We start from the raw sequence: 144,179 nt of genomic DNA, 5'->3' as shown, positions 1-144,179 counted from the left end.
ATTTAACTACACTGAGATAAAATAGTAACATATCTTCAATAAAAAGGTCTATAACCAAGAAGAATATATTTGCAGTCATTTTATGAATTTATTATCCAGAGAAGTTAGATTCTATGAATCTACTAAAAAGAAAAGACAAGCACTTACATAGTAAAATTGACACATGGACAGAACAGACATTTTCTAGAAGGAAAAAGCTAATGAGAATTTCAAAATTCAATAGCTATGAAATGCCATTTTACTAACAGTTTACAAAAAGTATAAAATTCCTACAAGAGTAAATATTGTGAAGGTGTGAAACAGGAAGTCTCATTCCCTCATTGTAAGAGAATACACTAAGCTAACCGTTCTGGCCACCACTTCAGCATTGCCTAGAGGAACATAATGGCCCAACAATCCCAATGCTTTGTGTGAGCAGACCCACCCAACAGAAGTAGAACACAAACCACAGACATAATTTCAAATTTTCCAGTAATAGTCGTATGCAAGTAAAAAGATGAAGATAACTTGACAAATATTTTGACTCAGTATTTACAAAAGGTTATCTTTTCATGATGCAATCAATATAAAATTGTTAACAAGATAGTTCACATTTTTGTCCTGCATTTGAAATCCACATCTCAACACTGACTAGCCACATTTCAAGTGCTCAAAAGCCACACATGGTTAGTGCCTACCACATCATAGAGCACTGCTCTAGATAAGCTTGCCTCAGATTTTAAGGTGCTTACAAATGCCATGGAAATCTTGATAAACGGAAGATTCTGATTTGGGGGTCTGGACCAAGTGTTCTGAATTTCTGATAAACTTTAAGTAATGCTAATGCTTCTCAGTACACTAGTTACAGTTGACTAGCAAGTTTGTAGAAGACATACCAGGAAAGGTGTACAAGAATGTTCACATTAGGATGCTTGTTTTAGCAAGGGAAAAAAAAAAAAAAATTGGAAACAAGTCAAATGTCCATCACAGAAGAAATGGTACTTTTACAAGTAGAATTCAATTTAACAGGGAAAATGAACCTTAGTTGCAAGCATGCCTGTAACAACATTCAAGTAAATAACATATCATTTAAAGATATCTTCATTCACAAGAAAATTGAAACTAAAATCAAGGAAATTATTATCTGCATGCCCACATTCATAGCAGCATTATTTATAGTAGCCAAAAAGTAGAAACTGTCAAAATATCCACTGGATGAATGGATAAACAAAATGTAGTCTGAATACACAATGGAGTATCATTTCAGGCTTGTAAAGGTAGGACATTCTGACACACGCTACAATGTGGTGAAACTTGAAGACATTATGCTAAAGGAAATAAATGACAAATAGTATATGGTCCTACTTACATGAGGTTCATACAGTAGTCAGTCTCCCAAAGATGGAAAGTAGAATCCTGGTTACCGGGGCTGGGAGAAGAGGTGGGGAGTTGTGCAATGCTGTGCTGTTTCAGTCTTACAAGATAAAAACAGTTCTGGATTGACTATACAGCACGAGTGAACTTAATACTGCTGCTGCTGCTAAGTCGCTTCAGTCGTGTCCGACTCTGTGCGACCCCAGAGACGGCAGCCCACCAGGCTCCCCCGTCCCTGGGATTCTCCAGGCAAAATACTACTGAACCATATATTTAAGTTGGTTAAGTTGGTAAATGCTACAATATATGTAGCTTATCATAATTGAACACAAAAAACAATAAAATTATTAATGTTAAATTCAGAATAGTAGTTTCCTTTGGGAGGATGGTGTTCCAGAAGCAAAGATAATTTTCTATTCTCTAAACAACCATGACTACTTTTATTAACTTAGCTATACAAATACATCATGTGAAATATTACACAATACATTTTTAAGAATGGTGGGAGTTAAAGTTGCTAATCAGAAACTATGCTTGCTTCCCTTTAATTTGATTGATGTTATTTTTGACTACTTTTTTAAAGATTTTTTTTTCTTTTTCTTTTTTATGTTGGAGTACATTTGATTTACAATGTTATGTTAGTTTCAGGCATACAACAAAGTGATTTAGTTCTATATAAACATATATCTTTTTTCAGATACTTTTCCTATATAAGTTATTACAGAGTATTGAGCAGAGTTCCCTGAGCTAAAGAGTAGGTAGATCCTTGTTGATTATCCATTTTGTATATATTAGTGAGTGTCTGGGCTTCCCTGATAGCTCAGTTGGTAAAGAATCTGCCTGCAATGCAGGAAACCCTGGTTCGAGAAGATCCCCTGGAGAAAGGAAAGGCTACCCACTCCAGTATTCTGGCCTAGAGAATTCCACGGACTGTATAGTCCATGGGGTCGCAAAGAGTTCAGGCTTATAAAGGACATGACTGAGCAACATTTACTTTCACAGTGTGTATCTATTCTATATAATCTTGTTATATATTCATTATATATGAATGTTAATCGTCACCTCCTAGTTTCTCTCTCCCCCTACCTTTCCCTTTTGGTAACCACAAGGTTTTTTGTGGTTTTTTTTGTTTGTTTGGTTTTTGATGTCTGTTTCTGTTTTGTAAATATGTTCATTTTAGGTTCCACATACAAGTGATATCACGTGATATTTGTCTTTGGCTGACTGGCTTCACCTAGCATGGTAATTTCTAGGTCCATCCATATTGCTGAAAATGGCATTATCTCATCCTTTTTATGGCTGAATAGCGTTCCACTGTGTATATGTGTCAATCTTCTTTATCCATTCCTCTTGTGATGGACATTTAGGTTGCTTCCATGTCTTGGTTACTGTAAACAGCACTGCAGTAAACATTGGGGTGCATGTACCTTTCAAACCATATTTTTCTCCAGATATATGCCCTGGAGTGGGGTTGCTGGATCATATGGTAACTCTATTTTCAGTTTTTTAAGGAACCTCAATCCTATTCTCTGTAGTGGTTATACCAGTTTACATTTTCACCAACAATATAGAAAGATTCCCTTTTCTCCACACCTACTTCAGTATTTATTGTTTGTAGGCTGTTTTTTGGGGGGCTTTTTTAATTAATTAATTTTTATTGAAGGATAATTGCTTTACAGAATTTTGGTGATGGCCATTTGATGTGAGGAGATACCTCACTGTAGTTTTGACTTGCGTTTCGATAATAATTAGGGATGTCAGGCATCTTTTCATGTGCCTCTTTGCCATCTGTATGTCTTCTTTGGAGAAATATCTATACAGATCTTTTGGTTGAGGGTTGTTTTTTCCACACAGAGCTGCATGAGCTCTCTGTATACTGTGGAGATTAGCCCCTTGTAGTTTGCTTTGTTTGCAAAAGTTTTCTCCCATTCTTTGGGCTGTCTTGTCATTTTGTTTATGGTTTCCTTTGCTGTGTGAAAGCTTCTGTGACAGGGCTGTACCGTGCTGAAGGAGCTCTGATGTTGAATGTACCCGCATCAGTTTACCTCGTTTGCTAGCCGTGCTGAATGGTCAAATGATACAACTTCTCCAAACCTCAGTTTTGTCAAATGTGAAATGTGCAAAGTAATGCCCACCTTTAGCCCCATCAGAGAACTGATAAGGTTTATACTACTGTAAGGAAGTGCAGTGACTAGCTCAAATATCTGTGTTGCTTGCATTTCCTTCCCTATGTTCCCTTGGAATATTATGTTTACTAATATTTTATATTCTTGTAACATCCAACATCCTCTTTTCCTAAACATGTTTTTGTGTTTTCCTGTACTAAAAAGGACATGCTCCATCTTCTTTTAAGCAGTAGTTGAGTGGTCTTAGTGCCGGTGCCTGGTGATGGCTCTTAATCATGCTGAGCTCAAGGCTACTGGTTACCTTGATCCAGATTGAAGTGTTTAAGGGTTTATTGGAAGGAGATACTACTGCTAGTACTACAAACAGTGTGAAAGCACGAATGCTTTTAATAAATGCAATGGGGAGAGGCGGGCCCAAGTGAGAGAGAGGCTGGGGAATTGTGGGAATTGTTGAAAGGCGAGGCAATATGGAGAGAGATTTACCTCCATAAATGTTTGTGGAAGTTTATTTCCTATGGGAAGTGTTTGAGATTTTACATTTTCTACTAGGTCAATAAAGTAACCTAAGTATCCTTAAGACAAGCCATTACAGTTCCCTCATAACTCCACAGGGCTCATGAGTACTAAAGAAACCTTGAGGATAACAAGAACAACCACTTGGTATTGTTTTGATAATAGATAGCACATAGGAAGAGAGCTAACAGAGCCATCTTGCAGCAGGTACTCACTTCACATTAAATTACGAATAAAACCCTGGGATTTCTTTGGAAGGAATGATGCTAAAGCTGAAGCTCCAGTACTTTGGCCACCTGATGCGAAGAGTTGACTCATTGGAAAAGACTCTGATGCTGGGAGGGATTGGGGGCAGGAGGAAAAGGGGACGACAGAAGATGAGATGGTTGGATGGCATCACTGACTCGATGGACGTGAGTCTGAGTGAACTCCGGGAGTTGGTGATGGACAGGGAGGCCTGGCGTGCTGCAATTCATGGGGTCGCAAAGAGTCGGACACGACTGAGTGACTGATCTGATCTGATCTGATATATGATGTATGAGAAATAGAATATTGAGCTATTGATATAAAATCTTTCTTTTCCCTTTTTAATCCTCACAAAAGCCTATGACATGGCCAGACACCTCTGTGTCTGCAGAAGGGAAGAAGCTGCAGGTAGTGGATAAATAGCTCAGGAAAGTTATTATAAAAATAAGAAAAACCAAAACAATCTAATTATGCGAACATTAGTCATCATGGAGTTCTAAAAGTGAAGAAGACTACACAGGGGCCATGCACATCCTGATAAGCTGAAATAATGCACTGGAGCAGGGAAAATTAAAGAAATCTTTTCATCATTAAAGGAGATAAATCCAACATACCTTAGATTTCTTGGAACTTTTATATTCTCTAGCCCCATAGAGATCATTTTCAACTCAAGACAATTTGGCTGTGAAATCCCACCCATCAGTTATCCTTTACTTAGAATGGTATGGGAACCAGTATCATAGAACTGTTAACAGTCTAAAGAAAGATTCTTTGAAAGTTTAAGTCCTGCTTTACATTTTAATAGCATGTGACATGGGACAAGCCACTTCACCTCTCTGCTTTTCATTCCTTCATCTATGAAGCATTAAGAATGATGAGTACTTTCTGCATAGGGAAGGCATGAGAACAAAAAGACAGTCTAAGAAAAGCCCATGGCCTGCATTCTCTAAATTTCCTATTCCTATTACCCAGTGAGCAGAAGGATTCTGCCAACACTGAGAAGGGCTCTTCAAATTAGAGCTGAAATCTTATAGTTCCCATAACTTCTACCGTTCATCAAGTCACTTCAGTTGAGGTTATTAATCTATTTCAGTTGATTGGCACTTGCACAGTAGTCAGATATTTGATTTATAATTTGGACTGAGTTATTGAATTTATAATTTGGACAGAGCTCTAAATGCATTTTTGATTTATGTGTATCCCCCATGCAGTTACAACAAATCATTGGTGGTTGAGCAACATTTACTGTAAGACATGCACATTTAGCAGTGGATTTTAAAGGGCAAAGAAATTTATATTTCTTCATGTAAATGTAGGGAATCAATGCTGCAGATAACTGCAAAGGAAGCAATGTGATCAAGAGAGAAAAGTCATACCACTTCATAAGCCCAAATTCTGTTTATAATTTTGTCCCTGTCTAGGCTGCATTATAGACTTTCAGAGTTATGCCAAAATATGGTGAACATCCAGGTCAGAATTTCTGCTTTACACACAAGAGGGCTAATGTGCTCAAGGGCATCAAGTACTTAGTGGTTCAGTTAGAAATTTAACCAACTTTCCAGATTCTTGCTTAGAAATCTTTGCACTATTACAGTTTTTTCTGTATTTCAGCTTCTTTCTCAGAAAAATATAAGGAAGCCATGGTGTTCAATGCAGTATTTTTAAAATACATTAGACTATGCACTTCAAAGAGCTTTACAATATAAAAGTACTGTACACATTTCTACCTAGACCCAAACCTTGATTCCACTGGCATGAAAAGATGGATTATAAGAGGTAGAGTCAAGTGTTCCTATTTATCAAGAGGCTACTATTAGCACAGGGCTTCCATCTCCCACCTATTTTCAGCTTTAATTCTCACAAGACACCATGACATTTTCTTATTTTCAGATGATGAAACTGAGGCTCAGAGAAGTTAAGGGGATTGTCAAGCTAGGATTTCAGACACTCATGGCCTGTCCTTATGTCATGGCTGCAGTGCCATTGGATACACCGAAATAGGATCTATCAGGCTCCTTAAAGGGAGGCTGAATTTAATGTTTTCCTGCAGAGCAAGCACACCTGCCTCTTTAAGGTCTGACCCTAATTGTAAAACAGTTTTCTTCTTGCTGCAGTATTAGGTGTCATATTAATCTTTCTTTCTGACCTCATTCTGGCAAATAGTCTTGGAGAGAGGAATAAATAATGTTCCTGTAAATTGATTTATATGAACTCTAGAGATATGATACTAGCAAAAAATACCAGGCCATGTCTGGGCCTCAGTCGGTAGATCAGAGATGCCTCCGCCTTATTTGTCCCCATATCAAGTTCAGAATGATTCTGAAATGCCTACTTTCCTAACACCATGTCTTCAGTCAAGCACCCTGCACTTGGACTTCCACTGATCTGGCCTCAAATATGAAGCAATAACATCTTGCAATAGTCAGGAACAACCAGCTGTAGGAATCTGAACTTGAAGTGATATGTCGGATTGGAGCTCCCAAGATGAGCAATCAGAACAAGGAGGATCAACCTTTAAATTTCTCAAGTCCCAAAATGAACTCTGGAAAAATATCCTGTTTTAGAGCATCTTTGATTCTGAGATGCATGACTAAAGCCTGATGGTTTGGTTTCACTTTTCATATCCCCTTTGTTAGTAACGGCAGCTTTCATCCAGCTCAGCAGATACCCAAAGCAGAAGAGATCAGTTCAGTTCAGTTCAGTCGCTCAGTCGTGTCTGACTCTTTGAGACCCCATGGACTGTAGCTTGCGAGGCCTCCCTGTCCGCCTCCAACTCCCGGAGTTTACTTAAACTCATGCCCATTGAGTCGGTGATGCCATCCAACCATCTCATCCCCTGTAGTCCCCTCTCCTTCTGCCTTAAATCTTTCCCAGCATCAGGGTCTTTTCCAATGTGTCAGTTCTTCTCATAAGGTGGCCAAAGTATTGGAGTTTCAGCTTCAGCATCAGTCCTTCCAATGAATATTCAGGACTGATTTCCTTTAGGATGAATTGGTTGGATCTCCTTGCAGTCCAAGGGACTCTCAAGAGTCTTCTCCAACACCACAGTTCAAAAGCATCAATTCTTCAGCAGAAGAGATGGTGATGTCCATAACCTGGCAACTGTTCTAGTTATTCTCTCCTCAGTGGTAATTGCTTCACCTTTAATTCGGCGGTCATTATCCTCTTCTACTCAATGCAGAAGGTAGTTTTTGAACTCCTGGTATTTGATTAGTAGAAAGGACATACTCATTGGCCTAAAAATTGCTAGTATTTTATTGAAGGAGAGAAAAGTAACATGGCCAAAACATGAAATGCAGTGTGGGATCGTGTGTTAAATTAATTGTTACATGTAATTTCAATAGAAAACGAATGACGGAGGAACAAAAGTTTAGGAAAGTATCCCAGAAAACATTTGTATGAGAGTTGGATAAGCTAATCAGATGAGAAGACATGCATATCTAAGAAGACAAGTCGCCTGGCTAGGTGGATGGAGGCGTACAATTAACACGTTTAATTGAAAGGCATTTGGGATGAGGCACTAGTTTGCGAAATGAGTGGGACAGGAGTTGAATAGAAAGATGCATTTAATTAAGAAGGAGCCTGAGAATTAAACTAAGAATCTGGCTGGCCTTCGTCATGAGGGTACCAGAGAGCGCTGGAAGATTTTAGAGCAGATACTAAGGACACGGCAGAAAGGTTTCAGATGGCAGGCACAAATATGTCAGATAAGAATGGCTTGTGAGAAAGCAGAAGGGAACGTATGTATTAAAAATGGTCCAGGAGTGACAGCAACAGTTGAAGGGACTAAACAAAATAAGAGAAAGAAATTGAGGGAAAGAGAAAGGAAAAAAAAAAAAGAAGCAGGTCTTTTTGGGGAAGCCTGATAGAATCTTGGTAATAATTTCCTGCTAGTGTTGCCAGAGTTAACAAATAAAAATACACTTAATTTGAATCCAAAATAAATAATTAATATCGTTTTGATACAGGTAAGACCCACATATGCATAATTACACAGGGTTATTTGTTAGTTATTTGAAATTCAAATTTAACTAGGTATCCAGTATGTTATCTGGCAAGTCTGTCTGGGGAATCTTCCTGTACTAATACTACTGCATATTACAGAATCATGCAAAGAGCAATTGTTCTGGTGCTACAGAAAAAATATGAATTTATATATTTAATGTCAGAAGTACAGACCAGACTTAAGTAAAAAAAAAATGATGTATACAAATAATAAATACTGCATATTGAGACTAAACTTGCATTAGGGAAGTTGCAACAGTCATTTAGGTAGGACTTTCTTAAAAACACACATTTGACCAGCAACTTTAAGAGGAAAAGTGGAAATTGTACAGTTTTAAGGGAGAAGATATAATTACCTAGAATTTGTAGTTTCAATATGATGCCAATAAATTGTATTTCAGTGTTTTGAAGAGATTATAAGAACTACAGTGAATTTGGATGTATTTTTACAGCATAATGATGCCAATCTGACTAAACAACAGGACTGCCCAAGAAAGGAGGTAAAAATAATTTGTTGTTCATTCTTCCATATTTTGGAAAGAAAATGATAATTAAATGTAAGTGTTAGGGAAATAAGTACTTGAAACTTCCTTAAGAACTAAGATTATACTAAAATTTCTAAGAAGCTCAAGAGTTTATGTCAAAAGTTAAAAAGTGGTCATAGGCGCAACAAAAACATTGAATAGTACTTGATCAAAGAGCAATGCAGAAAGAAAAAAAGACTTAAATATATTTAAAGAGAGATCACTTCAATTTTGTATAACTTATGTAGAACATTTAGGAACAGAGAAAACCCATACAATACAACTGGCAGGCTATAAAGAGTCGTTGGTGGTAGGATACATGCTTGATATATGAGGTTTTCTTAGAAGACTTGAAAGTGAATGACAAAAGGACTTGGTTTTAGTTGTGAAATTTTGACATCTATTTATCCCTTCCCACTTTCAGCATAACCAGGGCCTACTCCCTCATATCACACTCTTGTCATCATGCAAACTTTCTGGATTACTCTCACCACCATTAATTTTTCTCCTTTCATAAACTCTCAAAACCTATTTTACTTATTTTTAAATGATGGCCTACAGCTGTATATGCTTCATTTGCCAACTATCTTCTTTCACCTTCATAAGAACAGGGATATGGTGATTTTATCCTTTGTATGTAGTTCTAAACACATAAGAGTTGCTTCATGAACACTCAGTAAATTCAAGAAAAATATATGAAAGAAAGTATCATAAAACCTTGAGTATTTATTGAGTTTTGATTTAGGAACTAAGTAGAAAGCTCATTTGTCTGAGGGCTTGAAACATGGAGGTTTGACTTGGAGCACGTTGTTCATATAGGCTTCTTATAGTACAAGAAAACTGCTTTGAAGGAAAGGGTCCCCTCTGGTGAAGGACAATAGATAACAGACAGCTTGAAATGTTGCTCCTTCTTGTCTATACACCAGGGCAGTTTTTAAAAATCCAGCATGACTGCCATATGACTTTCTAATGAAAGACATTTTCATTTTGATTGCTGTCAATTATTGAATAGTCATTTTCATAGAAAGAAACAACAGAACAGTTGTAGCAGTCAGAACTTTACATGAAATGAAATGTGATACCTAGAAGAATCCAGTGGTTCCTTCAAATCACTAATTTTCAGAATCATTTGGGAACAGATCAAAAGGAAAGATATCCAAGATATACTGGTCATAATGTATTTTTTTTAAACTCATTATTCCTACCTAGATGAATGTTGCAATCTCCCTAATCTCATTTTAGGTTCAATGTGCAGTACTATTTATAGACATTATTTTTTTTCACTTAACTCTATTTCTGATATTAGACAAATATTATTAACTCATAGTTTTTATAGCAGCAAACCAATTGTCCCTAGACTGTCTCTATTTTTTAAGGCAATCATTGTCATAGGGAAACTCCCCAGATGTGGTCATCAGATTCTTTAGGTGTCAGATGGAACCCAGGAACCTAAAACTGAAAGAAAATAAATCTCAAGGTGATTCTGTTCATCAGCTGTATTTAGGAATCACAAATCATTCTGTTGCCATGATTTCATATTTAAAGAAATTGAGACCTTTGAAGGTTAAAGAGATTTCTGAGTGAGTATCATGAAGTTTTCATTGTGGAAACTAAGCTTAAGAGTTCAACTAGCCTTTCAGCATCCTGGAACTTTTGTGTCTACACTTCTCCTGTGGTTATTTTCTTGGATGAATAAATCCTGTCTGATTGATAACCAAGTTCCTTTTTACATAAATGTGGCTGGGAATTAAGTTGAAGAAACCATGACAATCTGTCCCCTGGAAGCAATATTTTTGAAAACAGAAAAATTCATAGGATTGCTGGAAATCACGCATTAAAGAGCTATTTAAAGGTGAGATGTATATTAACTCATTTAAGCATTTTATTAATATATGAAAGAATGGGCAAAATCTTCTTATCACAATGTGGGATCAAAATCCTATAGTCCCAGCTAGAGTTCATTTTTAAAGCTAAGTGTTGATAATAACTGGAATACACACACACACACACACACATATATCAAGATTATGTATCTGATTAATTCCAGAATATGTTATTACCCTACCATTAAAAACAAATAACCCCTCCAAAAATCAAATGTGTTCCTACAATACCATAGTGTATTATTCTCCACAGATAAGAAAATCCAAGATTAGGGATGGACGGCATTTAGTGAATAGTAGATCCAAGAGTAAAATTTATTTCTTTCGTCTTACTGTCTCTAATATCTTACTTATTGATAAACTTAAATTTTTCTTCCTTCTTCGAAAAAGTGTGTAAACTCATTGGATTGTGTTAGTCGCTCAGTTGGGTTCAATTCTTTGTGACACCATGGACTGTAGCCTGCCAGTCTCCTTTGTCCATGGAATACTCCAGGTAAGAATCCTGGAGTGGGTTGCCATTCTCTTCTCCAGGGGACCTTCCCAACCTAGGGACTGAACATGAGTCTCCTGCATTGCAGGCTGAATCTATACCATCTGAGCCACAGTGGGCTCATGGTAAACTCATTTTATAAATATATATATGTATTCTATACAGTCTAAAATTATATGCAAATATAAATCCACTTTAGATAGAAAGTATTTGACTAGCAAGTGCAGGAAGTGTTTTATCTGGGTCCGAGCTGATACTCAAAATACACCATGAAAAGAGATAGGTGACATAAGGATGAGTTCCCCTGTATATTTATTGAAAAACCAAACAAAGCAACAATGGGTAAACACACCAAAAAATAACAATAAGGAAGAAAACAAAAGAAAAAAAAGACTGCTTTATTTTCATATAGCAACAGGCAAATATCTGTTTCACCATAGTTCCTTATGTACTTAGGGCTCAGAAATCCCAAAGAAAAGAGCTTGGGAGTAAACATTGAAGAGAGCTATGCTTCTTAGTATTGTACCAATTTTCCCTCAATATCCCTTGAACATATCACAACTGTCATCCCCACACACACTCCTGCAAATCACAGAGCTGTATGGTTAAAAAAAAAAAAAAAGAAAGAAAAAAATCTCCTTTTTCTAAGTTAGACACGTTCTAAAAGAGGTAAGCAGGAGAAAGAATTTTTTCTTGAATTAGTGAGAAAGTAGGCCAGAATAACAGGAGGCAAACTGACCATGAAGAATTACTGACTACAGAAGTCTAACTGGAGTAGATCTCACTCACATGCAGCCTGAAAGCCTGGACTGTGAAGAGCGCCTCCTAGAGGCAGGGGATACCAGTGAGGAAGGGAGCGTATTGACTGCAGGACTAGAGGCAGATATAATTACATAGGATGGAAATCCCTACGTCTTCAACTTTGCAAAGAAATGAGATAAGATGGCCATCTGACAGATGGAGATTACTGATGCAGTGGGCCTAGAAATCTAGGATAGAATTGCCAGGTAGAAAGTATATTTTGTTAAATATGAATTTTAGGTAAACAACTTTTGGTGGGGGAGTGGGGATATAATGGGGCTTCCCAGGTGTGCTAGTGGTAAAGAATACACCTGCCAATGCAGGAGACATAAGAGACATGGGTTCTATCCCTGGGTCAGGAAGATCCTCTGGAGGAGGGCATGGCAACTCACTCCAGTATTCTTGCCTGGAGAATCCCTTGGACAGAGAAGCCTGGCAGGCTGCAGTCAATAGAACTGCAGAGACAGACATGACTGAAGTGACTTAGCACTCTCACATGCAATGCGGGTATAACCCCGAATATTGGGAGGACTGAAGCTGAAGTTGAAGCTCCAATACTTTGGCCATCTGATGCAAAGAGCCAAATCATTGGAAAAGACCCTGATGCTGGGAAAGGTTGAAGGCAAATGGAGAAGAGTGTGGCGGAAGATGAATTGGTGGGATGGCATCTACAACTCAGTGGACATGACTTTGAGCAAACTCATGGAGATAGTGAAAGGCAGGGAAGCGTTGCATGCTCAGAGTCCTACATGACTTAGCAACTGAACAACGGTGTCTAAATATGTCCCAGGTGACATTTTGGGCATTCTTACCTTCAAATATTATTTGTTGTTTATTTAAAGTTACATTATGGTAGTTTTTCCTGTGGTCATGTATGGATGTGAGAGTTGGACTGTGAAGAAGGCTGAGCGCCGAAGAATTGATGCTTTTGAACTGTGGTGTTGGAGAAGACTCTTGAGAGTCCCTTGGACTGCAAGGAGATCCAACCAGTCCATTCTGAAGGAGATCAGCCCTGGGATTTCTTTGGAAGGAATGATGCTAAAGCTGAAACTCCAGTACTTTGGCCACCTCATGCGAAGAGTTGACTCACTGGAAAAGACTCTGATGCTGGGAGGGATTGGGGGCAGGAGGAGAAGGGGAAGACAGAGGATGAGATGGCTGGATGGCATCACTGACTCGATGAACGTGAGTCTGAGTGAACTCCGGGAGTTGGTGATGGACAGGGAGGCCTGGCGTGCTGGGATTCATGGGGTTGCAAACAGTCGGATACGACTGAGCGACTGATCTGATCTGATCTATGGTAGTACACTATACTACATTATCAACAACTGTATTTTAGTTGATAATCTGGTAATCCTAACCTAGAGACATTCCAAGAGCCCATCTTAACAGAGAATGAGTTATCAAATTGACTTTTCTAAGACGGTGAATGCAAGCATCACTGACAAAGACAAATATATACCAGTGAATCAAGTCAGACAGTAGTGGGTACAAATGGGGCTGCATTAATAATAATCATCCTTGTGTCTATGGCTTATGTCCTTAGATGCTAATGACAAACATCCAGGTTTATGAAGAAACACTCACCTTTGTTAGCACCTTCCCGCATTCCCACACCCACCACATTCTGGTTGGCTGGGACTTTGAGTTTGCTGTTCCTGATGCTCCACCTCACCTGCTCTTCAAATCACTAGTGGTTACCACCTATGTTCAACTCCTTCAAGTTCCTCATCATTGCCATTACTTGCTGTGCTTATCTACTGGCATCTAAGACAAAACTTGGAAGACGTCAGGGTGACACCGATTCCCCCAGAGAATCCAGTGCACCAAGACACCAAAACAAGGCTGTGCCTGCAGGTATATGGAGTGATTTTCCTTTCACTTCAGATCCAGACATTTTCCTATGACCATCAGAGGAACCCTATTTTTGCCCCATGATTTGCCAAGAAACTCCTCAAGACTTTGTTCTCCTTCAGGCCCTCACCCATCTCTCCAACACTGCCAGACACAAGTTGTGATGCCAGGCCCCATGGCACTCGATTACAACTTGCCCATCCATACACACTTCTTTTGGCATTTTTTTTCATACACAGTTCTCTCTAAGCCCGTGTGAAAATCACCTCACCAAAATCGTTTCACTGATTTGGGGAGCAGCTCATTTTAAAGCTGAGAACACTTCTAAACTGAAATAAATTTCCAGCAATTTCTAACCAATTGCCATATTTTGAATATTCAACAACAAAAGATTAACATTCTTTAACGTGCTGAATTTACATAAGCTCCAGCTGAAGCAATGGTATCTCAAGGGTCACAGCTGTCTAATATTACTTTCTGAAATTGGAAGATGTCCTGGTCACCTCAGATTTTGTATACAGACATAGTTCATCCCAGGTCATTCATTCACTCACAATGTTTAATGAGGACTTTTATATGAAAGGCACTACCAGAAAAGCAAAGATTTACTTAACAGGATAATGAATTTGGATCTCTCTATTTAAGCTCCCATCCCTCTCTCCTTTGACCCACCTTAGCCTAAGTTACTCAGTCATTGCAGTTCATAGTCTCAGATGGGAGAGCTGATTGCGTGATAGCAGAGAAATAAGAATCTCTTCTTGTCTTTGAAGTTCCAAAACCTGTTGATGCTAAGGAACTGAGAGGAATATACATATTTTTTAGGAGTGATAGAAGATGGTAAAACTAGGTAGGATTAGACAGCTTTCCTTCCTACCCCAGCTTCCATCTCCTAAATATTTTCTATATTAGGGGTATAAGATAAAATAAATAATGAAATGTAGTATGGGTAATGGTGGTTCATAAAAGAAAAGATTTGGCTAAAAAAAATTAATACATTTCTGCCTAAAATATATCCTGCTGCTTAAAACTATGATCACTGTGAAAATTTTTCCTCTAACTTGTGGCAATTTTGAGTAATAGAGGACTTGAAGGATAATGTGAAGTGAGGAAAACAGGATTAAATCCTCTCCAGGGTACATGAGAACTTATAACCTTCTTTGTATTAGAATCCTTACCTCTGATATGACTGGATTCGAACATTTAAAGAGGATAAATTATTTTATAATAATTTCTTCAGTTACTGGCCTTGCCCTTTGTATCTTGGTCTCTTTTTGTAACATGGTTTTATTTCCTAGTGAAAGATTTGAAAAGGGCAAGGGATTAAAAGTAGCTTATCTAAGGAAGAATGGTAAACACTGGAAAAGAATTAGAAAAACCTTGACATTTATGAAAGAGGAGAGAATTGAGGATATTTCAATGAGGAGAATAAAGGGGGGAAATGTTGGGCTGAACAGTCTTTCAAATATAAAATTCTATTATTTTGTGGCAAAGTGTCAAGATTCCAAGTTCTCACCAAATATGTGAGCAACTAAAATTAAAACCAGGACTACGAAAAACTTAACTATAGATAGCAAGTACAGCTTGAGCATATAAAAGTTTTCCATTATTAAATTTTCTTCATTATACTTCTAAAGAAGAATGGCGCCACTGAACTTATATGTGATCCTCCAAACTCTTCTCTTTGTCTAGAATCAGTCTACATGTCAAGAGATTTTCATAGTCCCAGCGAAATTTTCCTTGTCCTTTTCATAGCATTAGATATTACCAAAAGTTCCCACTAGCAGATATTAAGGCATTTATCTAAAACGATTCAAGTAATAAATGACATGTCATTGTTAACACAGAAGAGAGTTTGAAATCCATCTTCTCAGGAGTGCTAAGTTAATCAAACTGCTTATCCTCATATGAACTTAAGATCAATCCTCTAGACACTCTCCTCCTTCAATGAGAGGAAGAGAACTCAGACTGTATGGCCCTAGGGATGAATGTGCCTGGCAATAAAGAGCAGTAGAGAGGAATATGGGGAGGAATAAAGGACACAGCCGACTATAGTTCATCTCACCTTGGGAAAGTCATTCCTAGTGTTTGGTGGTTGATATGTCTTTGGCACACAAAAGAGAAGTTTTGACCTCATCACATGCTTGCATAAAATCTTTCAAAGACTTTTGGAAAATGTCAAATGAATTACAGATAAAATTAAACTCTTTAGTGAAATTTTCCTCTCTAGGTTCATTTTATAAAAATTTCTTATTATTTCCTTTATGGTGTACCTATTTACATTTTAAACTTCATTTCACACTCACATTTCACATTTCAGTCTTACATGTATTCTTTATTTCTGACATGTCTGGGCAGTTCTCAAATTTTACTTAAGTCCTCAATTTGAAGAAAAGTCATGTTTCATATAATGAAGAATTTATAGGAAATTAGGTAGAATTAAAGGAGAAAAACAATTATTTCCTTCATACTGAGCTTCAAGAGCCAATGCGAGCAGTTTATATCTGCCCATAGAGATTCTAAACCATATGCAATGAAGTCTATTCCATTAGACGGCAATGCAGTAACTCTGGGAATATTTCTTATTAGTTGTGATCTTTAGAAGATGAAGTTAGAAGTAAAAGCAGCACCTAGATGTTTAGTTAATAATTTGATTAACACTTTAAGAATCGATATACACATCTTTGTAGGAATTTCACAAGTAAGAGAAATTTACTAATGAAAGAGACTCATAGAAGACAAAGGAGTAAAGATTGTATACTGCCAGTGGATTATAATCGCTTAAAGACACAGTATTTAAAATATCAATTTAATGATGATTATTTTTCATAGTGACCTAAAGTTGTGATTCTTAGGTTTTAAAGATCACTTGGTGGATAAGCTTAGTAGATGCAAATTCAGTGGACAGAAAAAAATATATTTAAAGATGAAGTTAACAAAGATAGCAATAGAAAGAGGTCAGTGTAATTTGGATTCTGGACCTATTCATTTTTTTTATTCTTTTTTTAAAAATATAAATTTATTTATTTTAATTGGAAGCTAATTACTTTACAATATTGTATTGGTTTTGCCATACATCAACATGAATCCTCCACAGGTGTACATGTGTTCCCCATCCTGAACCCCCCTCCCACCTCCCTCCCCATCCCATCCCTCTGGGTCATCCCAGTGCACCAGCCCCGAGCATCCTGTATCATGCATCAAACCAGGACTGGCGATTTGTTTCACATATGATATTATACATGTTTCAATGCCATTCTCCCAAATCATCCCCCCTCTCCCTCTCCACAGAGTCCAAAAGACTGTTCTATACTTCTGTGTCTCTTTTGCTGTCTCACATATAGGGTTACCATTACCATCTTTCTAAATTCCATATATATGTGTTAGTATACTGTATTGGTGTTTTTCTTTCTGGCTTACTTCACTCTGTATAATAGGCTCCAGTTTCATCCACCTCATTAGAACTGATTCAAATGTATTCTTTTTAATGGCTGAGTAATACTCCATTGTGTATATGTACCACAGCTTTCTTATCCATTCATCTGCTGATGGACATCCAGGTTGCTCCATGTCCTGGCTATTATAAACAGTGCTGCGATGAACATTGGGGTACATGTGTCTCTTTCAATTCTGGTTTCCTTGGTGTGTATACCCAACAGTGGGATTGCTGGGTCATATGGCAGTTCTATTTCCAGATTTTTAAGGAATCTCCACACTGTTCTCCATAGTGGCTGTACTAGTTTGCATTCCCACCAAGTGTAAGAGGGTTCCATTTTCTCCACACCCTCTCCAGCATTTATTGCTTGTAGACTTTTGGATAGCAGCCATTCTGACTGGCATGATTCATCTTGAAATGTTTCAGTGAAAAGTCTTTAGAAATGAGAGAAGAGTTTGGTTTCATTTGCTTGTTCCAAGTTAATTTTCCTTTAACTGATGCTTATGCTCTAATACAGAGTACATCAAGGCTGTATATTGTCACCCTGCTTATTTAACTTATATGCAGAGTACCTCATGTGAAATGCCAGGCTGGATGGAGCATAAGGTAGAATCAAGATTGGTGGGAGAAGTATCAATAACCTCATATATGCAGATGACACCATCCTTATGGCAGAAAGCAAAGAAGAACTAAAGAGACTTTTGATGAAAGTGAAGAGAGGAGAGTGAGAAAACTGGCTTAAAACTCAGCATTCAGAAAACTAAGATCATGGCATCCAGTCCCATAACTTCATGGCAAATAGATGGGGAAATGTGGAAGCATTGACAGACTTTATTTTGGGTGGCTCCAAAATCACTGCAGATGGTGATTAGCAGCCATGAAATTAAAAGACACTTACTCCTTGAAAGAAAAGCTATGACTAACCTAGACAGAATATTAAAAAGCAGAGATTTTACTTTGCCAACAAAGGTCCTTCTAGTCAAAGCTATGGTTTTTCCAGTGGTCATGTATAGATGTGAGAGTTGGACTATAAAGAAAGCTGAGCACCGAAGAATTGATGCTTTTGAACTGTGGTGTTGGAGAAGACTCTTGAGAGTCCCTTGGACTGCAAGGAGATCCAACCAGTCCATTCTAAAGGAGATCAGTCCTGGGTGTTCTTTGGAAGGACTGATACTAAAGCTGAAACTCCAATACTTTGGCCACCTGATGCAAAGAACTGACTCATTAGAAAAGACCCTGATGCTGAGGAAGATTGAAGGTGGGAGGAGAAGGGGACGACAGAGGATGAGATGGTTGGTTAGCGTTACTGACTCAAAGGACATGAGTTTCAGTAAGCTCCAGCAGTTGGTGATGGACAGGGAAGCCTGGCATGTTGTGGTCCATGGGGTCACAAAGAGCGAGCTGGACACAACTGAGTGACGGAACTGAATTATGCTTTAATAATTCTGATTGTGGTTCAGAGATGATGTTACACAGTTAAATGCAAATCCACTGGAAACAACAACTTTGTGTTACTTTTCTGAATATTTGTCTGGAATTCAAATTGCTGCTGCTGCTGCTGCTAAGTCGCTTCAGTCGTGTCTGACTCTGTGCGACCCCAGAGACGGCAGCCCACCAGACTCCTCTGTCCCTGGGATTCTGCAGGCAAGAACACTGGAGTGGGTTGCCATTTCCTTCTCCAATGCATGAAAGTGAAAAGTGAAAGTGAAGTCGCTCAGTCATGTCTGACCCTCAGCGACCCCATGGACTGCAGCCCACCAGGCTCCTCCATCCATGGGATTTGCCAGGCAACAGTATTGGAGTGGGGTGCCATTGCCTTCTCCGGGAATTCAAATTGGAAGTACTCAAAAACCTTAGGAGTCTAGAATTGGGGAAAATGCATTGATAAGTAATCCCCAGCACTTTCTAACAAAACTCTCATTTTACATGGAAGAACAATGGAAAAATAAGATTTGATTTACGAAGAAAGTTCCTAAGGGCAATAGTGAAAGTTGAAATTATTTATGAAAGCATTTGATAAATATGAAAAAAAAAATTCAACTCACTTTGTAGGGGAACATTTTCCCTCTTCCACTACCAGACTAACCTTCTCACTGTGAATGATGAGAATTAAACCAACATACATGCGTATGTCTGTGTATACTCATATATACATATATCCAATGTCTTACAGAATTAGACAACAACTAATGCAAGAACATTGTTCTTGAGAAAATGAACCTGTCCAAGGGCAGTCCCTCTTCAATGCTGTCTACTTCCTGGGGACAAATTTCTGATCACAGTGCAATGAAGTGGAGTCCAAATAAGTCATGTAGTCCTGCTGAGTGAAGAAGGCAAAAGTCAGAGTTTGGGTCAGATAAAGCAGCTGTAATGTATAAGTAAGCACAATATAGAAGAAAGGAGTCCAGAGATGTAAAGAAGACATTCCCCCAAAGTTCTCAGCTAAGACTGGCCTGTCTATACACAGAATGAGACTGTATAGTCCTACAAGAGACCAGCAGCTATGAGGCTGAGAGTGATGCATAGATACTAGAGGCTGAGGTGTGCTAGGGACATTGGTGTCCCAACCCACCCCTAGGACACTGAGCATCTAATTAGACATTCTACCGAGGCCATGCTTGAGGAGTTATAGCCTCATTTGAGAAGATTTCTATAGACCTACACTGACACAATAAGAAACTAGGTCTTCATAATATCTGCATAGGAGATTGATTTCATAGATTGTTCCTTGCTAATTTAGAGAAGTTTGGGAAATGTACGGAGCTTTCCCCAGGTATAAAAGACATAAAATCAAACCTATCCAAGTTCAAGATGATCAGTCAGTAATTGCACTGACCACTAAAATAAAAATCCATGCTTTAGAAGACAGGAACAGAACCTAGAGCCTCCACAATGTATAAGCCACAGTTTCCAGTATAAATTTTTGTAAAATTACCACTCAAAGAAAACTTAAATGTGTTCCATCCTTAAAAAGCGGTCAAAAGAAGCCAACCAATAATGGCAAAAATTTGGATTTATCAGATTGTGTCTATTTTAAATATTCAGATAATTGTAGATTATATTAAAAAGAAAATCAGTCTTAATAAGATAATAGATTTTGAAAAGATTTGAAGAGAATTTTGAAAAAAAATTGGAAAGAACTATTGCAAACCATAAAAAAGAACCAAATTAAATTCTTCATCTTAGTATTATAATTGAAATAAATTAACTATGACCAATGTACTATTGGATTATACTACAAAGTATAAAATAAAAATCCATAGACATGATATTGAAACATTTTTGATAAAATGGTGAGAAATTAAACTGTTAAATATTTAAATAGTATATAATAAGTGATGTCAGGGTTTGAGTCTTTCACTTTAAGAGAAGATTTGGGAATTCATATAGTAGAGTGAGAATTAATGACAACACTGGGCATTCTAACATTGGATTAATTATGGGGCATTGAGTGTCCTGGTATAAATAAATCTCACCATGTATTTTAATGCTGTTGGTAATTATAAATGCTAATGAGATCAAAGTAGATGAGAACCTTTTCTAAAAGTAGATGTGGGTAAAGAATATTAATTTCTTGGGCTCAAGATGAAATAATGAAAGGTAATCATGGCAGGTGAAGAACGTTTATTTCACAAATTTAAGTCAAAGCTATATAGCTGAGACCCAAGAAGTAATGGTTCTGTGCATTTTGAGATGGTCTCCAGAGAAGCGATTCAAACTTGTTTTCCTATATTATATACAAAGACACTTCATAAAAATGATTCAGTGCTTCTTTGTCATTATATCTTTTCTCTTTTACTCATCTATTTACACTTGTCAAGAAAACTTAAGAATTCAGTGGTTCCTAATAGGATGAGCTTGACGTTTTTATTTCCTGATATTCAAAGAAAGTTCATGTCTTGAAGTGTTCACTGAGGCAGCAATGCTTTATACAGGTATGAATCCCTCGTTACCTTGATGGATTTGCAGGGAAGGGCAAGTAACATTCAGAAGTCTCTGAGGCATACTTCCCCCTTCTCCCACCAACTTTGCAACTTGACGGTAGCTTTTGGTGTGTGTCTGCTTTCATGTAACCGGAAGTTGGAGCAGGCCCAATCTGCTAATCTGGACATTTTAAAAACTGTTAATTTTCCATAAGGTTTTCATTACTCATTTTTTAAAACTGAGTAGCTATATGAGTACTCTGTCATTCACTCTGAAAACTGATCTATTTTCATTGTAAAAGAAAAAAAAAAACAAAAAACAATCTCTTGTTAACCATCTTATTTAACACTGCTTCACCCAGAAAAGATTCAATCACCCTGGGAACCAGGCTGCAATCCAATCTTTTTCCCATTTACAATAAGCAAATTCAATTCCCCACATCTCTGTCTTAAAGGAAATTTAAATGTCGATGAAGCTGATGAGCTTGTAATTTGACACTTGGATGTTGTCTCCAGTGGACTAAAGATGATGAATCATTATTGATTAACATTGAATTGAATAAAATATGAGTATATCCTCAGGGATCAAACATTTCAGTTCACTCAATGACAATATATGAAGATATGGTTCCAATTTTTGACATCTCATATTTAGCAAAATGAACAAAATCAATAAAATTATACAATCTCCCTCATGAAGCTATGAATACTCCATGATACATACTTTTTGCTTAGAAAATATTATCATTATGAATTAAGCTTGTAATTGAAAAAAATATATATGTGTGTGTGTGTGTATTTTTTCCTATTTGGACTAGTAATCTAATTGAAACTGCCGATACCTTTTCTCCAAGGCAAAGGTAATGTTTAGAATTAAAATCAGTATAGTAAGATTACTTTTGATAATATCATTGATATTTTTAAGCCTAAGATTCATTAATAAAATCATGTTTACCTCAATAATTATAAAGTATATTCACTTTATATTAGCTCTGGCATTAGTATGAGGTATGGATTATGGATCAATTCTATTCCTTACCAGTTTAGCTACATAGTTGCTTTGAACCTCAGTTTTTTTTCATTTGGAAAATAAAAAGCTTGCCTCAAAGAATTTTACCAATTTTAAATGAAATTATATCTGTGGATCTTGTGTTTAATTGTATGTTTAGTTGTATTTATGTGCACAAATCATATTGTCTGCTAAATTGTGAGGACTTAAAAGTATTTCCACTTAAATACTTTTTCCATTTTTAATAATTTTTGTTTTGAATTTATTTTTTGTAATTTGACTGTAACATTTCTTTCATTTCTAGTTGTCCTAAGAGCCAATTTTGATAGCTTGTGAATGATGGTATTAAAAGAGCAATTCCTTCACAATTAATTTTTACTTTGATTTAATTTAGAACTTTGCAATTCACAGTGTGTCTTTACATATCACAGTGATTCTGGAATATTAACATCATTGGGCTAAATATCTTCATTTCACACTTCAGGAAGAACTGGATGTTTAGAGAATACACCAAATTGACTATAGTTTCAAAAGTGTAAGTGATGGATCAGAGGATAGAGACTGTACCTTTTCAACCTGACATGGAAGTTTTGGGGAAAGGTATTAGGCAAAATGTTGTTGCAGACATGTCTAACTGTGAACCTCTGTCAGTTCTCTCCTTCCATTTAGCTGTATGCATCTGAGCCCTTAGACAATCAGAGACTGTGTTTCCCAGCCTCCTTTCTAGTACCAGACACTTTAAGTCCAGGGAACAGAACCATGTGAGCAATTCTGAGTCATGGTGCTAACAGAACTGTGGGTGCCTCATCCCTTTCCTTTTCATTTTTCCCTCTTTGGGGGAGGATATTATATTTATGATTTAAAAAAGAAAATATGTGAGCATTTTTCTCAATGTCAAAAGCTTTTCCAAGGGAAAGAAGTAGTATTGGGTTGACAAGAAAATTTTTTTTCAAGTTTTTCTGTAATATAATGGAAAAACCTGAATGAACCTTTTGACCAACCCAAAACATCACGAAAATGTACAGCATTGTGGTTCTCATTTTTTATTTAATTGAAGTATGGTTGATTTACAATGTGTTAATTTCTGCTGTACAGTAAAATGATTCAGATATGTGTGCGTGCGTGTATGTATATACAGATATACACATACTTTTTTATATTATTTTCCATATGCTTTATTATAGGATATTAAATATAGCTCCCTGTGCTATACAATAGGACCTTGTTTTTTATTTGGTACTCTTATTAGCTGTAATAGGTTTGGTTTCAAATGTTAAAAGAATGCAAGTTTAGCATATCTCACTCTTCCATCAGATAACTCAGTGACCCTGGAGAGGAGTGGACTCAACAATAATGTTTAACTGGAAAGAACATGAGGCTTTTTATTAAAACATGATATAGTAGTGAAAAGTGAACTTTTAGTTGAAAAGTCTGAAGCAGAAGTTTCATATCATTGCCCAGATAGTCTTTCAACTCTGCATGAAGTGGATATAGAGAGAGGATATAGAGAGAGCTAAAACATTCTCCAGGAAGCTTTGAACTTGTTCATGTGCCAAAACTCTTATCATTTTATATTTTGATTATTTTTTATTGGACCTATGCTCCATCTAGAGATGTAAAAAGGAAAAAAACTATGTCTTTGAATCCTAAATAGGTTTGGGTTCTATATTTACCCAATGTAAGGTATTGAAAAAACTAAACCACATCCCTAGATATTCACTTAATATAATGTAAATACAAAGTATTACCTATTAGGCATTTATGAGTTTTCAATATATTGAAAGCATCAGGAATAATAAAAAAATTTTCAATATTAGAGAGCAAGTTATATGCATTTGATATCTGTTTTATGTGTCCCAGTTTGGTCTAATATTAATATAATGTAACTCAAATGTATAATTTAAAAATTTTTATCAGCGCATTGAAAAACATTTAAGAGCAAAATCAGTGTAACACTTTTTGTAATTCAATATGCCCAAAGATAATCTCAACAGGCAAATAATATGAAAATTATTAATAAAATAGTTTATACTGTTATATACACCAAATTTTTATAATCAGATATGTATATTCCACTTACAGCACCTCTCAGCCTGGATTGGCCACATCTTAAGTGTATAGTAGTTGCTGTAAGCAGTAACTACTCTATTGGACAGTGCTGGGAGGGACTGGGGGCAGGAGGAGACGGGGACAACAGAGGATGAGATGGCTGGATGGCATCACTGACTCGATGGATGTGAGTCTGAGTGAACTCTGGGAGATGGTGATGGACAGGGAGGCCTGGCGTGCTGCAATTCATGGGGTCGCAAAGAGTCGGACACGACTGAGCGACTGAACTGAACTGAACTGAATATATATGGTTTAACACAAAGTAGTTATTCAGGGTCAAGATGTGTTTTCAGTGAATAATCACCTAAATTATAGATAAAGCAGAAGAGATGAGATCAAAACTAGTTAGGGGTCAACATGTGCACACTGCTATACTTAAAATGGATAACCGAAAAGGACCTACTGTATAGCACATGGAATTCTGCTCAGTATTCTGTGGCAGCCTGGATGGGAAGGGAGTTTGGGGGAGAATGGATACACGGCTATGTATGGCTCAGTTCTATTGATATTCACCTGAAACTATCACTACATTGACAATTGGCTATATTCCAATATAAAATTAAAAGTTAAAAAATATACTTCTCTTAGGCAGTACTTTATTATACAGAAAATGATGCACAATTGAAGTATAATAAACAAACTGAAATTGTAATTACTGATAGTGTATAAATTCTTTGGGCTTCCCAGTGGTGCTAGCGGTAAAGAATCTGCCTGCCAATGCTGGAGATGTAGGAGACTCGGGTTCAATCCCTGGGTCTGCAAGATCCCCTGGAGTAGGAAATGGCAACCTGCTTTATTATTTTGAACATTATCTGAATCAAAATAGATGTTGCTATATACATTATTAACTAATCACAAATAGGCTTAAATGTCATTCTGCTGCTGCTGCTGCTGCTGCTGCTGCTGAGTTGCTTCAGTCCTGTCCGACTCTGTGCGACCCCACAGACGGCAGTCCACCAGGCTCCTCTGTCCATGGGATTCACCAGGCAAGAACACTGGAGTGCGTTGCCATTTCCTCCTCCAATGCATGAAAGTGAAAAGTCAAAGTGATAAATGGGAGGATCAGATACTGAGTTTGAACCAATCAAATGATCTTTTGAACAAATCCAATGATTTTCTTAAACCTCAGAAGGTAACTATAAAATGGAGTCTTTTCAATAAGTTGGACCATTTTAGTCTATAATTTCCATGCTTTCTTTGTCTATTTTGTTTATTTATAATATAGACATATTACTTATGGTAGGGACATATTTGCTAAGTCACTTAGTCGTGTCTGACTTTGTGCGATCCCACAGACGGCAGCCCACCGGGCTTCCCCGTCCTTGGGATTCTCCAGGCAAGAACACTGGAGTGGGTTGCCATTTCCACCTCCAAGGGACAAATTTACGAGAATACAAATTTGTAATATTATTTATACATTTTGGAATTCTCTTGGACAAATTTAGAATATCCCTGAGGATATATACCTTTAAAACATTCTTTAACTGTTAGGTAACTGTAAGATTTCTGCCTTCAGACATCTAAAAAATTGCTATTCCTGGCCCTAAACAATCCCAATCAAATACACAATGAATATTAAAACATTTTTGCCCAAATTATCTATTATCCCTGAGGGTAAACCATGGCATAAAATTTCTGCAAATTTTTGAAAAATTATTTTTTCTGATGCTATAATAAATTAATTAAAACATAAAACACAAGTATGGTATTTGTTATAATTATTTGAGGGCTATTTTATGAGATGAACAATAGTCTAAATTAATCAACTGAGAAAAGTTAGAGCCAATAAGAGTCTTCTAAGTTCAGTTCAGTTCAGTCGCTCAGTCATGTCCGACTCTTTGCGACCCCATGAATCACAGCATGCCAGGCCTCCCTGTCCATCACCAACTGCTGGAGTTCACTCAGACTCATGTCCATTGAGTCAGTGATGCCATCCAGCCATTCATCCTCTGTTGTCCCCTTCTCCTCCTGCCCCCAATCCCTCCCAGCATCAGGGTCTTTTCCAATGAGTCAACTCTTCCCATTAGGTGGCCAAAGTACTGGAGTTTCAACTTTAGCATCATTCCTTCCAAAGAAATCCCAGGGCTGATCTCCTTCAGAATGGACTGGTTGGATCTCCTTGCAGTCCAAGGGACTCTCAAAAGTCTTCTCCAACACCACAGTTCAAAAGCATCAATTCTTCGGCACTCAGCCTTCTTCACAGTCCAACTCTCACATCCATACATGACCACTGGAAAAATCATAGCCTTTACTAGACAGACCTTTGTTGGAAAAGTAATGTCTCTGCTTTTCAATATGCTATCTAGATTGGTCATAACTTTCCTTCCAAGGAGTAAGCGTCTTTTAATTTCATGGCTGCAGTCACCATCTGCAGTGATTTTGGAGCCCCAAAAAATAAAGTCTGATACTGTTTCCACTGTTTCCCCATCTATTTCCCATGAAGTGATGGGACCAGATGCCATGATCTTCATTTTCTGAATGTTGAACTTTAAGCCAACTTTTTCACTCTCCTCTTTCACTTTCATCAAGAGGCTTTTTAGTTCCTCTTCACTTTCTGCCATAAGGGTGGTGTCATCTGCATATCTGAGGTTATTGATATTTCTCCTGGCAATCTTGATTCCAGCTTGTGCTTCTTCCAGCCCAGCATTTCTCATGATGTAGTCTGCATATAAGTTAAATAAGCAGGGTGACAATATACAGCCTTGACGTACTCCTTTTCCTATTTGGAACCAGTCTGTTGTTCCATGTCCAGTTCTCATAAGTTAGCCTGTATTAATAAAAATAGAGAATAAATATACTTGCTATACACCCTCAACAGCAATTTAGAAAATATAAGAAAAATACTGTATTAACAAAAATTAGTGACAAGATATAAATATGTAGGAATAGATTTATGAAATAAAAAAATGAATATATATTTAATAAGAGATTCAACATTCTATTCTTAGATGGTACACTAAAAATTACAAAGCTTTTAATTATTCTTGAATCATTTAAAGTATTTATTAAATTTATTTCAAAATGACTTAAGAGTTTCTGAAGTTTCTTGTAAAAATTTTCAAGAATCGCCAGTCCAGGTTCAATGCAGGATACAGGAAGCTTGGGGCTGGTGCACTGGGATGACCCAGAGGGATGTTATGGGGAGGGAGGTGGAAGGGAGGTTCAGGATTGGGAACACATGTACACCCGTGGTGGATTTATGTTGATGTATGGCAAAATCAGTACAATATTGTAAAGTATTAGTCTCTAATTAAAATAAATAAATTTAAATTAAAAAAATTGTCAAGCATATATTTTAAAAGTTTAAGGCAGAAATTAATATACCACATATTGAAAGAATTATAAGGCTATAACGAATAGTGTTTATATCAGAATACTGAAACATCCCTGAAACTGCATAATGGAAAAAGTATTCTACAGATCATGCTAGAGCAGAATAACAATGTTTTCAGATTATTCTTATTTTTAAGCCTATTCTTTACTGTCAAGATTTATTATGTTAAAGGAAATAGTAGAAGGCCAGGAGACCTGCAGGTTGTTTTTTTTTGTTTGTTTATTTGTTTTTCTTCTATCCCTTTGTCCCTACCAGTTTCAAAGCTACTTTGAAGGACACTTAGCTTTTATAAAAGGACAGTAAATATTTTCTGGACAAGATACTAGAGAAAGTTTCAGTCAATAAAGTACTAACAGTCATGACATAAGTAGAGGCTTGAAATTTGCTTGCACTTCTGTGTTTATTATGTCATTGCATTTTATACAAAGAAATGTATGCTTCAAAGGACTGAAATTATACCTTTGCATTTATTTTGCTACAGTAAAAGTAATAAATGGGTCATTTTATCAGGTACAATTTTCTGCATCATTCAGGAAACATAAGATTTTTTCCATTTTTCATCAGTTAATCAGATGAAATACACTGATTCTATCTACCTTCTGTTTCTGATAAACTCCACTGGTGATTTTTTACTAGATTTTCTAATATTTATTTAATGAATGCCTTTTCTTTATCTTAATTCCATACCTGTTTTGGCTAGAACCCCCCAGTCCTAAGATGAATGAGAGTGATGAGAATATTCACCTTTCTCTTGTTCCTGATAAAAGGAGGAAAATATTTAGTCTTATACCTGGGGTTTTTCAAAGGAGACTTCACTGAGTTAAAGAAGTTCTCTTGAATTTCTAGTTTGTATTTTTCTTTTCATGAAAAGATAGTAGTCTTTTGTCAAATGCTTCAAATAGGCATCCATTGAGATTATCACACTGTTTTTGTCTTCTTTTATTAATGTGATATATTAATATAATAATGATTCTCCAGGCAAGAATACTGGAGTGATGCCATGCCCTCCTCCAGGGATCTTTTTGACCCAGGAACTGAACCAGCATCTCTTATGTCTCCTGCATTGGCAGGTGGGTTCTTTACCACTAGGACCACCTGGGAGTGTTGAGCACTTGTTCCTGATTGTTTTCATCATATACCCTGGGATACTGCTGCTTCCACTCAGTGAGCTGAGTCAGGTAAAATAAATATAAATTCTGCATGTGGGAGTTGGACTGTGAAGAAGGCTGAGCGCCGAAGAATTGATGCTTTTGAACTGTGGTGTTGGAGAAGACTCTTGAGAGTCCCTTGGACTGCAAGGAGATCCAACCAGTCCATCCTAAAGGAAATCAGTCCTGAACAGTCATTGGAAGTACTGATGTTGAGGCTGAAACTCCAGGACTTTGACTGCCTGATGCAAAAAACTGACTCATTTGAAAAAACCCTGATGCTGGGAAAGATTGAAGGCAGGAGGAGAAGGGGTGACAGAGGATGAGATGGTTGGATGGCATCACTGACTCAGTGGACATGAGTTTGGGTAAACTCCAGGAGTTGGTGATGGACAGGGAGGCCTGGTATGCGGCAGTCCATGGGGTTGCAAAGAGTCGGACACAACTGAGCAACTAAACTGAACTGAACTGATAAGAGGGTTTTTCCAGGGAGCAGCTAGGCAGGTAAAATAGTAACAATTCTCTGGGATGGGTCTTTAAGGGAGCTATAATTACCTATATATTACCATATGGACAGTGGTCTTGGTCATTTATGGTCTTTTCTAACCTGTTCTTCTTTTTGGATTCTATGCCTCAATTTGGACATCTTTTATTGATTTGTCTTCTACTCCATCAGTACCATGTCATGCTATAAACAATCTGCTATTAAAATCATCCATTGATTTGCTAATTTCAGTTATTTCATTTACTATATTAACCATTACTGGTTATAAGCACCTTATTTTTATTATCTATTTTATTCTCTAGATTATTGATCATATAATGATTACCCTTCATACATTTGTGTTTATTTAAATTTTATCAATACATAATTTACAGACCATAAAATTCACGCTTTTCTTAGTTTTTTAATATATAATTTGGTAGACACCAGGCTTCCCTGGTGGCTCAGCTGGTAAAGAATCTGCCCACAATGCAGGAGACCTGAGTTCAATCCCTGGGTTGGGACAATCCCCTGGAGAAGGAAATGGCTACCCACTTCAGTATTCTGGCCTGGAGAATTCCTTGGACTGTATAGTTCATTGGGTTGCAAACAGTCTGACATGACTGAGTGACTTTCACTTTGATAGGCACTGTATAGAAAGAGGGCTTCTAGTCGTGAAGAACCTACCTGCCAATACAGGAAACATAAGAGACGTGGGTGTGATTCCTGGGTCAGAAAGATCCGTTGCAGGAGGGCATGGCAAGATAGTCCAGTATTATTGTTGGAGAATCCCATGGAGAGAGGAGCCTGGTGGGCTATGGTCCATAAGGTCACAAAGATTCAGACACTCCTGAAGTGATTTAGCATGAATGCACGTATATAAAAGAAATACTGGTTGTTGTTCAGTAGCTAGGTCGTGTCTGACTCTGTAATCTCATGAACTGCAGCATGCCAGGCATTCCTGTCTTTCACTGTCTCCCAGACTTTGCTCAAATTCATATCCATTGAGTTGGTGATGCTCTCTTATCATCTCATTCTCTTCTGCCCTCTTCTCCTTTTGTCTTCCATCTTACCCAGCATCAGAGTCTTTTCCAATGAGTCTGCTCTCCACTTCAGGTGGCCAAAGAATTGGAGCCTCAGCTTTAGCATCAGTCCTTCCAATGAATATTCAGGATTGTTTTCCTTTAGGATTCACTGGTTTGATCTCCTTGCAGTCTAAGGGACTCTCAAGAGTCTTCTCCAGTACAATTCAAAGGCAGCAATTCTTTGGCACTCAGCCTTATTTATGACCCAACTCTCACATCCATGCATTGCTACTGGAAAAACCATAGCTTTGACTATACGGACCTTTGTCAACAAAGTGATGTCTCTTTTTTAATACACTATGTTTTTCATAGCTTTCTTTACAAGGAGCAAGTGTCTTAATTTTGTGGCTGCAGTAACTGCCTGCAATGATTGTGTAGCCGAGAAAAAAAAAAAAAAAAATCAGTCACTGCTTCCACGTTTTCCCTTCTATTTGCCATGAAGTGATGGGACCAGGTGCCATGATCTTCATTGTTTTGAATGCTGAGTTTTAAGCTAGGTTTTTAATTCTCCTTTTGCACCCTCATCTGGAGGCTCTTTAGTTACTCCTCGCTGTCTGCCATTAGAGTGGTATCATCTGCCTACCTGAGGTTGTTATTTCTCCCAGAAATTTTGATTTCAGCTTGTGATTCACCCAGCTCGGCTTTTTCACATGATGTACTCTGTATATAAGTTAAATAAATAGGGTTATAGTATACAGCCTTGTCATACTTCTTTCCCAATTTTGAATCACTCAGTTTTTCCATATAAGGTTCTAACTGTTGCTTCTTGACCGGTATACAGGTTTCTCAGGAGACACGTAAGGTGGTCTAGTATTGCCATATCTTCAAGAATTTTCCAGAGTTTGTTATGATCCACACAGTCAAAGGCTTTATCACAGTTAGTGGAGCAGAAGTAGATGTTTTCCTGGAATTCCTTTGCTTTTTCTATGATCCTGTCAATTCAACTCAGTCGCTCAGTCATGTCTGACTCTTTGTGACCCCATGAACCGCAGCATGCCAGGCCTCCCTGTCCATCACCAACTCTCAGAGTCCACCCAAACCCATGTCCATTGAGTCGGTGATGCCATCCAACCATCTCATCCTCTGTCGTCCCCTTATCCTCCTGCCCCCAATCCCTCCCAGAATCAGGGTCTTTTCCAATGAGTCAGCTCATCACATCAGGTGGCCGAAGTATTGGAGTTTCAGCTTCAACATCAGTCCTTCCAATGAACACCCAGGACTGATCTCCTTTAGGATGGACTGGTTGGATCTCCTTGCAGTCCAAGGGACTCTCAAGAGTCTTCCCCAACACTACAGTTCGAAATCATCAATTCTTCTGCACTCAGCTTTCTTTATAGTCCAACTGTCACATCCCTACATGACTACTGGAAAAACCATAGCCTTGACTAGATGGACCTTTGTTGACAAAGTAATATCTGTGCTTTTCAATATACTATCTAAGTTGGTCATAACTTTCCTTCCAAGGAGTAAGCATCTTTTAATTTCATGGCTGCAATCACCATCTGCAGTGATTTTGGAGCCCAGAAAAATAGTCAGCCACTGTTTCCACTGTTTCCCCATCTATTTGACATAAAGTAATGGGACCGGATGCCATGATCTTCATTTTCTGAATGTTGAGCTTTAAGCCAACTTTTTCACTCTCCTCTTTCACTTTCATCAAGAGGCTTTTTAGTCCCTCTTCACTTTCTGCCATAAGCGTGGTATCATCTGCTTATCTGAGGTTATTGATATCTCTCCCGGACATCTTGCTTCCAGCTTGTGCTTCTTCCAGCCCAGCGTTTCGTGTGATGTACTCTGCATGTAAGTTAAATAAGCAGGGTGACTTGTGGTCAACCACCATTATACCATAGTCCTGTAATCCGTGAAGACTTTCCTTTGAGCATTTCATGGGTTTTTTGCTATACTGAAATACTGAAAGGGGTTAGTTCTTTAGGGTTTTTGTATTTATCATTTACCCAAAAATGTTTCACAACTTAGTGAGTGTCTTGAGAGAAATTCCCTCCATCCTCTGACCTTATCATGCTAGAACACACCAAAGTCAAAATCTCTGTTGGTTTCTCTATCCTACAGGAGTGACCTTCTGACATTGGACTTGAACTTCCATCTGCACCCTGAATCAGAGCTCCTACACACTATTGGCTGTAGATTGCAGTGTGAATTTACTACTATTTCAGTATCTTACACTCCGGCCTGTTTTGCTTCTGCTTACATCCAACTTACTTTTGGCAGGGGTAGGTCTTGCTAAGCAGTGAAAATCTCAGGAAGATTTTGCTTTCCTTTTCACAGCTTTCCTTCTAACTCCTTATACTTGGCACTTAGTCTAACAGTTCAGCCAGGGCTGTGCAGAGGAAACCAGAATTATGTATCAGTCATCATAGTCCTCACATTTTGTCATTCTGAATCCTCACATAAGTGAAAAAAGTTTGCAGGTTTTTCTTTCTATAGCAACAGTCCACTGTCTGGTCCCAAGTTTATGCACAAAATTGTCAAATGCATTCTTTCTAAAAAAGCAGCTGCTTATCCATCAATCACTTCTGAATGATTATCCCCTCTGTGGAATTTTATTTCATCTAGTATTCTTAGCTCCACTGATCTCTCATGTCTTTAAAATATAACTTGTGACTTGTATGTCTTTTTTTGTTGGTGTTATCAGTATTAAAAAACAGAAAACTTCCAAAGAAATCACTGCACAACCTGGAGAATATCACACTGAATTGAGAAAATGATAAAAAAATTCAGTATAAAAAAGACTGAAAATAAACCAATAAGGTATAATCTTTCATCTATTAAACTAGCAAAATAAAAAGGAAAGAATGCTTCCTCCTGTTACATGTCAGAATCTGTAGACATTAAAAAATAATAAGGTAGTATATTTTAAAAGGTTAAGTGGGTTCACACCCTTTGAGGTTTTCTCTCTCTAAAATATGTGGGAGGTAACTTGATAAGTATAAAATTTTTTTGATAAGTATAAAAAGTTTTTATAAGAATTACATGGTTAAAATAGAGAAAAACTGACAAAAACCTCAGTGTACAAAATAGGAGAGTGTTAAATAAACTGTGCACATTTATAAAGGATTATTATACTACTAAACTGTTGTTTTCAAGGTATTTGTAATCTCATGAAAAATATTTGCTGCATGATGTTTATTTTTAAAGAGTTTCTCTGATTATCCCTATAATAATTTCAGCTATGAAATGCAATATTTTTGTAAATCTAAAATCTAGCTTGCCTACAGAAAATAATTAGCTGTAAATAAGCCAATATATTGTTTGCTTCTTTATCATGAGATTATGGATTATTCTTTATACCTCTCTAATTTTTAAGCTTTCTGCAGTAAGTATATGTTGCTCTTGAAATGTGGAAAACAGTAAGGAATTATGTTAAATGATTTGGAAGATTTTGATATAGATAATTTAAGATATGTATAAAAGGTGAAATACATATACTTTGGTTTAATACTCCCTTGTAACTCAGTCGGTAAAGAATCTGTCTGCAATGCTGAAGGTTTCTGGGTTTGATTCCTGGATTGGGAAGATACCCTGGAGAAGGAAATGGCAACCCACTCCAGTATTCTTGCCTGGAGAATGCCATGGACGGAGGAGCCTGGCAGGCTACAGTCCATGGGGTTGCAAGAGTCAGACACAACTTAGCAACTAAACCACCAAATATTCTTTTCTAATGAGATAACACTGGTTTATAACATTCTGTGCTTTGAGTGTACAGCATTATATTTTGACTTCTGTGTATGCTCCGGCTTGCTCACCACCGAAGGATTCGTTTCCATCCATCACCATCCAGTTGTTACCATTTCATCTTTTCCCCACACCCCGCTCACTCTGGTATTCACTATTCTATTCCTGTACCTATGTGTTTGATTTGGTTTGTTTGTTCATTTAGTTTGCTTTTATATTCCACATATGAGTGAAATCATAAGTACTTAACTTTTCCCATCTGATTTATTTCACTTCATGTAATATTCAAAATGTTTGTCCATATTGTAGCAAATGATAAAATTTCACCTTTTTTTATGGTTGGGTAGTATTCCATTATTCATATGATATTTTCTTCATTCATCTGTTGATGGGCCCTTCGGTTGCTTCCATATCTTGGCTATGGTAAATAATGCTTCAGTGAACATAGGGGTGCATATCTTTTTGAATTAGTGTTTTCATATTTTTCAAATAAATACTCTAAAGTAGAATATCTGAATTATAGAGTAGTTCTATTTTTTAATGTTTAAAGGAATCTCATTACTATTTTCCATACAGGCTACACCAATTTACATCCCTCCAACAGCATACGAGAATACCCTTTTTTTCCACATCCTCTCCAACAATTGTAATTTCTTGCCTTTTTAGTAATAGACATTTTAACAGGCTTGAGGAGATATCTCATTGTGGTTTTCCTTTTCATTTCACTAATAATTCACTTCAGTTCAGTTCAGTTGCTCAGTCGTGTCCAACTCTTTGCAACCCCATGAATCACAGCACGCCAGGCCTCCCTATCCATCACCATATCCCAGAGTTCACTCAAACTCACGTCCATAGAGTCAGTGATGCCATCCAGCCATCTCATCCTTTGTCATCCCCTTTTCCTCCTGCCCTCAATCCCTCTCAGCATCAGTCTTTTCCAATGAGTCAACTCTTCGCATGAGGTGGCCAAAGTACTGGAGTTTCAGCTTTAGCATCATTCCTTCCAAAGAACACCCAGGACTGATCTCCTTCAGAATGGACTGGTTGGATCTCCTTGCAGTCCAAGGGACTCTCAAGAGTCTTCTCCAACACCACAGTTCAAAAGCATCAATTCTTCGGCGCTCTTGACTAGTCTTGACTAGATGGACCTTTGTTGACAAAGTAATGTCTCTGCTTTTCAAAAGCTATCTAGGTTGGTCATAACTTTTCTCCCAAGGAGTAAGCATCTTTTAATTTCATGGCTGCAGTCACCATCTGCAGTGATATTGGAACCTCAAAAAATAAAGTCTGACACTGTTTCCACTGTTTCCCCATCTATTTCCCATGAAGTAATGGGACCAGATGCCATGATCTTCGTTTTCTGAATGTTGAGCTTTAATCCAACCTTTCACTCTCCTCTTTCAGTTTCAACAAGAGGCTTTTTAGTTCCTCTTCACTTTCTGCCATAAGGGTAGTGTCATCTGCTTATCTGAGGTTATTGGTATTTCTCCTGGCAATCTTGATTCCAGCTTGTGCTTCTTCCAGCCCAGCTTTTCTCATGATGTACTCTGCATATAAGTTAAATAAGCAGGGTGACAATATACAGCCTTGACGTTCTCCTTTTCCTATTTGGAACCGGTCTGTTGTTCCATGTCCAGTTCGAACTGTTGCTTCCTGACCTGCATATAGGTTTCTCAAGAGGCAGGTCAGGTGGTCTGGTATTCCCATCTCTTTCAGAATTTTCCACAGTTTATTGTGATCCACAGTCAAAGGCTTTGGCATAGTCAATAAAGCAGGAATAGATGTTTTTCTGGAACTCTGTTGCTTTTTCCATGATCCAGCTAATAATTAGTGATATTAAATACTTTGTCATGTGCCTGTTGGCCATCTGTATTTTTTTTGGAGGGGGGTTGGAAATGTCTATTCAGCTCCTTTGCCCATTTTTAAATCAGTTTTGTTTTCTGTTGTTACTGGCATATTACTGTGTTGTATATAGTTTTTATGTATTTCAGGTATTAATCTCTTATCAGCTATATGATATGCAATTTCTTCTCCCATTCAGTAGGTTGTCTTTTCTTTTTGTTAATGATCTCTTTTGCTGTGCAGAAGCTTTTTAGTTTGATATAGTCCCTTTTTATTTTCTTTTCTTTGGTTTCCCTTGCCTGGGGATACATATCCAGAAAGACGTTAAGACTGATATGAAAGAGCATATGACTTGTTTTCCTCTAGGAGTTTTATGGATTTAGGTGTTACATTCAAATCATTTACCCATTTTGAGGAGAAATTTTTATGTATGGTTGTAAGAGTGTTCTAGTTTCATTCCTTTGCATATGTCTGTTCAGTTTTTCCAGCAACATTTATTGACTACGTCAATGAAGACTACTTCTTTATTTTATGCTCTTCACTCCCATGTTTTAAATCTGTTCATAAATGTGTGAGTTTATTTCTGGGCCCTCAATTCTATTCTGTTAATTTTTTGTCTATTTTTTGCTCATACCATGATGTTTTGATTGCCATAGCTTTGGAGTGTATCTTGAAATCATGAAGTATGATACCTCCAGGTTTTTTTGGTTTGTTTTCTCTCAGCATTGCTTTGGCTAGTTGGAGTCTTTTGTGGCTCCATGTGAATTATAAGGCATTTAGCTGTATTTCTGTGAAAATTTTCACTGGAATTTTGGCAGGGATTGCATTGAATATGTAGATTGCTTTAGGTAACATAGACATTTTGACGATGTTAATTCTTCAAGTCCATGAGCATGGAATATCTTTGCATGTCATTGTTTCTTCTTTAATTTCCTTGAACAGTGTCTTATAGTTTTCAGTGTATAAGTTATTCATTTCCTTTTGTTGTTGTTCAGTCACTAAGTCACGTCTAACTCTTTGTGACCCCATGAACTGCAGCACACCAGGCTTCCCTGTCCTTCACTATCTCCCTGAGTTTCCTCAAACTCATGTCAATTGAGTCAGTGATGCCATCCAAACATCTCATCCTCGGTTGTTCCCTTCTCTTGCCCTCAATCTTTCCCATCATCAGAGTCTTTGCCCGTGAGTCAGCTCTTTGCATTAGGTGGTCAAAGCATTGGAGCTTCAGCTTCAGCACCAGTCATTCCAAAGAATATTCAGGGTTAATTTCCTTTAGGATTGACTGGCTTGATCCCTTTGCAATCCAAGGGACTCTCAAGAGTCTTCTGCACCACAATTTGAAAGGATCAATTCTTCAGCACTCAGCCTTCTTTATGGTCCATCTCTCACATCCATACATGGCTACTGGAAAAACCATAGCTTTGACTTTATGGATCTTTGTTATCAAAGTGATGTCTCTGGTTTTTAATACACTATCTAGGTTTGTTATTCTTCCAAGGAGCAAGCATCTTTTAATTTTGTGGCTGCACTCACCATCTGCATTGATTTTGGAGCCCAAGTAAATGAAATCTGACACTGTTTCCACTTTTTCCTCATCTACTTGCTATGAAGTGATAGGACCAGATGCCTTGATCTTCGTTTTTTGAATATTTAGCTTTAAGCCAGCTTTTTCACTCTCCTTTTTCAACTACATCAAGAGGCTCTTTAGTTCCTCTTCACTTTCTGCCATAAGAGTGGTATCATCTGCATATCTGAGGTTGTTGATATTTCTCCTGGCAATCTTGATTCCAGCTTGTGAGTCCTCCAGCCCAGCGTTTCACATGATGTACTCTGCATGTAAGTCAAGTAAACAGGGTGACAGCGCACAGCCTTGACGTACTCCTTTCCCAATTTGGACCAGTCTGTTGTTCCATGTTCAGTTCTAACTGTTGCTTCTTGACCTGCATACAGGTTTCTCAGGAGGCAGGTCATGTGAACTGGTATTCCTATCTCTTTAAGAATATTTCAGTTTTGTGATCCACACAGTCAAAGGTTTTAGCATATTCAATGAAACAGAAATAGAGTTTTTTTTTTAATTCCCTTGATTTTTCTATGATATAGTATATGTTGGCAATTTGATCTCTGGTTCCTCTACCTTTTCTAAATCCAGTACATATATCTGAAAGTTCTTTAGTTAATTTAACTTATAGATATTTCCTTGTTTTGATGCAGCTATGAATGGAACTGTTTTCTTAATATCTCTAGTAGTTCATTACTAGTGTTTAGAAACACTATATTGTAAATTGATTTTGTATTCTTCAGCTTTACTGTATTGGTTCTTCTTTTTAATAGTTATATGGTGATTTCTTTAAGTTTTTCATATATAAAATCATGTCTTCTGTGAACAATTACAATTTTACTTCTCCCTTTTCAGTTTGAATGTATTTTATTTCTTTTTCTTGGCTAATTTCTCTAGCTAGGACTTCAAATACTATGTTGAATAAGAGTGCAAAAATGGTCATCCCTCTCTTATTTCTGATCTTAGAGGAATAGCTTTCTTTTTTTTTTTCACTCTTAATTTTGATGTTAGCTTTGGGTTTATATGTGGCTTTTATTATATTGAAGTACGTTCTTTCTATATCTATTCTTGAGATAAGTGGGCTGCTGCTGCTAAGTCACTTCAGTCGTGTCCAACTCTGTGGGACCCCATAGACGACAGCCCACCAGACTCCCCCGTCCCTGGGATTCTCCAGGCAAGAGCACTGGAGTGGGTTGCCATTTCCTTCTCCAATGCATGAAAGGGAAAAGTGAAAGTGAAGTCGCTCAGTCATGTCCGACTCTTTGCGACCCCATGGACTGCAGCCCACCAGGCTCTGTCCATGGTATTTTCCAGGCAAGAGTACTGGAGTGGGGTGCCATCGCCTTCTCCAGAGATAAGTGGGAACTAAATCTTAATAAATTCTTTTTCTGCATGTATTGAGATTATCATATGGTTTTTTATCCTTCATTATGTTAAGGTAATGTATCATACTGACTGGTTTATCAATGTTGAACCATGCTTGCATCCCTGGAATAAATTCCATTTGTTCATAGTGTGTGATATTTGTTTTGGTAGCATTTTGTTGAGGATTTTTTTCATCTGCATTCATCAGAGATATTGACCTGTAATTTTCAATGTATCTCTGGTTTTGATATCAAGGTAATTTTGGTCTCATAAAACAAGTTAGGAAGCATATCCTCCTGTCCCATTTTTTAGAAAAGTTTATAAAAGATATGTATTAAATATTCTCTGAATGTTTGGTAGAATTCACTTGTGAAGTTATCAGATCCTGAACCTTTTTGCTTTTGAGTTGGTTTTAGGTTACTTTTCTTAATCTCCTTACTAGTAATGATTCTGTTCAGATTTTCCATTTCTTTATGATTCAGTCTTGGAAGGATGTGTGATTCTAAACATATGTTCATTTCTTTTGGTTGTCCAGTTTGCTGTCAATAGCTCTCCATAGTGTTCTAATTCTTTGTATTCTGTGGCATCCACTGTAACTTCTCCTCTTTTGTTTCTGTTTTCAAACAAGCAGCTCTTAGTTTTATTTAATCTCTTAAGTTGTCTTTCAGTTTCTATTTTATGTATTTTCACTCTGATCATTATCATGTCCTTCCTTCTGCTGTGGGTTTCATTTCCTCTTTTTCTAGTTCTTCTGGGTGTAAGTTTAGATTATTTTATGTTTTTCTTATCTCTTGAGATGGTCTTGTATTGCAATAAACTTTTAATACTGTTTTTGCTGCTTTCCATTGATTACGGTATGCCATACTTTCGTTTCTCTCCAGGTAGTTTTAAAATTTTCTCATTTACCTGACAGTTGTTCAGTAGTGTGTTGTTTAGTCTCCATATAGTTCTGATTTTTCCTGCTCTTATCTTATAGTTGATTTCTGGTTTCATCTTTGTACTCAGAAAATGCTTGATATGCTTTTAATGTTTTAAAATTTACCGGGACTTGTTTTGTGTCTCAGCATATGTTTTATCCTTGAGAATGTTTCATGTGCCCTTAAGAAGTATGTGTACTCTGCTGCTTTTGGAACAAAATGGTCTATAACAATCTATTAAGTTCACTTGGTCTGTTTTATTTATGGCTGTTGTTTCCTTGTTAACTTTCTGTCTAGGTGATGTATTCATTGATGTTAGTGGGTTATTAAAATCCCCTTTTACTATTTGTGTGCTGTTAATTTGTCCTTATAAATCTGTTCATATTTTATACTTTTATATTTTGGTTTTCCTATATTGGTTTTCCTATATATTAGTTAATATATAATATATATATATATTAACTGTTATGTATTCTTGATGAATTGTCCGCTTTATATAATATCCATATTTGTCTCTCTCGTTACCATTTTTTGGTTTGAAGTATAGCAATATTTTGTCTGCTATAACTATTCGCACTTTCTTTGGCTGTCATTTTCTTTGACTCTCATTTTCTATCTCTTCATTTTCAGCCCGTGTTTCTAGGGCTGAGATAAGTCTCCTGGGTGTAGCACGTAGTTGGGCCTTGTTTTCTAATCTATCCAGCCACTTAATATCTTGTGATTGGTGAACTAAATTCATTTAGTTAGGGTCATTATTGATTGACGAGGACTTAGATTACAACTTTGTGTTTTGTCTTCTGGTTTGTTCGTATACCGATGGTTTCTTATTCACATTTCTATCTGAAATTTTAGTTTGGTTGTTTTTGTTAATTTTGTTTGTTTATCTCTTTATTTATGTATTTGTGGTTACGCTGGCTCTTCGTTGCTGTGTGCAGGCTTTCTCTCATGGCAGTGAATGGGGGCTATTCTTCAGTGCAGCCACAGGTTTCTCATTGCGGTGGCTTCTCGTGCCGCATGGGCTCTAGGGTGCACATGGGCTCAGTAGTCCTGGCTCCCGAGCTCTAGACACAGGCTCAGGAATTATGGCACACGGGCTTAGTAGCTCCACAGCATGTGGAATTTTCCTGGATCACGGACCGAATCTGTGTCTCTTGCATTGACAAGCGAATTGCTTACCATTGAGCCACCAGGGAAGTCCTAGTTTGGTAGTTTTTTTATGATGTTTTTCTCAGTTTTCTCTTTTTTAATGTTTTATGGATCTGTTCTAGTGTTATGTTTTGTGGTTACTATGAGTTTTGGATAAAATGTCTCATAAATAACGTGGTCTTTTTTCTAACGCTAGCATCTTATCTTCATTTACCCATACGGATTCCATCCTTTTCTTCTTCCCCTTTTATGTTTTTGTCATCTCAAATTATCCCACTTTATGTTGTGAATTTGGCTACCAAATTCATATAAACTATAGTTATATTTCCTGTCTTTCTCCTTTATGCTATATTTATTTAACCTATTCTGATACAGAGTTGTGGTTTTCTGATTCTGTATATTTAACATCTAACTAAAAATTTGTGTATTTTTGCCTTTTTATTTCAAGTAGGAGTTCCTTTCAACATTTTTTATAAGGAAAATCTAATAGTGATGGACTCCATAAGCTTTTGTTTGTATGGCAAAGCCTTTGTTTCTTCTTCATATCTTAAACATAACTTTTCTGGATAGAATATTCTTGGAGGAAATTTTTATTTTTCAATAGTTTGAGTATGCCATTCTATTATCTCCTGAGCAGTAGGATTTCTGATGATAAATCTGGTGACAGTTTAATGAGGGTTCCTTTCTAGGTTGCCATCATATTTTCCTTTGATGCTTTAAAGTTCTTTTTTTGCCACTGATTTTGATAGTTTTAATACAACGTGGCTGGAGAAGGTGTTTTTGTGTTGAGGTAATTAACTATCCTTTTAGCTTCAGGGTCTTATATATCCAGTTACCTTCCCCAGGTTTGGGATGCTCTCAGTTACTATTTATTTAAATAAACTCTCTCTCCCTTTTTCCTCTCTTCTTCTGGGATACCAGTTATCTTTATGTTGCCCTTTCTAATGAAATCAACAGGTCTTATAGAACTCCTTCAGTTTTTAAAATTTTAGTCCTCTCTCTTCTTCTACCTCTTTCATTTCTAGATTTTTATCTTTGATCTCACTAATTCTTCCATATTACCTACTCTAATACTTTCTAATGCATTCTTCATCTCACTTATTGAGATTTTCATCTGCAGAATTTCTGCATGGTTCTTTTCCAGACTTTCAGTAAATCTTTGGTAAAGATTTCTCTCTCTTCATTAATTTTACTGCTGAGCTCATTGAACTTCCCTGTGGAGTTTTCCTATACCTGATGGTTTCTTTATAGCAGTTGTTTGAGTTATACTGAAATATTCCATGACTTTAATTTTGGTTTCTGGAGGTTTGTCATTTTCCTTCTGTGATGCCATATCACCATGGTTTTGTGATATGTGAGTTGTTCCACTGTCAGGGCATTTAAAATAGACAACACTTTCTTTATTTGGATGAGTTTTTTTTTTTTTTTTTAATTATTCAGCAGATCAGTAATTAGAGGCCTTTATTATGTTTTTCAGTTCGTGATGTGTAGCGTTAGTTTTTGGTTTTTTTTTACCTGTTCTGCCTCCAACTATATCTGAGAACTGGCAATTTCCACCCTCCATGGCCTCTGCCAAAGGCATTGCCCATTGCCTTTTTCATCACTGCTTGTGCCGTTGAGGTTGCTGGTGCCTTTCTGCTGCCAATATCACTGCTGTTGTTGGCATCTCTGCTGGGGCACCAGGATGGTGAGTGCCTCTGTCACATCTGGGGGTGGATTCATAAGCCCTGCAACCTCTGCTACTGGGTTCTCTGTGGCTGCAAGTGCTATCTCTGTGGTTTGGGGACCAGGATTGCCTCAGCTGTTCTCCAGGCTTTACCTCCCCTATGTGTTCCAGTATATCTAAATGTGCTCCAGTTTAGATATACAAATGTGTGGAACTCTCTGGCTTCCTGGTATGTTGGGTAGAGGATCCTTCATTCAGTAGTGGGTGTTTCACTGGTTGTAGATTGACGGGAAAAAACAAAGGGAGGGTTTAATGCCACTGTGAGGCTGATATTACCTAACATGTTTTATAAAGACCATAGAGCTGAAAAAATATGCAACTGAGAGATGAGCAGATATATTTTCATAATACTTACAGATTTTTATTTCTACAATAGCTATTAATTTGGTTTTGGTTAAACTTAATTATAAAATCTTCCTTTCAAAACAATTCACCTATGCTAGTACAGTATTTTTTTTAACATTTAAAAATTGATGTCTTTCTTGTTATGAACCTTGAATCTTAACCCCTGTGTTCCCTATTACCCGTTTTATGCAGTTTCTGAAGAACATCCCAGGAAAATTTACTATCCAGGAGTATACAACAAATAATGCTAGTTTAGAATAACATTTTTGTAGAGAGAAGTTTGGTAAATGTTTCATTTATTTATGATCTAGCTCTACTAGTTAGAACTATTCTGACTCTGCCTGATACCATTGTTTGAAGATAGTAGAAAGCTATAAATTATGGGTTGCATTTAGACAGTCAAAAGCCAATTATTTCTAGTACAATGACTCAAAGTACACTTTATTTTATAATAGAGCTACAATGCAAAAATATTTCAAAATATTCACACAGATTTTTCTGTTTAAATTTGTATGGCAGTAGAAAAGGAAGTAATTTAAGCCCTAAAATATTAACTTGTTTGTAATTATATTAGATACAGATAATAAAATTAGGCACTACTCCCATTGGAAGATTACCAAGTGCAAGGCTCTGTGCTAAACACTTTACATATGTTTTCATACAATCCTAGCCTCAGTAATATGAGATAAATACAAATGACCATTCACTATTAATGACCATTCCCATTTTATAAGTAACAACATTGTTTTAGGAAAATAAAGTTAAAAAAAAAAACTAATAGATGACCAAATCAGAATTTGGCTATCAATAAAAGATGGTCCTCTTAACTCTATGCTGTGTCCTCCTAAAACTTAAAAGTACAGCTTCTCTCCTTTTTCAAAGACAAATTTTTGAATATAAAAAATCAATCATTTTTCTTATTTTTGTACTGCCTGTTTTTATTAGGATTTTAGCATGAAATATATGGTACACTTAAATTAGGGTAATTCACAGAGAGCTTAAAAAGGGCACTATTTCTAAATTGTGGGCAGAATGTAAGGAAACCGAAGGAGACAGTTCAATATCACAGAGTGAACTACAGCAGCTATTGTTGCCGCTCTGACCTCCAATTGTAGCGAGAGGGAGTTGTGTATACTTAAACCCAGTAGGAGATATTGGTAGAAACAGGGTCAGCTTGAGTGGATACATGACCTGCAATCCAGAGATCCAACCATCTTGAAGCAACCTTACAAAGAAGTAGTCAGGGGTTGATTAACCATTCTGACTTCCTGTTCAAGCTTCCTATTGGCTGAACACAAACTGAAGCCAGGAGACAAAACAGTCCTCAGATGGAGTCCGGTACAGTAGAGATGGAAAGAGAGAGGTTCTGCAGAGACAGAAAAAAAGGTATTCTCTGCACATTTCTGCAACACAAGTGAAAACAGTTCTTACACTGGACCTTCTAATTTTTGCAATAGAATATTACAAATTTATACACATCAAAATCATTTTAAATTCTTTTTTTTCAGTTAACATTTTACTTAGTGTTGATATTTCTTACTTTTAATTGTTCATTTTATTCAAAAGAAAATTTTATATTAAAATATAGCTACCTTTATTTTAGATATCGTTACTGAAAAGATAACAGAGAAGATTGAATCAAGCAAAATTCATCTAACTTATTTAGTCTTGAGCAAAAATTAGAGTGAAAACTTTAGCACAAAGATTTTTGCTGTGCTAGAAATGTTTATGGTATAAGAAAAAAGATGAAAAAACATTTAAATTATTCACATTTAAATACTATAGCACAGATGGCTTATGCTAGCCAACACTTATGGCTAAAGGAGGAATATACACAATAGTAATGTTAGATCATTACATCCATAATAAAAAATATAAAAAATTTACTTAGTGGTTCCTGTATACAGGCCACTGCACAAAAGCCCTTTCCATGCATTATCTTAATGGTTTTACCTTAAGTCCTCCAACATACATTGTACTATCAGCATATTTTAAAATGAAATTGGACACTTAGATGTAGTAATTTGATCACATGTAACTTATTTTTTCATTCATTCATGTGCCTATTATTTAAAATATATTTACTGTGATACTAAACTATGAGCAACTTGAAGGGAAGGACTGTGTATTCCATCTCATTCCCTTCAATTTGCAGTGCTGTGTGCACTGGAATGAATGACGTTTCCACCAAGTTATGGCCCCTGCTTTTCAGAGGCAAAGTCGTGGATTGTATTCCAAAGTGCAGAATCTTCTCGGCATCTGGGAAAGCCCGGTGTCTTGACTTAGAGGTTTCTTGTAGTTTCTGGAGAGACTCAGCATTTGCTACCTGCCTGGCATTCACTGAAAGAACTGAGGTAGAATTTTCCCAAGATTTAATTTTTAAACTTGCTCAAAATTCTTTGACTGAAGTTCTTCTCCTGTGACCAAGCCTAAAGTCTCAGGGAGCAGTGTTTCTTTCTGGCAACAATTTATTTTTTTCACAGATCTTTAATTAACTTGCTTTAGGGGGAATGGAATGGGACATAAACTCACAGACTCTATTGTAAGGACACTTTGAAAGTCCCTGCATCTGTCTTTTGAATATGTGACCTTTTTGCTCCTGCTGTGAGAGTTGTTTCAACAAGGCATTCTTCTGTGCTAGCAATGTTTGTGTATAAGAAAAGAGATAACAAAGCATTTTAATTATTCTGTGATTCTAGAAAATAAGATGGATATCAGAGAACGTCTTCCTTTTGTCTGCTCATACTCAGCACACTAGGTAATGGTGAGTAAGAACCTCTAGGAAGGCAAGCTGACTCCAGTTCTCTTACAGACTTTCAAAAACATATGGTAAGAAGATCCCTGGCATGGACACTGTCTTTTAAGATAGAGCCTGTTCCTTATCCACAGGTTTGATACACACTGAATTCAACCTGTGTACCAGGATATAGTCAGCATGGAATTAATCTAATTTGTTGTTTCAAAGTGGCTAAACCTCCAAGTGGCCAAAAGAGAGGGAAAAAAGCTAACACTTTTACAGTATTTATGTTGGACCACACTTTTGTCTAAACACTTACAGTTTATTAATTTACTTCATCTTCAAGGCATGAAGCTGGGTATTGTCAGTTTCTCCTCATAACAAATGAGGAACCTGAACAGTGAGATTTAAAAATTTACCCAAGATCATGAAAAAAAAAAAAAAAAAAGGTAATGAAATTGGGTGGGATTCAAACTCAGGCAGTGAAACATCCTAGCTGTGCTTCACCACAATGTTATACAAATATATTTACTTCCAACTAGGACCTTCTGAGTCCCAATAAGAAACTGTGTTTTGGGTTATTCTTTCTTACATAAGACTTGAGCCTGCCATTTGGAGGAAATATTGAAGGAAATCTCTGGTATATAAATTATACAGAGGGTAATTTACCTAGACAAATCATAAAATGACAAATGGTCAAATTCCACATTTTACTAAAACACTGAATTATAATGCACTCTTTAAAATTTCAGAAATCTCACATAAATTTTCATACATTCAGTTTCAGTGGACCTCATTTGATTGACAGCTCTGAGTTAGTATTTAGTAGGCACTTGCCTGGAGAATCCCAGGGACGGGGGAGCCTGGTGGGCTGCCATCTATGGGGTCGCACAGAGTCAGACACGACTGAAGCGACTTAGCAGCAGCAGCAGCAGCAGCCCTTTTAGATTGAGTTATGCTCACCTGTTTTTTTATAGTTTTTCATAGTTCCTACCAGAACTGGCCATGTGAATTTAGGGCCTCTTATCCACTGGTTTATGCTTTCATACTTTCTAAACTGTTCATGTGTACAATTGAAAAGGACTTACACTTAGAGATGGCTTGATGTTTTCTGGAGTCTGATGCTTATGCACTATTGGGAACTCTAAGGAAAATGATACAAAGGTATAAATACAAAAAGAGCTGTGAAAGTGAATATTTATTTAAATTATGAAATAATCACAAATTATAATTTATAAATGTTAAGTTACACAAATACCCGAAATCAAGAATATATTTATATTAGAGTTTGACATGCTTTCAGAATACATTTTCCAAAATCTGGCTGCCTAGACTTTGATTGATTCTCCTTATGACAATTTTTATATTACTGTTTTCTATAGAGAGAATATGACAAAAATAAACAAACTCATAACAAACTAATACATTGCACTTATTTCACACCAAAGTAAATCCATCTCCTGCTCAATTGACCTTAAGTATCATGGTAATCCAAGTCTATACCCAGACCAGTAACGCTGAAGAAGCTGAAGTTGAACAGTTATATGAAGACCTACAAGACCTTCTAGAACTAACACCCAAAAAGATGTCCTTTTCATTATAGGGGACTGGAATGCAAAAGTAGGAAGTCAAGAAACACCTGGAGTAACAGGCAAATTTGGCCTTGTAATACAGAATAAAGCAGGGAAAAGGCTAATAGAGTTCTGCCAAGAGAACGCACTGGTCATAGCAAACACCCTCTTCCAACAACACAAGAGAAGACTCTACACATGGACATCACCAGATGGTCAACACCGAAATCAGATTGGTTATATTCTTTGCACCAAAGATGGAGAAGTTCTATACAGTCAGCAAAAACAAGACCAGGAGCTGACTGTGGCTCAGATCATGAACTCCTTATTGCCAAATTTAGACTGAAATTGAAAAAAGTGGAGAAAACCACTAGACCGTTCAGGTATGACCTAAATCAAATCCCTTATGACTGACTATACAATGGCAGTGAGAACTAGATTTAAGGGACTAGATCTGATAGAGAGTGCCTGATGAACTATGGATGGAGGTTTGTGACATTGCACAGGAGACAGGAATTAAGACCATTCCCAAGAAGAAGAAATGCAAAAAAGCAAAATGGCTGTCTGAGGAGGCCTTACAAATAGCTGTGAAAAGAAGGGAAGCAAAAAGCAAAGGAGAAAAGGAAAGACATACCCATTTGAATGCAGAGTTCCAAAGGATAGCAAGGAGAGATAAGAAAGCCTGCCTCAGTGATCAGTCCAAAGAAAGAGAGGAAAACAATAGAATGGGAATGACTAGAGATCTCTTCAAGAAAATTAGAAATACCAAGGGAACATTTCATGCAAAAATGGGCTCAATAAAGGACAGAAATTGTATGGACCTAAACAGAAGCAGAAGATATTAAGAAGAGGTGGCAAGAATACACAGAAGTACTGTACAAAAAAGATCTTCAGACACTGATGTATAGAACAGTCTTATGGACTCTGTGGGAGAGGGAGAGGGTGGGAAGATTTGGGAGAATGGCAATGAAACATGTAAAATATCATGTAGGTTGCCAGTCCAGGTTCGATGCACGATGCTGGATGCTTGGGGCTGGTGCACTGGGACGGCCCAGAGGGATGGTATGGGGAGGGAAGAGGGAGGAGGGTTCGGGATGGGGAACACATGTATACCTGTGGCGGATTCATTTTGATATTTGGCAAAACTAATACAATTATGTAAAGTTTAAAAATAAAATAAAATTAGAAAAAATAAAAATTAAAAAGAAATAGGAGAATAGAATTATGGACAGGGGGAAAGGGGAGGAGAGGGAGAGATGCATGGAAAGAGTAACATGGAAATTTACATTATCATATGTAAAATAGATAGCCAATGGGAATTTGCTGTATGGCTCAGGAAACTCAAACAGGGGCTCTGTATCAACCTAGAGGGGTGGGATGGGGAGGGAGTTACAAAAGAAAGGGGATATATGTATACCCTAGGCTGATTCATGCTGAGGTTTGACAGAAAACAGCAAAATTCTGTAAAGCAATAATCCTTCAAAAAAGATCTTCATGACTCTGATTATCACGATGGTGTGATCACTCACCTAGAGCCAGACATTCTGGAATGTGAAGTCAAGTGGGCCTTAGGAAGCATCACTACGAACAAAGCCAGTAGAGGTGATGGAATTCCAGTTGAGCTATTTCATGAAATAGCTTGAAAGATGACGCTGTGAAAGTGCTGGACTCATTATGCCAGCAAATTTGGAAAACTCACCAGTGGCCACAAGACTGTAAAAGGTCAGTTTTCATTCCAATCCTAAAGAAAGGCAATGCCAAAAAATGCTCAAACTACCTCACAATTGCACTTATCTCACAAGTGATGCTTAAAATTCTCCAAGCCAGGCTTCAGCAATACGTGAATCGCGAACTTCCAGATGTTCAAGCTCATTTTAGAAAAGGCAGAGGAACCAGAGATCAAACTGCCAACATCTGTTGGATCATTGAAAAGGCAAGAGAGTTCCAGAAAAAAACATCTATTTCTTCTTTATTGACTATGCCAAAGCCTTTGACTGTGTGGATCACAATAAACTTTGGAAAATTCTGAAAGAGATGGGAATACCAGACCACCTGATCTGCCTTTCCTGTATGCAGGTCAGGAAGCAACAGTTAGAACTGGACATGGAACAACAGACTGGTTCCAAATAGGAAAAGGAGTACGTCAAGGCTGTATATTGTCTCCCTGTTTATTTAATTTATATGCAGAGTACGTCATGAGAAACGCTGGGCTGGAGGAAGCACAAGCTGATATCAAGATTGCCGGAGAATTATCAGTAACCTCAGATATGCAGATGATACCACCCTTATGGCAGAAAGTGAAGAAGAACCATTAAGAGCCTCTTGATGGAAGTGAAAGAGGAGAGTGAAAATGTTGGCTTAAAGCTCAACATTCAGAAAACGAAGATCACGGCACCTGGTCCTATCATTTCACGGGAAATAGATGGGGAAACAGTGGAAACTGTGGCTGACTTTATTTTGGGTGGCTCCAAAATCACTGCAGATGGTGATTGCAGCCATGAAATTAAAAGACCCTTACTCCTTGGAAGGAAAGTTATGATCAACCTAGATAGCATATTCAAAAGCAGAGACATTACTTTGCCAACAAACCTCCATCTAGTCAAGGCTATGGTTTTTCCTGTGGTCATGTATGGATGTGAGGGTTGGACTATAAAGAAAGCTGAGCACTGAAGAATTGATGCTTTTGAACTGTGGTGTTGGAGAAGACTCTTGAGAGTCCCTTGGACTGTAAGGAGATCCCAACCAGTCCATTCTAAAGGAGACCAGTCCTAGGTGTTCACTGGAAGGCTGATGTTGAAGCTGAAACTCCAATACTTTGGCCACCTGATGCAATGAGCTGACTCATTGGAAAAGACCCTGATGCTGGTAGGGATTGGGGGCAGGAGGAGAAGGGGAAGGCAGAGGATGAGATGGTTGAATGGCATCGACTTGATGGATATGGCTTTGGGTGGACTCCGGGAGTTGGTGATGGACATGGAGGCCTGGCATGCTGCTGTTCATGGGGTCACAGAGAGTAGAACACAACTGAGTGACTGAACTGAACTGAATACTCCTTTGGCTATAATCACCTCAACATCCTCAGAGAACAGAAAATATGATGGAGGGGAAGATGAAGTAGAAAGAGATAGTGCTCTCAATCAGAGGTAGTTAGAATGCTTCGGTATCCAAGTCAACTTGAGTTACCAAAATACCACATACTTGTTCAGTCACTTAGACATGTCCAACTCTTTGTGACCCCATGGACTGCAGTGTGCTAGGCTTCTCTGTCCTTCACCATTTCCTTGAGTTTGCTCACAGACTGAGTTGTTTCAAAAACAGAAATTTATTTTCAAACATTTCTGGAGGCTGGAAGTCTGATCAGGCTGCCATCACAGTGAGTTTCTGATGAGGATTCTCTTTCAGAGCTGCAATGGGCCACGTTCATGTGGTGGTGAGTGGTGAAAAGGAGCTCTCAGGTGTCTCTTTTTAAGGACACTAATTCTATCTGATTAGGGCTCTACTCTTAAGAACTTAGTTAACCATAATTATCTCCTTTTAGGTCTTATACCCACACAGTCATTTTATGGATCAGAGCTTTGACATGAATTTTGGGGGATATAATTGAGTCACCATGAGATCTAAAGCCCTCCTCTAAGTCATAATAATCTGCCAAATGATGGGACTCTAGAAAGATCTTGTGTTGTCTTCTTTTAAAGGGAAAACATGTTCAAACACTCTTTATCAATAATTTTTTAGTTAAAAAGTGTAAGTTCAAATCCATGACCTCTTTCTCTAACAAGTGCTGGGAAGGATATCCAATAGTGATTGAATAGTATCAATGGGGCCACTGAGGTGAGAGAAAATTTAACATTTTAGGAGATATTGAAATTTGTCCAGTGTGGTTAAGACAGTGAAAGAAGGTGGCATAAAATGAGATTGTAGCTGGAAGAAGAACTTATGTTTTAGTATTTTATTTCAACTACCTACCTGATATTGTGAAAAGTTTAGATTGCAAATTATTTTAACATATAGTATCTAGTTTCTTCATTTTTACATCACACACACAAAGAGTAATCAGATGTGTTGATTGAGATGAGATAAACTATTACCATAGTGAATTAATATAGTTGCTGAAACAAAGCAAACTGAGCTAACAGATATTGTATATTTCATTGCATTCCAACCTCTTATCTGACCTTCAAAACTGCCCATGGGAACTCCCAATAGTTTGGCTTATGTGGGCATCTATGAGTCCACAGAGACAACAAACAGATGTGAATAGTTGTTTTTCATTAGATTATATATGTATTGTTACTTAGTCACTAAGTCGCGTATGCAGGTCAGGAAGCAACAGTTAGAACTGGACATGGAGCAACAGACTGGTTCCAAATAGGAAAAGGAGTTCATCAAGTCTGTATGTTGTCACCCTGCTTAATTAACTTATCTACAGAGTACATCATGAGAAACACTGGGCTGGAAGAAGCACAAGCTGGAATCAAGATTGCCGGGAGAAATATCAATAACCTCAGATATGCAGATGACACCACCCTTATGGCAGAAAGTGAAGAGGAACTCAAAAGCCTCTTGATGAAAGTGAAAGAGGAGAGTAAAAAGGTTGGCTTAAAGCTCAAAATTCAGAAAATGAAGATCATGGCATCTGGTCCCATCACTTCATGGGAAATAGATGGGGAAACAGTGGAGACAGTACCAGACTTTATCTTTTGGGGCTCCAAAATCACTACAGATGGTGACTGCAGCCATGAAATTAAAAGACGCTTACTCCTTGGAAGAAAAGTTATGACCAACCTAGATAGCATATTGAAAACCAGAGACATTACTTTGCCAACAAAGGTCCATTTAGTCAAGGCTATGGTTTTTCCAGTGGTCGTGTATGGATGTGAGAGTTGGACTGTGAAAAAAGCTGAGCGCTGAAGAATTGATGCTTTTGAACTGTGGTGTTGGAGAAGACTCTTGAGAGTCCCTCGGACTGCAAGGAGATCCAACCAGTCCATTCTAAAGGAGATCAACCCTGGGTGTTCTTTGGAAGGACTGATGCTAAAGCTGAAACTCCAGTACTTTGGCCACCTCATGCAAAGAGTTGACTCATTGGAAAAGACTCTGATGCTGGGAGGGACTGGGGGCAGGAGGAAAAGGGGACGACAGAGAATGAGATGGCTGGATGGCATCACCGACTCGATGGACATGAGTTTGAGTGAATTCCGGGAGATGGTGATGGATAGGGAGGCCTGGTGTGCTGCAATTCATGGGGTCACAAAGATTCAGACATAATTGAGCAACTGAACTGAACTGAAGTCGTCTCCAACTCTTTGCTACCCCATGGACTGAAGCATGTCAGGCTTCGTTGTCCTTCACTATCTCCCAGAGTTTGCTCAGATTCATGCTCATTGAATCAGTGATGCTATCTAACCATCTCATCCTCTGCCACCTTCATGGATCACAGCCTTATCATGGTGAAGTAAAGCTACGAGGCATGCTGTGTAGGGCCACCCAAGATGGATGGGTCACAATGGAGAGTTCTGAGAAAACGTGGCCCACTGGAGGAGGGAATGGCAAACCACTCAAGTATTCTTGCTGTGAGAACACCATGAACAACATGATATATATATATATAATTTAAACAATAAGATATTTATCATTATACATAATACATGTGTATATATATATATTACATGTACATAACTTATGCTAATAAGTGATATAACCACTAGTCAACACTAGTAGTAAATCATATGAACAAACTATTTCTATGAAAAAAGGCTTCAAAATGTTTTATAATTTCTGCAAATATGTCACATTATTTCTTTATTCCAACAATTGTAGCACTTTCCCCTCAAAGTGACCAAAAACTGAAAAATTATTTAAAAGTATAGTAAAAAAAATATTTAGCAACACAGAAATATATTTCTTCCCTTCCAGTGTTCCTGTTCGCCTACAGAAGTACCCTCAGTCAGTAACTTAGGTCTATTTTTCTACTCTTTTTCTATGTATTCACACACATACATGGACACAAATAGAAACATATAAGGGATAATTAAGGATAATGTGTATTTGTCCATAAATATAGAATTACTTTTAATAAAATTACATATACATCATCTAGTGAGCTGTACATTTCTGTTTGTATAGAGCTATATGAACTTTTACATACATACTTTTATGAGCTTTAATATTATTCAATACATATGTATCTATCTTATCATTTGTTAGTCATTATCTTACTGATAGATATTTAGTTTCCTTACTGATAGATATTTAGTTTCCTATTTTTTACTACTACAATGGTGTAATACCATTCTTATAAATAGGTATTTGTAATTATTTTTGTAGGTTGACATAAATACGCATATTTTCCATTTTGGCAGATCACTGTCAACTTATCAACCTTAAAAGGTACCAGAGACAAAAACTCTACCAATTTATATTTTCATCAACTGTGTATAAGGATACCATTAGCAGGCTGTTTCACCACTGTAATCTATTATATTCTCATTTTCTGTTCCATAATCTAATTAATGAAAATTAAAATCTTAAGATCATATCTATTTGCATTATTTATTCCTCACAACAATTATATTTTATAATCTTTTGGCTATTCACATCTTTTTTACTGAGGATATCTGATTTTGTTCTTTATCACTTAACTTCTCTTGTTTTATGAGTTAGAGACTATTCATACAAAAATATTAAACATTTTATTGTAATATATGTATTTCCAACCATTACTTATCTTTTAGCTATGCTTATAATGATTTCACATAGAAATTTCAAAATATATAAACTTAGGTGCTCCTATTTATCTTTTTCTTTGTACCTTTTAAATTTTTTCTCATCTAGGAAGAATATAATGTAATAAATTTCTTTTGTCCTTTGGACAATTACCCATTTTTATTCATCTGATATTGGCATCCTTATTTTCCTGAAGGAAGTCCCCCTGACACTCAGTTGATCAGGTGAGACCAACTCCACTTTGATGCCAAGGATTCTTATAAGTAGCTGACTTAGTGAGTGAATTATATTCCAAGATCAGAGCTGAGGCACCAGACCAAGGCTATGAAACAACAAGGAAAGGTAAAACCTGGGACTTATGCTATTAAATCACATAAAGAGAAGATATTATTCATTCACTGGAGCCCTTATGAATATAAGCCTAGGATTTTTCATGACTATCTTGTCAACCTTCAGTGGACTTGCCTGAAGATAAATCCAACACTGAGGAAAGCAATGCAGTAAGATGAAGAGAAACACGTTTCTTATGATACTGCTTAGATACAGGGCTAACAGTGCCCAAAACTCAGGCTACCTTTGGGACTCTTCAGTTAGTTATACAAGTGAATAAATTTTTAAGTTGTTACATTTTTTAAATGTCAGTTTAAGTACAACTTTTTAATCTGTCTCAGATTAAAAAGGAGAATTCTCTAACATATTTTCCACTATAATATAATTTCTAAAAAATATCCTATATTTTCCTCCATAGTGTCATATGTTAATAATTTTCCCCTATTTTTATAATGCAAAGTTATTATAAAAATATTAAGCAATACACAGAAACATGTGAGAAAGTAAAAATATCCTCAATTTCATGAAAGAAGCACCATTACTGTTTTTATAATGCTTGTTTTCCAGAATTTCCAAAGTATGCATTTTATTTTTTATAGTTCATTTTTAAAAATGTTTTATTGGAGTATAGTTGGTTTTTAATGTGTTATTTTCATGTGTACACAAAGTGATTCAGTTATACATATATTCATTCTTTTTCAGATTCTTTCCCCACATAGGTATGATAGAATGTTGATTAGAGTCCCCTGTGCTATACATAAGTACCTTGTTATCTATCTTATACATAGCAGTAAATGGCACCCCATGCCAGTACTCTTGCCTGGAGAATCCCATGGAGGGAGGAGCCTGGTAGGCTGCAGTCCGTGGGGTCTCAAAGAGTCGGACACGACTGAGCGACTTCACTCACTCATGTGTATGCTAATCCCAAACTACTAATTTATCTCCTCACTATATTTCCCCTTTTATAACTATAAATTTGCTTGTTTTTAAAATCTATGAGTCAGTTCTCTTTTATAAGTAAGTTCATTCATATTATTTTTAAATTAGATTCCACATATGAGTGATATCATATTATATTTGTCTTCCTGTCTGGCTTATTTTGCTTAGTTATGCTCATCTCTAGACCCATCCATGTTGCTTCAAATGGCATTATTTCATTTGTTATGGCTGAGTAGTATTCCACTGTGTATGTAGACCACTTGCTCTTTATCCATTCCTCCACTGATGGACACTGAGGTTACCACTCCATGTTGGCTGCTGTAAATAGTGCTGCAATGAACATTAGGGTGCTTATATCTTTTTGAAAATGGTTTTCTCTAGATATGTGGCCAGGAGTTGGATTGCTGGATCATATGGTGGCTGTATTTTTCATTTATTAAGGAGCCTCCATACTGTTCTCAGTAGTGGTTATACCAATTTACATTCCCACCAACAGTGTAGGAAGGTTCCCTTTTCTGGACACCCTCTCCAGCATTTATTATTTGTAGACATTTTGATGACGGCTCTTCTACTATTGTGAGGTGACACTTCATTGTACTTTTGATTTGCATTTCTCTGATGTTGAGCATCTTTTCATGTGCTTTTTATTCATCTGTGTGTTTTCTTTGGAGAAATGTCTATTTAGATCCTCTGCCCAGTTTTGATTATTTTTTTAAATAGAACTGCATGAGCTATTTGTATATATTGCAGATTAATTCCTTGTTATTTGCTTCATTTGAAAATATTCTCTACCATTCTGTGGATTGTCTTTTCATGTTGTTTATGGTTTCCTTTCCTGTGCAAAAGCTTTTAAGTTTAATAGCTTCCCTTTGTTTTTATTTTCATTACTCTAGGAACCAAAAAGATATTGCTACAGTCAATGTCAAAGAGTGTTCTGCCTGTGTTTTCCTCTAAGAGTTTTATAATGTACAGCCATACATCTAGGTCTTTGATCTGTTTTGAGTTTATTTTTGTGTATGATGTTAGAGAGTGTTCTAATTTCATTCTTTTACAGGTAGATGCCCAGTTTTCCCAGAACCACTTATTGAAGCTACTTTCTTTTCTCCAGTGTATATTCTTACCATCTTTGACATAGATTAATTGACCATAGGTGTGTGGGTTTATTTCTGTGCTTTCTCTCCTGTTCCGTTGATCTATATTTCATTTTTGTGCCAAAACCATACTGTTATGATGCTGTAGTTTTGTACTGGGTTGGCAAAAATGTTTGTTTTTCCATGTTACAGAAAAACAAACAAACAAAAAATTTTCTTGGCCAAGCCAATAGTATTGTTGGAGTCAGGGAGCTTCATTCCTCCAGCTCTGTGTTTTTTGCCCCTCAGGATTGCATTGGCTATTCAGGATCCTTTGTCTTTCTTGAAAAATTAAAAAAAAATTGTTCTAGACTGTGAAAAAAATGCATTGGTAATTTAATAGGCATAGGTAATTTGATAAGGATTGCAATGAATCTATAGATTGCCGTGGGTAGTGTAATAATTTTATATAATGTTCTTTTATATGCCCTTATAGGTACACTATACATATTTACGCATATATCTATGTATAGATACATAGAAAGTGCTGTGCTCAATATGCTAGCAAATTTGGAAAACTCAGCAGTGGCCACAGGACTGGAAAAGGTCAGTTTTCATTCCAATCCCAAAGAAAGGCAATGCCAAAGAATGCTCAAACTACCACACAGTTGCACTCATCTCACACACTAGTAAAGTAATGCTCAAAAATTCTCCAAGCCAGGCTTCAGCAATTCGGGAAATGTGAACTTCCAGATGTTCAAGCTGGTTTTAGAAAAGGCAGAGGAACCAGAGAACAAATTGCCAACATCCGCTGGATCATCAAAAAAGCAAGAGAGTTCCAGAAAAACATCTATTTCTGCTTTATTGACTGTGCCAAAGCCTTTGACTGTGTGGATCACAATCAACTGTGGAAAATTCTGAAAGAGATGGGAATACCAGACCACCTGACCTGCCTCTTGAGAAACCTATATGCAGGTCAGGAAGCAACAGTTAGAACTGGACATGGGACAACAGACTGGTTCCAAATAGGAAAAGGAGTATGTCAAGGCTGTATATTGTCACCCTATATATTTAACTTATATGCAGAGCACATCATGAGAAATGCTCGTCTGGAAGAAGCAAAGCTGGAACCAAGATTGCCGGGAGAAATAGCAATAACCTCAGATATGCAGATGACACCACCCTTATGGCAGAAAGTGAAGAGGAACTAAGGAGAGTGAAAAAGTTGGCTTAAAGCTCAACATTCAGAAAATGAAGATCATGGCATCTGGTCCCATCACGTCATGGGAAATAGATGGGGAAACAGTGGAAACAATGTCAGACTTTATTTTGGGGGGCTCCAAAATCACTGTAGATGGTGACTGCAGCCATGAAATTAAAAGACACCTACTCCTTAGAAGGAAGGTTATGACCAACCTAGATAGCATATTGAAAAGCAGAGACATTACTTTGCCAAGAAATGTCCATCTAGTCAAGGCTATGGTTTATCCAGTGGTCATGTATGGATGTGAGAGTTGGGCTGTGACACTGAGTGCCGAAGAATTGATGCTTTTGAACTGTGGTGTTGGAGAAGACGCTTGAGAGTCCCTTGGACTGTAAGGAGATCCAGCTAGTCCATCCTAAAGATCAGTCCTGGGTGTTCCTTGGAAGGACAGATGTTGAAGCTGAAACTCCGATTATTTGGCCACCTGATGGGAAGAACTGATTCATTTGAAATGACCCTGATGCTGGGAAAGATTGAAGGCAGGAGGAGAAGGGGTGACAGAGGATGAGATGGTTGGATGGCATCACTGATCAATGGACATGGGTTTGAGTAAACTCCAGGAGTCAGTGATGGAGTGGGAGGCCTGGCGTGCTTCAGTTCATGGGGTCAAAGGGTGGGACATGACTGAGTGACTGAACTGGACTGAATTGTAAATGTGTATTTAACTTTTCCAGGGAAAGCCAAGTTATTTTCCTTACTATGTTTACTGTTTTATGTACCTACCAGTAGGGATTTAAAAATGCTCCATAGTCTTGCGAATAATTCGTTTGGCTTGGCTTTTGAAGTTTAGACACTCTAAAAAATGTGGAGTATTATCACATTATGATTTGAATTTGTACATTTATATAAATAATTTTGAATAATATTTCAAATGCTTATGCAACATATATTTCTTCCTTAGTGAATAAAAATGTTTCTATTTAAGTATTTTGCACATCTTCTAATGAGTTGCTGGGTTTCCTATTATTGAATTTTTAGATATTCAGAATATGAGATTTTTTGGTCAGATATATAGTTTCTTCCACTTGTGGTCTGTCTTTGCATTCTGTTAACAGGCACTTTCAAATACCAGTTCTTATTTTTGATAAAACACAATTTATCAATTATTTTATTTATTTATTATGTTTCTAAGAAATCTTGGCCTAAGGCTAAGCCACAAATATTTTTTTGGTTTCTTGTAAAAGTCTGGTGTTTATATTTAGGTTCATGAACCATATTATGTAAATTTTATAAGTATTCAAGGCATGGACTATTATACCTCTTATGTATTTTTATATTTAATTTACTGAAGTGAGACATGTTGGTCTGTATTTTCCTTTGTGAAGAAGATATATACAAATTATTGATTGACGGATACATGAAATTTATTCTCACAACATGTTTCTTCTTGAGTAAGCATTTGTAGTTTTTGTCAATTTGTTATATTACATCTAATATTTAAAGTGAGCGTTTTGTAAGCGAAATATGGTTAGGTCTTGCTTTCAATCCCCTTTGACAATCACTACCTATTAAACAGTTTATATCATTTAACAGGATCATTACCATGATTGGATCTAAATCCATCATTTGCTATTTGTTTTCTATTTGTCCTGTTTGTTCCTACTCCACTTACGTCCACTCTAATGCATCATTCTGGATTAATTTAGTGTATTTTATTTTACTTTGTCTCCTTTGTTGAATTATTGGCTATAATTCTTTTTTATTTTGGTGTTTTTGTATATATTGTGCAAATATATACAAATATATATATATATTTGTATATATTATATATATATAATTTAATATAGATTAAACATGATAATCTACTTCGAAATTCCATCATGCCACTTCACACATAATATAAAAACCTGACAGCAGTGCTCTGTCATTTTCCCTTTATTGGCCAATGGCATTATTGTCATAAATATGTTACAAAGTCCACAACACAACAGTATTTTTTATTTCCATGACTATACCTTCAAGCCCATTGATCTTCTATTCTGAAATGCCTGATCTACCATTAATCCTTTCCAGTGCACTGTGCATCAGATATCCTAATAGGTTTCATCTCTAGAATTAAATTTGCATCTTTGATATTTCTATGTTTTATAAAATGCTCTTTTTTTCTGCAGATTCTTATACATAGTACAGTCATAGTAAGTGTTTTAGTAGTACTATTACTAATTATTGTTACAATCAATTTTGGGGGGATTAAGTTTGATTGATTTTTTTCCTCATCGTGGGTCATATTTTCCTGCTTGATTGCATACCTAGTAATTTTTAACTGAATACCTTCTTGTGTCTGCATGCATCTACAACCATGGACAGAAGAGCCTGGTGGGCTAGAGTCTATAGGGTCACAAAGAGTTGGACATGACTGAGTGACTAAGCACACACACACTCATTCCTATAAATAGTGCTGAACTTTATTTGTTAGAGTTAAGTTACCTGAAAATAGTATGATATTTTCCTATCTTGATTTTTTAGTTTTGTTAGGCAGGACCGAAACAATTTTAGTTTGGGTCTAAATTTCCCCCAATTTAGGGAAAAATTCCTTTTGAGGAGTCTACCTAATGACCTGTGAATTACGAGCTTTCCCACTCTGTGGGAATAGGAACCACACTTGGCATCTTGTGAGCACTGAGGGCTGTTTCTCTGTTTATTTCAGATGGTTATCCTCTTGGTCTTACAACCTCAGATATTGAGACTCACAGATAATCTGAAGCCAGGAAGTAGAAAAAAGGTAATAATGATAAAAAGTGAGATGGAATTGGATGGAGAAATACAAGGGCTGGCTTCAAGTTTCTTCACCATGAAAACTGATCAGTACTCAGCTCAAGGGGGACCATCTGCACATCTCTAGATTGCTTGCTCTGTGCAGCTTTCTCCTCTCAAGTCTCTGCCTTTCTTTAATCTAGCCTCTTGTCCTTCTCAGACTTTCAACATCCACTTCTCAACTTACTGAGGAATCATCCTTTGCCTGAGTTTTGCCCTACTGTGACACAGTCTGGAAATTCTCTCCAGACAGTACACTGTAGCAATTATAGAGCTCACTTGGTTTGTGAACCATCTTGCAGGAAATATTGCCTCTAGTTGCTTAATCGCCAATGCTTTGGAGTGTTATTTATATATTGCATAGATTTTTAGTTGAACTGGGAGTGCAGATTTGGGTGCTATTACTTTATCCTGGTCATAAGCAGAAGAGGAATTTAATACAGATGTTTTTCAAGATTGAAAGAAGAAAAATCCTAAGAATCACTATTGTAATAGATTGTACTCTACTGTTAAACAGACCTGTAGTGTACAATTTTTGCAGCTGCTCTTTTGCTGCTAAGTCATGTCTGACTCTTTGTGACCTGCATGGACTGTAGCCTACCTGGGTATTTTATTATAAAGAACTCTAAAAGTCGTATTCAACTTAATACAGCTCTTCTATAGTTTATGTACAGTATTCTTATATATAAAGACTAAAGGATATTTCCCCAAGTATTTTACTGAGAAGGAGACAAAGGAGACTAATTAAGGAAGATAAAAAGTCATAATTGTTTTAAAGGTAAGCCATTAAAAGAAAGAACACAATTTGGAAGCTTTCTAAAAATATGCTTATTTCCAACCTTGGAATTTTTGGTCTAATTTTAATGTGTATTCTACTTCATTTCATTAACAAATAAAAACTTCAAATTCACCTACAGGGTATGTCTTTTTATTTATTATCACTTTTATTTTTCCTTTTATATTCTGGACTTCTGTAAAGTTGCAGAAAATATGCAATTGCCATGAAACATGGAACTATATTGTTTAAGCAAGTCATATATTTATATAAAGCACAAATAATTTGAAATTCTATTTGGTATTTCAATATTTTTATCTACTTTGTAATTTTTTTTTCTAATTTTATTTTATTTTTAAACTTTACATAATTGTATTAGTTTTGCCAAATATCAAAATGAATCCGCCGCAGGTATACATGTGTTCCCCATCCCGAACCCTCCTCCCTCCTCCCTCCCCATACCATCCCTCTGGGCCGTCCCAGTGCACCAGCCCCAAGCATCCAGCATCGTGCATCGAACCTGGACTGGCAACTCGTTTCCTACCTGATATTTTACATGTTTCATTGCCATTCTCCCAAATCTTCCCACCCTCTCCCTCTCCCACAGAGTCCATAAGACTGTTCTATACATCAGTGTCTCTTTTGCTGTCTCGTACACAGGGTTATTGTTACCATCTTTCGTAATTTAATCATAGTAACTCCTTGATTAGTGCTCTGTGTTTTTCTTCAATAAACAAATCATTTATCTTTATTAACTTCTCTACACGAAATATATTTTTGTGGCAAAGACAAAGAAATAAGAGCACTCAGTTTCATATAGCTTATTTATTAAGTGTTTACATTTTATTAAATCAAAATACCTAGTGTCTTTGTTGTTGTTGTTGCTTTTATAAGTATTGGAAATATTAAATAAGGAAATTAAAACTTCAGAAAGACCTACTCCTTGGTTTGGGATAAATTTATTACCTAAACCAATTAAAAATTAGTTTTAGGCATCTGGATAGAATGTCACATTTCCAACTTCCCCTAAAGAAATATTTCTATTTTCCCATTATGATGAAATAAAGCAAGAAAAAAAGACAAAACAAAAAACCTTACAACCTCAGATATTGAGACTCACAGATAATCTGACGCCAGGAAGTAGAAAAAAGGTAATAATGATAAAAAGTGAGATGGAATTGGATGGAGAAATAAAAGGGCTGGCTTCAAGGTATGGTAAATTCTACCTTTATTTTCTGAAAATAGAGTATCTGAGAAGGCAGATATTATCTGAAATTCTATAATTGGTTCTCTGATGCTCTGATACAGATTTAAGACCTGGATCAGGAATTTCCAAAGGAGAGAAGGCCTTGGGTTTCAGCAGAATTAATTGAGAGGTTTTATTTTTTGAACTATACTTACCTGTTAGAGAAGAAGTTAAACATGAGAGAGGAGAGTTGCTTTTTGAGCCTGATTATGAAGACCTGACTCCTGCATCTTCTGCTAACTTCACAGCATGAGTCAAATTGCTTTCTGTACTCTAGAATCTTTAGCTATAAATGGGGTCCAAAGTAAACTATAGAATTGTTTTGAAGTTGCAATAATACCTCAATAAATGTTAAATATTAGCTAGTACATTAACAGCAATTATTATTACTATTATTATCAATCATAGCTATATTTACAAATGGAAATGTTTCATAATACTTAGAAGTGATGGGATAGAGAATGAGAATTTCTATCTCATTTATTTCTCATCAATGAGAAATAAATGAGAATTTCAACTATCAATAAGAAAATTTGACATCTACCCTCCACGACCCACAGAGCATGGATAAGGAGTGTGTGTGTGTGTGTGTTAGTTGCTCAGTTGTGTCTGACTCTTTGCCACCCATGAGCTGTAGCCCACCAGGCTCCTCTGTCCATGGAATTCTCCAGGCAAGAATACTGGAGTGGGTTGCTATTCCCTTCTCCAAGGCATCTTCCCCACTGAGGGATCAAACCCAAGTCTCTTGCATTACAGGCAGATTCTTTACCATCTCAGTCATCAGGAAATATGCTCACTCATATATTTACTTGCCCTATACTGCCCCGTGGAGAAGGAGATGGCAACCAACTCCAGTATTCTTGCCTGGAGACTTCCATGGACAGAGGAACCTGACTGTAGTCCATGGGGTTGCAAAGAGTCGGACAGGACTGAGCGACTAACGTACTGCCCCGCTTTTTTTATTTTTTACCTTTGTGAAGTAAGTGATAGTCTTTATAACGTTAAGAAAGGCCTCTCCTACTTCTGCCTTGTTGAGAGTTTTATAGTAAATCAGTGTTGGATTTTAAGAAATGCTTCCTGTGCATGGGTTATCTGATCATGTGCATTGCATTTCCTTCCATTTTCATGTGATAGATGACTTAATCGACTTCTGAATGTTGAAATAATCCTACATACTTGAAGTAAATCTCAACTTTGTTGTGCAAGTATTTTATTGTTGGATCCCATTGGCTGATATATTTTTGAAATCTAGCTTTAGTTTTCCTTTCGTGTAAGAGCTTCATCTGATTTTGTTATTAAGATAATGCTGGCTTCATAGATTGAATTAGAATGTGTTACCCTTGCTTCCATTTGGATAAGATTCTGGAGGTATGCTATTACTTTTTCATTAATTGTCTGATAGAATTCACAAGTGAAGTCAATTGGACCTACTACTTTCTATTTTGGAAGCTTATTAATTATTGATTCCATTGTGTCCTGAAAACATACTTTCTATGGCTTATGGTCTTTTAATTAGTGTGATCTGTCCTATTCAACAGTCCATATGAACCTTAAAATATGCATATTTTGCTATTGCAAGATATAGAATTCTTTCATTGTAAGTTACATCAATTGATTAATAATGCTTTCTAGGTCAATTTTATCTGTATTAGTTTTATGTCTATTTGGCATACCAATTACCAAAAAAAAAATAGACACAATTAAGAAAATATATATTAATAAGAGTGGATCTGTCTTCTTCCAGTTCTGTTTTTCTTATTTTGTGAAATTCTGTTGTCAGGTGCATAGTAATTTAGGATTTTTCTTGGAGAATTGCCCTTTTTACTGTTATTTTACATTCTTCCTTATCTCTAATGATTAGCTTCATCTAAATTTTTGTTGGGAAATAATTTAGCTACTGAAGATTTCTGTTTATAATTGTTATCAGGGTATATTTTTCTCCTTCCCTTTACTTTTATGTGACTCCTCACATTCAACGTGTCCTACTTATAGACTATGCTGTTTTTAAATTCTAAATGAGATGACAAAAGCTAATTGAGTCTATGTTTAGTGAAGTGAGTTGTATAGTATAGTGTGCATTCTCAGTGGTGTCCAGCTCTTTGCAACCCTCTGGACTATAGCCACCAAGGCTCCTCTGTGCATGGAATTTTCCAGGCAAGGATACTAGAGTGGGGTGCCATTTCCTACTCCAGGGGATCTTCCTGACCCAGGGATCAAACTGGGGTCTCCTGCATTGACAGGTGGGTTCTTTACCTCTGTGCCACCCTGAAAACCCAAATTCACTTTGTAGTGCATTGAGTTGTAGGAGTTGCTTATATATTTTAAATGTTAACCCCTTGTCAGATACAATTTGCAAATATTTTCACCCATTTAATAGGTTGCCTTTTCATTTTGTTGACATTTCCTTTGCTGTCCAGAAGTGTTTTTGTTTGTTTGTTTTTTCTAGTTTGATGTGGTCCGGTTGTCTATTTTTGCTTTCGTAGCCTTTGCTTTTGTTGTCATAAGTAAAAAATCACCCCATACACTGACGTCACAGAACTCTGTTTTCTTTTATAAGTTTAATGATTTCTGCTTTTACATAGTTTTAATCCATATTAGACTAATTTTTGTGTAGGCTATAAGTTATTGGTATAACGTTATTCTTTTACTTGTATGTGTCCAGTTTTCTCAGCATCATTTATTGGAGAGGCTGTCATTTTTCCATTGTATATTCTTGCCTCTTTTGTTGTAAATTAATTGGCTAGTTTATACATGGGTTTGTTCTTATTTCTCAAGATTGCTTTGGCTATTTTCAATTTTCATGTCCCATACAAATCTTAGGATTGTTCTATTTTTGTGAAAAATGCTATTGGAATTTAGATAGAGTTTCCATTGAATCGTAGATTGCTTTGCATAGTGGACATTTCAACAATATTAACTCTTCCAATTCATGAGTATGCCTTTCCATATGTCTGTGTCTTCAATTTATTTCATTAATGTCCTATAGTATTCAGTGTAAAGGACTTTCACCTCCTTGGTTAAAGTTGTTCCTAGGTATTTTATTCTTTTTTTTAATGCAATTTTAAATGGGACTGTTTTCTTAAATTCTTACTTTTCTTTCCTTAATAGTATATAGAAATACATCAGATTTTTGTCCTTGATTTTGTGTCCTTCAATGTTACTATTTTTTATTATTTATATTAGTTTCTTTGATGGAGTCTTTAGGGTTTTCTATGCATGAAATCCCATGGATGGAGGAGTCTGGTGGGCTGCAGTCCATGGGGTCGCTGAGGGTCAGACATGACTGAGTGACTTCACTTTCACTTTTCACTTTCATGCATGGGAGAAGGAAATGGCAACCCACTCCAGTGTTCTTGCCTGAAGAATCCCAGGGACGGGGGAGCCTGGTGGGCTGCCGTCTTTGGGGTAGCACAAAGTCGGACACGACTGAAGTGACTTAGCAGCAGCAGCAGCAGCATGCATGAAATCATGTCATCTGCAAATAATGGCTATTTAATTTCTTTCTTATTTGGAAGGCTTTTCATTTGTCTTTCTTGCTGAATTGCTCTGGCTAACACTTCCAATACAATGTTGAATAAGAGTGTCAAGAGTAGGCATCTTTGTTCATCATTAGAAACACACTAAGCTTTCTGAATCTGGATGTATCTCCTTCATCAAGGTGGGGAAGTTTTCAGCTTCTCTTTCTACAGATAAGTTTTCTGTCCTGCTTTCTATTTTGTTTCCTTCTGTGATGGGAACGTTAGTGCACGTAATGTTGCTCCCTTAATTTATTGCCAACATTTTTAATTCTTTGTTTTTCTTCCTTGACTGGGTGAATTCTCTGATGTGTCTTCAAGTTAACAGATCTATTCCTCTGCTGTTCTGGTCTGCCATTGTACTCCTGTACTGTATTATTCAGCTCTGTGACTCTTAGTGGCACGTTCTTATATTTTCTTTCTCTTCCTTGAAATTCTCACTTGGTTTATACATTCTTCTCCTATGTTTGGTGAATACTGTTAAACAGCCACTATTTTGACCTCTTTATCAGGTAAATTTCTTTTCTCCTCTTTATTAAGGTATTTTACTGAGGTGTTATTTTACCCTTTCATTTAGATCATCTTTTGTTTCCCCATTTCCCTTTTACTTCCTGTATTAGTTTCTGTGCATTAAACATCCACTTCCCTGAGACTTGGAGTGGTCTCATCTAGGAGACATATCTTATTCTTTCCATAACTCTTTGAGGTTGTCTCTCAGATCTTTGTAATTGTCCATGTAGCCTGGTTTATCGTGTGACTCAAAGTTGTTGGGGGTGTGCCGACAACTGTTGGTGTTCCCAAGGGGAAGATCTGAGTACCTAGATTAGGTTGATTAAAAGCCGCTGCCTGAGGTTCTGGCTTCTAAGGTTTGAACACTTCAACTCAGTTAGCTATGGTGTTGTGGGTCTCATGGATGCAAGACCTGTTGGATTTCAAAGCTTGATGCTTTAGGGGTTCATCTCTCAGGTGCAGGTCTTAGAAGTTGGACTGTCAGATGAGGAGTTCAAACTCTGCTCCTCAGTGAGAAACTTAGGGATTTGAATTCCCTCCCAGTGTGGGTTTCCAGGTGACTCAGTATTAAAGAATCTGCCTGCTAATGCAGGAGACTCAGGAGATATGGGTTGTCTCTGGGTTGGGAAGATAACCCTGGAGTAGGAAATGGTAACCCATTCCAGCATTCTTTTCTAGGAAAGAATGGACAAGAAAGTCTGGTGGGCTCTAGTCCATGAGGTCACAGAAAGAGTTGGACACAACTGAGCACGCCCCTGGAGCATGCATGCCAGATGCGGAGTGTATGGTGACATTGTGACTCAGCCTCTCCTACTTACTTCAGTGTGAGTTTTTTCTTATTCAACTAATGTGTAGGAGTTACTCGGCAGGTTTTTTCCCAGAATAAGTTGTTCCATATGTAGTTATAGATTTGGTTACATCCATGGGAAGAGGTGAGTTTTAGGATCCTCCTAAGGTGTCGTCTTGAACCTGAACTTCTCATTGAATTTTCACTGCAATTAAAGGTTCCATTCCATATTCAGATACCTGAAACATATGTTTTATGTTTATAATGTATTGGCCATTCAGCTAAATAGTAGGGTGTTAAAGAAGAAATAAGCATAGGATTTATCCTCGGGAATTTCAAAGTCTCTACTTTGGAACTACATAAAAGACAAAAAACTGGACTGAAGTAAGACCCAGGAACCTGAAAAGTAGGGTGCTGTAAAATATAAAAATGCCAGTTCCCAAAAGATAGAATGAGTCTTACCCAGCTACTGCCAGTAGGTAGTCGTAAATAGTCAATAGGAGCACAGGTTGCTGCTGCTGCTGCTAAGTCGCTTCAGTCGTGTAAGATTCTGTGCGACCTCATAGACGGCAGCCCACCAAGCTCCCCCGTCCCTGGGATTCTCCAGGCAAGAACACTGGAGTGGGTGCCATTTCCTTCTCATTGCGTGAAAGTGAAAAGTGAAAGTGAAGTCGCTCAGTCGTGTCCGACTCTTAGCGACCCCATGGACTGCAGCCCACCAGGCTCCTCCATCCATGGGATTTTCCAGGCAAGAGTACTGGAGTGGCTTGCCATTGCCTTCTCCAAGGAGCACAGGTTAGAGAGTTCAAATCCCAGTTCCCCCTGTCACTAGCTTTACTAATCTTGGTTATGTTACTTACCTTTTCTAAAGATGTAAAAGCACTTCAAGCACATTGCTTTGCTCTGCATCTATTATTTTATCTCTATCATTTCTCTTTTAATTACCTAATATGTCACTGACCTTGCTAAATGAAATTACATTTCTTTTGTATAAACAAGTTATCATGGCATAGAAGCTCACTAGCAACCTGTGAGAAATTCACTTTTGGGTCAGATGAGACTCGTGAACACAAACTCCTATCCATGTGTCCTGGACAAGTCTCCAGGTCCTTACCTTCTACCTGTCCTAGTAGCTGGCCTTGATGGTGAGTACCTTCAGCATATTGATGCTTTACTAGACATACTTATTTTCCTGTTGGTGGTGATCTCTTCTGATGCCCTCAGTCTCACTCAGGGAGGGTATATTCTTTTACATAATTATACATAGTATAGCTCAAGTTCAGGCTGTGACTTTTAGAAAGCTTTCCTTATGCTTTGAGGATGAGAAAAATTCAGATGTAGAGCAATGTAAAACTGCTGTTAGAATTACTTACTTTTAGGGTCCATAGGTCCAAACATGATGTCAGAGTTCTTAGCCTCTTACTATATGGTCCACTTTAGTCCCCACCATTAGCCTTCTCCAGGTATCTTCACAATTTCTATTTCAGATGTAATAATGACCAGACACTAAAATATGCATGCAAAATGTTACTGTCTCATTTCAAAACTCAGTTTATTCTCTGATCCTTCACAGTTAATATTGGGATTTTTTCCTTAATGAATGTACAACTTCTTTCCCAAAGAATACCCCGCCTGCAAATATGTTCCATAGAGTTAATTTCCAGTAGTATTGAAGTACATTTTTGAAAACCTGAGTTATCTAGTATTAAGTCATATAATAATACATATTAGACATAAATAATCCAGTTCAGGAAGTTTCAAACTGACACCAGATATTGTTTTACAGTCTTTCAACACTCCCATTAATAGAAGGTTAAAAAAGCACAGTATTTACCTATATATTTGCATTGGCCTAAGGGATGCAAAATGTTTGGACAAGGCACACATACACACACACTTTTATAAAAGAAACACTTTAGGAATATAACATATTTACAGGGAAATTCCTTAAATTTTCTGGAGCATTTTTATGACAAATGCATTCACATGTCAAATTATCAGAGAGAACTAGTAAAAGATTACTCTAAAGAATATGACCCTCATATAATTCCCTACCTTTGGTTCATCCTAGGAAGAATCAGTTCAGTTCAGTTCAGTCACTCAGTCATGTCTGACTCTGGGACCCAATGAATTGCAGCACGCCAAGCCTCCCTGTCCATCACCAACTCCCGGAGTTCACTCAAACTCACGTCCATCGAGTCGGTGATGCCATCCAGCCATCTCATCCTCTGTCATCCCCTTCTCCTCCTGCCCGCAATCCCTCCCAGCATCAGAGTCTTTTCCAATGAGTCAACTCTTCGCATCAGGTGGCCAAAGTACTGGAGTTTCAGCTTTAGCATCATTGCTTCCAATGAACATCCAGGACTGATCTCCTTCAGAATGGACTGGTTGGATCTCCTTGCAGTCCAAGGGACTTTCAAGAGTCTTCTCCAACACCACAGTTCAAAGCATCAATTCTTCGGTGCTCAGCTTTCTTCACAGTCCAACTCTCACATCCCTACATGACTACTGGGAAAACCATAGCCTTGACTAGACGGACCTTTGTTGGCAAAGTAATGTCTCTGCTTGAATAACAGGTACTAAACTATACAGGTAAAAGTCTAAGGTACAATAAAGAGATGTTCCCTATACAGAGGGGTTCTTCGTACAGACATTAAATTTCAGTGATTATACTAAAAGTGTGGATAATTAACAACCTGTAAGTAGAACTTCTATTCTCTATGAGTAGAATTTAAAAATCAGTTCACATCAGCACAGTACAATGTCACAGACCAATTGATTTATGTTCTCAATGTTTCCCTTTGCTCTGAATATTGCTGGGTTTCCTGAGCTCCAGTTGCTTTTCTAATCCCTTTTATATATAATTTCTTATCACCTAATATAAGACGTAATAGCCCAACTGGACTTCCATCACCTCCACTAGCTTTGTTCGTAGGCATTTTTCCTAAGGCCCATTTGACTTCACACTCTAGGATGCCTGGCTCTAGGTTTGTGACCACACTATTGTGGTTATCCCAGTCATTAAGACCTTTTTTTTAATATATAGTTTTCTGTATATTCTTGCCACCTCTTCTTAATCTCTTCTGCTTCTGTGAGGTCCTTACCATTTCTGTCCTTTATTGTCTCCATCCTTGCATGAAATGTTCCCTTGATATCCCTGATTTTCTTGAAGCGATCTCTAGTTTTTCCTATTCTGTTGTGTTTTCTCCATTTCTTTTCATCATTCATTGAAGAAGGCCTTCTTATCTCTCCTTGCTTTTTCTGAAACTCTGCATTCATTTGGATATATCTTTCCCTTTCTCCCGTTTATGTTGCTTCTCTTCTTTCCTCAGCTATCTGTAAATCTTTTCAGACAACCACGTTGCCTCCTTGCATTTTCTCCCCTTGAGGATAGTTTTGGTCACTGCCTCCTGTACAATGTCACAAACCTCTACCCACAGTTCTTCAGGCACTCTATCAGATCTAATTCCTTAAATCTATTTGTAACTTCCACCATATAATCATAAGAGATTTGATTTAGGTCATACCTGAATGGCCTAGTGGTTTTCCCTACTTTCTTCAATTTAAGCCTGAATTATGCAATAAGGAATTCATGATCTGAGCCACAGTCAGCTCCAGGTCTTGTTTTTGGTTACCATATAGACCTTCTCCATCTTTGGCTGCAAAGAACATAATCAATCTAATTTTGGTATTAACAATTTAGTAATGTCCATGTGTAAGGTCATCTCCTGTGTTGTTGGAAAAGGGTGTTTTTTATGACCAGTGTATTCTCTTGGCAAAGCTCTGTTAGGCTTTGGCCTCCTTCATTTTGTACTCCAGGACTAAATTTGCCTGTTATTCCAGGTATCTCTTGACTTCTTAATTATGCATTCCAATCCTCTTTTATAAAAAGGATTGTTTTTGTGCTAGTTCTAAAAGGTCTTGTAGGTCTTCATGGTGCCAATCAACTTCAGCTTCTTCAGCATTAGTGGTTGGGGCATAGACTTGGATTACTGTGATGTAAAAGGTTTACCTTGGAAACCAAAGAGATCATTCTGTCAGTTTTGAGATTGCATCCATTCTTGGAAGAGTACTGCATTTCAGATGGTTTTGTTGAGTATGAGGGCTACTGTTTCTTTTAAGGGATTCTTGACCTCAGTAGTATACAAAATGGTCATATAAATTAAATCCACCATCCCCTTCCATTTTAATTCACTGATTCCTAAAATGTTGATGTTCACTTTTCCCATCTCCTGCTTGATGTGCAATTTACCTTGGCTCATAGACCTAGCATTCCAGGTTCCTATTCATTACTGTTCTTTATAGCATTGAACTTTACTTCCCCCACCAGACACGTCCAAAACAGACAATCTTTACTGTTCTGGCCCAGCCACTTCATTCTTTCTAAAGCTATTAGTAATAGCCCTCCTTGTTCCCCAGTAGCATATTGGACACCTTCTAATCTGGGGGGTTCCTCTTTCAGTGTCATAAAATTTTACCTTTTCACACTGTTCATGGGGTTCTTGAAGCAAGAATATTGGAATGGTTTGCTCTTTTCTCTCTCAGTGAATCACATTTTCTCAGAACTCTTCACTGTGACATGTACATCTTGAGTGGCCCTGCAGGGCATGGCTCATACTTTATTAAGTTATGCAAGTCCCTTTGCCATGAAAAGCCTGTGATCCATGAAAGGGGTCCCATTATTAGCCTATACCAAGCCTAGTAACAATACCTAGCTGCTGTTTAATGGCTAAATCATCTGTGACTCTTTGTGACCCCATGGACTATAGCCCCCCAGGCTCCTCTGTCCATGGAATTTCCAAGATAAGAATACAGGAGTGGTTAGCCATATCCTTCTCTAGGGGATATTCCTGACCTAGGGATCGAACACATGTCTCCTGAATTGCAGGCAGATTATTTACAACTTAGCTACCAGGGAAGTCCTGTAGCAACATTTAACAACATTATAAGAAGGTCAAATTAGAAAATGATTATCTTTGTGAACATACACACAAAAATCTGATTTGTGTGTCTTTTGCTATTAATCTGAAATTAATAGCAAATCAATTTCAGTATATTCTATAAATTCTATATACAAAACTAAGTGTACATATCCCTGGAAAGAAAAGTTGGTGCAGCTGTTGAAAATTAACTGTACTATGCAAAAAAATAGAAATAGTATATGATCACTGCAATACATGAAAAATAAACATTTGAAAAGTTTAATAAAATCATAATTTTAACATCTTATTGAATTAGGAATGGAATGCTATTACCAGCGTCTGTTATATCTATGAAAAATCTATGTCTAACATCAAACTTTATAATAAATATTGAATTTTTTGTCTAAAACAGGAAGGAGACTACTATATCCCCTTTCACCACTTTTATTCCATATTGTACTGAAAACCTTGAGGGCAATAAGAAAGAGACACAAAGGCTAAATTGTAGAAGAAAATGGCAAATTCTTGTTGGAGGATGATGTGATTGTGTATGTAGCCAGCCCTATGAAATCTACATAAAAGCATTTTTATGGGTTGAATTGTGTCCCTTAAAAGGCATATGTTGAAGTCTTAACCCCAAGAACCTCAGAATGTGACTTATTTAGAAATAGGGTCAGTGCAGAAGTAACTAGTCCCGATGAGATCATAACTAGGCTGATGTCATTATAAAAAGGGCAATTTGGACATGTTCATTCATTTAGAAAGAATACTACATGAAACTGGAGTTTTCCTGCCATCAAGACAAGGATCCTCCAGAAGCTAGGAGAAAGGCCTATAATAGATCTTCCCCTAACGTCTTCAGAGGGACCGTGGCCCTGCCAACAGCTTACTCCTGGATACCTACTCGCTAGAACTGGGGAACAATACATTTTTTGCTGTCGAAGCTGTTCAGTTTATGATACTTTTTTATAGCAGTCCTAGCAACTAAGACAAACATAACTCCTATAACAAACAAACAAATTTAGTTTGTGGAAACAAAGTCAGTATAAATAATTTATATGTATTCCTATAGGCCAGCAACAAATAATTGGAAAATAAAAGTTAAAGTGGCTCACACAATAGTCTACCTTCAATGCAGGAGACCTGGGGTCAATCCCTGGGTTGGGACTATTCCATGGAGAAGAGAATGGCAACCCACTCCAGTATTCTTGCCTGGAGAATCCCACGGACAGAGGAGCCTGGCAGGCTACAGTCCATGGGGTCTCACTGGCATCAAAAATATCAATTACCTCCAAATAAATTCAATAAAAGATGTAGAAGAACTATACCTGAAACTAACAAAACGCTGTTGAGCTAGATTTAGAAAACCCATATAAGTGGAGTTATATACCATCTATAAATTTTTCAAGACTAGACACAATGTTGTCAAGATATTCATTTTCCCTAAATGGATATACGAATCCAATGCCATCCAGATCAAAATTTCCACATCCTTTTGATAAAAATTGTCAGCCTGTTTCTAAAATTTACATAAAGGTGCAAAGGATCTCAAGTAGAATAGACAGTATTTTAAAAGAGCAACAAAGATTTAAGATCAGCACTATTTTATGCTAAGATTTTCTAAAAGCTACAGTAATTGAGATAATGTACAATGAAAAGATAGAAAGATATCCAGGAAAGATATTCCAGAAATAGACCCATTACAAATCAGAGAAACCAAACAAAAACCTACTAAGTTGGTATATTCTCAGCTTCTGTCAATGGTTCTCCAAAAATATGTCCCATAGAACATTACTCTGTAGGATGCAAATATATTCTAACAAGATTTTTTTAAAACTCCATGAGCAAATAGCTTTGAGAGACTGGGATAAAACAAAAAACTAACAATATACGTGTCCTTACCACAGGGGTTCAAAAGGATTTCAATGTGTAAAAATGCAATTAAAATCTCTAAAAGTACTGCAGAGATTCCTAAATTTATTTGGCATTAGAAATAGATTGTATCAGTATATCCCATGCGAGGCTATTTCAAGGAAAATACTTAGATGGACAATAGGCTAGAGCTGTTATATTTACATTGCCTGGAAAAGGACAGACTCTTCAATAAATGGTACAGGAAAAACCGGATATCCATATACAAAAAAAAAATAAAATCGGACCCTTATTTTATACCATATACAAAAATCAATGCAAAACACATTAAATATTTAAAAGTAAGACCTAAAACTATAAAATTCCTAGAAGAGAGCATAAAGAAATACTCTTGGCACTGATTTTGGTAACACATTTTTGGATGTGACACCAAAAGCACAGGCAACAAAAGCAAAAATAAATGTTGCCATTTAGTCACTAAGTCACAGAAAATCCTATGGACAGAGGAGCCTGGAGGGCTATGGTCTACGGAGGTCACAGAGAGCTGGACACAACTGAACTGACTGAGCATGCAGTACCCCGTCTTTATCCACTCATCTGTTGATGGACACTGAGGTTGCCTCCATGCCCTGGCTTTTGTAAATAGTGCTACAATGAACAGTTATGTACATGTATCTATTCAAATTATGGTTTTCTCCACATGCATGCCCAGGAATGGGATTGCTGGATCATATATATGGTCGTTCCTTTTTTTTTTTTTTTTTTCTATTTTTAGCTTTTTGAGGCAAATTTGTGCTGTTCTCCAAGGAGAGAATGCAATATTGCCATTTGCAGTGACATGGATGGGCCTAGAAATCGTCATATTGAGTGAAGTAAGTCAGACAGACCAAGACAAATATACATTATTACTTATGAAAAGTGAAAGAGTTAGTCGCTCAGTCATGTCCGACTCATTTTGACTCCATTGACCCCAGCAGTCTCCTTTGTCCATGGGTTTTCCCAGGCAAGAATACTGGAGTGTTTTGCTGCTCCCCTGTCCAGGGGATCTTCCCAACCCAGGGGTCGAACCCAGTTCTCCCACATTGCATGCATATTCTTTACCATCTGAACCACCAGGGAAGCCTATAAACCATTATTACTTACATGTGGAATTTCAAGAAAATGGTACAAATGAGCCTATTTAAAAAACAGAAACAGTCACAGATGTTGAAAACAAACTTATGGTTGCCAAGGGTAAAGGGGTGGGCAGTAGGTACAAATTAATTGTGAGCTTGAAATTGATATATCCACACTACTACATATAAAATAGATAACTAATAAGAACTTAGTGTATAGCACAGGGAACTCTGATCAATACTTTGTAATGACCTTTATGGGAAAAAAATCTAAACAAGATTCATTACAACATTATAAGTCAATTATACATCCATGAAATGTAAATTCACAATTTAAAAGGCAACTTAAGGATTGGGAGGAAATATTTTCAAACCACATTTCTGATTATATTTCACTCAGCTATTTCTATTTGTGACACCATGGACTATAGCCTGCTTGGCTCATCTATCCATGGGATTTCCCAGGCAAGAATACTGAAGTGGGTTGCAGAGATTAAACTCCTGTCTCCTGAATTGCTGGGAGATTCTTTACTGTCTGAGCCACCAGGGAAGCCCATATGTCTGATTAGAGATTATCCAAAGTATCTAAGGTATCTATACAATTCAATACCAATAAGCAAACAACTCGATTTTTTTCAAATGAACCAAGGACACGGATATACATTTTTTTCAAAATAAAAAAGCAAAAATATATTGGTGTTTTTACTATGCTTTTGTTACCAGAGCAGTGCTAAAAAAAAAAAAAAAAAGGCAAAATGTCCTCTACGATCTTCTGGTAAATAAAACCAAACCACTGAGATGTACTAAAATGTATTGCATAGGCATCAATTAACGCAGGCACCTATTTAATAGGTGATATCGGAGATTTTTCTTATTCTTTACAATTTAATTGACTTTTCCATATTTGTTTATTTAGATAACAAATAATATGATAGCATAAAATGTTAGCCTAAAATTGTTCCTCCATCTATGAATTGCCACATTATTTTATCTTTATTGATTTATTAAAATTATGGTACTTATAACTTGTTTTATGTTTATTTATGCATATCTCTTGTTTCCTTCATGATATATGAGCTCATTGAGGGCAAACAAAGATACTCTGTTCAACTTTATAGCTTTTTAAAGAGTCTAGAAAATTTTGCAAATAGAATAGTCAATTAGTAAGCATATGTTGAATTCATATAAGCAACTTCTTATAAAGCAAACATATGGAACATTTCTGATACAATATGTCCAGACCTTTAAATGATAAAAACAATAAAAAATCCCAAATAAATTCACAATACTTTACCATTTAGATATAATAATTATTTAAATATTTATACTCATTAGATTAGCATGTTTTATGATTTGATTTTGAATGAGTATTAAATACTTACTCATGAAATTGATGAAAATCAATTTCATCATTTAATCTAATTATTTAAAAAGTTAATTTATTCTTGGAACATCTTATAGCCCTTCAGAAAGGACTTCAACTTGGAATACTAGTATAATAACACTGAAAACAGTACAAGAAATTTTAAAATAGTTTTTTCTAAGTTAACTGTTTTCTGAATTTAAATGAGGAAAATCATTTCCCTGTTCCAATTCTAGCATTGTATTATATATTGTGTGACATCCAACAGTTTATGTTAATTCAATAATGTTGATTTGCATACATCAATTTGATTTATGAAATACTTGAATGTCAGAAAATTTAAAGTCAGCAAGTAACAAATAATCTTTCTAATTTACTAGTACTATAAATTATATTTTGAGTGTAATTTGTATATATTTTAGATATCTCAAGGAGAGGATTTCATAACTAATATATCTAATTTTATAAAACATGTTATTGAAAAATTATAGATATCAAATGAAAATTATGTATATTTTTTCATCAAGACACTGCAGCTTAAATCAAACAAAGGTGATAAAATAATAAAACTGTAAAGACAAAGACAAGAACCCAGTTCTTTAGAGTTAACATTCTATCCATTTATGAAAAAGAAAACATGTAATGTCCTATTCAAAACATAATGTCCTGGTGGTATATGAAAGAAGTTTATAAAACACTTTGTGTAACAGTCTGTATCTCAATTAGATATTTTGCTATATGTTGCTTGAAAGTGAAGTGAAGTGAAAGTTGCTCAGTCCTGTCTGACTCTTTGTGATCCCATGGACTATGGAGTCCATGGAATTCTCCAGGCCATAATACTAGAGTGGGTAGCCTTTCCTTTCTCCAGGGGATCTTCCCAACCCAGGGATAGAACCCAGGTCTCCCACATTGCATGCAGATTCTTTACCAGCTGAGCCAATGTTGCATGGAGAGTTAAGTAATTTGTCTAATGACAAATAACTTATCACATACATTGTATATTTCCTAAACCTTTATTTAGTTAACAAACCAAATAGTAGTTCTAATCACTATTTTCACAACTAAACAAATTTTCAAATTCTAAATTCTAACATATTATGAATATTAATAATGCCATTAATACATTTAGACTTGATAAAGTGATATTAGGTTCATCATTTGTGCTTATGTATATTGCTAGAAGAAAAGCAGATTATACTGTGGCACTAAAAAATAAAAAGCACATCAATGGATATTTTATTTAACTGTAAAATTCATTGTAATGAAGGGAAAATCATCTTGCCATAAATTGTTACATTTTATCTAATGGAGATGCCAAGGTTTACATTGTGCTAAATATTCTATCATTTATTCTGCTTTAATACCCCATTATATCTTTATTTAATTGATGTTAAATACATATAGGTAATTGCTATTGAACAGTGTCTTATGTTTAATTTCCAAACTAAATTTTATTTTATTTATTTTTTATTTATTTTTTTGTTTTTTTTTAAATTTTATTTTATTTTTAAACTTTACATAATTGCATTAGTTTTGTCAAATATCAAAATGAATCCGCCACAGGTATATTTTAACATCTGCATTTGACAAGAAATTCAATAAGATCAAGATGGTGGAGTAGAAGGACATGCGCTCATCAACCATTCAATATCACAGTAATCCAAATCTATGCCCCAACCATTAATGCTAAAGAAGCTAAAGCTGCACCATTCTATGAAGACTTACAGGACCTTCTATAACTAATACCCCAAAAAAGATGTCCTTTTCATTATGGGGGACTGGAATAAAAAGTAGGAAGTCAAGAGATACCTGGAGGAACAAATTTGGCCTTGGAGTAAAAAATGAAGCAGGTCAAAGGCTAAGAGAGTATTAACAAGAGAATGCACTGGTCATAGCAAACACCCTCTTCCAACAACATAAGAGAAGACACTACACATGGACATCACCAGATGCTCAATACCGAAATCAGACTGATAATATTCTTTGTAGCCAAACATGGAGAAGCTCTATACAGTCAGCAAAAAAAAAAAAAAAAACAGAAGCTGACTGTGGCTCAGATCATGAGCTCCTTATTGCCAAATTCAGACTTAAATTGAAGAAAGTAGGGAAACCCGCTAGACCATTCAGGTAGGACCTAAATCAAATCCCTTACAACTATACAGAGGAAGTGACAAACAGATTCAAGGGACTAGATCTGATAGAGTGCCTGAAGAACTATGGATGGAGGTTCGTGACATTGTACAGGAAGCAGTAATCAAGTCCATCTCCAAGAAAATAAAATGCATAAAGGCAAAATGGTTATCTGAGGCAGCCTTACAAATAGCTGTGAAAAGAAGAGAAGCTAAATGCAAAGGAGAAAAGAAAAGGTATACCCATTTGAGTTAGAGTTCCAAAGAATTGCAAAGCGAGATAAGAAAGCTTTCGTAAGTGATCAATGCAAAGAAATAAAGGAAAACAAAAGAATGGAAAAGACTAGATCTCTCCTCAAGAAAATTAGAGATACCAAGGGAACATTTCATGCAAAGATGGGCACAATAAGGACAGAATTGGTATGGACCTAAAAGAGGCAGAAGAAGATATTAAGGAGAAGTGGAAAGAATATACAGAAGAACTATACAAAAAAAGATCTTCATGACCCAGATAATCACGATGGTGTGATCATTCACCTAGAGCCAGACATCCTGGAATATGAAGTCAAGTGGGCCTTAGGAAGCATCACTATGAACAAAGCTGGTGGAGGTGATAATATTCCAGGTGAGCTATTTCAAATCCTAAAAGATGATGCTGTGAAAGTGCTGCACTCAATATACCAGCAAATTTGGAAAACTTAGCAGCAGCCACAAAACGGTAAAAGGTCAGTTTTCATTCCAATCCCAAAGGAAGGCAATGCTAAAGAATGCTCAAACTACTGCACAATTGCACTCATCTCACATTCTAGCAAAGTAATGCTCAAAATTCTCCAAGGCAGGCTTCAACAATACATGAACCATGAACTTCCAGATGTTCAAGCTGGATTAAGAAAAGGCAGAGGAACCAGAGATAAAATTGCCAACATCCACTGGATCATCAAAAAAGGAGGAGTGTTCCAGAAAAACAGCTACTTCTGCTTTATTGACTATGAAGAAGCCTTTGTGTGGATCACAATAAACTGTGGAAAATTCTTCAAGAGATGGGAAGACCTGACCTGCCTCCTGAGAAATCTGTACGCAGGTCAAGAAGCAACATTTATAACATGACATGGAACAACTGACTGTTTCCAAATCGGGAAAGGAGTATGTGAAGCCTGTATATTGTCACTCTGGTTGTTTAACTTATATGCAGTGTACATAATGTGAAATGCTGGGTTGGATGAAGCACAAGCTGGAATCAAGATTGCCGGGAGAAACATCAAAACCTGAGATGCGCAGATGGTACCACACTTATGGCAGAAAGAGAAGAAGAACTAAAGAGCCTCTTGATGAAAGTCAAAGAGGAGAGTGAAAAAGTAGGCTTAAAACTCAACATTTAGAAAACTAAAATCACGGCATCCAGTCACATCACTTCATGACAATTAGATGGGAAAACAGTGTAACCAGTGAGAGACTTTAGGGACTCTGAAATCAGAGCAGATGGTGACTACAGCCATGAAATTAAAAAAAATGCTTGCTCCTTGGAAGAAAAGTTATGACCAACCTAGATAGCATATTGAAAAGCAGAGACATTATTTTGCCAACAAAAGCCCATGTATTCAAAGGTGTGGTTTTTCCAGTAGTCATGTATGGATGTGAGAGTTGGACTATAAAGGAAGCTGAACGCTGAAGAATTGATGCTTTTGAACTGTGATGCTGGAGAAGACTCTTGAGAGTAACTTTGACTGCAAGGAGATCCAAACAGTCCATTCTAAAGGAAATCAGTCCTGAATATTATTTGGAAGCACTGTTGCTGAAGCTGAAACCCCAATATTTTGGCTACCTGATGCGTAGGACAGGGAGGCCTGGCGTGCTGCGATTCATGAGGTCGCAAAGAGTCGGACACAACTGAGTGACTGATCTGATCTGATGCATAGAAATGGCTCATTGGAAAAGTCTCTGATGCTGGGATAATTGAAGGCAGGAGGAGAAGGGGTTGACAGAGGATGAGATGGTTAGATGGCATCATCACTCATTGGGCATGAGTTTGAGCAAGCTCTGGGAGTTGGTGATAGACAAGGAAGCCTGGCATGCTGTAGTCCATGGGGTTGCAAAGACTCTGACATCACTGAGTGACTGAACTTGACAAGAAATTACACTCATATACTACTAAAAAAGGTGGGATATTTTGGCTTATTTATACACTTTAAAATTAAGTGTTTAATCTAAATCGTATGTTGAACTTTAAAAAAAATAAATTTTAGCCACTTTTATGATTGAAATAATTACTAAATCACTAATCACTTTATTAAAGCTTAAATGAAAAAATGGTCAGTCTTTCTTTTCTTGACAATTCAATTTAGTTCAGTTGCTCAGTCATGTCCGACTCTTTGTGACCCCATGAATTGCAGCACACCAGGCCTTCCTGTTCATCACCAACTCCCGGAGTCCACCCAAACCCATGTCCATTGAGTCGGTGATGCCATCCAAACCACCTCATCCTCTGTCATCCCCTTCACCTCCTGCCCTCAATCTTTCCCAGCATCAAGGGATTTTCAAATAAGTCAGCTCTTCTCATTGGGTGGCCAAAGTATTGGAGTTTCAGCTTCAACATCAGTCCTTCCAAGGAACACCCAGGACTGATTTCCTTTAGGATGGACTGGTTGGATATCCTTGAAGAGATCTCCAACACCACTGTTCAAATGCATCAATTCTTCCATGCTCAGCTTTCTTTATAGTCTAACTCTCATATCCATACATTACCACTGGAAAAACCATAACCTTGACTAGACGGACCTTTGTTGGCAAAGTGATGTCTCTGCTTTTGAATATGATGTCTAGGTTGGTCATAACTTTCCTTCCAAGGAGCAAGCGTCTTTTTATTTCATGGCTTCAATCACCATCTGCAGTGATTTAGGAGCCCCCCAAAACAAAGTCAGCCACTGTTTCCACTGCTTCCCCATCTATTTGCCATAAAGTGATGGGACTGGATGCCATGATCTTAGTTTTCTGAATGTTGAGCTTTAAGCCAACTTTTTCACTCTCCTCTTTCACTTTCATCAAGAGGCTTTTAGTTCTTCACTTTCTGCCGTAAGGTTGGTGTCATCTGCATAGCTGAGGTTATTGTTATTTCTCCCGGCAATCTTGGTTCTAGCTTGTGTTTCCTCCAGCCCAGGTTTCTCATGATGTACACTGCATATAAGTAAATAAGCAGGGTGACAATATACAGCCTTGATGTACTCCTTTTCCTATTTGGAAGCAGTCTGCTGTTCCAGGTCCAGTTCTACCTGTTGCTTCCTGACCTGCATACAGGTTTCTCAAGAGGCAGGTCAGTTGGTCTGGTATTTTCATCTCTTGAACAATTTTCCACAGTTTATTGTGATCCACACAGTTAAAGGCTTTGGCATAGTCAATAAAGCAGAAATAGATGTTTTCCTGGAACTCTCTTGCTTTTTTGATGATCCAACAGATGTTGGCATTTTGAGCTCTGATTCCTCTTAACAATTAGCAATATTAAAATCTTATTATTTTGCTCCAGTATCAGGATTTTATAAAAGGAAGTGACCCTGTCATAAAAATACATGAAAATGTATAAAAATATCCCTAGAGTGGAGAACACTTTGATGTAAATGAATGGAAACTTTTCTTGTTTATCCATGGCTAAGCTGACATGCTCAGTTTTCTGCAAAAGAAAACACAAGTTACCTATTTAATCTGTACTTATTTGTTTGTTTTTTCTATATGCTTAATGCAGAATCTGAGGTGATAAAGTTAAGATTTTCACCTCTTCTAATACAACTATTTAGTGATACATTCCCCCCAAAATATTGCTTATAGGGTATCAACACACATTTTTATATATAATTTTTAATTTTCATTCAATTTAAAATATATTGTAATTTCACTTTTGATTTACATTTTGACTTATGACTTTTTTAGAAGTGCATCATTCATTTTCTAAGCATGTGGGGGTGCCCCAAAAGTTTCTGATATTGAATACTAATGTAAATCCATTCAGGGCAGAGAACATATTTCTTTGGAAATTTAGTGCTTTTAAGTTTAATGAGATTTATGTCCAGAGTTTGTTTTATCATGGTCAATGTTTTGTATGCACTTGAAAAAATGTATATTCTGTTGTTTTGTGATGGACTGTTTTATTAATGTCACTTAGGTCAGGCTGATTGATAGTGTTGCTCAAATTGTTAACATCTTTATTGTATACTTGCTCTATCAACCATTAAGAAAGTATTGAAATGTATGACGATAAATGTGAATTTGTCTATTTTTCTGTATGGTTCCATAAGTTTTCCTGTCATGTTTTCGAAGTACTATTAAGTACATACTAATAGTACGGACTTCCATGGTGGCTCCGACAATAAAGCGCCTGCCCGCAAGGCCAGAGACCCAGGTTCATCCCTGAGTCACAAAGTTCCCCTGGAGAAGGAAATGGCAACCCACTCCAGTACTCTTGCCTGGAGAATCCCATGGATGGAGGAGTCTGGTTGGCTACAGTCCAAGGGGTTGCAAAGAGTTGGACACAACTGATTGACCATTTTCACTTTCTAAGTACATAAGGTTTAGGACTGCCATGCACTCTTGATTAATTAACCTCTTTATAATTGGGGAATAACTATCCCTGGCTGTATTTTTTGCTCTGAAATCAACTTTACCTAATTTTAGGAGATATACTCCAGGTTTGTGATTACTCTCAAAATGTTCCATTTGTTTTTATTCATGAAATGAATTCTTTGTAGGCAGTTCATAGTCAGGTGTTGCTTTTTTCCCCAGCTATCTCTATTAGTTGGGCTATTTAGATCATTCTACATTTTTAAAATTTTAATATGATTTAAAGATTAAATCTAACATCTTATTATTACTTTTCTATTTATCCCACTCAGTCTTTATTATTTTTTCTGTTTTTTAAATTTACTGAATCTTTAAAAAATGAATTTATTTTATCCACTTTAATTATTTAGCATCTATAATTGTCTGATGTGCTATTTTACTGGAGAATTTTTGGTTCATATTATACAGTCATCTCTCTGTATCCTTTTGAGGAACTGTTTCCAATACTCCCAGAGACATCTAAGTCCCTTATATAAAATGGAATAGTACAATCAGTGTTCTGTTTCTGTGCCTTCCCCATCCAGATTAAACCAACTGCAGATTGAATTCTTTAATTTATTTTAGTCTACTTTCAAGTTGTCTTATAACATTTCCTATATACTATAAAACTTTTATAATCGTATCCTTTCATTCCCCCTTTGCTATGTACTATTACTTAATTTTTAAATATGTTTTTAATTTCATGTACAGTTTAAATTTTACATTGCTGCTGTGTTATACATCAGAAGTGATAAACTAAATTATGTGAATAATAGTTCAATAATAATAATCATATGTCTTTACTCACATACCATTTCTGTTGCTCTTCATTCCCTCTCAGTTCAGTTCAGTCACTCAGTCGTGTCTGACTCTGCAACCCTATGAACCACAGCATGCCAGGCCTCCCTGTCCATCACCAACCCCTGGAGTCCACCCAAACCCCTGTCCATCGAGTCGGTGATGCCATCCAACCATCTCGTCCTCTGTCGTCCCCTTCTCCTTCTGCCCTCAATCTTTCCCAGCATCAGGGTCTTTTCCAGTGAGTCAGCTCTCCGCATGAGGTAACCAACGTATTGGAGTTTCAGCTTCAACATCAGTCCTTCCAAGGAACATCCAGGACTAATCTCCTTTAGGATGGACTGGTTGGATCTCCTTGCAGTCCAAGGAACTCTCAAGAGTCTTCTCCAACACTACAGTTCAAAAGCATCAATTCTTCAGTGCTCAGCTTTCTTTATAGTCCAACTCTCATATCCAACCGTGACTACTGGAAAAACCATAGCCTTGACTAGACAAACCTTTGTTGGCAAAGTAATGTCTCTGCTTTTGAATATGCTATCTAGGTTGGTCATAACTTTCCTACCAAGGAGCAAGCGTCTTTTAATTTCATGGCTGCAGTCACCATCAGCAGTGATTTTGGAGCCCAGAAAATCATTCCCTCTAATAGAGCCTTATTTCTGTCTACTTTCATATTTCTTCTACCTCAAGTTCTTTTCAATTTTTGTAGTGTGGCTGTCTTATTGATTAATTCTTTCCAATTGTATAAAATAGTCTTTAACATTCATTTTCAAAAGATATTTTTGCTGAGTATAGTCTTCTACATGGACAGCATTTTTTTTTCTTTCAGTGGTATACAGATGTTATATTTTCGTCTCACTTACACTGTTTATTAAATATTGTTGAATAACATTGAATATTGTTATATTTTCACTTCTCACTTACATTCTTACCAGCATGAAGTCTGCTGATATCCTTATATTTATGCTTCCATACATACACTTTTCTGGTTGATTTTTAAATTATTTTCATATCTCTGATTTTGAAAAATTTGATTTTGATGCACCATAATGCAGGTTTTTCAGATTTATTTTCCTTCAGTTTCACTGAGGAGCTTGCATCTGTGAGTTATGCATTTCATCAAACTGAGCATATATCTGACCATTATTTCTGCATATTTCATTTCTGTGTTTGTTTTTCTTCTGTACAGACTCTGCTTGCACATATTAGGTGATAGGAATTTGTCCTGAAACTCACTATTTTTTTTTTAATCATCTTCATCTGTTTAGACATATTCTGTTACTATGTCTTCAGGATCACTAATGCTTTCTTCTGAACTGATCATCTGCCATTAATATACCATACAATAAAATTTTCATCTCACATATTGTAGGCCTTATTTGGATCATTGTTTGCACCTTCCATTTGTCTCTTCTTAAATTTTTTAATATATTAAATACAGTCATAATAATACTTTCAATGTTTTTATCTGTTAATACTAAAATATATTTCAGTTCTGAGTCTTTCTCTATTATTTATCTTTTTATTGTAAGTATTTTTCTTCTTGCATGCTTAGTAATTTATATTTTAGCAATCACTAATTTTCCAGTACTTTGGCCACTTCATGAGAAGAGTTGACTCATTGGAAAAGACCCTGATGCTGGGAGGGATTAGGGGCAGGAGGAAAAGGGGATGACAGAGGATGAGATGGCTGGATGGCATCACCGACCCGATGGACATGGGTTGGAGTGAACTCTAGGAGTTGGTGATGGATAGGGAGACCTGGCGTGCTGCGATTCATGAGGTCTCAAAGAGTCGGACACGACTAAGCAACTGAACTGAACTGAACTGAACAGAATTTTCTTTTCTTTGGTTCTGGTTATTTCTGGACTTCTGTAAATATACTTGAGCTTTGTCTGGGATTCCTTTAAGTTAATTAGAAATAGTACAATCCTTGGAATCTTGTTTTGGAAGTTTATTAAGTGATATCAGAGCAGTGCTCAGCTTAAATTTATATATTCTGCATTTATCAGCCAGGACCTTCTGTGTATTCTACCTAATTCTCTTTTAATCTCGAGGCTTTGTATTTTGGCTATTGAGTATTGACTATGTTTCTGGCCACCTGTGAATTTCAGGCCCTCTAAGAACGTCTAATATCTTTAATATTTTTAATCTCAAGTGGTTTCTTTATATTTATGTATTAATCTGTATTCTGCACACTTGCAAAGTACTGTCTACAATTTCCTCTCCATTCCAGCAGTGCAGCCTGTGCATTCTAGTCACTTTGGTCTCAGCTTCATTTCTTCAGCTTAACAGAACTGAGCTTGCCTGTGTTCTTTCTCTCTGTTTGTCAGAACCTGAAAATTCATTCAAGTTAGTACATTTGAGTAAGCTCAGTGCTCACTTAATTTACCTACTTAGTCTCATGTATTGCAATCCTTTTTGGCCTGCTATTTAGTATCTCTAGAACTACTGTTCTATTAATTTGGTTCATCTTTTGGTTGCTTCAGGCAGTAGAGTAAATGCAGTCCCCTTTGTCCTTCCTGGAAACATTCTTACTAGTTTTTTTTTTTTAACTATTTTTCTTTAAAATACATGTACACCCATGGCGGATTCATATTGATGTATGGCAAAACCAATACAATATTGTAAAGTAATTAACCTCCAACTAAATTAAATAAATTTATATTTAAAAAAAAATAAAATAAAATATATTGGTTCCTACAAAGAAATAGAACATAAATACAATAAATAAGAGCATGCTCTGTCTCAAAATACACTTTAACCAACAGAATATGACACTTTTCAAAGTAATGACTTTGAGAAAAGTATCTCTCATCCTTAAATTTATTTTTAATATATTTTAAATATTATAGTCTAGCCATGACAGAATATAAGATAGCTGAGTAAATTCAACTTACACCTAAAAAATATCCTAGGGTTACACATAGATTTTATTTTATTTTATTGACTAGGTAAAAAGTAGACAAGGTAATATTGTCCATTGGTGAAAGTTATTCCAAAAATGAAGTGCCATTAATAATATATGATGACATTTATATATTTTTGTTATCTTACTTTATGAACAACTTTAATATTTAACTTGTTTCTTTTAACATTGCTTCAAAGTAAATAGGTTATGTACAATGAAAAGGAAGCTAAAATATTTTAAGCCTGAAACAGTCTATTGCAGAAATTTTAAAGATAGAACATTTTTGTTGTATCTATAATTTTTAGTTTGATATTTATTGGCTTTTCAAAGTGAGAATAAAGTAATAATTGGAAAGTACTTGCCCCTGATGATATGGAGAAATTACCTCTGCTTTTAATATAGCAACAGGGAAACTAGTATCTTTTGCGTAGTGGCAGCAGTAAGGAAGCTCATAAAGCAGATAACGTTAGACTTTGACCCCGTTTCATCACTTCTTGTCACTAACAAGTCTCATCACCTACAGTTTTTGCTCTTTCCGCTTTAGGTATCATGTGCTGTAATTATAATGAGATTTTCCTTTACTTATAAGTGCAGAGCCAAAGTATGATCTCCAAAGAACAACTTAAAATTTCACTGACAACTATGCTTTTCAGAAAGGAAACTTGTAGGGCAAAATAGTAACACTGAAACATTAAAACTAGAGAAAATTGACCAAGGATAGAAGGAATTATTTTTAGTTGCATGTTTTCTTGTATACATTCAAGTGAAGTATTGTCTGGGATTCAATATTACTTTACAAACAATGAAATACAAATATGAGTCACATCATTACCTCTGTGACATCTTAAGGTTTTGTCATACAACTTACCGATATTTACAAGAGAACTGAGAGTCAGTAAGAGAATTGAATTCTCTTATTCAATGTAAATACAACCCTATAAAATACTTTTCAATGAATCATTTTACATAGGAAAAAATTCATAGGATTTTTGTGTCCTGAGACTGTAAGTCCCTGGGGATTAAATTTTATCTGGGGGATAAAATTCATTTTCCAGATATATGCTGCTGCTGCTGCTAAGTCGCTTTAGTCATGTCCGACTCTGTGCGACCCCATAGACGGCAGCCCACCAGGCTCCCCCGTCCCTGGGATTCTCCAGGCAAGAACACTGGAGTGGGTTGCCATTGCCTTCTCCAATACATAAAAGTAAAAAATGAAAGTGAAGTCGCTCAGTTGTGTCCGACTCTGAGCGACCCCATGGACTGCAGCCCACCAGGCTCCTCTGTCCATGGGATTTTCCAGGCAAGAGTACTGGAGTGGGGTGCCATTGCCTTCTCCTTTCCAGATATATATTTATATATAATTTTTTGTCTTAGAATCATTAAATTCCATATTCCTCTTGTAAAATATTCTGTTAGCAAATCAGAAGCTAATTAAGAAGCTTGAAGTGGGGACTGCCTTTGAATATTAATATATTAAATGTGTAACTCATTCAGGGTATTAATTTACTAAATGTGTAATGTGATAAATGTGTCTCACACAGAATTTTCCCTGTGGATGTTTTATTTATAAATCTATAGGTAAAATAAATGAAATACTTTCTGTATTTAGTCAAGGCTTCCCCGTCACCTCTCCTGAAAACCCAACAAAAATTTTATTAAAAAGGATAGAGAGATTATTACATACCCCTTAGGCATCAATGAACATGTGTTTTCATAGCTGAATTAACTGTCTCAGATACAGACCTCCAGCATCTATTTTCTTTTTTTCTTTTTAAATATGTAGATGAGAAATGTTGAATAGTCAATTAATTTAAAAAGTTATACAGTGGTTGTTTTAGAATTCATATTGACATGATAAATTCTTTTCTCATCATTGTTTAAAAATGACATACACCTTAGGAATCTAATCTAATCTCATTTAAGATAAATCTCAAGTTCTATTATTTCAAATATTATGTTCATCACATTTTTTAATATTTAAATGATAAAATATGCCCTGGAGGAAAACAACATTTTAAAGTTTAAGACAGAATAGGCTTCTGAAACAAAATAATGTTAATATTTTCCACATAAATTTATTATGAATAATGAATCATTTTCTTTGGAATTAAGGAGCTATAATGCAGTCCCATTTGTCTTCCTGGGTAACATTCTCTTCCTTTTTCTTTGCAGCCTCAACCCCTTGGCTGTAAAGAGTCACCACCTAATATATTTTTATTTGTTAAGTCTAAAATCTAAAATAGTGCAAACTGAATTCATGATATCAGTGAAAGTTCAGGATCCATAAATACATTTAGATCTATTTTTTTCTAAGCTATAGATAAATAACATTTGTTTACCTACTAAATCAAAAGTGGTAAACAACAGCCAGATGGCTTAATTTAAAACAACCTGGATATTTTGGAGGTGGCTAAAATAAAGGTTGGGCTTCTTGGGTGGTTCATTGGTAAAGAATCTGCCTGCCAAGCAGGAGATGTGGTTTTAATCCCTGGGTCAGAAAGATCTCTTGGGAAAGGAAATGGCAACCCACTCCAGTATTTTTGCCTGAAAAAATCCATGGACAGAGGAACTTGGTGGGCTACAGCCTATTGGGTCTCAATGAGTCAGACACAACTTAGTGACTAACTGACAACAACAACATCAAAAAAATACAGTTTTATTACATTTTAGTTACTCCTGCTAGGTTAAGACAGAAATCCATAATCAGCTCATAATACAAGGTATAGCCCTGACATAATCTTCTCATTCTGTGATACTACTTTCAGAGTTGAGAGTAGGGTGGACGCAGTGTTTATGAATAAAACTGATGACTAGATTCTTGAGTTGAGAAATAGAAACTCAGACACTAGTAGCAAGGCTCAGCAGCAGACAGTATTTTAGCTACTGCTTACAATGTAGAATGCCCCACCTTTATATTTCAATGATGTCAAGAGTGAGGACACACACACACACACACACACATACACACACACACACTTTATGATCCTCTCTAGAATCAATCCAGATTCAGAGACTTCCTTACATTGAGAGACTCAATATCCTTCACCCAAATATAATTTTCATAAATACTTATTTCTCCAGGAGCAGTTACATCTTTATGTGTTATTTCCATTCAAATTGTCATATCCATTTGAATATTGTATCCATCTAGCAAACTGCATTCACCCTAAAATTAAGTTGATTATAAATCTTCCATTCAACCCATCATCTCTTATTCCCAAACTGATTTCTGCATTTTACTTAGTATCATTCTAATGCCTAAAGCAAAAATCACAAATAAATTTTTAATTCTACCATCTCTTCCCCCCTATAATAAACTGACAAATGTATTGTAAAATTCTCTAGAAATCAATAACAAAAGGGCAATGGGAAAACTCACAAGTAAATGGAAATTAAACAACATACAACTGTATAGTCATTGGTTCAAAAAGAAAATCAAAAGAGAAATTAGAAAATATTTCAATACAAGTGAAATAATTCCACCACACACTAAAACTTACAGGATACAATAAGGGCAATATTGAGCAGAAAATATATGGTGACAAACACCTACATTAAGAAAAAGAAATAATTCAAATAACCTAACTTTATACTTCAAGTAATTGGAAAACAAAGAACAAACTAAGCCCAAAGTTAGCAGAAGAAAGTAAACAACTAAAATTATGATATAAAGAAATGAAATAGAGAATGTAAAAATAGTTTTAAAAGATCAAGAAAATTAAGAGATGGTTTTTGAGCAGATAAACAAATCTTGACGAGCCCTTAGCTAGACTAACCAAGAAAAAAAGCAAACTAGAATAGATAAAATATAAAATGAAAGAAGAGATATTACAACTGAAACCACAGAAGTTTCAAAAAGACTACAAGGCATTATTAAATTATGAACAACTATACACCAATTGGACAACCTAGAAAAATAAATTTCTAAAACATACAAGCCACAAAGACTGACTCAAGAAGCAGATAATTGAACAGATCAATAACAAATGAGAAGGCTGAATCATTAATCAAAAGTCTCCAAAAATGAAAGTTCAAGATTAAATGACTTCACAGGTGCATTCTACCAAACATTTCAATAATGAATATCAATCCTCTTAAACTATTCAAAAATAGAATAGAAAAGAATACTTCCCAACTCATTTTATGTAGCCAGCATCACTCTGACAAAGACATCACAAGGAAAGAAAACTGCAGGCCAATATCCTAATAAACATGGATGTAAAAATCCTCAACCAAATATTAGCAGACCAACTTCAACAGCACATTTAAGCACCATAAGGTGCATTATGCACCATAATGTACATATGCATGTGTGCCATTACCACAACCATACACCATAACCAAGGAGGATTGATCCCTGGGATGCAAGGGTGGTTCAACATGTGAAAATCAATAACTGTGATAAGTCACAAAACAGAATAAAAGATTACCTTACTAGATGTAGAAAAAAATTCTGGCAAAATTCAAAACCCATTCATGACAATAATTCTCAACATATTATGTACAGAAAGAACTAATCTCAAATCAATGAAAGCCATATATGAAAATCTGGCAATTAATGTCATACTCAATGGTGAAAAACTAAAATCATTTCCTCTAAGATCTGGAATATGGCAGATACTGGAGAAGGAAATGGCAACCCACTCCAGTGTTCTTGCCTGGAGAATCCCAGGGACAGGGGAGCCTGGTGGGCTGTCGTCTATGGGGTCACACAGAGTCGGACACGACTGAAGTGACTTAGCAGCAACCACTCTTGCAACATCTGTTCAACATAGTACCAGAAGGCCTATCCAGAGCTGTTGGAAAAGAAAAATAAGTTAAAAGCATTGATTTTTTTCCCTCAGAATACTGCAATGTCTTTAAACTGGTTCTCCCCCTGCCCATTCCTCAACTCTGAGTCTCTTCATTTTCCAGGATTAGACTTCTAAAAGGCTACGATATTCACCTTCTGATTAAAAGATAAAAAACCTGTCATAGTAACCATTGCTTTGCAGAATAAAGGCCATAACATTATGCATTCTATTTATGATATGGTATGCAATAATCTATACTTGACATCCATTTGTCTGCCAGTTTCTAACATGAGCTTTGCAATATGAGCAGCCAAAGTTGAACCAAAACAAATGAAATTCTCTACCATTCCTGAACACATTTTGTAAATATCTTCTGCCCAATTCCAGACAGAATGTAAATATACATCATTTATAGATATAACAGTTAGAAACAGACATAGAACAATGGACTGGTTCAATGTTGGGAAGGGACTACACTAAGGCTGTATATCGTCACCCTGATTATTTAATTTATATGCAGAGTACATCATGTGAAATGCCAGACTGGATGAATCACAAGCTGGAATCAAGATTGCCATGAGAAAGGTCAACAACCCGAGATATGCAGATGATACCACTTTAATGGCAGAAAGTGAAGAGGAACTCTAAAGTTTCTTGATGAAGGTAAAAGAGGAGAGTGAAAAAGCTGGCTTGAAAGTCAATATCAAAAAATTAAGATCATGGCATCTAGTCCCATCCCTTCGTGCCAAATAGATGGGGGAAAGTGGAAATGGTGACAGATTTTATTTTCTTGGGCTCCAAAATCACTGTAGGAGGTGACTACAGTGAACAAATTAAGACACTCACTCCTTGGAAGAAAAACTATGACAAGCCTAGACAGTGTAACTAAAAGCAGAGACAACACTTTGCCAACAAAAGTCCATATAGTCAAAGCTATGGTTTTCCCAGTAGTCATGTATGGATTTGAGAGTTGGACCATAAAGAGGACTGAGCATCAAAGAATCAATACTTTTGAACTCAGGTGCTGGAGAAGACTCTTGAGAGTCCCTTGGACAGCAAGATCAAACCAGTAAATCCTAAAGGAAATCAACAATGAATATTCGTTGGAAGGACTGATGCTGAATCCCCAATATTTTGGCCACCTGATGCAAAGAGCCAACTCATTGGAAAAGACCCTGTTGCTGGGAAAGATTGAGGCAAGAGAAGAGGGCAATAGAAGATGAGATAGTTAGATGTTATTACTGACTCAATGGACAGGAATTTAAGCAACCTCCAGGAGACAGTGAAGGACAGGGAATCCTGGCATGCTCCATTCCATGGGGTTGCAAACAGTCGGACATGATTTAAAAACAGGAGTTGATGTAACAATGTAGCATTTATATTAAAACGAAAGTTTGAAGATCAAAATTGAGTGTTTATAATCTCCTATTATTCTAACTCATTTTGTGCCATAAGTATATTTTTTGAAGACTCTGAACTTAATGTGTAGGCTGTCAGCTTCTAAAATTCTGAGAGAGAAATTGTGAAAAATATTGTGTATGTTGTATCCAGATTTTAAAACTGAATTGCAAATGGGATAATCATGTTCTTTTGAACATCTTTGAAATGCACATACACCAGGTAATTTACATTTCTTTCTAAAGTTCTGTAATTCAACTTGCTGCAATTTTTCCATGCTAAAAGATTCTTTTAAGATAAAAATAGACATTTGAAGATTGTGTTACCCAGCATGTTTTGCAATAAATTACAGAATCTCTAAATTTCTGGATATATTTTCATATTAATGCTGTTGTTGAATATAAATATTCATTTAATATTCATAAATTCAATAATAATTTTGTTAATGAAATATTTTGTTTAAATTATAAACATCTGTATCAATTAAAATATCTTTTAGAATCCATATTTTTATATTTCAAATATCAACTACATTAGTAAACATGTATTCTAATTTAAATATTTCACTCATTTGATCACAATGAAGTTTATTTCAGGAAAAGAAAAATTGTTACAAAATTTATTTTTATATTTAAAACATGGTAAAGACTCATATTAGGAAATGTATAAATTGTTCTTGTATTTCCATTTACATTTTTTATATGTATTATTTTAATAGATCAGTTATTGTGTTACTTTAAAAGGTCAGTGTTCATTCCAATGCCCGAAAGGGCAATGCCAAAAATATTCAAACTACCTCACAATTGCACACATTTCGCATGCTAGCAAGGAAGTTCTCAAGAACCTTCAAGCTAGTCTTCAACAGTATGTGAACCGAGAACTTTCAGAAATACAAGCTGGATTTAGAAAAGGCAGAGGAACCAGAGATCAAATCGCAAACATCCATCGGATCATGGAAAAAGCAAGACAATTCTAGAAGAACATCTACTTCTGCTTCATTGACTACACTAAAGCCTTGGACTGTGTGGATCACAACAAACTGGAAAATTCTGAAAGAGATAGGAATAACAGATCACTTTACCTGCCTAAGAAACCTGTATGCAGGGCAAGAAGCAACAGTTAGAGCCAGACATGGAACAATGGACTGTTCAAACTTGGAAAAGGAGTATGTCAAGGCTGTATATTGTCACCCTGACTTTAACTTGGGCTTCTCTGCTGGCTCAGATGGTAAACAATCTGCCTGCAATGCAGGAGACGTGGGTTCAAGCCCTGGGTTGGAAAGATCCCCTTATATGCATAGTACATCATGTAAAATGTTGGGCTGGATGAAGCTAAAGCTGAAATCAAGGTTACCAGGAGAAATATTAATAACCTCAGATATGCAGATGACACCACCCTAATGGCAGAAAATGAACAGTAAATTAAGAGCCACTTGATGACTATGAAAGAGAAGAGTGGATAAACTGGCTTAAAATTCAACATTCAGAAAACTAAGACTGTGGCATCTGGTTCTATCAATTCATGGCAAATAGATGGGAAAAAATGGAAACAGTGACAGACTTTATTTTCTTGAGCTCCAAAATCACTGTGGATGGTGACTGCATAAAGTTAAAAGATGCTTGCTCTTTGGAAGAAAAGCTATGGCAAACCTAGACAGCGTTCTGAAAAGCAGAGACAACACTTTGCCAACAAAGGTTCATATAGTCAAAGCTATGGTTTTTCCAGTAGTCATGTGCAGAGGTGAGAGTTGGACCATAAAAAAGGCTGAGTGCCAAGAACTTATGCTTTTGAATTGTGGTGCTAGATAAGACTCTTGGGAGTCCCTTGGACAGCATGGAGGTCAAACCAGTCAATCCTAAAAGAAATCAGCCGTGAGTATTCTTTGGAAGGACTGAAGCTAAATCTCCCAGATTTTGCCACCTGATGTGAAGTGCCAGCTCCTTTGAAGAGACCCTGATGATGGGAATGATCTAGCAAAGGAAGAGAAGCAGGTGACAGAGGATAAGATGTTTGGATGGCATCATCGCTTAATGGGCATGAGTTTGAGAAAGCTCTGGAAGATGGTGAAGGATGGAGAAGCCTGGTGTGCTGCAGTCTATGGATCACAAAGAGTTGGACACAACTGAGCAACTGAACAACAATGAATATGAAATCCTAACATGTACATACCTGGTAGCAAGTGGGTCATTCTCTTCAATTGAGGGTTTAAAACATGAAATATTTCTCTTTAAAATTTTTGTACTCCCTATCACAATTAACACATTTGTTAACTGTAATATTTGAACTCTTCGCATCAAGTGACCAAAGTATTGGAGTTTCAGCTTAGCATCAGTCCTTCCAAAGAACACCCAGGACTGATCTCCTTTAGAATGGACTGGTTTGATCTCCTTGCAGTCCAAGGAACTCACAAGAGTCTTCTCCAACACCACAGTTCAGAAGCATCGATTTTTCGGTGCTCAGCTTTCTTCACAGTCCAACTCTCACATCCATACATGACCACAGGAAAAACCATAGCCTTGACTAGATGAACCTTTGTTGGCAAAGTAATATCTCTGCTTTTGAATATGCTATCTAGGTTGATCATAACTTTCCTTCCAAGGAGTAAGCATCAGATAATAGCTAGGTATATGTTCTTACACATGTACTTTGAAGCAATGTGAAACTGGGTTTCTTAACAAAATTGACAGGGATGGTTTTTCCAGTGGTCACGTACGGATGTGAGAGTTTGACTGTGAAGAAGGCTGAGCGCCGAAGAATTGATGCTTTTGATCTGTGGTGTTGGAGAAGACTCTTGAGAGTCCCTTGGACTGCAAGGAGATCCAACCAGTCCATTCTGAAGGAGATCAGCCCTGGGATTTCTTTGGAAGGAATGATGCTAAAGCTGAAACTCCAGTACTTTGGCCACCTCATGTGAAGAGTTGACTCATTGGAAAAGACTCTGATGCTGGGAGGGATTGGGGGCAAGAGGAGAAGGGGACAAGAGAGGATGAGATGGCTGGATGGCATCACTGACTCGACGGACGTGAGTCTGAGTGAACTCTGGGAGTTGGTGATGGACAGGGAGGCCTGGCGTGCTGCGATTCATGGGGTTGCAAAGAGTTGGACACGACTGAGCGACTGATCTGATCTGATCTGATCTGAAGTCCTCTATCATATTTGGTGTGAACACTTTGACACGTGTGTGTGCCTGTGTTCAGTTTGTCTGACTTCTTGTGACTCCATGGGCTGTAGCCTGCCAGTCTCCTGTGCCCATGGGATTTCTCAGGCAAGATTATTAGAATGGATTGCACTTCCTCCTCTATGGTATCTCCCCAACCCAGGGTTCGAACCTGTGTCTCTTGTGTCTCCTGCATTGACAGGTATGTTCTTTACCACTAGCACCACTTGGAAAGTCCAAATTTTGCTAAGTTGGAGCTGCTTAGTTGGAGTTACTTTTTATGCATTTGATTTCTCTAAGTACCTTATATAAGTAAAATCATACAGTTTTTATCTTTTTGTGACTTTCACTCAGCTTGATCACCTCAAGTTTGATTTATACTGTAGCATTAGTCAGAATTTTCATTCTCTTTAAACCTGAATAATGTTCCACTGTTCCTGCATTGCAGGCAGATTCTTTACCATCTGAGCCACCAGGGAAGCCCCTGATATACATAAAAATATATATATAGTCTCTTTTTATTGGATTTTCTTCCCATTTAGGTCACCACAGAGCACTGAGTAGAGTTCCCTGTTCTATACAGTAGGTTCTCACTAGTTATCCATTTTGTACTATCTATCCTGCTGCTGCTGCTAAGTCGCTTCAGTCATGTCCGACTCTGTGCGACCCCATAGACGGCAGCCTACCAGGCTCCGCCGTCCCTGGGATTCTCCAGGCAGGAGTACTGGAGTGGGTTGCCATTTCCTTCTCCATGTACTATCTATAGTAGTGTGTATAGGTCAATTTCAATCTCCCAGGATACCCTACTTCCCCTCCCTTCGTACACATATGTCTGTTTACTGCATCTGTGTCTAATTCTGCTTTACAAATAAGTTCATCTGTAAAACACATTAATTTTTAATGTGTAAAGTTGGTTTCATTAAAAAAGCTTAATCTTGTGTTGTTTATTGTCTTAGAAATTTCCGTTAAAAATAACAATGGTGCTAATACAAAAACAAAATCTAATCTGAAATTTACTGCAGGGTATTTTCTTTTAAAGCCACATCGGTGTTTGCTACTTGTCATAAAATAAAAAAAAAATGGAAAGTTGTCTCCATGTAGTGGAATACTAAAACATGTTTATCAGGAAATGAATATATTGCAACATGTACTATTTTACTGCATTTGCAAGTGTGTACTTCAACAGAACTCCCAAGAAATTTTATGAGGATTCAACACCAAACCATATTTATTCATTATGATTATATTCTGGAAGTGTATGTAGTCTAACATATCAGTCACATATAAGACAAAAATAATGTAGGATTAGACTGCAGAACCCTAGTTATCTGCCTACCATGTATTCTCCATTTTTAAAAAACACTAAATATATGGGGAAGTCATAAGTTATAAAGTTATATTTCTAAACAGAAACTGTTGAATTTTGCTTCCCAGAAATCTACTTAAAGAGGGCTGACTCTGACCTTTTGCTTAATGCTTTCCTCTCCTTCCTTCTTGCTTTCTAGAATGTGGATTTCATGACTAAACCTACAATTACTATCTTCTGAAAATGAGTCAACCTTGAGTTTGGAAAATTGTCACAACGATCACAGAACAAATAAAAAGAGAATGGATGTGTAATAACTCTAGAGACTCCATTAAAACCATGTCAACCCTGATCTACCTACATCTGGAAGGAATCATTTTACATAAGAGAAACTTAATATTTAAAGAAAGTAGATTTTAATATTGTTACTATTTTACAGAGATAAATTTAATCAAAACCAATATAAAGTTTGGTACCTAGAAGTGTCTATTGCAATTAGCAGATCATAAACCATGGAACTGACTGAAGGGAGAAAATGTCAAGGCAAATATGAAACATTCAGATAGTGCTAACTAGAGAACTGATGATTCTTGCTATGTGACAACAAAATATAGCTTCATATTTTAGCCTGCCCTGTATTAGAAAGCAGATAACATGCCAACGAAACTTGTAATTTTATACCTCTTCTATTATACAAAAGAAATAAATAAAAACATAGCACATACTCAGTCTTCTTTGTTACTTTGAAATGATAAACTGAAATTAGAGCCGGAAGGGACATCAACAGAGAACAAAGAAGCAAGTCTTGAGGAATCTAACTGCCAATGGCTTGCAGTCTAATTTCACCTAGAGTTCATTAATTTGGAATCTAGCTGGGATAAAAAATGACAAATTCTGCTTATTCTAACCTGGTGCATTTATCAACCCTGGCTGTTAAAAGGCAACAACAGTAGGAGATAACACCATGGTTAAAATCTTTCAAACAATTTTCTTAATTGTTTCTTTGTCATACAATGGGAGTAAACACATTGATGAAGGTCAGAATAAGGCATGGCAAGCCTACATGCGCCTGTTATTTCAAGTCGATTCAAAACAGTGTTATTTTAATGAATAGAAGTTAGGAAAAACACAAAATTCACTATGCAAAAGAGAATATTCAGACTTATCAACTGTGTCTGGATGAGAAGCTTATGATCATTGATATGTAAAGTTGACTGGAAGAAATATATCAGACAGTTGCTAATATTTTTTAGTACTTTTGTGGCCAATAAAACAGTCTTAATTTTCTAAAGAGAGCCTGGTATCCCAGAACCTTCTCTAGTAGAACTTGTGCATCTCCCAGAAGGAGTATCTTTCCAAAAGTCCAGATCAGACATAGTTGTGGATGACAACAAAGGAGAACTTCTCAGAAAGCAAGCTAAGTGTGTGTGTGTGCGTGTGCATGTATTTGTATACATTTATATGATAAATATGGAGGGAAGAAGAAGGGGAGAGGTAGAGAAAGAGCCAGAGACAGAATGGAGAGTATCAGATGCACTATCTAATTCATCTCATTATCATAAAAACTATGTAATAATTATCAATATTATTATGAGTATCATGATTGTTATTGTTATCATACTTACAGATTAGGTAATGGATTTTATATAAATTAAATAATCCAAACTAAAGCTGTGTGTAAGTGGGAAAGCTAGTGTTGGCTAACTACATAGACTATGCCCCTACACATGGAAATTAAATTGAAAGAATAATAGTAGTAAATATTTCCAGGTGGTGAGATTATAGGTGGGTTTTTTTTTTTAATGTTGTAGACTTTAATTCTACGATGAGAATGCAGTTACTTTACTATTTGCAGGGAAAGCAATTTAAAAATTATCTTAGTCAAGCTTACATGTGCAGAATATTCCACTGTATGATGTACCATGATGGTTACTGATAGCACATCTAATTTCTCACTATTACAAGCTAAGGTACCACACATATCTGGGAAAATATACATGCATGAGTTTTTCCAGTATGCATGGGGATGAGACCTCTGAATAAAAATGTTTACATGCATATATTTACTAGACAGTGTCATATAGATTGGGCTTCCTAGGTGGCAATAGTTAGTGGTAAAAAACCCACCTGCCAATGCAGGAGACATAAGAGACATAGGTTCGATCCCTGGGTTGGGACATTGTCCACATCTCATATGAGACTTCTGCCAGTTTAGTCAGTACCTCTTAGTTTTTACAAATTTAAAATTTGTTTCTTAATTGAGAGTATTTCCTAACTGGTTCCTGATGAATTAATAACCCATTTTAATATTGACAGTATTTTTGTGTTTTTGAAGATCTTATATATTCTATATATCAGTCCTTTGTTGTAATATATTAGTCACATATGGATCTTTCTTCTTGATGATCATTTTTCTTTTCAATTATTCATGGTATATTTTGATTTCTATTTTAACATCATCAAATGTATCAAACATTTTATTTTGATTAACACATTTTGCATTTTGCTTAGAAAGTCCTTTCCTGGTGAACATGTACATATATTTTCAAAATATACTTAATTCCTTTAGCAACAATTGGTAGCAATTTAAATGAAGTATTATCTACCAGAAAATCTAATTAGAGGTTCACTGCCAAGATTTTTCTTGGGGGATAGTTACATAGGCACCCTCTGCGGGGCATTTATCCAAATTTCAGACTCCCAGAAGAAAAGCAGATATTTTGCAGAAACCACGTTGTTCACACGATTTAGGCACAGGAAGCCATTTTTCTTACAGAACTGTGGGATTCTCCCTAAAATTCCAGGTCCCAGACACCAGCCAGAGTCCAACCTCACAAGCTTGACAAATTAAGGATAGTAATCTCAGGCCTCCAGTGGTAGTATTTTGGGCACATTTGGTCTTCAAAAGTTTGATAAAAATTGTAATTTTTATTATTTACCTTTCTTCCTTTAGTGCTCTGTAATGAAGCTGTGGTCACATCTTGTCTTTCCTTGAAGTGTCTATCTTTCTTTGGATTTCTGGCTAAATTGATGGTCCTGCAGTATCAGCTCTGTGAAGGAGGAAATACTATAAATTAGTAGACTACCTGACTTTTTTGTAGTCACAGTGAGAGTGATGCTATTCTTAGCTTTCTACAAAATAAGGTGAAGCCAGAAGCCACAGTGGATTTTAAGTTTTCTAATACATTTAGGCTTTTTAAGTGTTATCTGTCAAATACTGATTTTTAACTTTTTTGCCCTATATTGAGAGATTAGGACTAATAGAGTACTAATTCATTGAAAATACACAATGGAGTATTACTCAGCCATTAAAAAGAATACATTTGAATCCATTCTAATGAGGTGGATGAAACTGGAGCCTATTATACAGAGTGAAGTAAGCCAGAAAGAAAAACACCATTACAGTATATTAATGCATATATATGGAATTTAGAAAGATGGTAACAATAACCCTGTATACGAGACAGCAAAAGAGACACTGATGAATAGAACAGTCTTTTGGACTCTGTGGGAGAGGGAGAGGGTGGGATGATTTGGGAGAATGGCATTGAAATACGTATAATATCATATATGAAACGAGTCGCCAGTCCAGATTTGATGCACGATACGGGTGCTTGGGGCTAGTGCACTAGGACGACCCAGAGGGATGGGATGGGGAGGGAGGAGGGAGGAGGGTTCAGGATGGGGAACACATGTATACCTGTGGCGGATTCATTTTGATATATGGCAAAACCAATACAATATTGTAAAGTTAAATAAAATAAAATTTAAAAATAAATAAATAAATTTTTATGGTTCAAAAGGTAGAGAAATTTGAAACGTATATATATTTTTTTCCTTTTTAAAATTAATTTTTATTGGAGTATAGTTGCTTTACAGTGTTGTATGTTTCTGCTTTTTAATTGCTCTGTACAGATACAAAATGTCCTATTAACAAATCCATTCGTTCCTTTGTTCACAATTTCTGTCATTTGCATTTATAGAAAGATGATGTTGACAAAATGAATGGCTTATGCAGAATTCTGCTAATGCAGAATTTATTCAGCATTCTGCTTTCTAAGTATGGATATGAATTTGAAATCAAATGTAAATATATATTTCCCACACTTTTTAATATTGGCTTGATATATAACTTTTGATTTTGTATACTAATACTCTCTCACATTTTTCTTTATTATTTATACTATATTTATGGTGGTCTTTGTAGCTGAATTTACTGAATTTTTTCAGTGGCTTCTGGTTTTAAAATTGTAGCTACAAAGATGTTTTTATATTATAATTGTAAAAAAATTTAACTCTTTTCTGCTAGTATATTTAGGTATATAATATATTTGGAAGTTATCTTGGTGTGAGATATTAATCCTATTGTATCTTTTTGCAAGTAACTATTCAGCTATCAACACTATTTATTAAAATTCCCATTTCACTCCACCTATTTAATAAGCTTCTGCCTTATTAAAGAAGTCATATAGTTGCAAGTCTCAGAAAGAGATCATATTTTCATAGGTATTCACTTAACCTATATTTCAAAAAAGAATCTTAACATTTCAAAAACTGTATCTGATGTCTACAGACTTTATAGTTTAACACAGTTCATAAAAGCTGAAGGATTCTGAGAATTACATTTCTGATCATGTGATTGTGAACTTTTATAAGAAGAAGAAACCTGCCGTATTTGTTGTGAAAGGACTGCTCTGATATGCAACTTAACTATAAAAAAGTAGAAGATAAGTAAAATGATCTTATTACAACAGCAAAAGACTTAGTAAAAAGGTAAAACAAAAATATTGTACATAGATTGCCTTCACAGCCTTGATGGACATAATATCATAAAGAGGAAATTGAAGGGCCTGATAGTTGAGTAAATATGAAAAATTCATTTAGCCATATAAAATTAGATAAAAGTCTCACAGCAAAGAATTTCCATTTCTCATACTATTAAAATAATTCATATGTATGCTATCACAGAACAATGCAGAAGAGATTTCATATACTATCATTAAGGAAGATAACATTTGAGAGTTAATTAAGCACTTAAGAAGGGCTTACTCTGTACATATCAATATATATATGCATATATAATTTAGCTATTATTTATATAAAGAGTCAAGACAGGCAAGAAATAATTCAGTTTGCTCACTTGTGGAAGCTACATAATTAAGATAGGTTTGCCATGCATGAGCAAGTCTGCATTGATTCTTTCATTTTCATAGTAACAAAATGACTTTTTTTCAGAGAATACATGTAAAAATGTGCTATCTGGGGTACCAAACCATAGATTAAAGCACATTAAGACTGAAACCACAATGAGGCTAGAAAATTGACTCATTAGAGAGCTGACAAGTTTCATCGAATTACAAAATAAGGAAAAAATTCTGTATATGGACCAGTAATTTGACAATAATCTAGTGAAGAAAGCCTACCTTACTCAATAATATTCAATATTTTATTATCTAAAATAAAACAGTATGTTCCACAACATAACTGAAGACTTGAAGAGGAAAACACATAAAAACTAGAGAGTAATCATAAGCTTACAAAACTCAGAAAAGTTAACTTCCAGATTTCATAGGAAGCAATTCCTATTTCTAATCTGAATGTGTGTTTATGAAAAGAAGACGTTTTTCTTCAGGAACATCGATCAAAGAGTCGTTTTGTTCAGACGATCAGAGTAAAAATATTACCATCAGAAGTTTAAGTTTTAAAGGAAGATTAGGAAATTTCAATTGATAAATTCACAAATTCACTTGTCTCTCCTTTGGCCCCCTCACCATCCTCCTTTTTCAGAATGTTTGGTGTGAAGACAGCCAAAATATCCCCACTTACTCCCAATAGCTTCACGGGTTTATGACTGTTCTCTTCCTTGCTTTCCATGTCCAGTGAGAGCTCAAAACTTGAATACAAGAAAACTGACATGTCAGCAGTTTCTTTTAAAAGAATTTAAAAATAAAATTTCATCTGTATCATTCTGCATTACTTGTGTTCAGATGTGAAAAGATACGAAAATATTTCTTAATCTTCAATGTGATGGAGCACTGTATACAAATAGAAGGTTTGATTCTTGGGTACAGTAGGAAGGAGCGAGAGAGAGAGAGGCAGAGATAAAGACAAAGACAAAAAAAGAGAAAATTTTCTTCCTCCATGGTTAAAATGTTCTCATAGCTATGCGATCATATAAATACCCAGTACTTTTTCTCCAGTACACTTTTATGTATAGATAACATTTTTGTTACTATAATATCTCTTATTCTATAAGGAATTACTTTTACTGATTTTTCTAATGTATTTAATTATTTCTCAGTTGGTTTAATTATACAGTAAGAACATTTAACACCATGAATACCTGTGTGTGTGTGTAGTTTTTGCCAATTACATGAAGGGCTTCCATTGTTTTTCTCTGCAGTTTGTTACTGTAGTGTGGTTTTTTTAATTTAATAATTATTAGAATGGAATCTGTTTCTAAGATGTCAGTTAACATTTCCATAATAATTAATAATTTCTAATCCCATCATATTTTGTTTCTAAGATGTCAGTTAACATTTCCATAATAATTAATAATTTCTAATCCCATCATATTTTGTTAATTTGATTTCTGCTCTTTGCATTTTAGTAAATTTTTAATCATATATTTCTAAAATGTTACAAGTGCTTGAGTGTAAGATTTCCTGCAGTGAAACATTAATAAAATTATGGCTAACAAACACATGAAAAGATGCTCAACATCACTCATTATCAGAGAAATGCAAATCAAAACCACTATGAGGTACCATTTCACGCCAGTCAGAATGGCTGCGATCCATAAGTCTACGAGCAATAAATGCTGGAGAGGGTGTGGAGAAAAGGGAACTCTCTTACACTGTTGGTGGGAATGCAAACTAGTACAGCCACTATGGAGAACAGTGTGGAGATTCCTTCAAAAACTGGAAATAGAACTGCCTTATGATCCAGCAATCCCACTGCTGGGCATACACACTGAGGAAACCAGAAGGGAAAGAGACACGTGTACCCCAATGTTCATCTCAGCACTGTTTATAATAGCCAGGACATGGAAGCAACCTAGATGCCCATCAGCAGATGAATGGATAAGAAAGCAGTGGTACATATACACAATGGAGTATTACTCAGCCATTAAAAAGAATACATTTGAATCAGTTCTAATGAGATGGATGAAACTGGAACCTATTATACAGAGTGAAGTAAGCCAGAAAGAAAAACACCAATACAGTATACTAACGCATATATATGGAATTTAGAAAGATGTTAACAATAACCCTGTGTACGAGACAGCAAAAGAGACACTGATAAATAGATCAGTCTTGTGGACTCTGTGGGAGAGGGAGAGGGTGGGGAGATTTGGGAGAATAGCAGTGAAACAGCTATAATATCATGTATGAAACGAGTCGCCAGTCCAGGTTCAATGCATGATACTGGATGCTTGGGGCTGGTGCACTGGGACGACCCAGAGGGAGGATATGGGGAGGGGGTAGGGAGGGGGGTTCAGGATGGGGAGCGTGGGTGTGCCTGTGGTGGATTCATCTCGATGTTTGGCAAAGCTAGTACATTATTACGGAGTTTAAAAATAAAATAAAATTAAAAAATAAATAAATAAATAAATAAATGTTAAAAAGTGTACTAGCATAGTATTCAAAGTTTTTATGTCTACTTCTAAATTTTGTGTATGAACATTTATAAAATTGTTCTAAAATATGGACATTTCTAAAATCTTATATAAGTTATCATTGACAATTTATGAATATAAATTGTCTATTAAATAATTTAAAAACAATTATTTGATAGTAGTATACCCTTCTGTTTATTTTTGGTTTTGTCTTCCCAATATTAAAACCTTCTGTGACATTTTAAGATGGTCTCATCAACAGCAAAATATGTTTTCTTCTATGGTATGAGTCATCTATTTTGGTCATTTGATAGAGAAGCTCAGTCTATCGACAGTGAATTACATAACAAATTTAACTATTTTAACTCAACTGTACTTTATCTCCTTTCAGATTTTGATACTTCTTAATTGCTTCCTATTTTTAGTAATATGAAAAGATTCTGTGTTTTGTTTTCTTTAGTGGTTTGGAAAAATACTGTTGTAAGTTTATTAATTTTATGCATATTTAATTATATTTAAATATATACATCTTATTGTATTAACTATTCCAACAGTTTTTTAAAAAACATATGTACTTATTAATGTATCAGTACGGTATCACTTTCTGATATTAGATGAAGACAATATTGATTAACGTTGTCTGTACTCTTATTCTACATACATTTTATGTATTTTTGTTGTTTTTGAAATATATAATGGTATTCTATTTTTTTACTATTATCTTAACTTTACTCTTAAGTGCACAATATTATTTATTCTAATCATTTAATAACTTTTAAATTTTGAATGCTTTCAATTGTTAGGCTCCGTTTTGCAGTTCTGTTACTTATTTATGCACTTTTGATGATACTAGTTTTTACTGTAATTACAAGTCTATGTCAATAGACCCATATATATATATTTTATTTAAAACTGAATTCTTGAAAACATGTCCATATTGTGTACAGTTATAATTTATACTCATTTTTTATAGCATTCCATTTTGTAATGATATTATTTTTCTATTCCTTTAAAAATTTTTTCTGTTCTTGTATTGATGAACCTTTACATTTTTTCTAGATTGTAACTATTATTTAAAATGTTGCTATGAACATTTTTGTTTGTAACTTCAATAAACAAAACACAAGTTTCTTTTGGGCTAATAACTAAAAATAAATTAGTTGAATTAAAAAGTATGTTTCTCTTAAAGAAGAAAAATTTTTCAAAATTTTCCAAAGTGATTATACCAATTCTTATTTCTACCAACAGCACATGAAAACATTACTGTTCCATATTTTCATAATAACATTGTTGAGCACTTACATATATTTTTGGTAACTTAAGTATATTTCTGAATTGCAAAACCAAGTATCTTTCAACTTTAAGGGGCAATTAATCATGTAATTGGATTGATATCTACAATATTCTTCATTTTCTATTTGTTCCATTGGGATTTATCTTAGCTTATTTTATTTGGATTAATTATTTTAATGATTTCATTTGTGAAGTTGGCTCATTATTTATACCTCTTAAAATACTACTTGCTACTCAGGTTTAAAATTTTTTTGAATTATTCACAACACTAATACACACCCATATCATAAAATAACAAGCAACTGCCTTACATACCACAGAAGGCACTGGCATCCCACTCCAGTACTCTTGCCTGGAAAATCCCATGGACGGAGGAGCCTGGTGGGCTTCAGTCCATGGGGTCGCGAAGAGTTGGACACAACTGGACGATTTCACTTTCACTTTCACGCATTGGAGAAGGAAATGGCAACCCACTCCAGTGTTCTTGCCTGGAGAATCCCAGGGACAGGGGAGCCTGGTGGGCTGCGTCTATGGGGTCGCACAGAGTCGGACACGACTGAAGCGACTTAGCAGCAGTAGCAACACCCTTACATACTGAGTATATAAGTCTTGGTTTAGCTGCTTTTTTTTTCCCCTGTCCATATTTTAATGATGTTACTGTTGTCTTTTGACATGTATAGTTCCCAAATAAAACTAATAATTTTGTTAAGCAATATCATTGGTTACAAGGTAAATATATTTTTAAAATCTTATTTTTACATATTAGCAACAGAGAGTTGGAAATTAAGATTTTTAAATGTCCCTATATAATAGCAACAAAATAAATAGAAAAAAAATTAATGCAGACGTGGTCAATTAATTTATGGCAAAGGAGCCAAGAATATACAATGGGGAAAATGTTACCTCTTCAATTAATGTTGCTGGGACAACTTAACAGCCACAAACAAAAGAATAAAACTGGACCATTATCTTAGATCAAGGACAAAAATGAACTCAAAATAAATGAGACTTAATCCTGAAACCATAGAACTCCTGGAAGAAACATGAACAGTTAGCTCCTCAACATTGGCTTTAGAGATTATTTTTTTATTTTGACACCAAAATCAAAGATAACAGAAACAAAAATAAATACAGGGAACTACACAAACTAAAAAGCTTCTACATAGCAAAGGAAACACCAAAAATTTGGAAAAGCATTCTGTGAAATTGGTTATTTAAAAATCATATATCCAATATGGGATTAATAACCAAAACAAAGAACTTATACAGCTGTACAGCAGGCAAAAAATTTACTTAAGAGAAAGTAAACAAAAGATCTAAGTAAACATTTTTGAAAGATGATGTAAACATGACCAACCAATGGAAAGGTGTTCAACATCACTAATTAAGTCCAAACCATAATAAGATGCTACCTTAAGCCTGTTAGAATGGCTATCATCAAAAAGACAGTAGGTACCAAGTGTTATCCAGGATGAGGAAAAAATGTGGTGGGGTCATGGGAACATCTGAGCACTTTTGTTAAGAATGAAGACTGGTATAGCCACTATGGAAAACAGGATGAAGATTCCTCAAAAAATTAAAAATAAATCTACCATATGATAACAGTAATTTCACTTCTCATTATTTATCCAAGGAAATGAAAATGCTAACTCAAAAATATATCTAATTGCAGCATTATGTACAATAGCCAAGACATGGAAGCAATCTAAGCGTCCATTGATGATTCACTGGGTAAGGAAAATGTAATACACACACAAACACACACACATACATAACATATGTATGTATATATTATTCAGCCACAAAAAAAGAAAAATCTTGCTACTTTCAACAATATAAATGGACCTTGAGGGCATCATGTTGAAAGAAATTAGTCAGAGAAAAAAAAATACTATATTATCTTACTTATCAGTTCAGTTCAATTCAGTTGCTCAGTCATGTCTGACTCTTTGCGACCCCATGGACCACAGCACACCAGGCCTCCCTGTCCATCAAAACTCCTAAACTCCACCTCCTGGAGTTTACCCAAACTCATGGGCATTGAGTCGATGATGCCATCCAACCATCTCATTTTCTGTTGTCCCCTTCTCCTCCCACCCTCAATCTTTCCCAGCATCAGGGTCTTTTCAAATGAGTCAGCTTTTTGCATCAGGAGGTCAAAATATTGGAGTTTCAGCTTCAAAATCAGTCCTTCCAATGAACACCCAGGACTGATTTCCTTTTAGGATGGACTGGTTGTGTCTCCGTGCAGTCCAAGGGACTCTCAAGAGTCTTCTCCAACACCACAGTTGAAAAGCATATATTCTTCAGTGCTCAGCTCTCTTTATAGTCCAACTCTCACATCCATACATGACCACTGAAAAAACCATAGCCTTGACTAGATGGACACTTCTTGGCAAAGTAATGTCTCTGCTTTTTAATATGCTGTCTAGGTTGGTCACAACTTTCTTTCCAAGGAGTAAGCGTCTTTTAATTTCATGGCTGCAATCACCATCTGCAGTGATTTTGAAGCCCAGAAAAATAAAGTCAGCTGCTGTTTCTACTCTTTCCTCATCTATTTGCCATGAGGTGATGTGATCAGATGCCATGATCTTAGTTTTCTGAATGTTGAGCTTTAAGTCAACTTTTTCACTCTCCTCTTTCACCTTCATCAAGAGGCTGTTTAGTTCTTCACTTTCTGCCATAAGGGTAGTGTCATCTGCATAGCTGAGGTTATTGATATTTCTCCCAGCAATCTTGATTCCAACTTGGGCTTCATCCAGCCCAGCATTTCTCATGATGTACTCTGCATATAAGTTAAATAAGCAGGGTGACATTATACAGCCTTGATTTACTCTTTTCCCTATTTGGAACCAGTCTGTTGTTCCACGTCCAGTTCTAACTGTTGCTTCCTGACCCTCATATGAACAGATTTCCTAAGAGGCAGATCAGGTGGTCTGGTATACCCATCTCTTTCAGAATTTCCCAGTTTATTGTGATCCACACAGTCAAAGGCTTTAGCACAGTCAATAAAATAGAAATAGATGTTTTTCTGGAACTCTTTTGCTTTTTCAGTAATCCAGCGGATGTTGGCAATTTGTTCTCTGGTTCTTCTGCCTTTCTAAAACTAGCTTGAACATCCAAAAGTTCACAGTTCACATATTGCTGAAGCCCGGCTTGGAGAATTTTGAGCATTACTTTACTAGCGTGTGAGATGAATGCAATTGTGCAGTAGTATGAGCATTTTTGGCATTGCCTTTCTTTGGGACTGGAATGAAAACTGACCTTTTCCAGTCCTGTGGCCACTGCTAAGTTTTCCAAATATGCTGGCATATTGAGCGCAGCACTTTCACAGCATCATCTTTTATGATTTGAAATCGCTCAGCTGGACTTATGTGGTATCTAAGACAATACAAAACCATGAAATTCATAGATGCAAAGAACAAATTGTTGATTGTCTGTAGGAGGTGTGCATATAAATTTAACAAAATATATTTGCAACTAATAAGATTTATTTGTTAAAAACAATAAAATATTGATGATGGAAATAAAATTTCCTTAAAAAATTGGACTATATCCTACTTTATTGAATATGAAGAACTAATGTTTGCAGGATGTCAATTTTCTTCAGACTAATCTATAGATTCAATATAATCCCAGCACTCACTTTTTTATTTGCATATTTCAGGGTTTCTTTGGGTAGAAATCAATAAATACACGCAAAATACGGTAAGCAGTGGAACTAGGAGAGCAAAAGCAATTTTGTACAAGAAACACAATATAGAGAATGATTTTGTGATTTACTATAAATTACATTAATCAGTACAATGTGGAATTTGTGAAAGTATAGATCAATGAAATACAATAGTAATTCCAGAAATAAGCCAATATATATGGTTAATTAATTTTCTCAAAATTCAAGGATAATTTAATAGAGAAAGAAGAGTTATCAGATGCTGGTGAGTCATCATTAAATATCATTATTCAAAATTCTCCATGCTAGGCTTGAACAGTACATGAACTGAGAACTCTCAGAAGTTCAAACTCGATTTAGACAAGGCAGAGGAACCAGAGATCAAATTGCTAACATCCTTTGGATCATAGAAAAAGAAAGGGGATTCCAGAAAAATATTTACTTCTGCTTCATTGACTATGTTAAAGCCTTTGACTGTGTGTATCACAACAAACTGCAGAAAATTCTGAAAGAAATGGCATTACCAGACCACCTTACCTGCCTCCTGTAAAAACTGTATGCAGGTCAAGAAGCAACAGTTAGAACTGGACATGGAACAACGGACTGATTCCAAATTGGGAAAGGAGTACATCAAGGCTGTATATTTTCACCCTGCTTATTTAACTTATATGCAGAGTACATCATGCAAAATGCTAGACTGGATGAAGCACACGCTGGAATCAAGATTGCTGGGAGAAATATCAATAACCTTATATATGCAGATGATAGCACTCTTATGAAAGAAAGCGAAGAGGAACTAAAGAGCCTCTTGATGAGGGTGAAAGAGGAGAGTGAAATACTTGGCTTAAAACTCAGCATTCAAAAAACCAGGATCGTGGCATCTGGTCCCATCACTTCATGGAAAATAAAGGAGAAGCTATGGAAACAGTGACAGACTTTATTTTCCTGGGCTACAAAATCACTGCAGATTGTGACTACAGCCATGAAATTAAATGGCACATGTTTTTAGAAGAAAAGCTATGACCAACCTAGACAGCATATTAAAAGTAGAGACATTACTTTGCTAATAAAGGTCTGTCTAGTCAAAGCTATGGCTTTGTAGTCATGTATGGATGTGAGAGTTAGACTATAAAGAAAGCTGAGTGCTGAAGAATTGATGCTTTTGAACTGTGGTGTTGGAAAAGACTCTTGAGAGTCCCTTGGAATGCAAGGTGATCAAACCAATCAATCCTAAAGGAAATCAGTCCTGAATATTCATTGGAAGGACTGATGCTGAAGCTGAAGCTCCAATACTTTGGCCACCTGATGGGAAGAACTGACTCACTGGAAAATACCCTGATACTGTGAAAGATTGAAGGCAGGAGGAGAGGGATACAGAGGATGAGATAGTTGGATGGCATGGCTGACTTGATGGACATGAGTTTGAGAAGGCTCCGGGAGTTGGTGATGGAGAATGAAACCCAGCGTACTACAGTCCATGGGATCGCAAAGAGTTGGACACGACTGAGCAATTGAGCTCAACTGAAAAATATAAATTGGCTTCCCCAGTGGCTCAGCAGTAAAGGATCCTCTTGCAATGCAGGAGACTGAGGAGACCTGGGTTCAATCCTTGAATGGGGAAGATCTCCTGGAGGAGGGCATGGCAACCCATTACAGTATTCTTGGTTGGGAAATCCTGTGAAAAGAGGACCTGTTGAGCTATGGTCCATGGTGTCACAAAAAGTTAATAGGACTGACTTGATTGAGCACAAAAATGCAAGTATACTTGGGTAAGTGAAAAACAAATTATAGACTGAAAGAAAAAAAATACATATTATTAAATCACTATTTTTGTTCCAAGTATTATCCCAACTTACATTCTTAGAAATTTTATATATATGTAGCAAGCACATGTATGTACACCCAACTCTTCTGTTGCCAAAAGCTTGTATGTCAAAGGTGCCAGCACACATTTTGCTGAATTTCATCAACAAGTCTACTTTCACCTGAATTTCTTTGGAATTGCTTCTAAACAACTGATACACATTACTGAAGAAAATATGCATAAAACAATTAAATATTTAATATATCATCTTTTAAACTTTAATTCATTTATATGTTATTATCGTGTCCTAAACATGTTCACATTTTTCATAAGAACCTATAATTTTTATATCATGTATTATATCTACTGTTGCTGTGCAAAAACATTGTGCTTTCACTCATTTCAGGGTTGTTGGCTTTCTTACGGAAAGGTTAGCTTGTTGCATGAATGAATTTTGGATAAATGAGACATTCTCTTTTTTGAATAGGGTACAGTTAGCAGTTTTTGTTGAAAACACTGCTGTCTGATTTCTTAAGGAACTAATTTCATAGAAACGATAAAGTCAAATGTGGTGATAATGAATATAATTATTTCAGAATAATTAGAGATATACCTTCTTTTGTCATTTACTTATTAATATCATCAGCCAGTCTTCTCACTGACAATATAATAATTTAGAGTTAATCTCCACAAGCTTTCATGAATCATGTAGTTAGTTATGATAAAAAGCAATTAATTAATTTCTGAGGTAAATTCCAGATCATAAAAACTTGGATGATGATCACTTTGTGTATTTAATCAATCAACTGTAATAAGAATACTATTGTTTCTATTAAAAAATGAGCTTTTTAATACTGATCATTACTTAGTGTGAGATTCCTGCCAAGTGTGATCACAGGGAAATCCTCGGGATGAAAACTGAGTGCAAGGAAATATCAGCAGTGCCTTAGAAAGGATTCAAAGAGAATTAGAACAGATTAGGACTAGATGTCGGAGAAGGCAATCGCACCCCACCTCAGTACTCTTGCCTGGGAAATCCCATGGATGGAGGAGCATGGTAGGCTACAGTCCACGGGGTGGCTAAGAGACGAACACGACTGAGCGACTTCACTTTCACTTTTCACTTTTCATGCATTGGAGAAGGAAATGGCAACCCACTCCAGTGTTCTTGCCTGGAGAATCCCAGGGATGGGGGAGCCTGGTGGGCTGCCATCTATGGGGTCGCACAGAGTCGGACACGACTGAAGCGACATAGCAGCAGTTAACAGCAGCAGGACTAGATGTGTCTCCCCAGGATTCTTATTATCTCACTTGCTGAAACTAAACTCAAATATACTGATTCTAAGATGAAAAAAAATCCATGGAAAGTGAAACACATATTTTAAAAGCTTTATATGATTTAACTGACCTCACTGAAGCCATTAAATACTACCTAACTTTGATATTTTTACATATTCGTGTATCACACTTCAGGTACTAAGTCCTAACGGGTCAGGAAATATACAGTTTTACTGCTTTTATTATTTTTGGTTTAACATGTAGCCCAGTACCCCTATTATGAGAGTGTGATATTAGGATATTTTATTCACTTTAACTGACATTTATTGACTGGCCCTTGTGTATCAGACACTGTGCTCATTTTAATAATTATACACACTTTCAACTCAACTTGAGCAATCTCTGCCTGAAGATTCATCATTTTTGATCAATGGACTTCATCTAATCCCCTCACTTCTTCTAGTACATTAAGTAACCTATCGCTTCATCCTAGATTTTCATATACTTCTTGTTGTGGCTTCATTTTTCTGCTTTAAAACACACAATTTCCTCATCAATATTTTACTTATTTACCCTTTCAGAAATTTTTATGGAAATATACATTCAAATATTTATTGATCATCTATTACATATCATGGGCTCTTCTAGGTGCTTGAATTACATTATAAATGCAAAAAGTCTCTCCCTGAAATAGGTGACATCCTATTTGGTGGAAAGATACAATGTATTAAATGTAATAAATAATTTAAAGATCTACTAAAAAAACCCTAGAGTAAGGGGTATAAAATACTTGAGAAAAAAGTAGAAGTGGTATCATCAGTACTGGCTCCATAAAGAAAGCGACATGTGTCAAAATGCTCTGAAGGAGGTGCAAGGTATTCATTAGGATATTTGGGAACAGAACTTTCTAGGAAGAAGAAACATTGTGGCCAGAGCAGCAGGAGTGCGGAGTGAATAGGAGGAAAAGTACAGGAGCGGAGATCAGAGACATGGTGCAGGCTGTCATTTGGTTGGGATTTGTAGGCCACTGTAGGACTTTGGGATTTTTACTAGTGAGGGTGAAGATCCAGTAAAGAATTTTGTCCAAAGGGGTAACATGAGCATACCCATGTCTTGGAATATAGAGCAAGCTTGGTCCCATGGAGACTAGTTAGGACTCTCCTGTGTGATTGTGGTCAGGAGAATCATGGCTTAGGCCAGAGTGGTGCTAAGAATTGCAGCGTGGTGGAAGAGGCTGAATTCTGGATGTATTTGTAAAGGAGAGAAGACAGCTTTGGATGCTGGGGATAAGAGAACAAATGTTAAGAATGTCTCTAAAGTTTTGGTGAAAGGGATTGAAAGGACTGGATTGTCAGAAACTGGAAAGGAAGTTATCTTTTTGGTTGGAAGAATTTAGGAGTTCAATTTTAGACATGTAAAGTTTACCCAGAACTCCCACACTGGGCATAGATTCTGATAAAATCATAATTCAAAAAGACACATGTACCCCAGTGTTCATTGCAGCACCATTCACAATAGCCAGGACATAGAGGCATCCTAAATGTCCATCTACAGACGAATGAATAAAGAAAAGGTGTGCATATATACAATGAAATATTACTCAGCCATAAAAAGAAATGAAATTGAGTCAACTGAAGTGGTGTGGATGGACCTAGAGTCTGTCATGCAGAGTGAAGTCATAAAGAGAAAAACAAATATTATATATTAACGCATATATATGGAACCTAGAAAAATAGTACAGATGATCCTATTTACAAGGCAGAAATAGAGACACAGATGTAGAGAATGGACATGGAGGAAGGGGAGGATGGGACAAATTGAGAGACTATGACTGACATATACACACTGCCATGTATAAAACAGGTAGCAAATGGGAACATGCTGAATAGCTCAGGGAAGCAGCGTGGTGCTCTGTGATGACCTAGACGGGTGAAACTGGGGGGTTGGGAGGGAGGCCTAAGAGGGAGGAGATACATGTACTTATTTAGCTGTTGTACAGAAAGAAACTAGTAACATTGTAAAGCAATTATATTTCAATCATATTTTTTAAATAAAGTATTTACTTCCAAGTGGAGAAATCATGCAGGCAGTTGGGTATATGACTCTAAGTTTCAGGCAAGAGTCTGGGCCTTGGAAATTATTTTAATTGTATTCAAAACCAAAGACTGAATAAGATAACCAGGAACATGAATAGACTGGGGAGAGGGAAATCAATCTACAACGTACTGGGGAACTTCTGAAATAAGTGGTTGTGAAAAATATGTGGATGCAAAACAAAAATGTTATTTATTATCATTTCTGTTAGAGTTTCCACAAAAAGAGGATTCAGGTATAAGTAGCTAATTTGTAAGGTCAAGGAAATACTGGTGGTGGTACAGGAAAATAATACAAATAATACAGAGGAGGAAGATGGAATAACCAATAATCATGCTCTATTAAGATAACTTGCGATAGTGGGTGGCAACAGCCTAATCTCAAAGGTAAACTTGAAATTACTGGATTATCACTTGGTGGCAAATTTAAAATTCACTTTGATTCTTAAGTGGTGGGGAAAAAAAGTAAATCCACCTATACACACTTAATAATGAGGCAAAAGTAACTAAGAATAGATACAATCCTGGGACAGTGATTAGATTAATTTTAGGTTTATTTCTAGTGAATAAAGATACCAGGAGACAAAGTAAGTATTTTCAATGAAAAAATAACTATTAGAAATATTATGTCTATTAAAATCATCATACAAGACTGTGACAAAATTAAAGACATTTTAGAAACAAGTATTGAGTTATCGTTACCATCTTTCTAAATTCCATATATATGTGTTATTATACTATATTGGTGTTTTTCTTCCTGGCTTACTTCACTCTGTATAATAAGCTCCAGTTTCATTCACCTCATTAGAACTGATTTAAATGTATTCTTCGTAATGGCTGAGTAATATTGCATTGTGTATATGTACCACAGCTTTCTTATCCATTCGTCTGCTTAGAATTTAGAAAGATGGTAACGATAACCCTGTATGCGAGACAGCAAAAGAGACACAGATGTATAGAACAGTCTTTTGGACTCTGTGGGAGAGGGCGAGGATGGGATGATTTGGGAGAATGGCATTGAAACATGTATATTATCATATGTGAAACGAATTGCCAGTCCAGGTTCGATGCATGATACAGGATGCTCGGGGCTGGTGCACTGGGATGACCCAGAGGGATGGGATGGGGAGGGAGGTTGGGAGGGGGGTTCAGGATGGGGAACATATGCACACCCATGGTGGATTCATGTCAATGTATGGCAAAACCAGTACAATATTGTAAAGTAATTAGCCTCCAATTAAAATAAATATATATTTAAAAAAGGAAAAAATAAAAACAAATACTGAGAAAGCATTTTATGTGTAAAGTCCTGTTTAAAAAATCAATGAAAGAACAGCTTTAAAAAGAGAATGTATAGACTATTGAAAACAATGATGAACAAAGCAAAAATTTTAAAGGTAGTAAAGTTTTAAAAGCTAATTCATTAATATGGAAAAAGATGATAGAAACTATAAAGTACCATAACCCTAACAAGATTGGACATGTATTCACTGCAGTGATAAAGCAAGCACATGTCTACCTTATCACAAAGGAAGAAAGAAATGTCTGCTCTTTACATCTCTTTATTTATTTTGTACTTTGTTTTCTCTTGCACTCTCATTTAATAAATGTGTTCCACATTTTTAAGAAACGCAACAAGGTTTCTATATTTTAGACATTTCTTTAAGCATTTTAGATTTCTTTTGTTGTAATTTCAGCTATAAATTTAACATTTTTAAGGTAATATATCAGTACTTTATGTACTTTTTATAGGAGAAATAATCCCAATATCCAGAGTACATAGTACAGAAAACTTAAATCTCTGACTTTTTTCCAACCATGAACACCCAGTATTATTTATGTTTTTACAGTCAGTTGTAATTTATACACACATTTGACAACTATTTTGTTCGTTAGTAGGTTTAGTTTTCCACTTCTTTCTGGTTTTAGATTTAACTGGAGGATATTTTTAGTACTTTAAAAATTATGCCCAGGAAACCACAACCTTTCTGAATTTGTTCATCTAAATGTCTACTTTCCTCAGATGTAAAATTCGAGATAGGAGATTATTTTTTACAATAATTGAACATATTTTGTGACCTTTTGGCATCTTTTGTTAATAATTAAAGTCTATAGTTAGCCCAAATTTCTTGTTCAGATTTGTCATTGCTTTTCTGTTTCACTATGGCTCTTTTCCAGTGGCATTTCCCTTGTTAGTCTTGCTCAGTACTTAATGTGTTTCTTCCATCAGCAAAGTCTTTTTTCTTTCAGCATTTTATAATACATATACCAACTTCTCTTTAAATATTGACTTACTCCCCAATCTTTAGTTACTTCTTATTCAACTTCTACTGTCTTACTCTTCCTTTCTCCTTCCCTTAAGGCACTGATATTTTCATATATTTTTATCTTTGTGCTGTATTTTGGTGATTTCCTCATAAATTTATCATTTCTATTTGTAGTTAATCTTAATTAACTTTTGGTCAAACATTCTGAGGGCTATTTCTTTTCTTAATGGATATATTCTTTATATTAGAAGATCTGTTTTGACTTGATTTTAAAATTGTTTCTGTTCTGTAGAATCTTTTCAGTTTATGTTTTCCATTACTGTGCAGGAGCTCTTTAGTTTAATGTAGCTTCACTTGGTTATTTTATGCCTATTCTTTTGATGTCTTATCCATAAAAATATATTGCCAACACTAATGTCAAGGATATTTTTTTCATAAGTCTACTTCTAGGAGTTGTATGGTTTCAGGTCTTATATTTAATTCTTTAATCCATTTGAGTTAATTTTTGTGAATGGTATAAAACAAAACTCCATTGTCATTTTCTTCCATGTGGATAACCAGTTTTCCCAACACCATTTATTGATGAGACTACCCTTTCTTCATTGTATGTTCCTGGCACCTTCGTGAAAACTTATTGAATCATAAATATGTGGGCTTGTGTCAGAACACTCTATTCTATTTCACTAGTCTGTTTTGTGTTTATTAGTCACTCAGCCATGTCTGACTCTTTGTGACATCATGGATCATAGCCTGCCAGGCTCCTCTGAACATGGAATTCTCCAAGCAAGAATATTGGAGTGGTTAGCCATTCCCTTCTCCAAGGGATCTTCCCATCAGGGATCAAACCCAGGTCTCCTGCATTGCAGGTGGATTTGTTACTGTATGAGCCACCAGAGAACTATGTGCCTGTAAAAGGCACTGTATCTGATAAAGGGTTAATATCCAAAATATGTAAAGGTTTCATACAGTTTAATAGCAAAATAATAATAACAATAAAATTAAAATGGGCCAGGAACCTGAAAAGAAAAATTTTCCAAAGAAGATATATAAATAGATAGTATATATATGAAAAGGTGCTCAAACTTACTTACCATCAGGGAAATGCAAATAAAAATGACAATGAGATACCACCTCACCCCTATTAAGAGGGCTATCATCAAAAAGACAAGGATAACAAATGTTGGCGAGGATATAGAGAAAACACTGTTGGTAAGAATGTAGAATGATTCAGCCATTATGGAAAATAGATCTTTTAATCAGAAAATTAAATATTGAATGCCATATGATCCAGTAACCCCACTCTCGGGTATATATTCAGAGAGGGCACGGCAACCCACTAAGTATTCTTGCCTGGAGAATCACATGGACAGAGGAGCCTGGCAGGTTACCATCCACAGGATCGCAAAGAGATGCACATGACTGAAGCAATTCAGCATGCAGCTTGGAAATTAGCATCTCAAAGAGATATCTGTGCACCCATTTTACTGCAGCATTATTCGCAACAGCCAGGTTAGAGAAATAAAACAAATTTCCTTTGATGGTGTGGGTGTGTGTACACATGTGTGTGTGTACATATGCATATATGTATATATATATATAACCTATACACATGATATGTATACATATATACATAAACATTAAAATATATGATGAAATATTAATCAGTCATTTGAAAGGAAATAATAAAGGACAGAAATAATAAAAAGTCATAATAAAGTATAGAAATCATATGGACCTAACAGAAGCAGAAGATAGTAAGAAGAGGTGGCAACAAAAAAGATCGTCACGACCCAGATAATCATGATGGTGTGATAACTCACCTAGAGGCAGACATCCTGGAATGTGAAGTCAAGTGGGCCTTAGAAAGCATCACTACGAACAAAATTAGTGGAGGTGATGGAATTCCAGCTGAGCTATTCCAAATCCTAAAAGACAATGCTGTGAAAGTGCTGCAGTCAATATGCCAGCAAATTTGGAAAACTCAGCAGTGGCCACAGGACTGGAAAAGGTCAGTTTTCATTCCAATCCCAAAGAAAGGCAATGAAAAGAATGCTCAAACTACCGCACAATTGCACTCATCTCACACGCTAGGAAAGTAATGCTCAAAATTCTCCAAGCCAGGCTTCAGCAATACATGAACCGTGAACTTCTAGAAGTTCAACCTGGATTTAGAAATGGCAGAGGAACCAGAGATCAAATTGCCAACATCTGCTGGATCATGGAAAAAGCAAGAGAGTACCAGAAAAACATCTATTTCTGTTTTACTGACTATGCCAAAGCCTTTGACTGTGTGGATCACAATCAACTGGAAAATTCTGAAAGAGATGGGAATACCAGACCACCTAACCTGCCTCTTGGGAAATCTGTTCATATGAGGGTCAGGAAGCAACATTTAGAACTGGACATGGAACAACAGACTGGTTCCAAATAAGAAAAGGAGTTAGTCAAGGCTGTATATTGTCACCCTGTTTATTTAACTTATATGCAGAGTACATCATGAGAAACAGTGGTCTGGATGAAGCCCAAGCTGGAATCAAGATTGCCAGGAGAAATATTAGTAACCACAGATATGCAGATGACACCACCCTTATGTCAGAAAGTGAAGAGGAACTAAACAGCCTCTTGATGAAAGTGAAAGAGGAGAGTGGAAAAGTTGGCTTAAAGCTCAACATTCAGAAGACAAAGATCATGGCATTTGGCCCCATCACTTCATGGCAAATAGATGGGAAACAGTGGAAACAGAGGCTGACTTTATTTTTTTGGGCTCCATAATCACTGCAGATGGTGTCTGTAGCCATGAAATTAAAAGACGCTTACTCCTTGGAAGGAAAGTTATGATCAACTGAGACAGCATATTAAAAAGCAGAGACAATACTTTGCCAACAAAGGTCTGTCTAGTCAAGGCTATGGTTTTTCCAGTGGTCATGTATGAATGTGAGAGTTGGACTGTAAAGAAAGCTGAGCACCAAAGAATTGATGCTTTTGAACTGTGGTGTTGGAGAAGACTCTTGAGAGTCCCTTGGACTGCAAGGAGATCCAACCAACCTGTCCTAAAGGAGATCAATCCTGGGTATTCACTGGAAGGACTGATGTTGAAGCTGAAACTCTAGTACTTTAGCTACCTGATGTGAAGAGCTGATGCATTTGAAAAGAACTTGATGCTGGGGAAAATTGAATGCAGAAGGAAAAGGGGACAACAGAGGATGAGATGGTTGGATGGCATCACTGACTCAATGGACATGAGATTGGGTAAACTCTGGGAGTTGGTGATGGACAGGGAGGCCGGGCCTGCTACAGTCCATGGGTCACAAAGAGTCAGACATGACTGAGCGACTGAACTGAACTGAAGAAATGAAATCCTGCTATTTGCAACAACATCGATGAAGCTAGAGGAGATTATGCTCAAAAAAATAATTCAGAAAGAAGACTATATAAAATTCATTCCGAGTTGTATTGTGAAAAAGTAAATCCAAGGTAGATTCCTGTTTTTTTTTTTTATAACTGTACAATTAAATGATTTTAATAACTACATAGGTGTAATGAAGAACATTATAGGTTTCTGAGTAAGAGAATGCACCTGCGGATACTCCGTGTTCAAATTCAGGACACATTCTACCTTTACTTGTCTCAATAGTTTAGTGATGTAATCCAGATCTGGGTTCTTCCCACCTCTCTGATCTGCCATCTAAAGTGTGACTCCCCTCCTATTCCAGCTCAGCCTACTTCTTCTCCAGTTTGTAGTACAGATTCAGAAGTTCTAAATTTTATAACCAGACATGAGAACAGCCAGAGCAAAAGAAGCCATCACAGTTTTCACCACATGTGACTCTATTCTCTACACTTTTTTCCCCACAGCCTTGTAATTAGTACTGAATGTTATTAACTTAAGAAAAAACTATTTTGATATGGTTCCTATTAAACTGAAGCAATATAGAAATGTTAGAAATGAGAGCAGTTTATCGATCAACAATAGATCTGTCAATGATAGACATGTAAGTTGCCAAATAAGCCATCGTGGTCAGTCTTTTGTTTGTGTGACAAAAACTTGAAAAAACATTTGCCTGCATTGCTACTATGCAATCAAAGTATTTATCTTAAAATGTCATTAGTATAGAGGATTAAAGGGAGGAACAATGGTGAAAACTAAGAAATACTGAAAACAAGCAAGCTATGGATGGCAGTGAGTTTGCTAATGACAAGCCTGCTTTTTGTATATTCTGTTCTAGCTCCTTTGAATATTTTCATGATATATGTAGGAGGCTGATTTGCCAAAGTAATTAATCATGTAATGACTACACTTGAGTGTTCAATTATAGTCTTTATGGTTGATTACTCTTTGTAATAAATACCATTTCTAGTTCTTTTTACTCCTTTTGCCCTGGGCAAGAAGTCCAGGGTGTAAACAGAAAAGACAGATATAACCAATGTGCAGATGGAATACTTTTTCTAAAGTAGATGTAAGAACATATTAATTTTCAATGTCAGAAATATTAGTTTGTTTAGTGAAGCTAAAAGCACAAAAACATTTACTAAATGTACAACTTCATTGCACTATCATCAGGTCCTTACCATCATATTTCCATTTTATTATTAATATATATATATATAACTTAAAATGATTTTAAAAGTCTCTTACTTTTTCTCAAATGGTAAAGTTTTGTGCTTTCAATATTTAAAGTCAAAAATTATTCATAAACACATCATCATTTTTCTTAGAATAACCTCTCATAAGAACATCTCATCAGGCTTCTAAAAATGTATATATTTCACTTATATCTCAATTGTATTAGGATTATAATTTGTCCTAATGCTGGAAAGGAAATTCACACCCACTCCCCTTCTCTAGGAAGCACTCTTTCTTCATTTCAAATAGAGTTTGGTCAATTTCTTTATCAAATGTTTCCTAAGATTTGCCGTTTCACAGGCACTGTTCTAAGTGGTAGGTATAACACAATGAACAAAAGAGACAAACATCTCTGATAGTGCGGAGCATACACTTTAGTGTAATAAAACACACATAAGATGTAACAATAAAAATATGTATTTTTTAAAGTGGCAGTATGAATTTTGGAGGAAAATAAATCACATGTCATCTAGGCAATACAGAAGGTTGCATTTTCAAACAGAGTGTTAAAAGAATGCTTCACTGAGAAAGTTGTATTTTAGTAAATCTCTGCGCATTTAAATTACTAACATACTTTCTGCCTTATATCAGAACCTTGACTGATACCAGTGGTTGTCCCTGTCCTTCAATTATAGGATTTTGGGGTTGGTTTATTTATGATGCTGTTGAACATCTGGTTAAAGTCGAATTTTTCACCATTAAATCAAAAATTTAACTGTGCTACTTACAGAATTAGAATGCTAATTTAAGTTATAATCTTGCTCAGTTTCTCACATGAAAGTTAGGGTTTGATTGGGAAGTACAAGGGCCAACACCTTTAGAATGAAGACATTTAGTGAGGTCCACTTATGCTGAGAATGTTGTGCACTCAGTCACCCTGGCTCCTCTGTCTGTGAAAGTAGCTGTTCATCTATGTCTAAAGAGTCTCACCTCCATAAAAAGGAACAAAACTGGATCATTTGGAGAGACATAGAAGAACCTAGATACCATCATGCAGAGTGAAGTAAGTAAGAGAAAAACAAACACTGTATAATCTGAAAAAATTGGCATAGACAATCTATACCAATTTACAAAGCAGAAATAGACACATAGACATAGAAACAAACCTATGGATACCAAGGAGAAAACGGGACATGTAGTAAATTGGGAGACTGGGATTGACAATTGCATAATATTGATACTATGTATCAAATAGATAACTAACGAGAACCTGCTCTATAGCAAAGGGACACTACTCAATGCTCCGTGGTGGCCTAAGAGTGAGAGTGTTAGTCGCTCAGCCTTGTCCGACTCTGAGACCCCATGGACTGTAGCCTGCCACGCTCCTGTACCCATGGAATTCTCCAGGCAAGTCTACAGGAGTGGTTGCCATTCCATTCTCAAGGGAGCTTCCCAACCCAGGGATCAAACTCTGGTCTCCTGCATTGCAGGCAGCTTCTTTAGAGTCTGAGCCACAAGGGAAGCCCGTAAATGGGAAGGAAATCGAAAAAAGAGGGGATGTATGGATATGTAAAGCTGACTCACTTTGCCATACAGTAGAACACAGCATGGGAAGGCAACTATACTCCAATAAAACTTTAAAAAAATAAAGAGAGTTGCCTCACTTTGCTGAAAATGTAAATCTTACCTGAGCATGTGTCTTATAAAGAGATAGTGATCCTCCTCAAGCCTACCACCATTGCCCCTTGCTGGCACCAAGCTCACAGCTAAAGTATTATATAAGCATGATAGAGGGGGCCAGACACACACTACGATCCAGGACGAAATAGCTGACACACAAAGCAGTCTCCAGATTTTGCAAATATATGTCAACAGAAACCTCAGGGACGGGTATAAGAGTGGATTTTAAGGATGCTAGACTAAGGTTAGAATAAAACATCAGGACATGCCCTTACTAGATATTCTTGGTTTAATTTGTTGTCTTATGCAGCTGAAAGTAGCTTCAACTACTTGCTGGTTGACTGAAGCTTGGACTTAAAAAATAACATTCCTTTAGTGAGGTGGATATGATAGATCCTCTCAGGCATAATATGGAGAATATAAACAACATCAAGAGACAAGAAAGTTGGAATGTATTTAATTTCTGCAAACCTCACACTACCCCCTCAATGACATCTCACAATAATATGAAGAAGATATTCTGTTTGTTATGCTTATGAATATAGATTAGGAAGGGGAACACCTATATCCTTGGGAAAAAAATAAAATGTAATTGTTTTCCTTTGTGGGTCAGGCATGACCATGAGGGGATGCTGGTACTGAAATGGGTCCCTGATTTCATTTGGGATGAATGGATTTCATTGTAAATGGAAGTATTTAATCACAAAGAAGGAAGAGTCTGTTTACCATGAAAAGTAGTAGGATTATACCATTAATCAGAATATGTTAGCTTTCTAGGGTCTCTGGGACTGTCTAGCTGATAATATTGTCCCCAGGAATGAAAGGGATGAACAACATACTACAATATTTTTGATGTATAACTGAAAATCATCTTCACCATAAACTATGTATGTTGACCAAATCTCCACATAAATTGCTGTAATAGAAAATCATGGCATGTAAACTAATGTCAAATCCTAAAGGATGATGCTGTTAAAGTGCTGCAGTCAATATGTCAGCAAATTTGGAAAACTCAGGCATGGACACAGGACTGGAAAAGCTCAGTTTTCATTCCAATCCCAAAGAAAGGCAATGCCAAAGAAAGTATAAACTATGACACAATTGCACTCATCTCACACACTAGCAAAGAAATGCTCAAAATTCTCCAAGCCAGGCTTCAACAACACATGAACCATGAACTTACAGATATTCAAGCTGGATTTAGAAAAGGCAGACGAACCAGAGATCAAATTGTCAACATTCGTTGGATCACTGAAAAAGGAAGAGAGTTCCAGAAAAACATCTATTTCTGCTTTATTGACTATGGCAAAGCCTTTGACTGTGTGAATCACAGCAAACTGTGAGAAATTCTGAAAGAGATGGGAATACCAGACCACCTAACCTGCCTCTTGAGAAATTTGTATGCAGGTCAGGAAGCAACAGTTAGAACTGGACATGGAACAACAGACTGGTTCCAAATAGGAAAAGGAGTATGTCAAGTCTGTATATTGTCACCCTGTTGATTTAACTTATCTGCAGAGTACATCATGAGAAACACTGGACTGGAAGAAACACAAGCTGGAATCAAGATTGCTGAGAGAAATATCAATAACCTCAGCTATGCAGATGACAGCACCCTTATGGCAGAAAGTGAAGAGGGACTCAAAAGCCTCTTGATGAAAGTGAAAGTGGAGAATGAAAATGTTGGCTTAAAGCTCAACATTCAGAAAACGAAGATCATGGCATCCGGTCCCATCACTTCATGGGAAATAGATGGGGAAACAGTGGAAAGTGTCAGACTTTATTTTTCTGGGCTCCAAAATCACTGCAGATGGTGACTGCAGCCATGAAATTAAAAGACGCTTACTCCTTGGAAGGAAAGTTATGACCAACCTAGATAGCATATTGAAAAGCAGAGACATTACTTTGCCAACAAAGGTTCATCTAGTCAAGGCTATGGTTTTTCCAGTGGTCATGTATGGATGCGAGAGTTGGACTGTGAAGAAGGCTGAGCAACGAAGAATTGATGCCTTTGAACTGTGGTGTTGGAGAAGACTCTTGAGAGTCCCTTGGACTGCAAGGAGATCCAACCAGTCCATTCTGAAAGAGATCAGCCCTGGGATTTCTTTGGAAGGAATGATGCTAAAGCTGAAACTCCAGTACTTGGGCCACCTCATGCGAAGAGTTGACTCATTGGAAAAGACTCTGATGCAGGGAGGGATTGGGGGCAGGAGGAGAAGGGGATGACAGAGGATGAGATGGCTGGATGGCATCACCCACTCGATGGACGTGAGTTTGAGTGAATTCTGGGAGTTGGTGTTGGACAGGGAGGCCTGGCATGCTGCGATTCATGGGATCACAAAGAGTCAGACATGACTGAGCGACTGATCTGATCTGAAGTCTGTATTTTGGCACCCTGCTTATTTAACTTATATGCAGAGTACATCATAAGAATCACTGGGCTGGAGGAAGGACAAGCTGGAATCAAGATTGCTGGGAGAAATATCAGTTACCTCAGATATGCAGATGACACCACCCTTATGCAGAAAGTGAAGAAGAACTAAAGAGCTTCTTGATGAAGGTGAAAGAGAAGAGTGAAAAAGTTGGCTTAAACCTCAACATTCTGAAAACTAAGATCATGGGGTCTGGTCCCATCACTTCATGGCAAATAGATGGGGAATCAATTGAAACTGTGACTGGCTTTATTTTGGGGGGCTCTAAAATCACTGCATATGGTGATTGCAGCCATGATATTAAAAGATGCTTGCTCCTTGGAAGAAAAGTTATGACCAACCTAGACAGAACATTAAAAAGCAGAGACATTACTTTACCAATAAAGGTCCATCTAGTCAAAGCTATGATTTTTCCAGGAGTCATGTGTGGATGTAGAGTTGGACTATAAAGAAAGCTGAGTGCTGAAGAATTGATGCTTTTGAACTGTGGTATTGGAGAAGACTCTTGAGAATCCCTTGGACTGCAAGGAGATCAAACCTGTCAATCCTAAAGGAAATTAGTCCTGAATATTCTTTGGAAGGACTAATGGTGAAGCTGAAATTCCAATTCTTTGGCCACCTGATGCAAAAAACTGACAAATTTGAAAAGACTCTGATGCTGGGAAAGATTGAAGGCAGGAGGATAAGGGCATGACCAAGGATAAGATGGTTGAATGGCATCACTGGCTGGATGGATGTAATTTTGAGCAAGTTCTGGGAGTTGGTGATGGACAGGGAAGGCTGGAGTGCTGTAGTCCAGTGGGTCTCAAAGAATTGGACACGACTAAGCAACTGAACTGAACTGAACCTAATGTCCAGACTTAAGTCACAAAATAAGCCTTAACCCTCTTGATTAAAATGGAAGCTCGAATGCTGTCATCTTAATTTTAAACATTTTTCCAGGTTTCTAATTTCAGTTATGACATCTGACAACCTTAGAAATTACCACCTATGATTCTCAGAACAGAGTTAAAAAAAAAAAGGATAAATGAATGAAAATCAACAACTTTTCTTAGGCCCATCAGAGAATTGATGTCACAGGACAAATTGACAACCCCAAATTTGAAAGGATGGGAAAATATAGAGAATCACAGCTGAGATCAGTTATCTTGGAGCACAAACTGCTACAGTCAAGAATTGGTAGGAATATTTAACTAGCAATTTTGACAAATTGCTGGAGGTTGAATGGATACTAGCTTTATAGGAAGAACAACTGGGACCCTAGTCTTAGTGAGGTCCTGACACATTCATAGGTTTTATTGACAGAAACTTCAAAACTTAAAGGCTGAAAGTATTCTAATATCAGGAAAAAGACAAGAGCACCCACTATCACAAATGCAATTCAATATAGTATTGTAATTCCTAGTAAGAGCAATCAGACAAGAGAGAAAAGAAAAGGCATTCAAATTATAAAGGAATAGTTAAAATTACCTCTGCAGATGATATGCTTTTATATATATTAAATCTTAAAGGCCCCATCAAAATTGTTGGAACTAATTGACAAAAACTGTAAAGCTGCAGTAAACCAATCAATATACAGAAATCAGTTGTGTTTCCATACAATGACAATAAAATACCTGAAAAATAAAGAAAGAAAATGATCCCACTCACAATCATATCAAAAATTAAGGTAAAATACCTAAGGATAAATTTAAGGAAGAAAATGAAATACTTGTACACTGAAAACTATGAGACTTTGATGAAAGAAATTGAAAGCAAATAAATGAAAAGATATCCTATCTTCATAGAGGAGAAGAATATCATTTATACGCCCATACTATTCAAAACCATCCATCAATCTAATGTAATTCCTATCAAATAATTTTATGGTACATTTCACAGAAATATAAATTAATTCAAAATTCATGTAGAACCACAAAGACCCTGAATAGCGAAAGCATTCTTGAGAAAGGGAAACAAAGCTAGAGTCATGACACTGCCTTTCAAACTACATTACAAACTATAGTAATAAAATCAGTATGGTGCCAGCATAGAGATACACACATAGACCCAACAGGACAGAACTGAGCCCAGAAATAAACCATCACATATAGTAAAATAATACTGGACAAGGGAGCAAATCATACTCAATGGGGAAAGGGTAGCCTCTCCAGTAAGTGATGTTGGGAAAACTGGCTAAACACATGTTAATTTGCAGTCACCTCATATTTCCTGTGTTGTTTTCAATTAAAAAAAAAATACAAGGAATGCTACTAAAATCCAAAAATACACAGTCTGAAGAGACAAAACACTCATCAGAACCAAACTCCTATATTACATAGATTGAAACTATCAGACAGGAAATTCAATTGTAATAACTATGAGTAATATGTGAAGGAGTCTAATGAAGGTATGCAAGAGGACACATGCTCGAATAGATGAGAGTTTTCATAGAGAAATGACAACTCCAAGAAAATCAAAAGCAATGCTGAAAATCAAACATTCTAACATAAATAAAAATGCATTTGTTTTGGGCTCATCAATAGACTGGACATGGCCAAAATAAGAATCAGTGAGCTTCAAGTTAAATGAGTCAAACTTTCCAGACTGATATGCAGGGAGAAAAAATACTGAAAAGGAAAACATAAAAGAACATGCAAGAAGAGTGGAATAATTGCAAAAGGTAAAGAGGCAGACGTGGGTGACACTGTAGGTTTAGTCCCAGACCATTACAATAAAATGAGTATTGCAATAAAGCAAATCCTGCAGGTTTTTAGGTTTGTGATTTCTTATAAAAGTTATGTTTATGCTTTACTATAATCTATTAAGTGTTTAAGAGTGTTATATCTAAAAATATATACATACTATAAAAGACTTAACTGGTAAAAAATGCTAACCATCATCTGAGCCTTCAGCAAGTCATAATAGTAAGAAAGATCATTTATCACAATAATAACAAAGCTTAAAATATTGCAAGAATTACCAAAATGTGACACAGAGGCATGAAGTAAGCAAATGTTATTAGAAAAATGGTTCTGATAGTTATGATCTAAGTTATGATCTAAACCTTCAATTTGTTGAAAAAAAAATCATTATCTGCAAAGCAAAATAAAGTGAAGAATAATAAAATGAGGTATGCCTGTAATATTTATATAATAGAAACACTATAAGGTGAAAGACAAAAAGGAGGAGAAGGAATATCTGAAGTACTAATGACTGAGAACTTTTCAAAGCTAATTAAAGATGTCAAACCACAGATCCAGGAAATTCACAGAAAACCAAGGAAGTAGCAACAATTTTGCATATACTTGTATCATACTTAACCTGCAGAAAACTAAAGACAATGAGAAAATCTTGAAATAGTAGAAAAAAAAAATCACACCTTACCAATAATGAAAAAGGGCTAAGAAATAATAGGACTTCATATCAGAAACCATGCAAAAAGAAGAAGAATGAGGTATTTAAAGTATTGATAGCACCCCAAATTGGAAACAAATAAATGTTATTTAAAATATGAACGGATAAACTATGGTATTACTATACACTGGAATGTATTTATCAAAATCAAGAAATGGGCTATCAAGCCATAAAAAGACATGGAGTAACTCTAAATGTATATTGCTGAGTGAAAGAAAACATTATACATTTGTCAACATCCTTAGGACTTAATAGCAAAGAGAAAGTTTGGGTATATAATTTAAAAGAAAAAAAAATCATTTAGGATGTTGTGGGATCTGCAGAAAGACTACAGACTGTGAAAAAAGAAGTTATCTGCACTGCACATGAATTAAACAGCCACACCAAAGAGAGCTGAAGGAAATTGCTGATCACAGTAGCTTTGGAAATGAATAAAGTATGTAAAACTAACGTGGCGCTAGTAGTAAAGAACCTGCCTGCCAATGCAGGAGACATAAGAGATGCGGGTTTGACCCCTGGGTTGGGAAGATCTCCTGGAGGAGGGCATGGCAACCAACTCCAGTATTCTCGCCTGGAGAACCTCCATTGACAGAGGAGCCCGGCAGGCTAAAGTCCAAGGGGGTGCAGAGTTGGATGTGACTGAAACAACATAGCATACGTGCGTGGACAACTAAAGTCTAAAGGTGTTGAACATAATCTCTGTCCATTACTTGAAAATGTTCTCCATGGAGGTACAGATTAATAATTCTGATACTCCTGGACACCCACTAATTGTTACTTTATATTGACCATATAAGGAAATGGATGGGGGTATTGTGAGAGCCCTGCTGCTGGAGATCAGTGGAGAAATATCTCCAGAAAGAATGAAGGGATGAAGCCAAAGCAAAAACAATACCCAGCTGTGGATGTGACTGATGACAGAAGCAAGGTCCAATGCTGTAAAGAGCAATATTGCATAGGAACCTGGAATATCAGGTCCATGAATCAAGGCAAATTGGAAGTGGCCAAACAGGAGATGGCAAGAGTGAATGTTGACATTCTAGGAATCAGAGAACTAAAAAGGACTGGAATGGGTGAAGTTAACTCAGATGACCATTGTATCTACTACTGTCAGCTGATGCTAAGTCACTTCAGTCATGTCCGACTCTGTGCGACCCATAGACGGCAGCCCACCAGGCTCCCCTGTCCCTGGGATTCTCCAGGCAAGAACACTGGGGTGGGTTGACATTTCCTTCTCCAATGCATGAAAGTGAAAAGTGAAAGGGAAGTTGCTCAGTCGTGTCCGACCCTCAGCGACCCTATGGACTGCAACCTTCCAGGCTCCTCCGTCCATGGGATTTTCCAGGCAAGAGTACTGGAGTGGGGTGCCATTGCCTTCTCCGACTACTGTGGGCAAGAATCCCTTAGAAGAAATGGAGTAACCATCATGGTCAACAAACGAGTCCAAAAGGCAGTATTTGGATGCAATCTCAAAAACAACAGAATGATCTCTGTTCATTTCCAAGGCAAACCATTCAATATCACAGTAATCCAAGTCTATGCCCCAACCAGTAACGCTGAAGAAGCTGAAGTTGAACAGTTCTATGAAGACCTCCAAGACCTTTTAGAACTAACACCCAAAAAAGATGTCCTTTTCATTATAGGGGACTGGAATGCAAAAGTTGGAAGTCAAAAAACACCTGGAGTAAGAGGCAAATTTGGCCTTAGAATACGGAATGAAGCAGGGCAAAAGCTAATAGAATTTTGCCAAGAGAATGCACTGGTCATAGCAAACACCCTCTTCCAACAACACAAGAGAAGACTCTACACGTGGACATGACCAGATGGTCAACATCGAAATCAGATTGATTATATTCTTTGCAGCCAAAGATGGAGAAGCTCTATACAGTCAGCAAAAACAAGACTGGGAGCTGACTGTGGCTCAGATCATGAGCTCCTTATTGCCAAATTCAGACATAAATTGAAGAAAGTAGGGAAAACCACTAGACCATTCAGATCAGATCAGATCAGTCGCTCAGTCGTGTCCGACTCTTTGCGACCCCATGAATCGCAGCATGCCAGGCCTCCCTGTCCATCACCAACTCCCAGAGTTCACTGAGACTCACGACCATAGAGTCAGTGATACCATCCAGCCATCTCATCCTCTGTCGTCCCCTTCTCCTCCTGCCCCCAATCCCTCCCAGCATCAGAGTCTTGTCCAATGAGTCAACTCTTCACATCAGGTGGCCAAAGTACTGGAGTTTCAGCTTTAGCATCATTCCTTCCAAAGAAATCCCAGGGCTGATCTCTTTCAGAATGGACTGGTTGGATCTCCTTGAGGTCCAAGGAGTCTTCTCCAACACCACAGTTCAAAAGCATCAATTCTTTGGCACTCAGCCTTCTTCACAGTCCAACTCTTACATCCATACATGACCACAGGAAAAACCATAGCCTAGACAAGACGGACCTTTGTTGGCAAAGTAATGTCTCTGCTTTTCAATATACTATGTAGGTTTGTCATAACTTTCCTTCCAAGGAGTAAGCGTCTTTTAATTTCATGGCTGCAGTCACCATCTGGAGTGATTTTGGAGCCCAGAAAAATAAAGTCTGACACTTTCCACTGTTTCCCCATCTATTTCCCATGAAGTGGTGGGACCGGATGCCATGATCTTCGTTTTCTGAATGTTGAGCTTTAAGCCAACCTTTTCACTCTCCAATTTCACTTTCATCAAGAGGCTTTTGAGTTCCTCTTCACTTTCTGCCATAAGGGTGGTGTCATCTGCATATCTGAGGTTATTGATATTTCTCCTGGCAATCTTGATTCCAGTTTGTGTTTCTTCCAGACCATTCAGGTATGACCTAAATCAAATTCCTTATGATTATACAGTGGAAGTGAAAAAAAGATTTAAGGGAGTAGATATGATAGATACTGTGCCTGATGAACTATGGATGGAGGTTCGTGACATTGTACCGGAGACAGGGATCAATACCATCCCCATGGAAAAGAAATGCAAAAAAGCAAAATGGCTGCCTGGGGAGGCCTTACAAATAGCTGTGAAAAGAAGAGAAGTGAAAAGCAAAGGAGAAAAGGAAAGATATAAGCATCTGAATGCAGAGTTCCAAAGAATAGCAAGAAGAGATAAGAAAGCCTTCCTCAGTGATCAATGCAAAGAAATAGAGAAAAAATAAATAAATAAACAGAATGGGAAAGAAGACTAGAGATCTCTTCAAGAAAATTAGAGACACCAAGAGAACATTTCTTGCAAAGATGGGCTCGATAAAGGACAGAAAAGATATGGACCTAACAGAAGCAGAAGATATTAAGAAGAGGTGGCAAGAATCCACAGAAGAACTGTTCAAAAAAGATCTTCACAACACAGATAATCACGATGGTGTGATCACTGACCTAGAGCCAGACATCCTGGAATGTGAAGTCAAGTGGGCCTTAGAAAGCATCACTACGAACAAAGCTAGTGGAGGTGATGGAATTTGAGTTGAGCTCTTTCAAATTCTGAAAGATTATGCTTTGAAAGTGCTGTACTCAATATGCCAGCAAATTTGGAAAACTCAGTAGTGGCACCAGGACTGGTAAAGGTCAGTTTTCATTCCAATCCCAAAGAAAGGCAATGTCAAAGAATGCTCAAACTACCACACAATTGCACTCATCTCACATGCTAGTAAAGTAATGCTGAAAATTCTCAAAGCCAGACTTCAGCAATACATGAACAGTGAACTTCCAGATGTTCAAGCTGGTTTTAGAAAAGGCGGAGGAACCAGAGATCAAATTGCCAATATCCTGTGGATCATTGAAAAAGCAAGAGAGTTCCAGAAAAAACATCTATTTCTGCTTTATTGACTATGCCAAAGCCTTTGACTGTGTGGATCACAATAAACTGTGGAAAATTCTGAAAGAGATGGGAATACCAGACCACCTGATCTGCCTCTTGAGAAACTTATATGCAGGTCAGGAAGCAACAGTTAGAACTGGACATGGAACAACAGACTGGTTCCAAATAGGAAAAGGAGTATGTCAAGGCTGTATGTTGTCACCCTGCTTATTTAACTTGTATGCAGAGTACATCATGAGAAATGCTGGTCTGGAAGAAGCACAAGCTGGAATCAAGATTGCTGGGAGAAATAGCAATCACCTCAGATATGCAGATGACACCACCCTTATGGCAGAAAGTGAAGAGGAACTCAAAAGCCTCTTGATGAAGTGAAAGAGTTGGCTTAAAGCTCGACATTTAGAAAACAAAGATCATGGCATCCGGTCCCATCACTTCATGGCAAATAGATGGGGAAGCAGTGGAAACAGTGTCAGACTTTATTTGTTTGGGCTCCAAAATCACTCCAGATGGTGACTGCAGCCATGAAATTAAAAGACGCTTACTCCTTGGAAGGAAAGTTATAACCAATCTAGATAGCATATTGAAAAGCAGAGACATTACTTTGCCAACAAAGGTCCGTCTTGTCTAGGCTATGGTTTTTCCTGTGGTCATGTATGGATGTGAGAGCTGGACTGTGAAGAAAGCTGAGCACTGAAGAATTGAAGTTTTTGAACTGTGGTGTTGGAGAAGACTCTTGAGAGTCCCTTGGACTGCAAGGAGATCCAACCAGTCCATTCTGAAGGAGATCAGCCCTGGGTTTTCTTTGGAAGGAATGATGCTAAAACTGAAACTCCAGTACTTTGGTCACCTCATACGAAGTGTTAACTCATTGGAAAAGACTCTGATGCTGGGAGGGATTGGGGGCAGGTAGAAAAGGGGACGACAGAGGATGAGATGGCTGGATGGTACCACCGACTCAATGGACTTGAGTTTGAGTGAACTCTGGGAGATGGTGATGGACAGGGAGGCCTGGTGTGCTGTGATTCATGGCGTCGCAAAGAGTTGGACACGACTGAGTGACTGAACTGAGCTGACTGATTGTGAGAGCCAGTTGAAGTGGCACTTTACAGATAAGCAAGCAGAAGCTGTTAGAATCATCCATGAGGTGATGGGTTAGTTTTGAAGACAGTAAGAACTCATGCTTAATTTAATATATATGTGGTTCAATATAAATATTTTTAGATACATGTATATGCACAGGTTAGTATACACACATATATATCTTTGCTGTGTGTGCTGAAAGGGCCTAGGAGCTACAATATTTCTCCAGCAAAACACACACTGAGGGCTTCTTTGAGAAATAACTGATTATGAGACAGATGGGGGAAAATACAAGATGAGTCTGGAGCATCCCATAGTGCTTATCAAGTAAATATTTGCTCAAAAAATTGTAATGATTAGAGTATGTCAAAGGCACACAAAAGCCATCTGAAAGAGTTCACAGCAGCTAAAGCTAGAACAATTCGAGTGATAAATAATAAATAGGTATTGTATTTTAATGCAAAGTATAAGATAAATATCTATGAGTTCAAATGGGAGAAGAGGGAAATCTCCCATGTATATGAAATTCAGATAATCTATTAATATATAAACCCTTCATCCTAACCTTAAGGAGTAATGTGACTCCCTACTTGGGCTATATGCATTTTACTTCCTCTAGAAAAGTGAAATCTGAAATGGGGAGTATGGAGAAATCTGACAAATAATACCTCAGTCAGTTAATCAAGGTCACTATCAGCATAGATAAATCATGTTAATATATGTACCCTTTATATGAGTGGCAAAATGGTGTTTTTCTTCTATGATATTTGTCCCAAATCCATATCTTTATTCTAACCATGAGAAACATCAGACAAATTCCAACAAAACATCCTAAATATACCCAACCAGACTCCTAGAAACTATCAAGGTCATCAAGTACAAGGAAATTCTGAGAAACTGCACAATCAAGAGAAATTTGAGCCAAATGCAATGTATTATTTTGGATGGGATCATGGAACAGAAAAGTAAGAACAAAGGAAATCTGAATAGAGTATGGACTTAAGTTAATAAAAATATATATCAATACTAATTTGTTAGTTTTAACAAATGAACCATGCTAATTAGTATTGGATTAGCCAAATAAATTTTTGTGAGTCTTTGTAACATCTTATAGAAAACCCAAATGAATATTTTGGTTAACATAATATGTTAATAATAAGAGAAACTGGGAGGAGATATGGACACTGTATTATTGTGTAATTTTTTTCTGTAAACATAAAACTGTTCAAAAATTGTTTATTAAAAAAACAAAGAGAAGCCAGGTCTATTTGAGAAAAACCCTCCAGCATTATCACAGTATAGAGCATAAATCTTCTAAGAAAGTAAAAGTGGCTCAGTTGTGTCCAACTCTGAGACCCGCCAGACTACTCTGTCCATGGAATTCTCAAGAATACTGGAGTGGGTAGCCATTACCTTTTCCAGGGGACCTTCCTGACCCAGGGATGTAACACAGGTTTCCTGCCTTGCAGGAAGATTCTTTACCATCTGAGCCACCAGGGAAGCCCTAGAATTATCACAGTATAGAACATAAATCTTCCTCTATGCTTTCCTCTTAAAGGACTTAAGACAATCTACGAGAACAACTGTTCACTAGGGAGAAACACTGAGACTTTTCAAAGATTAGCAGACACTGGCTCTAAATTGATTAATTCCTGAACACCAAAAATGTCACTGTAGCTCATTAGGTAAAGTGTGTATTTTTGATGTAAGGTGAGAGATGGAGTGCTGGGCCAAACTGAACTTGTAGTAGGACCAGGTAGTAAATCATTATATGGTTACTTTCTGAATGTATAATGGAAATAGACATAATTCACAATTCGTAGAAATTCCATATTAGCTCTCTGACCCATGGAAAAATGGCCAACATAACAGGAATGACTACTGGAAACCTCTGAAATTTCCTCACTCAAGCAGTATAGTAAACCAGAAGCACATCCCATTCCTGTCGAATTATAGCAATTAATCTACCATCAGGTGCCGGGGACCAGCCCCGGATGATCCAGGGTATTCGAAGCGGGGACGGCGTCGGCGACCTATTTATTTAAATATTTTATCAAAGATATAAAGAGTAATAGAATGAGGATAGCTCAGTAGGAAAATTCAGCAGAGAAAAGAGGCTGAGTATTTTGGTTTATGCAGGAGACCAATAAAACTTCAAGACAAGAAGTTTGCACCACTTACGTAGGCCGCAGGCGTCCTTCTGTTCTCCTGAAGGAGAGGAGACACGGAGGCCTCCCCGGTCGGATCTTAGAAGCCCAGGCATAATTAGCAAGCATGGTGGGTTCCGCGCTCCAGATGGAGACTCAGCCAGAATTTGAGAGAGAGAGCGCGACATGGGGAGACCAAGTTTCGGTAAACAAGGCCAGCACTTTATTTTCCAAAGTAGTTTTTATACCTTAAGTTGTGCATAGAGGATAATGGGGGAAGGGGTGGAGTCATGCAAGGACAGCAGCTCTTGGTTCTAATCGAAGCCAGGCTTTCAAACTTATCATATGCAAAAGTTCAGGTGAATTACATCATCTTCTGGCCAGGAGGCCTGTTAACATTTTAAGAAACTTATCTTTCTCTAAAGGTGATTATTCCAAAGTCAGGCACCAGCCTCCAAAAAAGCACTGGACAAAGCTGCATTCCTATAGGGCAAAGGTGAGGTGGGCTCAATCAAGAAAAGAGTTAACTCAAGGGTCCAAGGTTACAAACATTGAGGCTACTACTTACATTTCTATACACCCATTATATCAATCAATACACTGCCAAGGACACAGTAGGTAAGGAGTATGGAGACTTAGCAGCAAACATTGGCCCAATAAGTGAAAAACCCTTCACCAGTACAATTTCTAATCAATCTTTTAGCTACTCAAAATAATCTGTGTTTAGACAGTTTAGAACATCTCATGCCTCTCACAGTTGGGAGGCTCTGAGCAATCACATGTGGCCGGAAAAACCTATTCAGGCAGGCTAGAGGACTTCCAAAGGAGTTTGTAGGTTGAAACACTGTCACACCCAGGAATTGTTAACTGGAGCTGTAAGCTAACTCTTTTTTCAGAGAGAGGTAGTGGGAGACAGCCCCCCGTAAAGTCAGAGGTGTAGGTGAGAGCACAAAGCAGAAAGTAGGCAGACTCTGGTTTTGGGGGTAGATGCTCGAGAATTTCCAGGGAGACTCCGGAGGCTTGATCCCGCCTTTGCGTATGCCAAGCCTCCTTCCTCATGACCTTTGCCATGGGCGGAGCTCGCTCCCCACAATCAGGGAACCTCAGGAAACGTGCAATGATTTGGGTGAAGTGGCCTACAGGTGATATGTATAACTTCTTACAGTTTTAAGATGTTGGGATTCAAAGGACAGTAAATATTATGAAAGATAAGAACAGTACTAAAAGAGTGTAGCTTGAAATTGCATGGATTTAGAGATGCATTACAGAAACAAATGTAGTGTAAAGTTACAAACTGCAAAGTGTGACTGGAGAGATTTTTCAGGGATTAAGTAACCTTTACGCAAATGTATTTTTAGAATTGCTACTACCTGCAAAGGGATTATAATGTGTTTGTCTTTTATTGGGGTTATCTGCTAAGACTGCCCTTTACAGGGTTTCATTAGCTATGCTAATTGGAAACATTTAGAATTGCATGAGCCCTTTTTGCTAGTAAAGATTAAGCAGTGTCTTAGTCCATTCAGGCTGCTCTATCGTAATACCATGAACTGGATGGCTTATAAACAGCAAAAATTGATTTCACATAGTTCTGGACTCTGAAAAATCTAAGATTGAGGTGCTACTAGATTCAGTGTCTGGTGAGAACCTGTTTCTTACGCCATAGACACTTGTTCACTGTAAGTTCACATGGCAGAATTCCATTCCTAATCACCTCCCAAAGTGACCTAATCACCTCCCAAAGGCCGCACCTCCAAATGTCCTCACATCAGGGATCAGATTTTAACCTAATTTTGAGGAGAGAGGCACAAATGTTCAGTCCATAAAAACAGTATAAAATTCCATGTAAACCAACAGTGTCATAGATATTAGCAAATGACACAGTGCTTGTGTGTCAGAGACAAAGGACTTGATTGCTCCTATTTACATTGTTTCCACATGTGAGGCAGAGCAGCCAAGATGGGTATGCCCATGCAATGGGTTTCCATCATCACTGAGGAGCCCCAGATTAGGAAACTACAATTTTTTTGAAGGGCTTTAAGAAAACCTGTTCGATCTTTGCCTTAGAATGAGATATTATCTATCTAAAATTTGAAATGACAATTTACCCAGAAGTAAACTTAAAAGTGAACTTCCAGATGTTCAAGCTGGATATAGAAAAGCCAGAGGAAACAGAGATCAAATTGCCAACATCTGTTGGATCATTGAAAAGGCAAGAGAGTTCCAGAAAAACATCTACTTCTGCTTTATTGACTATGCCAAAGCATTTGACTGTGTGGATCACAGCAAACTATAGAACATTCTTAAAGAGAAGGGAATACCAGACCACCTGACCTGCCTCCTGAGAAATCTGTATCCAGATCAAGAAGCAACAGTTAGAACTGGACATGGAACAACAGTCAGGTTCCAAATCAGGAAAGGAGTGTCAAGGCTATATATTGTCACCCTACTTTTTTAACTTAAATGAAGCGTACAGCATGTGGAATGCTGGGCTAGGTGAAGCACAAGCTGAATCAAGATTGGCAAAAGAAATATCAATAACCTCAGATATACAGATGACACCACACTTACAGCAGAAAGCAAAGAACTAAAGAGCCTCTTGAGGAAAGTGAAAAAGGAGAGTGAAAAAGTTGGCTTAAAAGTCAATACTCCAAAAACTAAGATCATGGCATCCAGTCCCATCACTTCATGGCACATAGATAGGGAAACAATGAAAACAGTGACAGACTATTTTGAGGAGCTTCAAAATCACTGCAGATGATTATTGCAACCATGAAATTAAAAGACTCTTGCTCCATGGAAGAAAAGCTATGAGCAACCTAGACAGTATATTTAAAGGCAGAGACATTACTTTGTCAACAGAGATCTGTCTAGTAAAAGCTATGGTTTTCCCAGAAGTCATGTATAGATGTGAGAGTTGGACTATAGAGAAAGATGAGTGCCGAAGAATTGATGCTTTTGAACTGTGGTGTTGGAGAAGACTCTTGAGAGTCCCTTGGACTGCAAGGAGATCCAACCAGTTGATCCTACAGGAAATCAGTCCTGAATAGTCATTGAAAGAACTGATGCTAAAGCTGAAACTCCAATACGTTGAGCACCTGATGTGAAGAACTGACTCTTTGGAAAAGATCTGATGCTGGGAAAGATTGAAGGCAGGAGGAGAAGGGGACGATAGAGGATAAGGTGGTTGGAAGGCATCACAGACTCAGTGGACATGAGTTTGAGCAAACTCTGGGGGTTGGTGATGGACAGGGAAGCCTGGCATGCTGCAGTCCATGGGATCGCAGAGTCAGACACAACTGAGCGATTGAACCTGAAACTTAAAATTAGAAATGTCTGTGTACTTTGAGTTAGAAAAGGTCTGTTGCTGGCAAAATGAATATGCAAGACTAAAATCAAGTCCCAGAATTAAAGAAGAATAGAACTAAAAGTAATTACCTGTTTTGGGGAAAGCATGATTATGATGAACTTCAAAATATGATTACTGCCAGTTATTATTATGTTAATATTATTATGCTTATTAGAGATATTAAGGGAAGATTTCCTGCAAAGATGGGTACAATAAATGACAGAAACTAAAAGGACCTAACGGGGCAGAAAAGATTAAGTAGAGGTGGCAAAAAAACACAGAAGTATACAAAAAAGATCTTAATGACCAGGATAACCACAGTGGTGGGGTCACTCACCAAGAGCCTGACATCCAGGTGTGTGAAGTCAAGTGGGCCTGAGGTAGTATTATACCAAACAAAGTTAGATGAGGTGATGGAATTGCAGCTGAGCTATATCACATCCTAAAAGATGCTGCTGTTAAAGTGCTACACTCAAAATGCCAGCAAATTTGGACAACTTAGAAATAGGCACATGACTGGAAAAGGTCAGTTTTCATTCCAATCCCAAAGAAAGGCTATGCCAAAGAATGGTTAAACTACTGCATAACTGTACTCATTTCACATGCTAGCAAGGTAATGCTCAAAATCCTTCAAGCTAGGCTTCAACATTATGTGAATCAAAAACTTCCAGGTGCACATGCTGGATTCAGAAAAGGCAGAGGAAACAGAGATCAAATTGCCATCATCTATTGAATCATAGAAAAAAGCAAGGGAATGCCAAAAAAAACATCTACTTCGGCCTCATTGACTAAAACCTTTGACTATGTGGATCACCAAATGTTATTAAACTTTTTTTAAAAGATAGGAATACCAAAAGCCCTTACTTGTCTCATGAGAAACCTATATGCAGGTCAAGAAGCTGCAATTAGAACTGGACATGGGATAATGGACTGGTTCCAATTGGGAAGAGAGTACATCGAGTTGTATATTGTCACCCTGCTTATTTAGCTTCTATGTAGAGTACATCCTGTGAAATGCCAGATTGGATGACTCACAAGCTGCGGTCAAAATTGTGGGGAGAAATATCAACAACCTCAGAGATGCAAGTGATACCACTCTAATGGCAGAAAGTGAAGACGAACTAAAGAGTCTCTTGATGAGGGTGAAAGAGGAGAGTGAAAAGGCTGGCTTAAAACTCAACATTCAAAAAGCCAACATCATGGGATCAAGTCCCATCACTTCATGGCAAGTAGAAAAGGAAAAAGTGGAAATGTGGCAGATTTTATTTTCTTGGACTCCAAAATCATTGCAGATGGTGACTGAAGTCATGAAATTAAAAGACTTGCTTCTTGGAAGAAAAGCTATGTCAAACCTAGACAGTGTATTGAACAGCAGAGACATCCATACAGTCAAAGCTATAGTTCTTCCAAAAGTCATGTACTGAAGTGAGAGTTGAACCATGAAAAAGGCTGAGCACCAAAGAATTGATGCTTTTGAATCGTGGTGCTGGATAAGACTCTTGAGAGTCCCTTGGACAGCAAGGCAGTCAAACCAATGACTCCTAAAGGAAATCACTCCTGAAGATTCATTGGAAGGACCAACGCTAAAACTGAAGTTCCAATACTTTGGCCAGCTGAAGCGAAGAGCTGACTCACTGGAAGAGACCCTGATGCTGGGAAAGATGACAGTTGGCAGAGAACAGTCTACAGATAATGAGATATTTTGATGGTATTACCAATTCAATGGACATTGTTGTTGTTGTTCAGTCACTAAGTCGTGTCCAACACTTTGTGACCCCCTGAACTACAGCATTCCTGGCTTACCTATCCTTCATTATTTCCCAGTGTGTTAGTCACTCAGTCATGTCCAACTCTTTGCAGCCCCATGGACTGTAGCCCACCAGGCTCCTCTGTCCATGGGACTTCTGGAGTGGGTTGTCATTTCCTTCTCCAGGGATCTTCCCAAACCAGGGATCAAACCTATGTCTCTTGAATCTCCTGCATTGCAAGCAGATTCTTTACCACCTGAGCCATAAGAGAGGTTTGCTCAAACTCATGTCCACTGAGTCAGTGATGGGATCCTACTATCTCCTAATGAGTGTGAGCAAACTCCAGGAGATAGCAAAGGACAGGGAGGCCTTGTGTGCTGTGGTCCATGGGGTCTCAAAAATTTAGACATGACTTAGTAACTGAACAACAATGTTTTTAAGCTTATAAATATTGAAAAATTCATACATGCAAAATGGACTAATCAAAAGTGAAAGGTAGAAAAGCACTGATAACACTGTGCCACAACACACATGACTCTCAGAGGCTCTCTGCTGGGTAAATGTATCTGAATACAAAATGCATATATTGTTCAAGGACATGTGGTTACAGAGGTGAACTAATGAGAATTTTTCAGTGTACAATTCCTTTCTCTCGTCAATAATTTATGGAGTCATGTGAGACATAAATTGACCATAGTAGAGAGAAACAGAATAGCATTCAGTTCAGTTCAGTTCAGTCGCTCAGTCATGTCTGACTCTTTGCGACCCCATGAATCACAGCACGCCAGGCCTCCCTGTCCATCACCAACACCCAGAGTTCACTCAGACTCACGTCCATCGAGTCAGTGATGCCATCCAGCCATCTCATCCTCTGTCATCCCCTTCTCCTCCTGCCTCCAATCTCTCCCAGCATCAGAGTCTTTTCCAATGAGTCAACTCTTTGCATGAGGTGGCCAAAGAACTGGAGTTTCAGCTTTAGCATCATTCCTTCCAAAGAAATCCCAGGGCTGATCTCCTTCAGAATGGACTGGTTGGATCTCCTTGCAGTCCAAGGGACTCTCAAGAGTCTTCTCCAACACCACAGTTCAAAAGCATCAATTCTTTGGTGCTCAGATTTCTTCACAGTCCAACTCTCACATCCATACATGACCACTGGAAAAACCATAGCCTTGACTAGACGGACCTTTGTTGGAGAAGTAATGTCTCTGCTTTTGAATATGCTATCTAGGTTGGTCATAACTTTCTTTCCAAGGAGTAAGAGTCTTTTAATTTCATGGCTGCAGTCACCATCTGCAGTGATTTTGGAGCCCTCAAAAATAAAGTCTGACACTGTTTCCACTGTTTCCCCATCTATTTGCCATGAAGTGATGGGACCAGATGCCATGATCTTCGTTTTCTGAATGTTGAGTTTTAAGCCAACTTTTTCACTCTCCTCTTTCACCTTCATCAAGAGGCTCTTTAGTTCCTCTTCACTTTCTGCCATAAGGGTGGTGTCATCTGCATATCTGAGGTTATTGATATTTCTCCCACCAATCTTGATTCCAGCTTGTGCTTCTTCCAGCCTAGCATTTCTCATGATGTACTCTATATAGAAGTTAAATAAGCAGGGTGACAATATACAGCCTTGACATACTCCTTTTCCTATTTGGAACCAGTCTGTTGTTCCATGTCCAGTTCTAACTGTTGCTTCCTGACCTGCATACAAATTTCTCAGGAGGCAGGTCAGGTGGTCTGGTATTCCCATCTCTTTCAGGATTTTCCACAGTTTATTGTGATCCACACAGTCAAAGGCTTTGGCATAGTCAATAAAGCAGAAACAGATGTTTTTCTGGAACTCTCTTGCTTTTTCATTACAGCTGGGAAAAGCTTGGCTGACAATCTGAAAAAGTAGACATATAAATAGATGACTGACTAATACATTTTTTGTGAGAGTTGGACTATAAAAAAGGCTGAGGTCCAGAAGAATTGGTGCTTTTGAATTGTGGTGCTGGAGAAGACTTTTGAGGGTCCTTCGGACTGCAAGGAGGTCAAACCAGTCAATCCTAAAGGAAATAACCCCAAATAGTTACAGAATATTCCAATACTTTGGCTACCTGACATGAAGAGCCAACCTATTGGAAAAGACCCTGATGCAGGAAAGATTGAGGGCAGGAAGAGAAGGGAATGACAGAGGGTGAGATGGTTGGAAGGCATCACCGACTCAATGGACATGAGTTTGGGGCAACTCAGGGAAATAGTGAGGTGCAGGGAAGCCAAATGTGCTGCAGTCTATGGGGTCACAAAGCGGCGGATACAACCTGGTAACTGAACCACAATATACTTTTCATGTTTAACCTCACAAACTAAAAACCCAAATAACACCAAGTGTAGCTTCTACCTTTCACCTGCCATGTTATTGAGATTTCATTTAACACCAAAGGTCAAAGAGCACAATATTTCTGAATAAGATGTT

General features: G+C 36.8%; 1 long non-coding RNA gene across 4 annotated transcripts; it reads right to left on the bottom strand.

Moving 5' to 3' along the window:
* Window positions 1–43,010: 43,010 nt before the first annotated feature.
* LOC147373536 (uncharacterized) lies at window positions 43,011–137,285 on the bottom strand. Of its 4 annotated transcripts, none has more exons than XR_015163100.1 (3): window positions 136,668–137,285; window positions 100,421–100,531; window positions 43,011–44,278 (listed from the first exon to the last, which is right to left on the bottom strand). It is a non-coding gene; the product is annotated as an uncharacterized LOC147373536 (long non-coding RNA). The 4 variants fall into 4 exon arrangements; XR_015163099.1 differs by lacking the exon at window positions 43,011–44,278 and adding an exon at window positions 68,512–68,642 and having other exon boundaries at window positions 136,668–137,283; XR_015163101.1 differs by lacking the exon at window positions 43,011–44,278 and adding an exon at window positions 68,743–71,148.
* Between the last annotated feature and the right edge of the window lie 6,894 nt (window positions 137,286–144,179).

Source organism: Bos grunniens, chromosome 4, assembly GCF_055505025.1.
Source record: "Bos grunniens cultivar Pamir isolate PY7600 chromosome 4, Bosgru_T2T1.0, whole genome shotgun sequence".
Lineage (NCBI taxonomy): Eukaryota > Metazoa > Chordata > Mammalia > Artiodactyla > Bovidae > Bos > Bos grunniens.
Note: the sequence above shows the minus strand (reverse complement) of the source record. Positions and strands in the feature narration are given on the sequence as shown.